Source organism: Mauremys mutica, chromosome 16 (assembly GCF_020497125.1).
Source record: "Mauremys mutica isolate MM-2020 ecotype Southern chromosome 16, ASM2049712v1, whole genome shotgun sequence".
Lineage (NCBI taxonomy): Eukaryota > Metazoa > Chordata > Testudines > Geoemydidae > Mauremys > Mauremys mutica.
Window position 1 is genome coordinate 17,168,757 of NC_059087.1, and position 132,601 is coordinate 17,301,357.

Here is a 132,601-nt window from a genome sequence, read left to right on the forward strand (position 1 = left end):
GACAGCTGCAGCTGACTCTTAAATAACCACCAAGCATGAAGAGATTATGGTGGATTTTCCCTGTATTATGAAACTGATTTTACATCATATACTAGTCAAAAATATCTGTCTCCCGAATGACTTGAGACCCGTAAGCAGTGCCAGCGTCATGCAGACACGCACTGATCCAGGTTCAGCAGCCATGGCAAAACTCATTCTAGCAGAGTGTTTTCTCAGTGCAATGGCTTAACGCCAGCATGAGGCATATAAACAAACAAATGGTTGATACTGGGTTTTTCTGGTAGACAATCAAATGGTGACTGATGCAGTAGTAATCCAGGATTCCTTTTCCTGTGCCACTGAAAATAATCCTGGTTTCTCATTTCTTTGATTACATTTTAAAGTTTTCCAATCAAGAAAAGAGACAGAAAGGATGCTGTCAAAACCCAGTAAGGTGCTTTAAAATGCTTTACACACACACACTGCACATTTAGTCCGTGGAACTCATTGCCATGAGTTACCATTGAGGCCAAGGCCTTAGCAGGAATCCAAAAGAGGACTGGACATTTAGATGGTTAACAGAAATATTCACAGATACCAATAGTCTGGGAAGATTTATTATAGTAAATATTATTTTAAAAATACCCAAGAGTTTTGGAAGGGATACAAACCCTCATGCTTCCTGGCATGAGTCAGCCTCTACTGCATGGGGATTGGGAGGGGATTTTCCATGGAAGCAGCTTACAGGGCCGGCTCCAGACCCCAGCGCGCCAAGCGTGCGCTTGGGGCGGCATTTTGCCGGCAGGGCGGCAGGCGGCTCCGGCAGACCTTCCGCAGTCATGCCTGCGGAGGGTGCACTGGTCCCGCGGCTCCGGTGGACCTCCCGCAGGCATGACTGCGGAGGGTTCGCTGGTCCCGCGGCTCGGGTGGACCTCCCGCAGGCATGCCTGCGGATGCTCCACCGGAGCCGCGGGACCAGCGCGCCCTCCGCAGGCACGTCTGCAAGAGGTCCCCCGGAGCCGTGGGACCCGCGACCGGCAGCGCGCCCCCCTGCGGCGTGCTGCCCTGCTTGGGGCAGCCAAATTCCTAGAGCCGCCCCTGGCAGCTTATCCCATATCTGCCCATTACAGGGCTCCTTGAGACTTCTGCTTAAGCAACTGGTGCTGGCCAGTGTCCGTGACAAGATACTGGACTAGGTGGACAATGGGTCTAACCCAGGCTGGCACCATTCTTTCCTGACAACATGCTTTTAAATACTTTGAAAACAGATGCACTCACCCACTGCAAAAGCAGTCTTAACCTGAGCCTCTATTACGTCAAAGAGCAGAGCTCTGTGCAACCTCTGATGAATGATCTGTGGGACAGGTGTAGGTGACATCGCTGAATCAGTGCACTTAGATCTGCACCCAAGCACCAGCCCAGATTGGGCCCCAAATATGTGGGGAGCAAAGAGCAGGTTTGGTGGAAGAATAATGTAACGCACAACTACTAAAAGAACAGGAATCCTTGTGGCACCTTAGAGACTAACAAATTTATTTGCGCATAAGCTTTCGTGGGCTACAGCTCACTTCATCGGATGCATGTAGGAAGATAGATATACACACAGAGAACATGAAACAATGGGTGTTACCATACACACTATAAGGAGAGTGATCAGTTAAGGTGAACTATTATCAGCAGGAGAGAAAAAGAACTGTTTGTAGTGGTAATGAAAATGGCCCATTTCTAGCAATTGACAAGGAGATGTAAGGAACTTGTGGGGGGGAATAGTTTTACTTTGTGTAATGGCCCATCCACTCCCAGGCTTTATTCAAGCCTAGTTTGATGATGTCCAATTTGCAAATTAATTCCAATTCAGCAGTTGCTCATTGGAGTCTGTTTCTGAAGTTTTTTTGTTGTAATATTGCGACTTTTAGGTCTGTAATCGAGTGGCCAGGGAGACTGAAGTGTTCTCCAACTGGTGTTTGAATGTTATAATTCTTGAAGTCTGATTTGTGTCCATTTATTCTTTTATGTTGAGACTGTCCGGTTTGGCCAATGTACATGGTAGAGGGGCATTGCTGGCAGATGATGGCATATATCACATTGGTAGATGTGCAGGGGAACGAGCCTCTGATGGCGTGGCTGATGTCACCTACTAATGATGAAATTCATTCTGGTTCAAAACCCAAACCAGGTACAGTATTGAGTGCACGTTGCTTGAAATACGCTCTTTGATTTTTACCTGCATGGATTCAGGTGCATTCTTAGCTGGACAAGAATCTGAAGCCCAATCTGACTCCAATGATGCTACAAAAGCAAGGAGTGGGGCGTAAGAAGGGTCAGGTACTTAAAGTGAGGCCTCTCACCTCTCTTATTTGTCATAGCTAAAGGATAGCTTGTGCCTGCCTAACTGGTGTGTCAGATGAATGCAACGTGATTGATGACTCTGGAGACACTCAGAAAACCACAAGTCCCCTGACAAGGATTTTGACTGCTTTCTTCAGCACTCGCTTTCTTCCATGCTACGGGTCCACATTTTCAACATATTTAGAGGGAGCTGTCCTCAGAAGACGATGTGAGGCCAAATTCAGCAATGGTGTGTAAAAGGGGTATAAGATCTAGGTTGGTAAGTGAGTCTGAGTGTAAGGGAACCTAAGCAGCTGTAATTTACACCTTCTGTTGGCCCCTCTGACTCCCTTACTGCCTGTCTATACTGGAGGTATTTGGTTTCAAATCAAAGTAAGCCACTCTGGTGCAAGCTCCGTATTACGCTGGTAAAGCACATCTACACGAGGGGGTGGGGGACCTTGCATTGGGCTAGTTGTGCCGGTAGCTACACCAGTAAATTGCTCTCCCATGTAGCCAGGTCCTTAGGCATTTCCACCACATCTTCTCCATCCCCTGTGAATTTGGCCTGCAGTTATTCTTTTAATGTGCCTACAACATATACATGGTACTTAATAAAGAAAAAGATCATTCCTGTAACTCTAAGTAATATTAATCGCATAATTATTATACCACATTAGTCATAAAGCATTTGCAGATCTCTTAAAATGGTGTTTTAAGAAAATAATTCATTCAACTTTAAAAATAATAGTTTAGTAACTTTTTTTTTTTACTGGTACCGTGGCAGCTATTAAAGTGTCAAAACTGCTGGTAGAGAGCTTGTATCACTGGTAAGGGACTATACAGGGGGTTGTGACTGTTTGAGTGTATCAGGAAATATGTGACTTTGAGCTAAAGGGAAATTTCTCCATTTCTGCTAGTGACTGGCAGGGTTTTTTTGCCCTAATAGCAACTAAATTCTACTGCCGTTAAAATCATGAAATGAGCCCCACATGGAGATGTCACATGAAATAATGAAATGAAATGCTAATGAGTGATCAAGTCAGACCCCTCCCCCCGCACAGCATATCTTTAAGGTTAGCATAAGCCTGGCTTTTCTTTGTCCCAAAAAGTGAAAATTGAAGACAAGTCTGAAATCAAGACATAACAAAACCCTGGCTGGGACTGTCTGTTTCCATGGGTTAACAAAATTTGGATTTGATAACCAACTTATTGCTTGGATTAAGCTCTTATACTCTTACCTGACTTCCAGGGTAGTTACAAATGGTATTATTTCTGCCCAATTTCCATTACAGAGAGGTACAAGGCATGGTTGCTCCTTTTATCTTCTTCTGTTTGATTTAGCGCTAGAACCTTTAGCCGTTGCCATCCGAGCAAATCAGCATGTTCATGGTATCGAGGCATGTTCTGCTCTGTGGGGATGATGTGTGGATGATGTGCTTGTATTTGTATCTATTCCTAACCTTCTAACCATTATTAATACATTTGGATTCCTCTCCTGATATTAAATTAATTGGGGTAAATCAGAAATTTTAGGTCTTTACAAATATGCCCACAAAGGCCTTGTCTCACACTGGGACTTTCACTGGCAATTCTCTTCTCTGAATATTGAGGAATACTGAGTCCCCGAAATATTCAGGCCATCCCTAAGATAAATACAGAAGCAATCATTGCCCAAGTGGCTAATGATTTGGGGAGATGCAGTTCTTTAACCCTCGGTGGGATAAAATTAACATACTGAAAAATGGATGTCCTGCCCAGAATTTTGTATATCCTGAGGGGTCTCCCTATCTCTATGCCTCAAACTTATTTTAAGAATTGCAAAAATATTTTCAGAATGTTCCGTTGGGGCCCCAGTAAGAAACCTAGCCTGGCTCTGAGCCTCCCTATCTGTGGGAGGATTTCATTTTCCCAGCTTGGAAAATTATATCTCCTTTTTGTTAAGCCAGGCATCTTTGTGGCTGTTAGATATGACCACACAGACACGACCGTGGGTTCAGAGTGAACCAGAATTGGTTCACCCTCCTTCCCCTTTCAGGCATGGTAGGATCACATTATTATAGATTTGATGGCTCCAGAGCTCCCACAATAACAGCTGTGAGACAAATTTGGTCAAACATGGCTAGAAAGTTCTGCTTCTATCATTCTTCCCCTAGAGGCAGTCCTATGGAGCAATCCTAGCCTTAAAATCAGTAGCAAAACCTTGATGTGGAGGGATTGAATGGACAGAGGAATTATGACTCTTCTAGCTAATTGACAATGATCATTTAAAACCATTTGTAGATCTTCAGTAACTGTTTGGCTTGCCCTGGTCTAGAGCATGGAAATATCTCCAGTTAAAGCATTTACTTAGAAATGGATTTGGACCAGATGTATTGAGAGCTCCAGAACATCTAGCACTTTTATTATTTTGGAGGCAGCTTCCTGGATTTTCTTGGCCAGCAGTATCCTTTGATGATTTTTTGGCCCAAAAACTTCTGCCAAAGATTGATCATTTGAGAGCTGCTTGGAATAGAGATTAATACGCACCTATTTCTAACCCAGTGGAATACAGTTGTATCTAACGTTTAAAAAATTACTATAGACCTGAGACTAGACACCAAAAGATACTTTTTCAAATATACTGGTCCCCACATAGGCTAATGGTAACGGGGCTCGTAAATGCTGACCCCTGCTGGAAATATAACTTTGGTGCTACATTAGCTCATATGTTTTGGGACTTCCCCTGTATCAAGAATTTCTGGTCTGAGGCAGTTCAAAGGACCAATTTGATATTGGATGGTCAGTTGGAACCCTCCATCTTTAGTTTCATTTTTGGATCTATTCCTGATACCTGGAGATTGCTTGGTAACAAGGCAGCATGGTTCCGTGTGGCTTTGTTCGCTATAAAATGAATCCTTTAGAAATGGAGAAGTTGATCCCCACCTAATATGGATGCCTGGCTCAGTGCTATGGCTGACCTCACGGCTAACGGACGACTGGCATTCCACAGAAGGGGCACGCCTGAAAAATTCAAAAGAATTTGGGCTGCCTTTTTAGAGGTCTATGATTAACATAGACCCTGAAGATAGATATGTCGCTTCCTCTCCCCGCCCTTTAACCTAACCCTCTTTATTGACTTTGTGTATTAGGATGGATCTGGTATTTTGGTTTATTTGTAAAAATTAAATTTAAAATGTAAATAAATAATTACAAGGACATAAGGAAAACCCCCGTGAGAACATGATCTGGGTTTGCCATCTTTGCCGGCAGTGACAATTTTCCAAACAGCTCTGCTGGGAACTGACAGCAAAGATTTGTTTGGCAGCTGCCACTTTGCTTTTTTTCTCTAGAACAAGTAAAACCACTGTCAAGTCATTACTCTTGTGGGGCCCGAACCTGCGCCGTTGACGTCAGCGTGAGTTTGGGCCTTCAACTCAATGGGACCAGCACCGGGTGCAGAGTTTGCACTATTGTAATTTGCACTGTGGACCGCTGTCCTTGCGTGCAGGCTTTTCACTTCCCAGGGCCCTCAATGAGAGCCTGTCTGCATCTCAGGACTGAATCTGGTTCATGGTCCAGGGAACATCAGCAGGCTCCTCTGTCATGGGAGTTTGTCATCGACTTTAACAGGCGTCGGATCAGGCTTGTTCTCTTGATGGCGGCAGGATCAGGCCTATTATCTGCGCCTTTTCAACAGATCCAGGCTACTGACACTACTTCCCAAGCTGCACAGTATATTAAACCGGAGGAAGCAGAGAGGGAAGGAAACATCCGCATTGGGGAGAAAAAGACACTTTTCTGGTCACTTATGTTTTCTTCCCTTGATGCCCACATCCATGTAGTTCTCACAGCAGCGATGACTGTGCACTTTGTGTGCCATTTTCAAGGTAGACATATAATCGGAATCGCTTCTCAATCTATATTTTTAAGCAGGTTACCCCAATGCAGACAATTAAGACATTCCAGGGCAGAGCCTTTGATGGGCCTAATGATTTACACCAGCTGAGAATCTTCCCTTCAGTGGCTTAAAACAGATCCAATATCTGAAAGAGGGCAGAGAAAGCATGAATTTAAACGTATGATCAAACCATGCCAGAGAAAACACATAAAGAGCCTGATCCAAAGGCCCCTGGATGTTTACCTGTTCTGTTCATTCCCTCTGAAGCACCTGGCATTGGCCACTGTTGGAAGACAGGATACTGGGCTAGATGGACCTTTGCTTTGACCCAGTATGGCCGTTCTTATGTCCATGGAAAGACTCCCATTAGGCATTGGCTTCAGGGCCAGATTTAGTGACAGGCAACCCAGACGACCACCAGGGGTGCCGTGCCTGGGGTGCGGTGGGCTCGGGATGCTGTTTTTGTAGTTAGGGAAAATAGAATGTTTGAAGTAACATGTTGCAGGTATTCCATATTTGCTTATACATGGCATGAACAAATACAGATCCTAGCATGCAAATTTATCCTCTTACATGACAAATCATGAAACAAAGTCTTGAAATGGGGCACAAATGTCATAAAAATAAGCTATTCAAAAGCTTAACAAATGGGAGGGAGGGGGAAGGGGCACCAAAGACGCTCCTTGCCTGGGGCACCATTTGTTCTAGGGCCAACCCTGATTGCATCAAGCCCTTAGAAGGCTTGGTTCTTACTTATGCTGGTTTTCTGCTGCTGTAACTGCACTGACTTTAATGGAGTTCCTCCTAATTCAGACCAGTGCATGTGGGGGTCAGGCAATATTGCTGTATTGTGAACACACAGTAGCAGCCAGGCACAATGGCATTCCTGACTAGTCTCCAGTTCAGTGAGCTCTTTCGTGCTGCAAACAAAATTCTTTTTATTATTCTCGATGGTGAAATAGCTGAGAACATGTTACAGACTAATTGATCCACTAGGTTAATACAGAGGTATACCAGAGATCACAAGTCCCTGTGAAACAAACCGTAGAGCTGAGCTCAAGCCAAAACGTAGTCCTGAAATCTGAGGTGTTCTGGGTCGTGATCTGCATTAGGTAGCGTGATTCCAGCCCTAGCTGGAATTGCACATTGCTGCTCGGAACATGGAATTGTTCCCTACCAAAATATATTTTCAGGATCGGGGGCTCAGCCAGCTTCTCTCTACTGCACACTTTGCTGTCACCCAAGCTAGACGCACAGCTTCATTGGGTGTAGCACAGCAGGGCTCCCGTCTGCAAGCCTGACAAAGAGCACAGCTGCCTCCCTAACTCTTGTGCACCTTACAAGGGGCTGATCCCTTTGAAAGTGCCAGAAGTCCCCGGGAGTTGACGACACCCAGCACTTCACCCAATCAGGCCCTGCGCACAGGAGTCCTTTGGGCAAATACACTAGGTGGTTTTAGAGGATTTCTTTTGGAAGCCTGAGTTTCCAAAGGCTCATTGTGCATACATGGTACATCTGCAATGTATGTTCACTTCCTGTATGAATGCCAGGTGTCAGTCACAGCATCTGGGGAAATCCGCACCGGGAAGCAGGATGCATCAGAGGTTTTCAGGATCACATGGCTGTATTATTTAGTCACTGGGGTTATGGGAAATAGACTGAACTATCCAGGAAATGACAATGGGACCCCATCCTGTTATCATGCTATATGATCGCCCGTCAGGAAATGACATAAGTACCCTCATTCCTCTTTATTTTATTTTGCACTATTGTGGCGCATCTTTCTTTGTTTTGCTTGTGGCTGACGATCAATCAGACAGTGCCCTGCTTCCCCACATCCTGCTGGACAAGGTCTGCCTCTTTCCCTTTGAGAGTCATTAGAAGGATGTCCCGGCTCTCCAGTGTTTTTTCTAGTAGCCCCATTGAGGTTGCCTCTGTCAGGAAATCGGCCTATTTGGAAAGGGGCAGGAAGGCAGGTTTTAATCATGCTGTCCACAGCGAATGGGAACAACAAGGCTGGCACGAATGTGTCTTACCCTGGACAAACAAGAGGAATGGTTGCCAAAGAGAAGGCAAGAGCAGAATACCCAGTCCTGTGTGTCTTGCGGGTTTGATCCTAAAGCAATCCCAGACGACTGCTACCCTCCTTGAAAACCCATTCTGCTCAGTAGCAGCGCCAGGTTTTGAGCCCTGGCAGAGCTGCGGGGGAAGGGAAGGGTGGTGCCACCTTCAGTTCTACTTACTGGCTTGAAAAGGTGCCACACCTACACTGGAAGGCCATGGACAGTCTCCCTCCACCACTACTGAATCTTGCTGGTTTGCACAGAAAATCCCTTTTGCCGTTTGCCTTCCCTAACCTCTGTCTGTCTGGCCTTAGTCTGTGAGCTCCTCAAAGCTTCTCTTCCTTATGTCTGGGAAATACCTGGCCCATCTTGGGTATTGTTGCAAACCAAGGGATACCCCAGACATTTTAGATCAGCCTCCGGCGGCCTGGGTTCTATTTTCAGCTGTGCCCGTGTGACCTCAGGGCAGCCACTCAGTCTCTCTGTGCCTCTTTACTTGCTCTGTCTATTGCGGTTGTGAACTCTCCAGGAAAGGGACGATCTCTCATTAGGTGTACGCATGTACAGTGCCTAGCACAGTGGGGACCCAGTTTTGGCTGGTGCCTCCAGGCACTACCACAAAACAGATTGATCGATAGCTAGATGGATCAACCCATCTTTAAGGGGCCTTTAGCCTGCAAATCCTCTTACCTATCCACAGCTCTGTGACTTGGTCCAAGGTATGGAGAGCAAAGCAGAACTGTCAAAAGGCTATTTTCTGATTTATGGTACATGGCTGTGGTCGAATATTTCTAGCTCCGTTAACAGATGTTTTGTTAATTCCAAATTTCTCTCCTAATCTGTATATTTTTTTCCTAGGTCGGGCACGGTGCGCTCTCATTAATCATGTGCAAGTGGAAGCGTAAGCTGGTTTTATTCGTTTTCAGAGTGCCAGGTCACATAAATTAACCAGAGCGTGCGTTGAACGTGTCCTGAGCAGCTTCCTCTTCCTTTCAGTGTAACACAACAGTCCTCACAGAAGTGATTCCATTTGCTAAATCTGCATAAGAAAAAAAATCAGCAATTCCCTTGATCTCAATGGAGTCACCTGAGGGATGAATTTCTCGCCCCTCCCCGGACCTTTCATTAGTAAATGTCGTGTTTGGTTAGGTATCTAGTGCCCAGGTCCAGGGCACAGAGACTTCTGTGCACTGCTGGACAGGGATGAGGGGAAGGGAAGGGCAGCGCTGGTTGGTTTCCATGTGTCTTGCCAAGGACGGCCCACTCACTGGCACAGGCCAGAGGGCTCCACAGAGTGGCCTGCATTTCCAGTTTGTTCCAGGCTTCTGGCCTTCACATCACTGTGCTGAACATCCCAATCCGGCTCCACGGCTAAAGCCAGTGTTCCACGAAAGCTCTTCTGAGCTGGCTACCTCTAGCCAGCCACTGAATGGCCAAGTTATCGCTACATAGCCAGGCCAGTGGGTAACAAGTGCTGGAAAACTACTTTCTCTGGGTTAGTATGAGAGGTTGCACATGCAGGTCTGCCAACTGGCTGGGAGGCACGGGGGGATGGGGTGGGAGGACCGGCCAGACCTAACGCACACCACCTGGCAGAGAGGTCTGCTCAGTGGGAGCAAATCTCTATATGCCCCAGTCAGAACCAGATAACTGACAAAAACGTCCCCAGGATGAGGATCAACCCTTGTGTCTATCCAGAAGCCCTTCCCCTGAGCTCGTGGGCAAGGAGAGAGACAGGGTAACAAATGGGGCCTCTGCTGCTCCCTGTCACAAAGGATCACAGAGTGCAGCCCACAGCTTGGGGGAAGGAGGGAGGGTGAGGAGGGACCCAAAGGGAAAGATCCAGAAAAACCCTGTTTGTAATGGTGCAGATCCCCAGCCACGCCTCGGCCTCGTGGTCGCTCTATGTTCTCCCCAGCTAGAGTTCAGCCCAGAAGTGGCACGACAAAAGGTACATGGATTTTGTGCTTTACTCTGCTGGAAGGAGAACTAGGTAGCTCAGAGTAATTACCTGCATATGGAAGCACGCTCGCTCCTCAATCTATTTCACATGCACCTACCACCATTGCGTCTGGGTCCTGGGTGAAAAATGAAATAAAGGCAACATTTTCCATAGAAGAGTCCTAGGTGCCTTGCTCTCAGCACTCTGTATAGGTCCATCTCCCACTGTACAACCAGAGTCGCTATTCAGTTAGTGGGACTCCAGAATCATCATGAGCCTAAGGCAATAGAAAGTGGAAATACAAGAAAAATTAGAATAAATGACCCTCTTCATTGTCTTCCTGAAACAGCTACTTTCCCATAGCTCTGAAAGGAAAAATGTCCTTCCAGATTATTACTGCTATAATGTAGCACTTAGAGGCTGCAACAAAGCTTGGGGCCATGTTGTGATAGGTGCTTACAGACAGTCCCGGCTCCCAAGAACCAATGATGTAAATAGAGGCAAAGGACGCATTAGTAGTCCCAGACCACAAATGGGAAACCGAGGCACCAAGTAACTGGCCCACTGGACTTTATGACAGAGCTAGGAATTGAACCCACGTCTCATGAGTAACAGTCAAGTGCCTTAACTACAACACAGCTCAATGCTTCCCAAATTGTCTTAATGCAACGCACTGTGCAAACTGTAATTCTGTTAGTCCCTAATTCAGCTGTTTAGGGTGAAACGGCTCTGTGAAAAAACGACTCTGCTCCCAGAGGGTTCCACTGCATTTTCTTTTCCATGGCACATTCAGCGTCGAACTATGAGGCCTTTTTGAAGGAATCGGTGTAACCAATTCATTAGCTGACCCCACCATCCCAGATTTGCATAGACCGCTTTGTGCTGTAACTCTAGAATAATGACGGTGATTATAAACACATGACAACGAGTGGCGAGGGTGGTGAAAACCATTGTAATTACACATGGGGTAATGTGCTGAATGACATGCGGTGGTTACAATGTTACACAGAGCGGTTCAACAAGCTGAGCTTCCATATGCTGCCAGAATTCCAGTGAAGCTACGAGGCTCCATTTGCAACAGGAATTCTCCTGCCCCAGTGGGACAGCCCAATACCAAGTCATTGTTACACTGAGCCCTCACGTGCGGTATATTCAGTATATTCAGCATGGCTCTCGGACCTCCAGTTCCACTGAGCTGCACTTGGCTCAGAACCAAAGGGGCAGGAGGGAAAAGGAGGCTACATCATCTTTGTATTTCCCTGATGCTGGAGAAAGCCAGAAGCCCATCAAGCCCCTGACACAATTTAGAGCAGCCTCAGTGCTGCTGTAACCTATTCTAGCTATGAAAGCTCACTAAGGTCCGTTCACTGACCCACGACCACTGGAGTATGGCATACTCTGCATATGCCATCCCTCAATGCAGAATGTCCCCTACCTGCCAGAACCAGGAGGTGGAGAACAAAAGGAATCACCAGCTGTCTGTCCAAGCCAACTTCCTATCCCCTTTGTGCCATCAGAGTGGCACAAAACGGATGGACTGGGGCCCTGCAATGGAGCCCGTATGTACACTGAATCCCCATCTAATCTTTAGGTATATATTTAGACACACACATATAGTGAGTCCACATAGGGGGTGTGTGTGTAAAATAAACTGATATTTATGTAAATCCTGGAGCTAGAGTGTTATTCTTGGCAGCCGGTTCCACAAGCTGGTGCATGACAGATTCTTTCTTTGAAGTCAGCAAACAATTCGCTGTAGCTCAATGCATTCCATGTGGAATTGCATGGGCCAAGGGCAAGGGGAGCTGCCTACAAATGTGAAATAACCTGCCCCTTATTTTAAGGAACCGGCAGAATTTTTCAAACCTTGTTCCAGACCAATATGGGTTTCTGGGCTCACCCATTTGCCTCTTATCCCAACGCTCTGGACACCCCTGCTAATGGGTCTGTGGTGACTTCAGAGCCTCCTTCTTTTGAGGAGTTTTTGCCATGATTTTTCTTCCTGTTATCCCCTCCTTTATTTTTGCATTTGTCTTATAATTGTACTTGCTTGGCCAGGCAAAGTGAGAGAAGAGACGTAACCTTTGGGAGAAGCTCATTCATGGTTAAGCTCTTTTCTTCTGTGTGTTCTGCTTTCAGTTTATGTCTATTCCCCTCTTAACTGAAAGGCTGATAAAACTGGAAAAAATTGTTATTTGGGTAAATGATACTCAAAGCATTAGCTAAAGTGATTATTTCAAACTCTCACCATGAAATCTTCTCTTATTCAGTGGAACATAGGAACTGCTAACCTGGATCGGACCAATGGTCCATCTAATCCAGTCTCCTATCTCCCACACAGGACAATATCAGAGACATCAAAGGAAGGCGCAAGAGTCCCCACAGCAGAATTTAAATGAAATTATGGAATAAAAAGGGAAGTTTCTTCTTTAATCTGACATTTAGTGGTTGTCTTACAATCGCTGAACATGAGGCTTTTAACCCATATATATGCTTACCCCATCTGACAACTGTGGTTCACATTATTGATATAAATGACTGATTCTTTTGGGAATGCTGGCAAGCTCCTGGACTCAACAACATTTTGCAGCAGAGAGTTACACCGGTCAACTGTGGAAAAAATACTTCCTTGTATTATGTCCCATTTCCCTTGATCAGTGAAAAGAACTGGATTCTCATACCCTTAAGAGGCTTTGATTGGAGTCTTGGCCCGCAATCCAATGTGTACTGACTCGGAGTTGCCTTATGTTTTCAGCGTGTGGATTAAAAGAAGGAGGGTGTCTCTTCCTTCCAGATAACACAACTGGAAAGGTCTGGAGAAGACGGGAGGATGGTTCTGCTCCTTCAGATACATCCTTAGAATTATTCCCACCCTCTCCTTGCTCCCAACCTGCTCTATAAGCTTCTGTTTTCAGCCAGCTCCCAACATTTCTCTTCTCTTGCTGTAATGTTTCTATTTTAAATGTTGCCTAATTTGGAACCCACCTGCAGCTGCTCTGGTTCTTATTGGCTGGGCTTCCCCAGCCTAGGCTGACACTGATGACTTGTAGAGGATTTGTTCCTCAGTTTGAATGGGCCTTTTAACAAGCAGGCACAGAGATTACCTTGATCATGGGTTACCGGACAGGTGTGTTGTTACATGCAGGAGAGAGGGCACTCCAGTTTGGTCATTGGGTGGGTGACTCTGGTTTCATGTATGATTGGGAGACAGGAGTCACCCCAGTCATGTCCAGGGAGTCACACCGGCATAGAAATGGTGTGAATCTGAGGAGAATCAGATCCTTTTTCTACCTTAAGGGATTTTTATTTGGGGGGTTTGTTTGTTTGTTTTGGGGTCAAACAGACATTAATTTAATCCAGCCCACCCCGTCCCTGGACCTGACAATGACTCACTGCCCACCTGTACCTCAGTTTCCTCATCTGTAAAATGGGGACAGTAAAGGGTCCTGGCTGGTTTAACTTGTGGATGTCTTTCACTAAGTATCAGAGGGGTAGCCATGTTAGTCTGGATCTGTAAAAGCAGCAAAGAATCCTGTGGCACCTTATAGACTAACAGACGTTTTGGAGAATGAGCTTTCGCGGGTGCATCCGACGAAGTGGGTATTCACCCACGAAAGCTCATGCTCCAAAACGTCTGTTAGTCTATAAGGTGCCACAGGATTCTTTGCTGCTTTCACTAAGTACTGTATCCAATGAGGCCTCTCTCAAGTGACCTCCCAAGAACTCCCAAATCAGTCATCTAGTAGAGCTGCTCTTTAACTCAAGATCAGACAAGATCATACTGGAAATCTAGGCCCAGATCCTCAAAGGCATTTAGATGCCTAATTCCCATTGGAATCAGCGGGAGATGATGTCTAAATACCTGCGAGGAGCTGGTCCCAAGAAGGTAGTTCAAAGTGGTCACGTAAGACAAGTTGGTGCCTACGTGAGGTGCAGACCTTTAGTGGTTTTTCACTGGTCTGGGTCAGGATCAGCTGTTCACTCCCCCGCCTCTCCCCGACACGTCCTTCCCCACACCTTGCTGACTGCCACTTTGGCATGTAATTTATGCCATGGAGGGCAGCATGTCTTCTGGACTGGTGTTATTGTCACTCCTTAAACCGACGAACAGGGCTGCCAGCCAAGGCTGCTGCTGGGTGCCCACCCTCTCACAACAAGGATCAATTTCAGGGGCCGAGTGTCAAAGTCAATTCCCTAGCAATGTTGTTAAAAACTAGGATCTCCACGCTAGTGCAAATGAAGCACCCCATGTTGCCAAAAGGTCAGAGTGGGGTTTGTTAGTTCATTTAGGGTCTGATCCAAGAACCATTGAAGTCAATGGGGGAGTCTTTTCGGGCTTTGAATCAGAACTATTTATGCTGTACCTTTGGTTACAAAGAACCCAGAACCATCCATGGCTGAACAGTGTCCCAGTTGCTTAACTTGGGTCCGGCCACTCAAGTTTCCTGGGCATTTAAGAAGCACAGATCCCAACACTTCACGTCTGGTAACTTATGTCAGAACAATTGGATCAACCCTGAACTCACACCCAATGAAGACAGCAGCTTCCTATAAGACACACATCCATGCATGGAGATGTAAAAGACAATGGGAAAAGGGGCTGTTGGAGGAAGAGCTTTGTTAACTTAATACATGTTTTGTGGTTATGGATTATGTGTTTAACAGATGTCTACTCTATTGTCGTACAATTCCCCTCAATCAAGAGGCTTATTCTAGCCAAACGGGCCACATTCCCCCCCCCCCTTTTTTTTCTTTTAAGAGTAAACCATATGTGCATCAGGGAAGTTTTTATGGGCAATGAAGGAGCACTTATAGGTGTAACGGATCGACATTCCTGTAAAGTTAAATTAATTACCCATCGGGATTGGGAACAAGAACTCCAGTTTCCCAGCTTTGGCTGAAATTCCCAGATCTGCCCTCCAATTCCCTCCTGAAGTGGGAACTTAACCTGGTTAATCAAGGCTAAAGGTATTTCCGCTCACTATTCAAAACACAGCTACTCCCCTTTGTCCTTATTGTGGTGTTACTCAATCACTCACTGCCATGGAGGAATGGACTTGGCTGAGGGACAGAGACACAGTGCATGATTCCTTTGACTCAGAGCCTACCTTCCTTTCCTTTAGAGTGAGCGTAGCATCTTACATTACTCAAAGTCCAAGAGCAAAGCCGCCTGCTCCTCAGGACACAATGAGATGCTCAGAGCTGAGAGCGACGATTGCCAAGAGAAAGACAAAGGGATCCGCATTATAATTTCACAGACTCGTCTTTCCTAACGGAGGGGTCCGTGCCGAGATGCTGCCTAGTCTCCTCTGAAAATGACGTATGGCTTTTCCTACGCTTCCCTCTTCTGGTCAATAGGGGTTAGAATATATAGGCTGCTGCCATATTGTTTGCTTCACTCAGGGCCCAATTTCCAGTCCAACATGCAAAGCCTGGGGGGAAAGGAAAAAACGGTTACTCGCTTTCTTGTAAGTGTTGTTCTTCAAGATGTGTTGTTCATGTCTGTTCCAATCAGGTGTGTGCACGCGCACGGCAGCTGGAAGATTTTTCCCACTGCAGCATCTGTTGGGTCGGTCCGGGCGCCCCATGGAGTCGCACCTTAATGGCGCTCAGTATAGAGCCCTGGTGACCCACCACCCCTTCAGTTCCTTCTTGCCAGCTACTCCGACAGACAGGTGAGTATTGGAATGGACATAAACACCACATCTCGAAGAACACCACTTACAAGAAGGTAACTGTTTTTTCTTCTTTGAGTGCTTGTTTATGTCAATTCCAATCAGGTGACTCACAAGCCCAAGTTCAGGAGGTGGGGTCAGAGCAGTCCACTGATTGGAGAACTGCTCTACTGAAGGCGCCATTGTCTCCGGCCTGCTGAGTAATGGCATAATGCGTGGTGAAAATATGAATGAAGGACCATGTCGCCGCTCTGCATGTTTCGTGAGTGGGAACCTGCACTAGGAATGTGGCTGAAGAAGCCTGCGCCCTGGTGGCATGCGCTGTGAGCGGAGGGGCAGGCACCTCTGCCAGGTTGTAGAACTCCCAGATGCAGGACGTGATCCATGACGAAATTAATTGGGAGGAGACTGGAAGACCTTTCATCCTGTCTGCCATGGCCACAAACAGTTGAATGGACTTTCAGAATGGCTTCGTTCTGTCGATGTAGAAGGCTAGCGCTCTGTGGACATCCAATGAGTGAAGCCTCTGCTCCCTGCTGCTTGAGTGCGGCTTAGGATAGAACACCAGGAGGAAGATGTCGTGGTTGACGTGAAATTGGGAGACAACCTTCGGGAGGAAATCTGGGTGTGGCCTGAGCTGAACCTTGTCCTTATAGAACACGGTGTAAGAAGACTCTGATGTTAGGGCCTTGAGCTCAGACACCCGCCTGGCTGAGGTTATCACTACCAGAAATGTCACCTTGTACGAGAGAGAGAGAGCGGGAAGCACGTTGCCAGTGGTTCAAAGGACAGCCCTGTCAGTCTGGAAAGGACCAGATTGAGGTCCCAGGCCGGGACCGGCTGTCGGACGTGTGGGTATAGCCTATCAGAACCTTTGAGGAAATGGCTGACAATAGGGTTGGCAAAGACCGACTGGCTCTCAGCACCTTGATGGAAGGCCAAGAGAACCCTTACTGATGACATGGACAGCCCCTGCTGCTTGAAGTGGAGAAGGTAGTCCAATATACGCAGAATAAAGGTGAGCGTGGGTGATGAACCTTGTTGCATCGACAAGACTGAGAATCTCTTCTACTTGGCCAGGTAGGTAGGCCTGGTGGAGGGCTTTCTACTGCCAAGGAGGATTTGTCTGACCGGGTCTGAACAGGAAAGTTCCATTGGGTTCAGCCATAGAGCTTCCATGCCATGAGGTGTAGCGACTCGAGGTTCAGGTGCTGGAGACAACCATGATCCTGGGTCAATAAGTTCGGGAAGAGCAGCAAGGTGACTGGAGCTTCCACGGACATTTCCAGGAGTGATGTGTATCAGTGCTGGCGAGGCCAAGCTGGAGCTATTGATATCACCAAAACCTGTTCCCTCAGGTTTAGAGAAACTCCATAGTGAGGGGAAAACAAAATGCTTGATGTTTTCTGTAGAGGGTCTTCAGTGTGATCCTTTCCCAGAAGTTGTAAGTAAGGACTGTTAAAAACAGATAGAAACACCTCAAGATAGAAATTGTATAAGATATTTTAAAATTCCTGTAGATGGTTTTGGAAGCCATAGCGCTGAAGTTGACTCATACAACCACAAAAGTTAGAGATAGAAAAGACCAATTTGCCCTGACAGGGTGGGATTGCTCCTTATATTCCAGTATGTATTTTGCAGTTCTTTGTTCAATCTGGCTTTCAATGTCTCAAGCCAGGGGTTTCCCCCACACTTTCCATGGAAGTGAATCTTGCAATCTTAGCAGCTGGACTTGCTTTAGGTTTCATTTATTATTTACTCCAAGTAAATTTCTTGCACTAGTTTGTAGCCAATTAGTTCATCTTATCATTTAATTGTGTTAGTGTTGTAGTCAACTCACCTGTTATTTCATATGTAATCAATGTGTGATGAAGAGCTAAGTAGGACAGGATTAGAGGAGTAGAAGACTGACAAGTATTTAGGAGTGACAAGTGTGTATTAAGGATATAAATAAGGTAAGGCAGCAATGCAAGGGCTACAGGCTGAGGCCTGTACGATTTTTATCTTAGTGACACTAGGCTGCAGGTTTAAGGAGTCTTGACATGAGTGGGTGGCCTCGGACTGATCCTGTGCCAATAAGACCATTAGGTTACTGTAAAAGATGCGCCAATAGGTGATGTTAAGGAAAAATAGAGCTCAATAAACTGCAAGACACCTGATTGTAACATCACAGAAACATCCGCAGGTTACCTGGGAAACAAGCTATGGAAAGTGAGGCAACCCAAAATGTAGGGGGCGTGGAAGTACAGATAAGGAAGGTTGGAACCCTCATGTATAACCCACTACTTTGATAAGGTGTTACGCATGGTCAGAACACCAATTTAAAGAGGTTCCCCAGTTGGGTAAAAGTGGGAAGACCCCAGCAGGAACCACCGCTCTATCGATGACCAGCTGTTGAGAAAACCACCAGACTCTATAATATCTTTGGGGATAGGAGCATGAATATGCCATTGGCTATTGCTTGCGCTCTCTCAGGCTGCGTAGATCTGTGAGTGAATTTCATTTAGACTTGAAATTAGATGAAGGTTTCTAACCATCAGAGGAGTGAAGTTCTGGAACAGCCTTCCAGGGGGAGTAGTGGGGGCAAAAGACATATCTGGCTTCAAGACTAAGCTTGATAAGTTTATGGAGGGGATGGTATGATGGGATAGCCTAATTTTGGCAATTAATTTGGCAACTGATCTTTGATTATCAGCAGGTTAGTATGCCCAGTGGTTTGTGATACGATGTTAGATGGGATGGGATCTGAGTTACTACAGAGAATTCTTTCCTGGGTGCTGGCTGGTGAGTCTTGCCCACATGCTCAGGGTTTAACTGATCGCCATATTTGGGGTCGGGAAGGAATTTTCCTTCAGGGCAGATTGGCAGAGGCCCTGGAGGTTTTTTGCCTTCCTCTGCAGCATGGGGCACGGGTCACTTGCTGGAGGATTCTTTGCAGCTTGAAGTCTTCAAACCGTGATTTGAGGACTTCAGTAACTCAGACATAGGTTAGGGGTTTGTTACAGGAGTGGGTGGGTGAGATTCTGTGGCCTGCTTTGTGCAGGAGGTCAGACTAGATTATCATAATGTTCCCTTCTGACCTTAAAGTCTATGAGTCTATGAGTGTAATGCATAAGTTATAATACAAGCAAGACTTTACCTGTAACTGTGTTTGTGGTAGCGTGACCAGACAGCAAATGTGAAAAATCGGGACTGTCTCTATAAAATCGGGACATCTGGTCACCCTAGTTGTGGTCACTGTATTCATTCTTTGAGTGCTCCTTTCACCCTATTAATCTAAAAATCTCTGGCTACACAGGAGCCGAACTCACAGCGAGATAACAGAACTATCAATCCATTCAATTTAAAATAAAGGCTACAAGTTTAAGTTTAGGATCAGGTTTATAAATGGAGCTGGGTTAGAACAACTAGAAAGCCCTGCTGGAAAAGTCACATTAGGGAGTAAACAGTGTATATTAGTGTAAGGCGCCCAAAACCGCAGCTCCTTTAAGAAACTTCTGTGGTTGTGTTCAAGCATTTTTTATTTTTTTTTTGGGTCCATGTGACATATTCTGAAGGATCCCTGAAATATTAAAACAAACAGAATGCTTGACTTGCAGAACCTGTCTGCTAAGCCAGGAATCACATTTCTTGCTGCAGTTTCAAACCATCATCCAGAGACTTGTAAAACATTGACAAAACCCTCTTCCCCCCCACCCCCGAGAGCTTTTAACCAAAACAACAGTCCTGCACTCCCACCCCATCTCAGAAAGCACAAATATTCTAGGACTTGCTCGACTTCGATCCCCCTTTGCTTTTACTACTACACATGGGAGGAGTTTTGAAAACAATTTCATTTTTAAAAATTTTTTAAATTACTTCTGATATGGTTTTAAGGACTAGCAAGCTCCTGTGTGTCATAGATGGGGGGAAACGGCTGCATTATCGATAAATTAAAAGAAATATTAATAAAATTAAATCCAAAGTCCATTTCCTATGAACTCATGCCTCCAGTTCTTTCAACTAAATGGTCATGTCTCCAGTAGATTGCTACTGGAACAGAGACTAAAATCTCTAAAATCTCTGTGTGTGTGTGTGGGGGGGGGGAGTGAGACATCGCATGGTAAAGAGGAACCTCTTTTAAAATAAAACAGCTCCAAAGAAAATTGTTGTCATTAACTGCAGTGAAGTAACAACTGAGATCGGGGCCCTGTTGAGCTCAGCACTCTACAGATACATGGAAAGACATCCCATGCCCCACAGAGCTTACAGCCTAAATAGACAGGACAGAAAGGATGAGAGAATGGCATGCAATGTACAAGTAGAAGATTGCCTGCTGAGGCACAGGGAGATTAAGTGATCTACCCAAGGTGACATGGGAAACTCTGTGGCAGAGACAGGAGCCAAACCCACGTCTGAATGGAAGCAGGATCTGTCACTGTGTGAACATTGATAGACTTTGTCACAGTTCAGGGCAACTGCACCTGTATTCCCCCTTGGCAGTCCAGCACCCACTCTAAGCTCTGTCTGCTGAGCAGTCACCTCTCTTTGGTGGAGATTCATCCCTCTCCCACCTCCCATCTGGGTTTTTTTCCAGGCTGCACAGTTCCCTGCCTACTCTGAGTCCCCCAGGAAGTCAGAACAGGCCTGTTTTGCTTTTCTCCTCAGAGGCTCTAAACAGCGTCATTGTCCACAGTTTTGAGATCTCACACAGCGTTTCCTAAGCAAGCACATTTATTCTTAAGGTAAAAGCATTAGAGATAAAACATATTAAAACAACAAAAGAAACTACACACATGCTTACCAGAGATCACCCCAACTCCAACGAGGGCTCTTGGTAGAGTCAGTCTTTCAAACCCCACACAGGGGATTTTATGGGCTTACATGTTCATAACACCTTTTGCTCAGAGCAAGAACACCCAGGAATGGGACAGTCCCTTCTTCATACAGTTTGAGCCTCCGATCTTGTCCTCATGTAACAGGTGATCAGCATATAAAGGCCCCTTCCTCAGGGCGAAGCTTCAAAAGGCTGAGTTCTTGCATAACTGGAGGGGTACATTTGCATACACTTCCCCCTAGAGATTTCCTGGGAAACCCCCTTAACTTTAAAAGTTCGTTCTTGTCTCTGCCCATTGTTTTCAATAGTCCTTTGAAGCTCACAACACTTCCCCGAATTTATATTAGTCATGTCACACCCTGGAGATATTACACACAATCCCACAGTAATCCATGAGCATTGCATTTTAAAACAATGAATGCCTAAGATACTTAAACTTAATTCAATAAGGTTTATCCAGGATATTGGCAGAAATTGCCATATCTGTCACAGACCTGGATGGCATAAGTTTAGAAAGTTGGACTCTATCTTGGATTTCCCCATCAGTCTTTACCTATAATAATCTTATGAGAAGATACATACTAAGCAAACAGAAATAGTGAACATTCATTGCTAGGGTGAAAGGTTTGTAATACAACTGAGAAATAGAAAGCTTTCTTTACTCCTTTATTAACTGTGTGTGATGCCTGATGCTGAATAAATAGATGGAAACTCCCAGGAAAGGATACTGGTAGTAATTTATGGATATTTAAATGGGATCATGTTGTTATTAATGCTATGTTGGGTTTTTAAGGGAGGATATTTTGTTTAAACTGAAAAAAAAAATGACCCTTTCCAGCTCTGATGCGCTTCCAATCTTCGTCTTTCAAATGGAATGGCCCTTTTTTCATTTTATTAATATCTACGGATGCACTATACATATACATTATATAGGTGGAATTTTAACTTGAGGAAAAATAACCCAAGACAGCTCTTCATTGTCTAGCTCAGAATTTTCTGATCAACATTCCTGATTAGCAATTTTTCTGACAAGACCAGTCCCACTCTCCTTTTACAGTGCTGCCAAGAGGGATGGCAGCCAGCCAGGCTCCAGAGCCAACAGTTTCAAAAGTGGCTGCTGGTTTTGGGTGCCCAATGTGAGAGGCCACCATTGTGCTACTGGAACCACATTGCCTCAAGGTGGTACATCTGAAACTGGGCACTGAAACAACCCAAAAATCAGCTGCCCCTTTTGCAGATGTGGCTGCATGAGTCGAAAGAGAAACGCCAAGCCCAGAATGAAAAGACAGTCCCTTTAATTAAAGGCCCACTCTCCTTTGCTCTGCCTGTACCTCCCCCACCCCCCACACCTTTTGAGACCTGGGAAATAGCTTGCAATGAAATGTTATCACATAAGGGGTCTGTTGTCTTACATTTTTGCTTTAGTCTTTGGCAACTCAGCCTCTCAATATTTTTGCTGAAACGACATCTTGTGTAAACCCCAAACGGATATAAAACCCCATGTAATTCATGGACCTGGCCATTAAAATAAGACTCACGGTGACCAAGTCTCTCCAAGCTGGTGAACGGGGCTTATTTTCTGCAGCCAAGGGACCATCTCTGACTTGTACGTCCTTATTCTGCAAATTCAACTTGTGAAAGAGCCTTTAATAAAAAGAATGGCAAAGCCCAGGCGATGGCCCATCAGCACTGATCTCGGGTGGGTGTCAATATAGCCACAGGAGATAGAGAAGCTAATAGTTCAGGGGAAAGAAAAACAGCAAAAAAATGGAAAAGAAACTCTCTCACTTTATATCCTATCGCTTCAGACTGGGGAATAAAATGGTGGCCGAGGTGTCATTTCCACACCCAGCCATTGTGACTGCTCTTGTATGGGTTGGAGGGAGGACAGAGGAGAGGGGAAATACAGAGGCCTTCTCCTCTTATCCACCTGCATAAGGGGACAGCCAGAATGCTGCTGATTACATTCCCTGCGTGAAAGGGGACAATGTGTCTTGAGACACTCATGATCCCAAATGGAGCAGAATTGGGCAGGTTGCTACTATAGCCCAGACCCAGTCTTGGCCTCCTTTCTTACCCCACTGGAGCTTGCTTACAACCACTAGAAGGCAGTGTGATAAATGCTGCTTCTCAATTGCCGGATCCCTACACGCTCCTTCCTCTCAGCATTAGCACATTGTTGCACTCCCCAGCTCCTCCCCCCTTCTATATAAACAACGGGCAGGATAGGAGCCAAGTGGTGCCTTGAAAGCCTGCCAGTAGTGCTGCTGATATGGAAAGGGGCAGCTCCTGGCATTGTGAGGCAGTCAACGCTCAGAGGAAGATTCACAGGGGATTTTTGTGGAAAGCGCATAGGGAAACAAACACTGGCAAAGACAGCATGGAAATGCAATGCATCTCAAAAGGTATCATGTGGCTGTGAGCTCACTCTCACCTTGACACACATTTTGGTTTGGCTGGCATGAATCCGTCCAACACAACCAGCGTGACAGAAAGAGGGTAAAGGAGGAGTAGAGCCTGCGTTTGATCCAAGGGTCCAATACGATGCCTGCTTGCCATTCCAATACAAGGCCTTATAAGACCAGACTTTAAAAGCAGCACTTTAAAACTCTTTGTCTTCTCAAAAGGTGCCAGATAAACCTAGCATGACAGATAGGAGGCTAGTGGATCGGAACCACCCAAATGGCTTATTTGGAGAGAGGAAAGACACCAAGCCCCAGAGAGTAAGTCCTGCACCACTTCCAAATGCTCTGGTCCTTACCACGGTGTCAGAGAGGAGCAGGTCTGATTGGTTGATGGGAACAGAGTGAGGCCATCCCCACCGAGATGGCCCTTCAGATTCTGACAGATCCCTGCTTGGCAAGTGCTCTGGCACCTGGAAGTGTTTCCGTTTCTTCTTCCCCACCGACACTTCATACTTGTCTCACAAGTCTTAACAAGAGCCCTTATTTTCATTTTTAAAACAAGAGTGTGTCGCCAGCCAGGTTTTCCTACAGCAAGTCTGGCTCTACTTCAAATTGTGTTGAGCTCATTGAACACAGACGCTCATTGCCTGGAGATGAAACTCAGAGAGGCTGCTGAGACATGGGGCCAATTCTGAGCTGGTGTAGGGGGCTGGGACTCTGCTGAAATCAACGGAGTTGCACCTTCATTGGGCCCATTCTCTTCAGGTTTCCCTAATGTTTAAGTATCAGAAGGGTAGCCGTGTTAGTCTGGTTCTGTAGAAGCAGCAAAGAATCCTGTGGCACCTTATAGACTAACAGACGTTTTGCAGCATGAGCTTTCGTGGGTGAATACCCACTTCTTCAGATGCAAGTTTGCATCCGAAGAAGTGGGTATTCACCCACGAAAGCTCATGCTGCAAAACGTCTGTTAGTCTATAAGGTGCCACAGGATTCTTTGCTGCTCCTAATGTTTAACTCCCTTAAAATCTAGAAGCCAGGGGTATAATCTTTGATCCAATGAAGTCTATGGCAAAACCACCACTGGCCAAGATTGACCCTCAGGTCTTCAGGTGAACATGTCCTGGCCAGATGTAAAAAAATAATATTGATTATTATTGGTTCCCAGATTTGTGAACCTCAGAAAAGGTTCAGTTAGAATTTGGGGCAAAGTCTTGTGTCTATTCTTATTGTTTCAGAACTGGTTTGTTTGCCCATTTCCACATGTGGCATATACTAGCCTTACGTTAGAAGCACTAGCAAGACAAAGTGGATGAGGTACTATCTTTTATCAGACCAGATTCTGTTGGTGAGAGAGATGAGCCTTCGAGCCACACAGAGATCTTCTGCAGGTCTGGGAAAGGGACTCCCAGGGATGCATTAGAAGCACCAGAATGATTTAGTTGGTGATTGGTCCTGCTTTGAGCAGGGGGTTGGACTAGATGACCTCCTGAGGTCCCTTCCAACCCTGATATTCTATGAAAGCTTTGAGAAAGGTGCACATCTACAATGCTGCATAATCATTCCCCACTGGAGTGCCAGTAAGAAATTGCCCATGTCATTTGTGGAATGAGACCAAGAAATCCGCATGTGCACTGCGCGTGCGCGCACACACACACACACACACACACACTCACACTCTCTCTCTCTCTGCCAGGAGTAAAGAGAGAAGAGAATTGGACTGGATCTTAATATTAGAGCTGAGTTGGAATCGAAACCCCAGATCTGAAATCTCCTGCACTTTGAGGAGATTAGTGTTCAGATCTGAATTGTGTGACTGCCCTGTCCAAATCCCTGAAGACACCTAAATTAGGAAAGCTCAGCTCAGGATCTACGTTTCACAAATGGCTTCACAGTAATTCAGCGGGGAGCGGACAGAAACACGGATGCCTGCAGCAAGAGCTATATTGGAGGGGGAAGGTAGCAATCTTCTTTTCAAGCGCTGATGATAAAAAATGCTTTTGACAGCTGCTGCTTGGTGGGCTTCCAGGAATAACTGCAGCTCTAACAAGTTCCCAGCCTGCAAAGCTCAATATCTTTCCTGAGACTGGAAGCCAACTCTCCGTTTGTTGGAATGGTGACACCTGTGCCAGCACATTACAGCTAAGGCACTGACTGGCTTCCCATGCCCACCTGTATGGATCCTGTGGCTGACATCCTCTAGGGATGCCCTGATGTTTCGTAAAGACCTCTCTGCAGAAGTGTAAATGGCACCTGAAGGGCCTATGAAGAGAATCTGTAATTTGGCCTCCCCAGTCTATCCCATCAGTATGCAGCAACATGCTTGGTGTGAGAAATTTGTTCTCGGCACCAGGCCAACACCCAAACAGACAAAGAAATAATGTTTACCCCTAGGCCCTTTCTGAAAAAACAATAAAAAGGCAATAGAGTCATGAAAGATTACACATCAGCTAAACTACTGTCTCTCCCTGCCAATTCCTGTAGAAATAGGCAAAGCTGCCCTCTACGCTCAACTAAAACTGTCGTTAAAACGCTCCAGGAAAACAATCATTTACACAGAATCTTTCTATTAGCCAATGACACTAATATTCTTGCTAAGGTTTTATTGTGACAATCTGTTTTGCGGGGAGAAACAGTTTGCTTTGTTTGAATGTACAGTTGCCGAGGATTTTGAGACTCTGAGGCAGAGACGAATTGCCGAACAATGGTGTTGAGTGGTCACACCGGCTTGCAAGCAGAGGCATGGCCTACTTTAGGTGTGTGAACAAATCCAGTTCAGGTTTTCCTGCTGCTTCTTATTCCATTCACATCCCCTACTCAAAAAAAGGATTGAGGAAACTCTGACCCTATTGGACAGTCTGGTAGATCTGAGAGCAAACTTGTTTCACCTGAGCCAGTAAGGTCCTAGCTAAGTCACTGACTGGATTCTTGTATCCACCGGAATGGATTCTGATGACAGCAGGTTGAATAATACAAAAGACAATTTGTGAATATTTTTGTTAATAAATGTGACGAGTTTTTTCCATTGCTGTGGGGGAGGTGGGGGGGGGAGAGGGGAGAAGGAAGGTCATGTAGTTTGTTGTTTGCTAGTATTTGGACAGCCACTGGTTTATCATCTGTAAATTTGCATCAGTAATTCACACTCATCTTTGAAATATCACCAATCAGGGAACAAAAATAATGTCATGTGATTTAGGTAACCAATTGGCACATCCTAAATGACAAACAGTCCAAGCAAACAGTTTGTAAACAATCCATAGGTTGAAATTTCTTTGGATAAACTACTTGGCAGACTCATGAATAATGAACAGAGGATCTGTTTGCAAACACGTAAAAGAGTTAAACTTCCAACAAAGGCTGGGCCTGATTCTCTAATGTCTTGCCCTTTGCATAGACTCATGAAACTTGTACAAAGTGGGAGTAAAGTAGTACTTAATCAGAATTCTCCATTCACAATGGTGGTGACATTTCATATGCACTGTGTGTATGTTTAAATCATGACACAAGCTGCAATGCAATGGAAAATCCGCCCCGCTATCTGTAATTCTGACTCCAGTTTTTAACCTGCCGTGCTCAGTTTTATCTACCTCTACGGCACTGTGTTCTGGAGATCTGTGACAAATGTAAAATTATGGTAGGATGTACAGAAGAGATGTACGTTTTGTCTTGCTTTATCCACACATAGGAAGGCAGGGACAAGAAACTATGGGCCTCCACTAACTGGTGGCTACAAGCCACACTACTCGGAAATTCACTCATGACAAATTTGAAAAGGAAAATGTCTCTCAAATGTTCAAATCTTGCAATAGTTGCAAGCAAGTCTCCTCTTTCTGAAAACCTGGTTGCTGCCGAGGAAAGCTAAGGACAGCTCCTATTGGCTTGGCTGATGTGAGATTTTCCTTTATGATTTTGAAAATTGGAATCTCATGTTGCACTGGCAATTTTATGAGTGCAAATATTTGTGGTTCCCATTGATGCCATTCACAGGCATCCTTACTTGACTGCACCCACAGATCAGATAGTGAGACATACAGATGACAATTGAGTCCACAAGTACTTACACTCCACAGAGTACAGAGTGGGAGAGCATTAGAAAATATAAAATAGAGAAGACTAAAAATAAAATCCAACGGTTGGAAGCTGAAGTCAGACAAATTCAGAGTTTGAGAACGAAACCCTGGTGTTATTGAAGTCAACGGGAGGGACTTGTATACTAGGGATGAGGTAGTGCCCTCTGCACCCAGCACAGCTCTGTATAAATGCAAGGAATTATTATAAGATTCTGGAGAAGGAAATGACCATCCTGGAAGTCAGTACAGTAGAGAGCACCCCGTGGTGCTCCCTCTTCAGAGTTAAGAGCTCATTTAGATTCTGATTCATCTAAGACTTATGGATAAAAGCACATGTTTAAATCTACCCTATTTGGAGTAAACTTCAATGGGACCTAAGTATGTCAAGTTCAATGGAGCTTAAGTGCTTAGCTGAACTGGGGCCAGAGGACCTTTGTGTTGTTATAATAACCACTTCCAACTAAACTCCTGGTTAAGAGGGGAAGTGAAAATAGCAATTGAAAATAAATAAAATATAAAAACATGGGAAAGTGGATATCAGTTAATACAAATAAGTGGTTAGGAAATGCAGACAACTGATAAGGGAAGCTAAAGTATCAATGAAAAGTCTATGGCCCATGGGATTAAGGATGATAAGAAGGGATTATTTAAATATATCAGAAACAACAAAACCTTCACATTGATATAGGTCTGATACTAGATAAAGATGGTAAAATTGTCAATCACAATGCAGAAAAGCCAGCAATAGTCAATAAATATTTTGGTTTTAGACTGGGAAAAAAGCAGAATGATGTATTAATATCTAATATAATAAGGAAACACCTTCTATTCAATCTACAGAAAATATTAAACAACTATTAAAATTAAATATTTTTAAATCAGCAGAATTGGGAGTTTGCTCTCAGAATGCTGATTTTTAACAGATTTTGAAATACTAGGGAATTGCTGGAGTACTGGATAAAAGCTAACAGTGTGCCAATATTTTAAAGGGGTAAACAGAATGACCTGGGTAATTATAGGCCACCTACCCTGATACTGATCCTAGGAAAAATCACAGAAAAGCTGATATAGGATGCGATCAGTAAAGAATTAAAAGATGGTTGCATAATTAATACAAATCAACATGTTTTTATGAAAAATAGGTCAAACAAACTTGATACTGCTGTTTGATGGGATTACAAATTTTGTTGAAAACAATAATTGTGTTGACATAATATAAGAATACTTCTATAAGACATTTGATTCAGTCCTGCAGGACATTGTAATAAAAAATAACTACTATGCAAAATCAATGCCATTTATTTTAAATGGATTAAAAACAGGTTAACTGATAATAATCAAAAAGTAATTGTAAATGGGGAATTATCATCCAATCGGGGTGTTTCTAATGTGGTCTTGCAGGAAATCTGTTCTTGGCCCACTGCTATTCAATATCTCTAACAGTGCTCTGGAGGCAAATATAAAATAATTGCAGGTGAATTTTGCAGATGACACGAAACTTGGTGGTGTGCTAAACAATGACAAAGACAAGTCAGTTATATAGAGTGATCTGGACTGGATAAGTGGGCTCATTTGAACAACATGCATTTTAGTAAAGCCAAATGCAAGGTCACCCATCTAGGAACAAAGAATGTAGGTCATCCTTACAAGATGGGAGTTGTTATTCTGGAAAGTAGTGAGACTGAAAAGGATGTAAAGGTCATGGTAGACAATCAGTTGAACATGAGCTCCCAGCACAATGCTGTAGCTAAGAGGGCAAACATGATCCTTGGATGCGTCTGCAGGGGAATAGCAGATAGGACTTGTGAGGTGAAATTATTTCTGTATATGGCATTACTGAGCTCACTGCTGGAATACTGTGTCCAGTTCTGGTGTTCACACTTCAAAAAAGATGTAGAAAAATTGGAAAGATTCAGAAAAGAGCTACAAGAATGAGTCAAGGCCTGGAAAATATGCCCTATGGTGAGAGAGTTAAGAAGCTTAATCTATTTTGTTTATCCAAGAAAAGCTTAAGAGGTGACTTTATCACATGTTTGCAAAGTACCTACAGGGGAAAGAGATTTCTGATAGCAGATAGCCCTTTAACCTATCAGAAAAAATTGTACTGAAATCCAATGGTTGGAAGTTGAAGCTAGACAAATTCAGATTAGAAACTAGCTGCCGGTAATTAACTATTGGAACTACCCACCTAAGGATGTGATGGATTCTCCATCCCTTGTGTTCTTTAAATTGTCTGGATGTTTTTCTAAAAGCTCTGCTATCACTCCAACAGAAGTTATGGGCTTGATACAGAAATTACTGGTTGAAGTTCTGTTCTTTGTGTTATGTAGGAAGTCAGACTAAATTGTCATAAATAGAGCTGGTTAGAGATACTTGACAGAACCATATTCCGTTGAAATATGCAACTCTGTCAAAATTGAAACGCTTCAGAAAATCAGATCAGCTTCCCCAGAATTTTGTTTGAGAAAACAAAACAAAACAAAATTCGGGCAATGTCAAAACACCCTATTTTGACATTTTTGGAATGAAACATTTTGATTATTTTCTTTTTGAACTGACTTTTCCCTTCAAAATGTTTTTATTTTCTTTTACATTTTATATTACAATACAAGTACAAAACAAAGAAAGGTCAAAAATCAAAACACAAATTGTATCAAAACAAAGTTTCAAATGACCTGAATTTTTTTCCCCGTTGGAGGAGCATGTTAAAAATTTCAGTTTTCATCCCTGTTCAGAACAAATTTCAATTTCAGATTTTTGGACTCTCAAAACTCCTCTGAGAAATGGAACTTCCATTGTCCAACACAGTTCTAATCATATTGGTCTCTTCTGGCTTTGAAATCTATGAATCCTAAACCCAGAGTGGCAGGCAGCTGAAATTTCACTGGCGATTGACTCTCTTTCTTTGTAGGCAAATGACTGGCTGTTTTTGGAGAGATGGAACTACTCACTCAGCACTGATGCCATGAATAGTTTCTCCTTGAGCCTCTAAGAGGCCATGTGGGCTAGCAGTGGTGCAAGAACACAAAGGACTAAACCAGGAGCATCTTGGGTTCTAATCCCAGTTAAGCCGCTGCCTAACATTTTGAACCTGAGCAAATCACTTGACCCCCTTGTGCCTCACTCAGCCCAGCTGTAAAACTGCGTAAAAAGAAGGACCTTGCTGAGAAACAGATGTTACATCTGAGCTGAGCTTTGCTGGGTAAATATACATTTCCCAAACCCAGCTCGACGAAACACCTGCTGGGGAATCCAGGCTTGCGGTGGATGGAGACATTTGTGTATCCTATAAATTCGCACTCTCTCCATGCAGGTGTGGGGGGTCTCTCTTCCCTCATGTTTGATCCATCCGGAGGGTGATCAGAACAGGATCTCCAGTGATGAAGTCCCAGCGTTCTCGCCAGCCAGTAATGTTAGTGCGGCTCAGGCTTTTCCGGGGCTTCTGCTGGTTTACAGCCCGTGCAGTCCTATGGACGCTGAATGGAAGTCAGTGCCAAGGCAGGTAGAAGCAGGCGAAGTCCATCCATGATTTGGCCCATGGAGCACACGCGAGTACTGTAGTGGGAAAGCCTGGTTTATTCATGTGCTCGTTTTTCTGGTTTGGTGAACAACACGCCGTGTCAATATTTAGTCATTACCATGGGAACAGCAAAAAAAGAAAAAGGGAAAGAATAGGAGAAAACACAACATCAAGTCTGGTGCCTCTCGTTCATTTATTTGATTTCCATTTTGCTTACGTGCGCCGAGCTCTTTCGCACGGAAGGAAAACAGGAATTCAAGAAGGGAAGTGGCATCTAAATGTTGCCATGAAATCCTGGAGAAGAATAGGAGCCAGACCTTCTGGGAATCCCATCAGCCGAGAGCTGCTCAGACCGACGGCATCTGCAGGGCTACTGTTTTTTCAACTCTTTCTTATCAGGGTTTTTGAGGTGGCCAAACGACTCCATGTTGGAGCTGTGAGACTCTCCCATTCTCCGCTGTCCTGTACCGTCGTGCCCCAAAGGTCCTGGGTCAGAGAGTCCTTTTCTTACCTGAAAAGAACTGCATGAGCCTTTGAAGCTCCTCAGTGTTACATGTTAACCAGCTGGAAGAGTCATTCCTGGGGTGCTAAAGGACTCCTGTCCTCCGACCAGTGCTCTCGCCAGTCTGGAGAGGGCGAGCGTAAGCAACTAGGCCCGGAGTCTCCCGTGTAGTATAATACCATGCACTAGGCCAGGCTTGAAACACACAGGACCTGGATTCTCCTCTCACTACAGAGAAGCCAAGATGACTTAACTCCAACTTAATAAGTGAGCTCCTCCACCCCCATCAGCCAATGAAGTAGGAGGAGCTAGAGTGCAATGTGCCCCAGTGATCCTGGGCTGTCAGAATGGATCCTAAGGGACCATTTCAGCCAGCGTAAGTTAGAGCAAGCCTGTGGCTGCTCTAACTTGAAGTAGGGGCTGATTTGCCCCGGGTCAGAGAAAAAGCAAAGGTGGCCTAGAGGATCCAACTCTCCACGTTCACAAAACACATGCCATGGAAATGCAGTAAATAATATTTGAAGGTTTATTCATCATAATACGTTTTCTAACATGTCTTATGAAACATTGTTCGAGAACGAACTACGAACTATGTTGCACTGACAGCTATCAAACACATAGTAAAAGAATGTCTAAAATTTATGAGCAGGGCCTTCATTAAAAGTGTTGCCAGCCATTTGCTGTACGTTGGAAGCAGAGTAATGTGGGGGAAAACGGAAAAAAAGGACATGAGAAAATCCCTTTGGGTTTTTCATTTAGTGAGTTATATGCAGTTCAAAAATCAAAATTCACTGTGTATTCCTTCCAAGGACTATTACTACCTATATACCAGTGAGCTAGGGAAAGCCCACTTTGTCTTTGTTCAGATTTTTAAGCAGATGAGGTGTGTATCTGGTTCTGATTTAGAGAAAGTCCATTAATAACCACAGTGAAGGTTAATTATTAGCAGTTGCATTAAACAAGCAGAAAGAGCCAATGTATACTGAATAATGATGTGCCTGCCTAGGTCTTCTAGAGTCCAATCCTGACTTGTCCCACTGACGCAAATGGGAGTATTTACATTGTGAGTACGGATTGCAGGGTTAGCCCCATAGTCTGTAGCGCTCTAGATTATTAATAGGAGATTAGCACCCTGCCGGAAGGGCAGATTCCTGATGAAAGTCTGAAGGAAGATGAGCCTGTGACCCGACCCCAGGCTTTGGCAGTGGTGTTTATGCACCACTTGGCTTCCTGATTGCAAAACGAAAATAATGCCATGTTGGCAGCAGGGAAGCTTTGGAGTTTTGTACCTTCCGATCTCTTCACTGGTGGAGTACAGGAGTTGACAGGAGAGCACTCGGGGTCGATTTATTGCGTCTCGACTAGATGCAATAAATCGACCCCTGCTGGATCGATCGCTGCCCGCCAATCCGGTGGGTAGTATAGACATACCGTAGTGACTGTTGAAGCAGCCCACACAGAAGCAATATAAAGTAAAATGAAATATAATGAAATTCATTGTCCGTATATAGAGCCAAATTTTGCTTTTGAGGGCTCAAATGGACAGTCAGCTACATAAAATGCCAACGTGAGCATAGGCTCGCCTATTAAGGAGCCCATGTTTGAACAGTGCACTCCCCTAGGAGTCCTGCCCTTTGGGAAAACTCTTTTCTTTGCTCTCAAACAGAAGTGGATTGAAGCCACAAAGTTCAGACAGGAATCCAAACTTCTCCAAAGTACAGGGCAGTCTAGAGCTGGGGTGTGGTTCTGTCTTTCTATCTATGCACTTATCTGGTCCCAATCATCACAGGGTTTGAGTATGATTTGACTCTTTATAGTGAATGGGGCAGGTCACGAAGTTTGGACTCAGCTCTGGATGCAAGCTCCACCATCACTAAGGGTAGCATGTTTAGTTCTGGCCAATAGGAACACGGGAATAGCCAGACTGCATCAGACCTAAGATCCATCTAGACCAGTATCCTGCCTCTGACAGTCGCTAGTGCCAGATGCTTAAGAGGAAGGTGTAAGAACCCTGCAGTCAGCAGATGTGGCGCCCCACATAGGTCTCGTCCTGATCTCTAATAGACACTAGCTTAGGACCTGAAGCACCTCTACTCTCGGGGTAGGTCTACACAGCAAAGAAAAACCTATGGCTGGCCCATGACTTGGGCTGCAGGCTGTTTCATGGCTGTGTAGTCTTCCGGGCTTGGGCTGGAGCCTGAGCTCTGGGACTCTCCCATCCCACAGGGTCCTAGAACCCAGTCTCCAGCCCGAGCCTAGAAGTCTACACAGCAATGAACCCACCCCTCAGCCCACGCCCATGAGCCTGAGTCGGATGGCATGGGCCAGCCGCGGGGGTCTAGCTGTGGTGTAGACATACCTTCAGAGGCCAAAGCACTTATCTGCCTGTCTAGGTTTTTTGCTATTTATGGCTAAGTAGTCCAAAGCCCACGAAATTCAATGGGTCAGGCCCATAATAAATACACACACACACACACACACACACACACACACACACACACACTCTCAGAGTTGACCATCACCATATCTGAGAAATTTATCAAGGTCCTGGACCAAATTCTGTTGCTCCATTTGGCTTTTTGTTACGAATTAGAAGACTGAGGAAAGTGACTTGCATCTCCGGAGCTGCGTCTCCATATAGACTGGTGGTATCTAGACTTCGGAAGAGTGAGTAACTTGTACCATGGTTGCGCTGTGAATGTTCAGTACACGCAGTCCCTTTTGAATCACAGGAAGTATGTAGGCTTATGAGATTATCAACCCATTATTAAGGTTTCAGAAAAATATAGAGTGGTTTCCGCTTTATCTGTTTATTCTGTGGCTGATAAAATATTAACATTTTTCAACCTCCAGTTAATAATCCCCATCCTCTTACTCCCAGACAATATGGGGTGTGTGCTAAGCTGATCACCCAAAATGAAGCTGTTTCTTTTGGCGACTGTCATGCAGGAAGCTGGGGAAAATAAAGTTGTTTGCACAGGATTTAAGCATTTTGGGAAAAAAGAAATTGAAAAATGTGATGCTGAGGAAAACACCAGGCAAGTAGTAAAAGTGCTTTGCATGTGCGCAGCTGTTTCCTGGCCATTTCTTTTTTATGGCAAGGGCACTTGGTTTACAGGAAATTCCAGTTCACATACAATGCCAGTCACTCCAGAAGCTGGGCTCCAGAGTGAACTGCATTGATCTCTTTTGCGCAAGCTGCGGCGGTTGCGATTTCATCACTCGCGCTCTCTTAGGCTGTGGGGATTCTGTTCTGATTCCCTCCTAAACGGGCTGTAGGAAATGGTAATAAACTCACCTCCCTCTGTTTTCTCGTTGGGATTTGATTTCTCACAGTCCGGTTTCAGGTGGCCCGTCCAAATTAAAGATGGGCCCAGATCTCACTTAGATTGTAACCTCTTGGGGGCAGGGCCTGTGTTTGTGCAGCACCTAGCACAATGGGTCCTGGTCCGTGACTGAGGCTCCTAGCCACTAAGTAACAGTAATGAACCAAAACTCCAGATCCACAACTTGTCTTGTCATCGGGTTAACTGGGCAGGCAGAACTGAGAGCTGGAAATGGACACAGATGAGGGTCTATATATATCTGGGCTGAGACTCAGTGAAGCAGCTGGTGGCCAGCATCACTGCACTGGGTCAAGCTCTAGGTGTAGACGAGGAAGCCATGATGTGCCCCGGTTTCAAGCAGGAGTAAACGGCACTGGTGCAAAGCACTGCTTTCCTTGTCCGCATTTGGGGTTTGCGCCAATGCAGCTAAACTGGTTGCTGATCATCGATGACTGAATCTCAAGTAGAGACGAGGCCTGGGGCAGTTTACATTTCTAGGAGTTTTCTTGAGTGTTTTTCCAAGTTGTATAAATAGCTACAACCGGAGATGGGTGGAAACATAAGACACCAGTGCTTATGACTTTCAATGTTTAGCATTTGTTATCGTATTGAAACGCTAACATGCTCCAAGTCTTGGCACATCTCACTGAAGGCGAAACCACAAGGCAGTCTCAGCCATCATGGCTTCCCATCCAGAGGCGCTGCAAATGAGACAAGTGTAGACAGGATTAGCGGGGGGAGCTCCCGTTCTGCTGCATTGGCAAAACGCCCTCTAGAAACAGATGCAGGGGAAGTAAAATGATAAATGGGCTTTGGAAGGCAACCCAAACATGTACATACAAATTAGTATTTAACATACAGTTGCTATTTGCAAATTACTTGTTTGCGACTTTGCTTTGGAGTGAGAGCAACTTTGTTAGCTGAACAAACAGCAGCCGTGGGAGCGGCAGCAATGCACACACACACACTCCCTAAGCACAAAGCTAGTGCATATACACACATGCACATGTGCACGGGCACCCTACCAAACAGCACACATAAATATTCAGGATCTGTGTCTCTTCTCCTCTCACCCCAGTGTAATTCACGCAGCATTCTGCTGAAGCCAATGGAGTTGCCCTGGCAAGTTACTAGTGTCAGTGAAAATGGAGTCAGGCCTCCCAGTGGCCCCCAGCAGACAGCTGTGCGAGCGTGGTGCAGAAGAGATCGGTGGCTGGGTAAAGTCTGTGTAGAGAACCTGATTCAGAGGTTAGGTAGGTAATTTTTTGGTGGAAGGGAGAAAGTCAGTTGGGCGCTTGGCCAATTGCTTTTGCCAAGGACAAGCTGGGCTGCGATTGCAGCTTTCAAACAGGAAATAATATCGTGGCAACATATTAATCATAAATAATATCACAGTGAAAGTAACTAGCCAAGGTGTTCCAAACACCTGAGCATCCTGGATACTAATCCCGAGTGGCTGAATGATCCAGCTGTAGTGTCTTTACCAGAAGGGCTTTGCTCTGACATACACGCTGAATCTTAACAAGGATCAGAACAAGAGACTCTTTCCATGCTAGCCAGATAACTACTACACTGGGCTACTGGCAGTCACATCCAGATTTAGGCCCTGGCATGGGAGTGATCTGAGAGCACTGGAGATGTCAGTGAACTGGCACTGAACAGGGGAGAGTTGGGCAACAGTTCCCCTGACTCGTCTGCAGTCCTATGGGGTCTCGATTTAACAGGAACTCTGTGTTATTCAATGGAGGTCCCCCTGCAGGCCAGGACTGCAGGCCTTTCCCAGACACAGCGGAGGAAAAGGGTTCACTTTTCCAACCAGTTTTTCTTTCCCTTTGGAATGAGACGTCACAGGGGGAGCCAACCAGCTGCTACAGCATATGATTTAGGGAGATAACAAGGGGCAGAGAGAAGAGACTATGAAATTTGCAATATCTACCCTATAAATAACCATCCAGAGAAAGAGTAAGCCCAGCAAGGCTAAAAACGTCAAACCAGGATGACATGGGTCTGTCCACCCTTAAGCTGCTTAGCTTGAATGGGAGCAATGTATGAACATCTCGATGGGAAATGGTATCATTTCCTTAGGGCTTGTCTAGATGGGAAAGTTGCACTGGTTTAACCTAAGGTGAGTTCAGTTGCTTTTCCATTTAGCCTGGGAACAAGTTTAAGATAAAGTGCAATAAGCTGCTCTTACATGGAAATGACAGGATCTACACAGGGGTTTGCACTGCTTTGACTAAACTGGTTTAAAAACCAATTTATGTGAAACCTTTGCAACTTTCTGTGTGGGCCAAGCCTAAGGGGCAAACCCTGGATTCCTTCCCTGCCAAGAACGGAGGTTCCCAGACCAATGGAACCAGTGCAAAACCATTCCATCTGCTGTACAAAACAGAAAAGGAGGTGAACAGTAACAGTGACAAAGTTTGCAGATGATACAAAATTATTCAAGTGTGTCAAATCCAAAGCCGATTTCAAGGAGTTCAGGGGGAAACTCACAAAACTGGGTGTTTGGGCACCAAAACGGCAGATGAAATTCAATGTTGATCAGTGCAAAGTAATGCACATTGGAAAAAATAATCCTAACTAGACATATATAATAATGGGTTCTAAATTCACTGCTGCCACTCAACAAAGGTCTTGGAATCACTGTGGATAGTCTGAAAACGTCCTCTCAATGCGCAGCAGCAGCCAGAGCTAACAGTATGTTAGGAACTAGTAGGAAAGAGATAAAAGATAAGACACCCATAAGACAGTATCACAAGCCAAGCCAAGCCAACATCATAATGCCACTATATAAATCCTTGGGGTGCCCACATCTTGAATACCGTGCTCAGTTCTGGTTGCCTCATCTCAAAAAGGTTCAGAGAAGGGCAAAACAGATGATCCAGGGTATGGAACGGCTTCCATACAAGGAGAGACTAAAAAGATTAGTGCTGTTCAGCCTAGAAAAGAGTTGACTGAGCGGGGGTGTGAGAGAGAGCTCTAAAATCATGAACGGCTCGGAAGAAGTGACTAGAGACGTGGTATTTATCCTCTCACACAACACAAAAACCAGGGCTCACCTGATGAAATTAATAGGCAGCGGGTTTAATGCAAACAAGAGGAAGTACTTTTTCACACAGTGCACAACTATCTTGTGGAACAAATTGCCAGGGGACGTCGTGATGGCCAGAAGTATAACTGGGTTCAAAAAGGAACTGGATAAGTTCATGGAGGATAAGTCCATCAGTGACTAATTAGCCAGGCAACCCCACACTCGGGGCAATCCCGAACCTCTAAGCACCAGAAGCCAGGAGTGGAATACAGGGGTGGATCACTCCATAATTGCCCTTTCATGTGCACTCCCCCTGACGCTCTGGTACAGGCACAGCTAGAGACAGGATACTGGCCAAGATGGACTCAGAGTGGGAGCTCTTATGATCTAATGGGATGGGAGGCAAAGCCAAACTCTTAGGAGTGATCAGTCAATAATATTGCCTAAGCTGCCAGCTTTCCGGGGCAGGGCTGTTCTCTGTCTGGGTTTGTACAAGGAGGCCCTGATTCTTACTGGGGGCTTTGGCCACTACCACAATAGAGATGTTTATTAGTAGTGATTCAGGGTGGAAATCTGGTGAGTTACAAACATTTGGTTGAGAACTACTTGGAAAATGATTTTTTCCCCCCATGAAAAATGTGTTTATCAAAATTATCTTTTGTCAGTTTCACAGGCTTTTCAGCTGTGGTTAGGTTTTTTGGGGGGGAGGGGTAGGGGGGGTTGACAACTCCCCCCAAATGTCATTTAAAATGGACATTTCCGGTGGAAATTTCCACTCAGAGGGAAAAGGCCATTTTCCATCAAAACAAAAAAACCAAACACTCCCCCCCCCCACACCTACCCACTCTACTTTTCAGTACAAAATCTGAGCCCTGCTCTAGTTTGGAGTCGCTCTGTCTCCCGCCGTACACCTTTGTGACTCGTGAGGCTCCAGGAGCCCACACACTCCCTACACTGGCCTGGCCTGTGCCACTCAGCGAACGCGTCGGAGTGAGTGCCTGGCATGGCTGTGGGCGGCAAGGACGCTGATAACCCTGGCTGCACTCAGACTGACCACATGCTGTTTCTAATAAAACCTGATCTCGCTCCTTTTGACGTAGACGACAGGAACCTTTCCTGGTTTAAGTCACCCCGCTGGGGCGCACACAGTAGAACTGGCTTAAGATAACCCTGAGGAGCTGGAGAAAGGGAATCAGGAAGCAATAAATCAACTCTGCTGAGTTATGACACTGGTGACAAAGGAGTGGGTTCCCCGACAAATCCTGCTGAAGGGACTCGCCGAGGTAGCTAGTGCATGACTGGGGTTGGGCTGGCAGCAGCACGGCTGTGAGTATTTACTTATTCTGAACACACTGTAGAAGTGGCCAACTCTGCCCTGGTTGTTTTATGTAATAGACAATAAATAACAATCAAAATGGATGATGATGATGGTAACATCTAGAGGCCCCAGCCAAGTTCAGGGTCCTGTTGTGCTAGGTACCATGCAGACACATAGTAAGAGACAGTCTCTGCCCCCACACAACCTAAACAGGCAAAGACAGACTGTCCCCAAATCACACAGCGGAGCTAGGACGAGAACCCACATCGCCTGAGCAGTATTCCAGTTCCTGGCCCATGCTGCCCTCGCCTCAAGAATGCTAATGATTTTCCCCTATAAAAGCACCTGGCCTCAAAGGCTCTTCCAGGACTTTACAGCCATTAATGGGTTGTACCCCATGGCCCCCCCACCGATGGCGGGAAGATTATTGTCCCCATGGTAAAGATAGGGGAGGCCACGACCAATCTCCTTCTCAGGGCAGGTGGAAATAGCCACTCAGGTGCCCATCTTGGAGCTTACGGGGGAGCAGTGTGCCCAAGGGGTTTGCAAAGCTGGTCTTTGGCCTGGGCCAGGTTATCTGAGTGCCCAGTGACTGAAGTGCTCCAAGGTGAAGTGGGGGTGGGGGCTGCTCAGTGAGATCGGTGTCAAACCACATTTTCAGACGTGCTCAGCAGCTGTTCCAGAGGTTTCATGGCCTCTTCTAGCTCCTGCTACATGGTGATGTGAAGCAGGCCCAGTTCCTCCAAGGCACACTCATCTTCAGAGTAACATTAGCCTTGAAAGTGTCCCCTTCTGCAAGCAATATTCACTACTTTCGGATGGCAGCATGGCACGCTGGCGGGGGTTTTGAATGACTCGTGGCAGACCGCTTTCGTGCTGACCTTGTGCCAGAGTTTCTCTCTCCGTTAGTCAATAGTATATTCTGCTATTTGCAAACACAAGACAAATTGTAAGATCAAAGAGTGGGGATAAAACGCTTTCATTTTAATTAATGCTACTCTGTGTTTAAATACCGCCGCGTGTCCAAAGATATCCAAGTGCTTTATGATCACTCATTACAAGTGTAATTATGAACCCTTCCCAGGGAAGTATTGCTCATTTCACAATGGCTAAACTAAAGGAAAGAGAAGTCAAGTGACTTGTCCAAAAGCCACTACAAGTCTGCGATAGGTCAGGGAATGGCTGCCAGTCGCATTTTCTCATTGCTACATTGCTTCCCTCCCCAGCCAGTTTAAACAGGTGCTGCATGGTGTCATCGATCCAGCTCCACAATTCAACTTTCAACCAGAGCTCAGGAGTAAGGAATTTGTCTGGACAGAAAAAGGTTGAGGTGAGTGGAAGGTGGGTGTGCTAATTAGTTTGTCTGCATTTGACAAATGACACGGCCATGGAGACTTCCCAGAACAAAACCTGATGTGGTCACAGGGTGATTTACTCCATCCTTTGCCTACTGGAAAGCAGAAGGGCCTGCACCAGCATCACCTCTCCAGTGACCCTACATCTTCCCAAGCAACAGGCTCCAGGATGGAGGGAACTTGGCCCCCAGTAGAAGAAAGGTTCCTGGAATAAGTGTTTGTCTAGCATTGTATGGCCTCCAAAGCAAACAGCTAAACACGTATTCTGAAACCTCAGCTTGTAAAAACAGCAGAACGCCCTGTTTGCAAGGGACTCCTCTCTGCTGTTTGTTCAGACAGAAGGTAAAGGCACGCCAGGGAAGCAAACAAGCGAGGAGGAGGAAGTCACACAAAGCACTGAAGATTAAGGTCCCACGCAGCAGTGCAGGAGGATGGAGTCTGCCGACTGTCATCATGTCACCCCACCGAGTTAGCTGTCCTTAAACAATGCTGCTGTTTTCATCACAAGACTTAAAACTAAACCCTCCCTCACCAAAGAAACCTTGGATCAAATGGGCCAGCGAGCTGACCCATCCCCATCATCTCAGAGGGGCCCCCTCCTCAGCATGACTGAGGTGCCCTGGCAGAGTGTTGTGCTGCAGAGTGTGACGGCTGATGGCTTTGCTCCATGGAGTCTGTGGATAAATAAAGGATTCCGGCCTCCAGGGTGCCTTCACCAGCACTGAATCCATATAGATCTGGTTGTGGGGCCTGACTCTGTGGTCTCCTGCACCTTGGGGCACGAAAAGGAGCGTGAAACGCTGCTGCTCTGATCTGCTGCCAGCTCACGCTTGCCTTGCACAGGTAGAAGTGGCAACACAAGAAGGGAAGGGCCCAGTAAGTGAGTCAGGTGGTCTATAACATGGCCACTATCCCTGCTGAAAATGTGTTTCCTGGTGATGGCCACTTAAACATTCGTCCTTCTTTTGACATGTTTTCAAGCTGCTGCTCTCTTCTCTGCCGGACTCAGTCCTCGACCCAGAAGAATAAAAGCTACACACTGAGGGCCTTGACTTGCAGATGACTCTGTGTGGACAGTACCCTGCACCTGCAAAAGAACCCCAGGGACAGCAAGAGGAGGCTACATGGTCACCAGGGGCCCCTGGTGCAGCCCTTTTCTTTGACGAGCGATTTGTTTGCAAACTGAGCCTGATTTTCTGCAGGGTTTTCATTATTCCTAAATCTTCACCCAGCATCAGACCCTAACATCCTGATTCATAGTCAATAGCATCCGGCTCAGCCACTGAAGCCAATGGGAGTAGCCCACCAGGACTCAGCCTGGATAAGGTATCAGCATCTGGCTCCAAGTGACCTGGATGGAGAATTTTCAGACCGCGGTGGTTTTGTAAGCTGTTCACGTCAACAGTTTGCTATTGCAATTCTTGTGTGGTTGGTCAGCTCTGTCACATGGTAATGTTTGTGCCCCTGACCGGACAACTGACATATTTTAAACATGGGGAAACTGACGAATGGCAAATAACGAATCACGTACTTTCTGGGATAAATTCCTGGACGTGCAATCACTTGGGCTGAAGTTGGTGAAACTCTCAGGATTTACAAACGTTTTCATGAGTTCCTGAGGGACAGTTGACTATCCCAAAGAATTAATAATGCAACCGCATGGATCATTTCAAGACAAAGTCAGCACTTCTGTTTTCCAAAATACCACTCCCCTCCACCCCCGCGTTCTCCCCAGTTTGCTCCTGCCTGACATGGTCACTTTGTCAGACGTTAACTGGCCAATTCTGTGGCAGCATTCGTAGATATATCACCACCAGGAGGTAATACAGATGGGATTGTGACGTATAAAGAAGGAGGCTGTCACAAAGTTAGACATTTTTGCTATGCCAGCTGGCAGCCCAGTTCCACATATGCTCAAGGAAGCCATAATCCAGTTTCAGCAGCTAGCCCAAGAGGTGAGATCTCATCCCCACACACCCTGGCAGGGGAATGGAGATGCGGGTTGCCCACTGCTGGTGGGTGGGGCTGCGTTTCCATGTGCATGCTGGAGGATTTTGAACCCACTCATATCATGACTCAGTATTTTCTAAAGGAAATGGATTTTTCAGGCTCATTCAAAACCCAGGAGCAATCTGTGCAAACCCAGCCCTCACTTCCTTTGCCTGACTGAGCTCTGAGGCTCGGCTCACTTACACCAGTGTAACTCCATTGACTCCAGTAGAGTATGGGGGAGCGGAAGCAGGCCCATATGTCTCGCCCTTCTAGCTTCTCCGTGACAGATTCCTCAATCACTGGCAGGCCCCTTTCCTGTCTGGCCTGCAGGTTGTGGATTTCCCTCCCCCCAACCCACTTCTATGAGACAGAGTGTGATAAATTGAAAGCTACGAGGGTCTGCACATTTGACACCATAGGCCAAATTCAGAGGTGACGTAAATCACGGTGTGAATTACACACTGGGTGTAAGCTGGTCAGAAACAGGTGTAAGTGGCCAAGCAGGGCAACATGCTTGGATCTGGCATTCAGTGGATGTGCAAAACATGTGTCACTTACCCTGCTTTGGGATTCTGTGGGAGCATTGCAGATGGGGCAGTTAAAGGTGGCCGTGGGGACAGAAGGGTGCTGCTGTGTATTACACCTCTTATTTATTGCTCTCCCTGAAACACGCCCGGGGCACGTGCGTCAGCCTGGCTTTGCACACCCACTGAACGTCGACTTATCCCACTTTACTTCTCGGCACCTGTTTCCTGACTGACTTACACCCTCTGTGTAATTTACACCATGGCCTTGGCTAACGTTGCTCCAGTGCCTCCCAAGCAGAGAGACCGGGGTGGAGGAGTGTCAGATTTTCCCTGCAACTTAAAATGCCACCAAACATCATGAACATTTCAGCCCCGAGAGCCAGACCCAAAAAGTCAGCTCCTCCGCCACCTGCGCAAGCCCCATTGACTCCAACTGACACGAAGCTGAAGGCTGGCCCCAGAGTCTCCTCTCCTTCTTATGGGAGGTAAATGCAGAGCAGCTCCCCTGAACTCAGCACAGTGACACGGGAATGTATGAGGTCCCAATCCAGCTCGGCAGGCCCGAGCCTCCTCTCCCTTCAGCTGTGTTTACACAGGTGGAACTCCATTAACTTCAGTGCGTTTACACCCCGTGTACAGAAAGGCGGTGCCATTCCAGGACATGCCATTTGTCTTCTGAGCACAGCTCCGGGTGACCCTTTCGGGGCTGGTGCCCGGAATGTAGAGAGGCTGCTGTGATCATTAAACATCCTCCCATGCCCGCACTGTCAGAGGTGTCCCCAAACCTGTTCAGCCTGTCTCTATTTACATTCATTTTGAACTGTGTAAGACTGGAGCTATGCAAACACCTCCCTTTGGAACGGGCCCATTCCTCTTCCCCTACCCAGGCAGCAGATTCATCTTGTTAAGGTCTCGGTTATAATCCACAACGTAATGCTTTGCACATGAAAGCTGATTCAGTCGATTCTGGAGCTTGTGGAGAACAAATTTTAAAGGTGAGCCCATGGACGAGCAGAGAAATAGAGGAGGCATCTCGATCCCTCAGGAACTGCTGGCCCCCGTCCATGGGACTTTCACAGAGCTTAGGCAGAAAAAAAAAATCATGTAACACTTTTCTCTCATTAAAATTCTACTTTTTCATGAGCCATGAAAGGATTTTCTCTGCCCGGGAAGGGCTCACACTCCTCTCGGCTGCGCAAAGGGGAGAGCATGCATGCCAAGGAATCCAGCCAGGATGGAGGGTGGGGAAATATCCCACCTGGCCCTGGATTTAAGTAGTAACAAGCCACCCAGCCCTCTGGTCCGTTAACGTGATCTCAGAGGTCTGAGCGTGTGATTGGAGTCACAGGGCAGGGAGCGATTTACGACCTGCAGGCGCTGATTGACAGCAAACTTAGAGGAGTGTTTGCAAAGGGGGGGGGGGGGAATTCGCTGCCAAGGTTGGGCCCAAGTGAGCCACGCAGCTTGTCCTCTCGTTCAGAACACGTGTGGGGTGGGACCTGCGGGGAGAGCACACAGGGGCAGCCCCCAGCCTGAGAAAAGCAATGACCCCCAGCTGCTTTGCACACCACTGCTTAGAGTTATATTGTCATTCAAGGGGGAAGGGCAGCAGGGTTGGGGGTGTCACCTCCAGGAGACAAACGCTAAGGCGTGGGTCGCCTCTGGAACGCAAGCAGTCAGGATGAGGAGGAAGGTCACCTCTAGACTTCAGCTCCAACCCACCTTTAATTCCTCCCTGGGTCCTGGGAGAGGCAGACAGGGGCTGAATCGGCCCCTGGTGCAAGTCAGGGGCTTCCCAGGCACTGCTCCACCACCTGAGGGTTGACACAGTGCAATGAACTCCAGCCCTGCCCCCATCATGCCCCGTCCGCACCCCAGAATGGCCTGTCCTGGGGAATCCTCGGCTGCCTCTTTAAAACAGCTTGGAGGTCACTTTGCACCGCTCCAGTGACACGAAGTGACCTTAGCAGGCCTCAGGATCTAGCCCTCAATCATTAGGACATGTGAGAGGGAGGCACCTCCTAAAGTGGTACTGGACGCTTCTGCCAACAAAGGGCTAAATTCTGCCCTTGCTTGCAGCCTGTGCAATGCTGTGGGGCTACCCAAGGGAGTGAAAGGGCCGAACTGGAGCAAGCAGAAAGGGCAGACCAGCATTTAGGATCAGCCTCTGTCTCGCTAATAAAAGACAGGCCCTGTCGCACGAGGTGGGGCCTGCCGCGGTGCTAGGAGCGCCTCTCACCTCAACCCTGCTAGAGCGAGAACTTGCAAGACTTCCCTCTCCTCCTCCGCCTGCCAGTTCCCAGCAGGCTGCTGGCTGCAGGCCCCATCAGTCTCCTCAAAGCCCCTGTCAACAGGTCGGTCAGTCGCTCCCAGCCTTCAGCACCCTGACACCTTCGCTCGTGCTGCACATTCTCACGCCCACTCCGCTGCAAAACTGCTCCCGGCAAAATACTTACCCGGCTCCTTCTCTACACAGGAGAGTAACACTAGGCACATGCGCTGCAGTGACACCAGCACTGCTGGGACTGGGAGCTGGGGAAAGCACCTCTGGGGCCCATGCTGCTAATAGCTGGGCTTTGTATGTTTTCTGGCTGCTGTGCCCATCATACGCCCAGGCATGCCAAGCCGTTCGGGACTTGCCAGTGTCAGCCTGTCAGCACTGCTGAGTGGCATCGCTGTCCCATCGTTGGCAGAAGCACCACAGTCAGGCAGAGGTGCTGTAATGACTATCATGTACATTATGCTGGAGCCTAGAGACCCTCAACCCCATGGCGCTCGGTGCTGTACAAACGGAGAGTGAGACAGGCCCTGCCTTGAAGAGCTCACAGTCTGAGAATAAGATGAGCGCCAGTGGGTGCATACAGCAAAGAGACATGGGGAACACCAGGAAAGGATGGGAGTTACTGATGCTGAGGTGAAAGCCTTGGCAACCCTCATCATTGATAGGTAGCAGTGAATCTGCTATCGCCCCATACGCCCCAGGCCTGCCTGCCTGCCCTTCGCATTCTCTCTCTCTCTCTCTGTCTTTCTTTCTTGATCTCCTTGAGTGCAACTACATTTGAAGAAATGGTTATTTTCCTGCAATCAGAGAGAAACATGGTTCCTGACAGGCCTCTCCCATGTCTGCCTGGGACAGGGTGGTGGAGAGGGTCAGATTCTGTATTTGCTTACAGCTCATGCAGCCCAGGGTGGAGCTCCCACCGGAGATTGGCCGAGGGCAAGGGGGAAATACAGCCTTTCGGGAGTAATGAAGTTTTAATTGTCACAGTCAGCCCCACTGTGAGCAAATCTGCCCCTCCTTAGGCAACTGCTACTTTTGCCCTCTCTCCCCCATCCCCATTCTCCTGTCTCTGCAGCTCTCGTCCCTGTTCCCCTAACTGTGAGTCTATTCCAATCTTCCCTTGGAATTGCCATTCCTGCAGCAACTGCCACTTCCCCGAGGGCTTCCCTCCCACCTGCTCTCATTCCATATACTAGGAGAGCTGTGGAATGTTGGCACAGAAATGCCATTGCTGGAATTTAGAGTAGATGTTCTACAGAGATAAATGGGGGAGCCGGGCAGTTCACACCTCTCAGAGCTACTGTACCAGGCTCTATGCAGACTCAGGCAGTCCCCTCGATTTACATTTGGCTCACAGTGGGAAGCTTTTCTTTGCAATCGCAATGGCTAGAAACCTAGTTTTTAAAATGAAAGCTGAGATGCCGCAGAATTTGAATAGGTCACATGGAGAAGGCTCTGTTTGGGTTACGGAGGTCACAGAAATTGTGAATTTGAATGAAGTCTGTGAAATCTTGGAAGTGGCTAAAAACACATTGGATTAGGTCATCAAACTAAGTAGTGCTGCATTCTAGCACACAGGATCACAGAGCCAGAGAGGTTTGGCCATCCATGGAGGACTGAATGGACCAAACCTGAGTGGCACTGTGACCCTGGGTGCCAGGTTGCAGTGCCCAGAGCGGGAAGCCAGGCCCAGCCCCGTGGGCCAGGAGCTGCCACCGAGGGCTGAGTGCAGGGTGGGCTCGCTCTCCAACCTCCCCCTCTTTATTGTTCTCTTCCTACCCTCTGCCATGAAATGGACTACACACTTACATACCAGAATCACAGCCTACCATGTGGGCCACTGAAATACGCCCATGGAATGGATCTGACCTGCAGGCATACGGCTGACAGCCTTGGCCTAGAGCTTCCAGCATCTCAAAGCAACTTAGATTACAAGAAGAGATGGAAGGATGAGGACTGGCACACCTCTGAAAGGCCCTTTCTGCCTTGCAGCTCCATGCAGTCCCTCCTGAGTGGGCCTCGGGCCAGCTCCGCCTGTCTTCGTGCTGTACACACCAAGGTTTATCTACTCCTGGCTGCCAGCCTCTTTCATTTCCCCTTCCAGATTCCCTCCCTCTCTCTCAGGATGCAGATGTTGGACCAAAGAGCGCAACTGTTCAGCTCAGAATATATGATACACAATATTTTAGCTTGATGAAACTTTGGAGATATTCATGTGACCATTTCCCAGCTAGAATTTGACCTTCAGTCTGAAACCCATTTGAGTTCATTTTATTTTATTATCAGAGGGGTAGCCGTGTTAGTCTGGTTCTGTAGAAGCAGCAAAGAATCCTGTGGCACCTTATAGACTAACAGACGTTTTGCAGCATGAGCTTTCGTGGGTGAATACCCACTTCTTCAGATGCAGAATTGTTACCTGGTTTGGTTTTTAACTTTGGCATCAGGCTACAGCTCCAAAAGGTGTCAATTTACTCTAGCTATTGAGCTCGACTCATCCCTGCCGCGATCTACTGATGTTAATAGGGCCAGGCCCTTAGTTTCTGCTGCATGTTGCTGCAGAATTTTGGCTTAGCACTGAGAAGTCGGAATCAGTTTCCGCTGTACAGGTAGAGGCAGGTCTCTCTTTGGCTGAGTTTCCCAGAGAGACCCGGAGAAGCATTACTGGGCTCCCAGAAAGGGAATCGTAAAGCACCTGCCTGCGTTGAAAGCCAGAAGCAGAGCTGCTGCTGTTTCACACATGTTGGTTAGTATTTTTTTTTTTAATTGCTTCGCTACTAGTCTGAGCGCTACTGTGGGATCAGTCTGTTCTCATTCCTCTGGAGAGTTAGACAATGGAATGGGGCCTTAGGTCTGCTATAATTAAGACAGTGCTCTGTTCCAGTTAGAGTCACTAACAGCTGAAGCGGGGACTAAGGTTTCATATTGGATTTTATGACTTCTGCCATTTGTAGAGGAATCTGGTTTAAATGTTCTTCAGACTCAGCTGGCTAATGTCGGCGGAGTGGCTCTTTTGTGCACGGTGCTGGGGCACATTCGCTGCTGTGAAAGCTGCTGCTGACAACCAGGGCTGTCCAATCAGGAACATATCCACCAGCTTTGTTACTTAATTAAGCATGCATGCCGTGCGAGAGTTGCTTGCTACTGCTAGTATCTGGAGAGAATTAAGGTTCCCTGTATTCTGATGAGCTGAGTTTCTATAGCACAATAGGCACTATGCTATAGAAACAACACAACGTCCACTCCAGGCACCATGAATATCATCCCCTGCTCCCCAACTTTGAGACTTAATGCTCATGAAAGCGAGACTGAGGATGCCACGTTTCGTACTGGCCCTCAGTTCCAGCCTGCCGTGTCCTGGCTGTTCTAGTTCTTGAGACGTGGAGAGTTATCTGCCAACCAGCTGCACCTAGAATAAATTTCCACCACTGACTGTGGGAGCAGCAACCTATATCTCAAGTTTACACAAGGGACCTCCAAAAAAAACACCCCTCAGAGTGCTGTGGGAGGGGGTGTTGACAGCAGGTGGCACTCTCTATCCGGAGACGGTGCTAAACCAATGCCTGGCATGAAGTATGTGCTGTTGGACGTGCCAGTGTTTGGAGGAGCTGTAAAACTGAAGTCAATGCCTCTTCTGGCCATTAGAGATCCCATGGCATTTTCCCCAAGAGTAGAGGGGCTGTCTCCAGGTTCTCAGCAAAACTTCACTTTGGGGGAATTCCCTCTGCGAGTTTGATTGGATACAATATTCTACTTCACTTCCTGTCCCAAAACATGTGTGTCGTGCTTGTAAGAGCTTATATGTCACTCTCTGATACAGAGGTGATTGGGTGACATGTGCCTATTTATATAGGCGATGAACTTGGCAAAGGGAGACTTGTGTCCCTGGAGCAGTTTACCTCCTAGTGTCCCAGGGGGATTCTGCCTAGGAGCGGGCTGAGGAGGGTCCCGCCATTGCCCTCCCTCAGGCCATGCGGTGGGAAAAGGACTATGTTGCAATTGTCAGAGGCTACTGAAGAGATGCACATTCCTTGGCCTATCTGGCCTCAGTCTCTCCCCAGAGAGAACCACCCGCTTTGTGGGCATTGTTGGACTCCTATGAAACTCCTAGCAGAGGTGAAGGTTTCAGTAGCTTTGTGCTGCCTTGGAGGACTCCTGCACCTGGCTGCAGAGAGGCAGAAGCCATCCCATGCACCCTGAATTTGGTCCATAGTTTGTAAAGAGCAATCGGTTCCCTCTCAGGTCATTCCCAATGGTGCCAGTTACTGCGCCCTTTCTTGCGCATATCAATGCACCATCTCCTCTAATCACCCTCAATAGCTCAAAATTGGCTGAAGAACCAGGTGAAGGTGTGGGCTTCATTCCAGGGCTTTCCCCCTTCACTCTCCACTGAAACACCAACAGGAGCTGCAGATAATTCACTCCGTTTCATAGATTTTCAGGGGACAACAAACTGCCTGTATCGTTAACAACACAGCTATGGATTTCCGCTAGCAGCTGCAACCCACGATGGGCTCAAAAGAACAAAACCCTCAAGAGAACTGGAGGAGCTAGGATGGGTTGGGGTAGAGACACGTGGTGGAAAGGGAAGGGGTGATGCCTCAGAATTATGCTCTTACTTCTCTACTATGACATTACTTTGGGCTCATCCATTTGTACACGTTGGGAGGTTGGCCTAAAACAAGAGTCCAAGCACTTTGGCTATTGAATGGTGATTCTGTATTGTTCCATCCAACAACTGCAAAAGCAACAGCTCCCTATAATGTGCAAGTTTATGAGATTTGTACCTCTCTGCCTCTGAGGAGCCATTTCTGCCTTTGGTGAGTCTAGCGAAGGTATGCGTGTGTCTATGAGCTCTCTGTGGATAGATGTGTCTGTACAGAGAAGCTCAGCAAACCAGTTGCCTAAGTCCTTCATTTCATGCATACAATGTGAAATGAGTCTCCTGGTAGTTGGGGGCTGCAGAGGTTAAACACTTAGTTACAGAACATAAAGTTTAAATTCAACCCCCCACACACCAAAAAACGACCTACACATTCTGGTAAGTTCAGGGCAGGGGCCTCGTTGCACCAAAGCAAGGAGATTTCATGTTAAAAAGGAAACTTTGTCCTTTACCCAGTTCTCTCCAACAGAATACGCACGCACATAACTAGCTGCATGTAAGATCTAGTCACAAGAGTTGCGGCTCTGAATGCCCTGTGACTGTTCTTTTCTGCCATTTAATTTCTGTGATGCTTAAAAATATATTCTTGTCAATAAACAAACAAAAAAATAGCCACTAGTAGAGCTGAGGGAATAATTGCTGCCAAATTATTTGTTTGGCAAATTTTGTTTCCAATTTGTTGCTCATGGAATATGCATGAGCAGATCCACAATTTTCTTGAATTCATTCACTGTTTGAAAATCATTCCACGAATACTTTTGCACATTTTATTTTTAACAGGGTGAGCCTGCTGTTTCAGACAGCCTGAAACCAGACGTTGGAAAGGTGTGAACTGCCCTGCTTTAAGGGGAGTTAGCTCTGGAATCTAACAACTGAAGCACTGTTTGATCCTTTTAGCAGAGAGAGCCAGCTAATATTCTTATCTCAAGCTGCCTCTTGTCCCCACTGCTCCTCCCAACCTCTCCTCTCATTATGTAATTATTCATCATTAACACAAAAAGCTGCAAGACATTGGAAAGTGAAAATGTGAGATCACTAAAATAATTGAATTTCCAAGGTGATAACATAAGAGGTTACTGCATGCATCCGATGAAGTGGGCTGTAGCCCATGAAAGCTTATGCTCAAATAAATTTGTTAGTCTCTAAGGTGCCACAAGGACTCCTGTTCCTTTTGCGGATACAGACTAACACGGCTGCTACTCTGAAACCTGTCTTCTGATTATGTTATTCATTTTCATATTTATGACCTTCAAAACCTTCATCTTTTAACGTTCAAATTAAGATGCCACAATTTACAGCTGACAGCACTGAAATTCAGGTGCAGCTTGCTTTGGAATACATGAGACCTGGATATACTATGACAACGTATTTTGAACAGAGGCAATGCTGACAAACAATACTCTGGTCTGAGCTTTGCCTTCTGGTTGGAATCACCCATTGTGTCCGCCACTAACTCAGGAAGTTCTTTCAACTTTTCAGAATCCTCCAGCATAGCAAGCTCACTCTAATTCTCCTCCATACTTCGTTTATCAAGAGTTCAGTGTGACCCATTGCTGAAACAGCAGTAAGCAATGTGATGCTTATCAACAGCCCCGAATCAGGAAGGTAGAATATTGAGGAAGACTGGATGGGCACAGGTGGTGATAAACCTGGTATGGCTGAACCCGCTACCTGATAGGGAAAGCTTATACGTTCCAGTTTGTGAAGGTGTCTATGCTGGAGCTGGCCGAACTTGCTTTATAAAGTCAAAACCTACCCAGACCTTTCACTCAAACTCCAATCAATTTGAACCAAACCCTTCAGAGATTCAAATAAGTTTATCTAAATATCCTTCTATTTTTTTTTAATTTCCAGGCCTGTTTCTAGCTTCTGGCTGACACTAGAAGCACAAGTGTTGAACAAAGCAAGAAGGTTTTCTGGTATTTATGGGCCAACCAGAAGCAAGGGGTAACAGAAATCTTACAGGAAAACACTGTGAGATTCACTGCCCAGTTCTGAAGACCCAAGAGGTATAGTACATAAGAACATAGACTAGGATAGTGCTTATCCAAGAACTTCACGCCTTTCGATGCTCACCCATCACTAGTCTATGACAGACAGTTAAGATAAAGAAGAGTAACTTGACTTATTATTGTCACATAACTAAATCAGTGTCACTTGGTTGAAGAAGTGTATCTATCTGAACTTCTATGTAGAAGTTACAGGATGATTAGACAAGGTCCTAAGCCCAAACTTAGAAAATAATAGATGAAAAAAAGGTGTGATATGCAGCACGTTTTAAAACTTGTGGTGACTGGGGGGGTTGCCATGGATACACATGCTCAGAAGACAGAGTAGCTTAAAGTCTGGCAGTTCAAGGAAACCAAATAATTAATTGTTTTGGTCTGAAGTGTGCATGTGTGTGTCCTTTTCTGTTGGAACTGGATGAACTGCTCCAAGATGTGCCCTCCACTTTGACCTGAGACTAGATTTTTCATTGTTTTCAAAGGGAAAAAGAAACAATTTTTCTTGAAAATGGACAACAGAACCTGTAATGATGTCAACATACCCAGACCACCTAGCCGGTTCAGCTGACTAAGGAAAGCCGGGCCTTTGAATTATTCCCCCATAACTAACTAGCAATGAGGCAAGCCTCCAGAGCTTTAGCTGTTTGCTTACTTACAACTTTAGATGCTTTGTGACAAACCGCTTTGTGTCTGCAAATCTGGGCTGAAAATTCCTTCCGGAACAGAGTCTATCCCGAGATCCCCAATACTTTCTAACTCCCCCCTGCTCAGGACGGAATGACCCTGGGAACAGCCCCTTGGGACTCCTGCTTCCAGTTCCACCTAAATGAAAAATAACTAGAGGAAGAAGGGAAGCAAACTGAATTTTTTCAGACTCCAAAATAGATTTGGTTCTGGTGCCATTCCGGTTCGGGGCAAGGCTTATACAGACTGGCTCAGCCATTGTTATTGGGCTGATCCAGTTGAGTATCGCTAAAGCGAAGTTCTGGATTTATTAGAAGTGCTGTTGCTGGGAGGAGACTACAAAACAGGGTAAACCACAGTAACTGGTTCCTGTTTCCGGATACAGTAGAGCAAGTAATAGGAAAATATTCTGGTTTTACTGGAAGACAATAATGATTGTTTTAAATAGTGTCCTAGGTGTGCATAGTGCTTTGCTAAGAAGACAATACACAATGAAGTGGGTGTGGAGGAAGGCAAAGGCGAGGGTTACACTAAATAAGGAGCCTGTCATTTGTTTTGTTAAGTTGTCCGGCATCATGTGATGTCATTTTCTCCCCACTGGGGGAGAAGGGTTGGAGTTGGCCTCGCACAGAGGAGCTGCAGATGGCGGCTGATGAAGAGTGGTAAGTTCTGTTCAGAGGAGGAATCTGAAGCTGGAGTGTGAGGCTTCACCTTGGGCATGGTCAGGAAGGCTGCTACAGACATACGGGGAGAGAGTGGTATGGAGACAAATGGGGCCAGCCCTATATTAGTCCTTGTTTCCATCAGCAGCAGCTTTAAAAATGACCATGCGGTAACCATGTGACCAATCCTGGCACTCGTGTTGCGTGAGGCATAACTGATGCTTATAAAGGGAGTTGAACTTTTGAGGCGAGCTGCTGTAAGTGTTGCACGTTACAGTTGTTTTTATTGCTTGGAGAGCAGCAAAGGTTCCGAATTAAGTTCTGAAAAGCACCCACGAGCTGTTTCACCAGAGAGCAGCTGAACATGGGCCTAGACATTCGGGCTAGGAATCCCATGAGAAAATCGTCCCTTGTGCGGGATTTCACAGGCTCAGTCCTGGTTAGAGCTTCTGGGGTGGAGCCAGGAAGGGCAAAGGAATGTGAAAACAAAGTGGGGGCGGGGAAGGGGTCTCACACTCTCAGAGGTCCCCACAATTTCAGTTCTGGGTGAAGACTCGGCTGTTCCCATTTTATCTGGATTAGTTCCTCTCCTGCTAGGAGTCTGAAAAGGGTGGGGGAAATATTCCTCTCCTAGCATCTGAAAGGGACATGAAAGAGACTCTTTCCTGCTGTGAACTTGGGGTCACTGACTAGAAGGTCTCATTTTCTATCACTTTCCTAGGCCAACCTGAAGGGGAAAGCTAATGGAATCTCAGCCACCAGCCTCGGCAAAAGTGACTTCATTATTCAGGCCTTTCTCCTGCAGTCCATACAGTGGTGCTACGGTTGGCTTACAGCAATCGTGTACTGTGTATTTCATGCTGGCCCTGCAGGACGGCGTCTAATTACATCATAGCTTGCATTACCCTTCCTAGCAATGCTGCATCCATAGTATCAGCAGTATACCATCCATAAAGAGCAGCTCTTGCTGTTATACAGCGGTGGGGTGCCTTGTTTGTGTCTGTAGCCCATGCGTTATGGCCCAGAAGCCAAGGCTGAGACCAGTGTGGGAGGGGAATGTTCAAACCTCACCATCATGGAAGGACACTGATCTAATTTGAATGTCACTCCTTCATTTTCACCCTCTTTGTGAGGGAGAGGGCGACTGATTATGGTCCTGTGTGCTCTGCATTGGATGTCATTGATCAATGGCCACACTGTGTATACACACTCAGTACATGGCCTGGTCAATGTTGCAAATAGCTCTAAGGAAACAAAGAATTACAGAACAGGAAACAGCCACTTGGCCCAATGAGTGTAGCCCCTTAAGTTTATCTCCAGCCCGACTCCTTGCTTTGTCTTTGCATCTGCAAATCAACTCTCTCCTCATAAAAATGTCCAGCTGTCTCTTAAACCCATTCAGAGTAATTGCCTAAGGTGACCTAACTTGGCAACTATTCTATAGCATGTTGTCTAGTCGGAGTGAAATAATCCTGCTAGAATCCCCTGTTTATTTTTCACATTGCCTGCAGTCATGCCACCCTGGGCTGTGATCTCGTCAGATAAGCAAGTTCTGATCTGTGCTCAGATAGGAAATAACCACAGAAAACCCATGGCGGTGACTCACCATCTGAAAGTCTTCCCTTTGAATCATTCCTGAGCTAATGCCTCAGCTGAAGGCACTGTTTTTCAAATGAGATGTGAACCTGAGGGTCCTGTCCATTTCTGCTCATTAAAGATACTAAAGCACCTTACCGCCTAGTGAAATCCCAACTCTGGTTGTTACAGTCGAACCTAAAGTAACTATAGTTCCCCCCGTGGTTTACGGTGAATAATTCATTCTTCTCTTTCTATTTCTAAAGCTGCTCTTTCTGCTACTTCATGAACCACTTGCCACCCTAAAGTTGGGTCCAGTTTGGTCAGAGGTGATGATGTGACGTTACTTGATCTCTCATTGTAGAGAGAGGCTTAAGTCAACGTGTGAAGCCAGAGAGTTCAGATGCATCTTTTTATATATATATATATATATATATATATATATATATATATATACACACACACACACACACACACACACACAGTGTGTAAAGCATGTTCATTCTTTTAGATCAAAGACACTATACAGGGCCATGCTTTCCCACATAGTCCCATCAGGCCCTTGAGCAGAATGAGACTAGCTAAAGATTCTACCTTACCATCACCTAATATACCTCTTGTAGGACAGCACATGAGAGTGAGCACCACCCTTTCCATCTTTCCACATGAGATATATATTCTTAGCCTATGAAATAATACTGCTTGCCCTCACACTACAGTCTCAGCAAGGGGATGGGGTTATTAATGTAAACATGAGCAAAACTGAAAGCTCCCCCTCACCCGGTATTCAAGACATTTTCAGATATCATGATCATGAAGAGAAGACTTTGGTCCTGACTCGAATCACATTCCCACAAACATTTGAAAATGCCATTGTCCAGGCCAATGGATAAGAATCTGCCATCTCAGTGTGAAGACTGTGCCAGCTCTTCTGAGCATGGCTATTCTGCCTCTGGCCACAAACACACTTGGTAATATTTTTTAAACAGAAGCATCCATGATGTGATCCTTCTACAGCCTCCAACAACTGTTTGTCTCTTGTAACATTTTTGTGGTATAGGTAGCTATGAAACTGTCAGTTCTTTTGTGTACCACACCTTTAAATATTTAAGAACTCTTGCATGTGCAGAGTTTAACAGCCATCTTCTTGAGTCACGGTAGCCTGTATGAGAAGAGATACACCCACTGATCTCCCTGGGAGACTTTAGCTCTTGCATTTAATCTACAATAAAAACCCTTTTGTACTGAAAGTGTAGTTTTCATTTTCTTTTAAGTGCCTGTCAGGCTGCAGTTAGAAAAGGAGGCAAAGATGTTGTGAAGAGGAATAAAAGGGCAAGAACAAAATTATTGGTTAAACATCTGGAAGTGTCCCCCAAAGTAACACTGTTTTCACTCTGTGAAATTCTCATGGCGAAACTAAACCAGCGGATGCTCAGGAAAAGGCCTGCTGTATAAAGTTTCACTTAACTCCAGGTCATTTTGTGACTATTCACGTATCTCCCAGAAACGGCCATTCATTTCACCAGCCTTTGAGATACTGAAAATACTTTTGCTTTTGTTTTTCCCTACAGAACTGGCAAATGGGCAGAATTCACCAGTCAGTAGATACCCACACACATTGCACAGCTGAACTGTTTTGTATATACCACAGCTACTTTAAAGAAAAGCTAGTCCTAATCTAAGTGTGTGTATGTATACAAACAAGGACTTTGTAGGCATCCAAAGCACACTTTTAAAAGTCTCCCTACTAAATACACTAACAGAAACATACACACTCATTACAGCACAGCCTCTTTGCTCCAGCTCCTATTAACTTACAGAGCAGCTGCTACTGTTGTGACCTTTTATAGCTGACCCAGCTATCCCAGCATGCTCTGCTGTTCCCCCGCCCCAATTGCTTACTCATGCTTAGCCACACCCAGTCTGCAGATAAATCAGCTAACAGGAAGCTGAGCCTCCCCTACACATTCATTCATCCAGGGAAGAAAAGTCAGAGAGAGAAAATGCTAAAGAAAAGTTCTCTAGGCCCCTGCAGGAGGCTGAATTGTAGTATGTTTGCTTCCAGCTCCTCACACCCCGTGTTTTGGTGAGTTACCTTGGATCTGGGTAGCCCTAACTATGTGATTGTTTGAACCCCAGATCCAAATCTGAATTTCACAAATGACCCCAATGTTTACACGTGAGACAAGGTGGGGGAGGTAATATCTTGTATTGGACCAAATGCTGTCAGTGAAAGAGACAAGCTTTCAAACCAATGTTTATAAAAGGCTAAACCAAAATCTCAGCTGCAACTATAGGGGTGTTGGGAATCTGGATTTAAGTCTGAGAGAGAGAGAGAGAGAGGTGTAGCTGTAGTGTCAGTGTCTTGGGAAAACTGACCTTCCCTCTTCATTTTTTTCTTTAAAGTCACACAGGTACAAATTGGTTTGCTCCCTTTTAAAATCCCTTTCACCCTGAACTTGCCTGCAATCCATTGGCCTGCAAGCTCAGCACAACAGTGGTTCAGCAGCTGTTCTCCTTTGTAACACCGCTTAAGTGTGTGACTCACACAAAAGAAAAAAGAACAGGAGTACTTGTGGAACCTTAGAGACTAACAAATTTATTTGAGCATAAGCTTTCATGGGCTACAGCTTATGCTTGAAAACTTATGCTTAAATACCTTTGTTAGTCTCTAAGGTGCCACAAGTACTCCTGTTCTGTTCTTTTTGCGGATACAGATGAACACTGCTGCTACTCTGAAACAAAAGAAAAAGCACAGCAGGATTCAATCCTGCAAAGTACTGAGTAATATTGAGCATCCTCACTTCTCATTACAGCCCTCTGGGTGCTGAGGGAGCAGTGCTCCCCTGGAAGCTACTCCCAATACCTTGCACAACCAGGCTGTGCAGAGAGTAACCCACTTATTACTGTTTGATCACTGGCACTCAAAAAATAGTAAGACCCTTATATGGCTAGTGGCCATTCACAGTCGCACTAGATAAGAGGTAATGCATTATCAGGGATAGACATAAGCCCTTGTACTACAGGGCATTACTTAACTCGCTAATGGAGGTGAGAAAAAACTTCCCCTAGCAGCAGATTATTTCACAGTGGTCATGATGGGGTTTCCTGCACCTTCCTCTGAAGCATGTAACTGTGGCTACTGGCAGAGAAAGGATACTGGATTAGATCAGAGGATGGGCAGTCCTGTAGTTTAGGTGCTAATCTAGCACTTGAGACCCAGGTTCAAATCCCTCCTCTGCTACAGATTTCCCGTATGACCCAGGGCAAGTCACTTAATTGCTCTGTTCATCAGTTCCCAGTCTGTGAAATGGGGATAACAGCCCTGCCTTACCACACAGGAAAGGGGTGAGGATAATTAAAGACTGCAAGGTTCCAGATACTTCAATAATGGGGGCGATGCAATAGGGAGATGAACCACTAGTCTGCTGCAACATGGCAGTCTCTGTGCATCCAGCGCTATACAGGACGTGAAATGAGAAAATCCTTTTACAACCTAAAAAAACAGAGAGCAGAAAGGAGGCAATGGAAACCCAGAGGAAGACATAACCTGCTCTCATAACAGGACTTCTGCTGAAATCTGCCTTGGGGGTTGGATGCCCAATGGCCTCTAAATCTCCATGGCAGATTTGAAAATCTCAGCCCCAGGCACAAAACGTTTCATTACGGCTTCAGCTCTCTCGGAGCAGAACAGCATCTGATCAAAGGTTGGTGAGGGAATGGAAACGGGATCACCTTTGTATCAGTGCTGGAAAACGAGGGGCTAGGCTGGGGGCCTGAGTATCATGGACAGAGATTGGGGGCCATGGGGGGTGTTGCCCCCTAAACTGTATATGTTGATAGTGGGGGGGCCCCACAATTTAAAGATTTGTCTGCCCTTGGATATGCCCCCCCCGAGGCAGCACAATATTGCTGGTAGTGTGTGTGTGTGTGGGGGGGGGGAATTTAAAGGTTATGGGGGGGCACATGACCACCCCACACATCACCTCTGAATCTACAGAGGTTTTCAAACTGTGGGGCCCACCTTCCTAGATGGGCACCGAGGAACATTTAGGGGGGCCATGCCAGACAGCTCGGGCCAGCCCTGCCCAGCTGGGCTCAGGGAGGGAGGGAGCACCACATCTGCTCACTGACACTGTAGTTTAAGGACCACTAAAAATCAGTAAATCCAGATGTTAGACCTACACCAATTAGTAGTAGTATTAAGCACCCCCCACCGCCTCCCCAAATATAGACGTCAGACTACACCTGTGCTGAGAATCAGGAGATTCAATCCGCTACATGGGAGGGAAAAGCCTGTCGTTGTCTAGTGCCAGCATAAGGTGGAATGGGGAAAGATGAGGTTAGTTGGAGCACTAAAGCACAATGCAGCAAAATGGTGCCTATCAATCCGAACTGCGTCACTGTTCAGAGGTGGGAAGTTGTCATTAAATAAAACACGTGAACAAAGAGGAGGAAATTCTGTCATTGGTGGGGCAGGGCATTGCAGCAAATAAAGCCCAGAGTGGCCCCATCTGGACGTCCAGATGTTCTGAGAGACACCAAACCAGTGCATGCCACACACGGGGCTGCTCGTTGTCACCAGACAGGCACTGCAGGAGGAAAGGATGAGTGCACTGTTTTTCCTTATTTATTCCTTAGCAACCAAAAGCCCCCCTGTATTTTCCCAACTTTGGGGCTTACGCGCTGGATCCCCATGCGGTGGCATTCTACCACCATGAATGGCGAAGGAATCTGAATCGTCACAAATGGCTGGATCTCATTTCTGTTACTAGAGAACGATAAGCTAATGCACCCTGGGGACTTTACTTGGCTCCACAGGAAAGGATCATGGGTAATGGGGTTAGGAAAGGGAAGCCTGAGGCACAAAGGGGTAGAGTTCCCCCTTGATGCATGTGCTTTGCTGGGGTACATGCAGACATTCACTTAGACTTGGGGCTGGTCTACACTGGGAAATATCTGAGTGACATAGCTCTGCTGACCTGAGCCCTGGTGTAGACTGTGCAAGGTTGATAGACGTATTCTTCCATCAACCTAGCTACCGCCCCTCAGGAAGGTGGATTAACTACAGTAACAGGAGAGCTCTTCCCAGTGGTGTAGATAGTGTTTATGCTGAAGTGTTACAGGGTCACAGCTGCAGCACGGACGTCGTAGTGTTTTAAGTGTAGACATACCATTGATGTGTTCACTAGGGGAAAGGTGTATTCTTAACTCCAGTTAGCGAGCTCAAGGTCAATCCCAGTGAAGACGGAGACATGTGTAGTTTTTGCATGAGTTAGCAGGCTGAGTTAAAGGCGAGGCATCCCCATAGTTCTTACATTGACCCGCCAACTTGTGTGGAAACTACAACCTGCCTTGTCTTCACTAGGCTTCTACCCTGTGTTAGTTAAGTGGAGTTAAGAACACCCCTTCTATCCTATGGAAAACGAGGCCTAAGAGGAGTCAGACTCCTGGCTTTAACATGTGGGTCCCAATGCACCCCCAAACCTCAAGTGACTCAGCTGAGACCACATGATTTCAGTTAGTTTCCAACCAAAACTTGGCCCATGTCCACTCCAAGTTCTACCCAGCCAGCTTGCTCAGAAAATTCATCCCACGTCGTTTGCTCACAGCCCCGTTTCAGGCTCCACTCCTCTAATGCCCTGAGTCGTAGCCACCATCTTCATTGCAAAAGAGGGACAAGCAAGGCCGTCTATACAGCCTATCAGCATGAGTGCTAATTATCCAGCAGGAGTCACTGCTGCAAAGCTGTGCAAAGCTCTCTTTCCCCTCCGGAGCTGAGCGCAGCGCATCATGGGATTATTTGACTGGCTTTCTTGCTGTGCCTGGGACATCTTCCACCCTGAGCAGGGCCTGAAGAACCTATTTAACTGTGTCCCTCTGACTGGCTCCATGATCAGTCCATTGCAAACGCAGTGGATTAGTTTCACCTTCTCACTGTTCTGCACCTACACACACTTGCACCAGGAGGAGGAAACGGGATTAAAAACCACAGGGCAGGAGAAAGCAGCCATAAAACGTGGAATGTCCCAGGCACTCATGCTTGACCTTAAAGTTTGCAAGCTTAGGGAAACGGTAATGTAACCAAGAAAGCCAGCAGATGGAATTCAGCTCCCCAGCAGGACTGGAAACAAATGAATTGACTAACTGAAATATACATTCACACTGATCTCTCTGCATCAACAGCACACTATTTACCGTCCAGTACAATAATATTGAATCAAGATTTGCATGGAAGGGTAATTTCTATTCCATAGCACAAGGTAATTTCCCAAGACCTTTTTTTCCCCCCAGAGATGCAAAAACATTTACTTTAACGATAATGAAAATAAACTTTTCGATCAGATAAACCATAACTACCAACTGTTAGGAGGAGGATTAACTTGGGCTGAGTTTTTTTTTTTTAAACGTTGCATGAGGAAAAGCCCTGGGGACAAAACATTTGCAGGACGGGTTTTAGTGTACATTGAACTAATAGTTTCTCTGAGGAAAAATGTTTAGTGCTGACAGGTATCGGTTTTCATTACTTGGAGTGTCAACTAGCAAAGTTTTAATCAACAGGGTTACAGGCAAAATCAAGCAGTGTGGTCTGCTGGTTAGAGTGGGGCACTGGGAGTCAGGTCCCTTTGGTTCTCTTCTTAGCTGTGAAACTGGCTCGGCTGTGTGACCGTGGGCAAGTCACTGAACGCTGGCTTGTGCCTGCACAGCAGAACTAGGATGGTTCTGGTGCCTCGCTAGGCCACTGAGCCCCGGCCCTCAGGAGTATGAGGGTACAAAATGTACTTTTTATTATTTGTGTCACAACAGCACTAAGGGTAGGTCGACAGTGGAATCAAAGACCCATGACACGGACACGGCTGGCCCGGGTCAGCTGACTCAGGCTCACGGGGCTAAAAATGGCTATGTAGACATTTGGGCTCGGGAAGGAGCTGAGCTCTGTAGGGTGACCCGATGTCCCATTTTTATAGGGACAGTCCCAATTTTTGGGTCTTTTTCTTATATAGGCTCCTATTACCCCCCCACCCTCTGTCCCGATTTTTCACACTTGCTGTCCGGTCACCCTAGAGCTCTGGGACCCTCCCCCTTCATGCGGTCCCAGAGCAAAGGCTCCAGCCCAAAGCCTGAATGTCTACACTGCAATTTTACAGCCTGAGCCATAGGCAGCTGAGCCAGGCCAGCCATGGCTATTGAGTTGCTGTGTGGACATACCCTTAGAGGCCCCAGTCATGAGGGCACTAGTGTGTCAGGCACGGTACAAATATATGGGGACAGAAAGTCCCTGCCCCAAAGAGCTCACAAACTAAACCAAAGGAGGGGGCGGGGGGGACACAGAAACAGAGGTGAAGTGACACACCCAAAGTCACACAGCAGGTTAGCGGCAGAACCAGCAACAGAACCCAGGTGTGTCAAATCCTGCTCCCCTGATCTAACCACTAAACAGCCATCTGCCTTCCTCATCTCGGGAAGCTCTTCACTAGAGACTCCCGCTCCTGCAGCCCTTAGAAGCAGCGGCGGCTCCAGGCACCAGCGCTCCAAGAGCATGCCTGAGGCGGCGCCCTGCCGGTCCCTGCGAGGGCAGCAGTCAGGCAGCCTTTGGTGGCTTGCCTGTGGGGGGTCCACTGGTCCCGCGGATTCGGCGGCAATTTGGCGGCGGGTACGCCGAAGCTGCAGGACTGGCAGACCTCCCGCAGGCAAGCCGCCGAAGGCTGCCTGACTGCCGTGCTTGAGGCAGCAAAAACGCTAGAGCCGCCCCTGCTTAAAAGACCAGGTTGGAGCGGAGCAAGCTGCTCACCCACTGCAAACATAACTGGAGCAAACTCAGCGTTCGCTTTCCTTCTTATCAGAAACGTTAGACCGCAAGAGATAAGGTTATTAGCAGTAACATAGCTCTGGTGCTCCAGGCAGATAGCAGGAGAGATATGCTGCTTATCTTATCAGCTCCATTATAATGGCTCCCCTGGTGTCGCTATAATTTTCTGATAATATTATAAACAGAACTGATAACATTTTATCTTTCTTATACTGTTGGCTTTGGCTTCTTTTCACCAACCCTTTACTTAACAGGTTGGCGTTTCCCTTTTCCACTAAGTGGATTCTCCCTGTACTTTTGTTGCTCTATTTTACTTTATTTTAAAATCGATTTCACTCTGCTGTCCCCTTGAGGTTTCTTGACAGTCCTCCTTCTGAACTGTCACTTTATCTTAACAGGAGATGCCGGGCTAATTGGCTTTTTTCATCCATACCAGCAGCAATAAGAATCCTTTGCACTTGCATACAGGGGCCTCTTTCATCCAAAGATCATAATGTTCCTGAGACGCATTCGTTAAGAAAAGGCCACAGAGTCCCCTCCTTGAGCTTTTTCCTTGCATAGGGGAACTTCATGAATTTGGTCTCTAAGCGTTTCCTTCTGCTCATTGCCGTAGGGCAGCAGGATTTGCCCTTACGCTGTATGTGTGTATTTAGAGAGAGCGCAAAGGGCTTTTCCTCATGAACCGCCGCCTTGTGTTCCTGTGTGCACGATCGAGGCACGTTGTCTGGAAGAGAATTATTTCACAGATGGCAGCTCTGCAGATATGACATTCATTCAAAACCTCTCTCTCTTATAAATGACAGTTTGGAGAGAAGTTTAATTATTTTGCAGTAAATTATTCCAGAACCATTAGCATAGCAACCGTAGTCGGCCAGCAATGTCTGCCATGCTTTAAGTGAGTTTCACTCTATCTAAGCCCGACCCAAAGCCCACTGAAGTCCTTCCACTGATGTTAATGGGATTTGGATCAGGATCTATATCCCTTTCCAGTCATCTCTTCACAGTTTACTGTTAAAAACTCCCCCCACCCTTTGTTGGCACCGCACACCAAGCAGCTATAACAAATAAGCTGTAGTGTAGAGCATGATAGTTAGTGAAAGACAAGGTTATCAGGTCCATCCCCTTTGCAAGAGCAGGACAGCGGGATGTCAGAAACAATAACAAAGAAGAGAATTTCTAACTTGAAATTGACAATAGTGAGAAGCATTAAGGGGTGCAGCCGGGGTGGGGTTCAGTCCCACATGGATTCTCAGAACAGAACATGAATCAGAATTGGGTCTGTGCTAGGACAGTGCATCCAGAGCCCTTTGACTTGTGAGCAAGATCAGCTCTGGATTCAGCTCCAAACTCAAATTTTGCATCTTAGGCCTGCCTCTCTAATGAGACAAACTGCAAATCCATTTCTGAACGCTCCCAGACTTGCGGGGAGAGAGGGGGGAATTTGGATTAGGATCCAAGCCCAGATGTGACTCAGGCCCATCTCTAGAACACAGCTGAATAGGCTGCAGCAGTGCCAAAGTTCTTTGAGCCTGACCAAAGCCAATACCTCTAAGGTGTGAAAGCCATCCAATCTGTGGTCTCTCTGCCGAGACTGCCAGCATGCAGGCCAGCTACTGCCTCCGGTGAAACAGAAACATAGGCCCAGATCCTGAAAGGATTTAGGTACCTAACTGCCATGGGAGCTAGTCACTTGGAACTGAGCTGGAATCTGGCAAAGGTCTATTTTTATCAAGTCATGTGGTATAACTTCGGCCTTAAAAATAATTTAGTGAGAGCAATGTCCTGGTTCACTAGCCAGCCAATCATAGCAGCAGTTAGCCTTCAGTTTGGGGCTGGGATTAGGATTTAAACAGACCTGTCTCTAACCATGACAATGCCCAGTGTCAGGACTGAGGTGTGCCAGTATCTGAGGCCCCTGCAATGGTCGGGAATTAAGTGAGATACACCCAGATAATCCGAGCGAGTGACCCATGAGACAGGATCATGGTGAAGGTGAACCCACCCAACGTCACTGTCAATCTGATCTAGGGGAAGATTGGCTCCCAACCCCACATAGGGTGATCAGTTAGGTCCTGAGTATGTTAGCAAGACGCAGCCAGCAGCGAGACACCAAATTCTCAGTACTACCTCACAGCACTGGCCCACCCTGTCCAGGGGCCCATCTTCTGCTGTGGCCATCTCTGATGCTTCAGCGGAAGGAAACCACCCCCCAACCCACCATAACACATTGGTGGGAAAAATCCTCTCCTGGCCCCTGCAGGTGTCCAGCAGAAGCCCTGAAGCACATGTGGCACCTTTCTAATACAGGAGTAATATTAAATCCAGAGCTGAGATCTGACTGGGGTCCCTGGAGAATGTGTCGGCAGGCACCTCAGAGCAGATGGGCCACCATGTTTTTACATTATTCTTGACATTCTCACATGGAGGGAATTACAGTATCTTCAAAAACTAAGTACAGCCACCTGCCAATCTGTATATTCCTGTGCTGAGAAATTACAGCATTTGGAGACGGTAACTTTTGGGATTTAATTTAGATGAAATAGTGCCATAGTGTATTACAGAAGTGCTGAGAGATACCAAGATAAGGGCCCCATTGTGCGAGGCATTGTACAAACACATAGTAAGAGGGAGTTCTTGCCCTGAAGAATTTACACTCTCAATAGGTAAGAGGAAGGAAATATTATCCTTGTTTTACAGATGGGGAACTGAACTAGAGAGAGATGAGGTGATGTGCCCAAAGCCATACAAGAAGTTTGTGGTAGAGGTGGGAACCAAACTCAAGACCTTCCAAGTCTGTCTGAATCACAAAGCCACCCTTTCTTGCCACAACTTCTTAGAACTCAATGGTCTCTAAACAGTTCTCTTTAGAGCCCCTTGAGGTATTTGTAAATCCATGTTCAGCACATTTGTATGGGTAACGCCAGTGGTAAGTTCAAGTTCAAAGCAAACCTACACATTGATATATAACATCAGAGAGGATGTGTGGCTGTTGACCGTGGGGCGGGGCACAATTTAAAGGTTTTGGTGGTATGCAGTGGGGTTCAGGGCAGGGCATATAAATCCTGGAAGAAATTGACGGGGGGGCACATGACCCCATGTGTCCCCCCATGCATCTCCTCTGCATAACATACCCCCAAAAATATAATATGCCATAATTTTCCACCGCTAAACTCCAAATTATGGATTCCTTCAATTCATTTTAGAAACATGGTTTATCTAAAATTCATTGCCCCTTCTTTATAAGAGTCTCTCTCTCTCCCCCATATAATACTTAGTCCTGCCTTGAGGGCAGGGGACTGGACTAGATGACCTCTCGAGGTCCCTTCCAGTTCTACGATTCTATGATATTCATCTAAGTATTGTATTGGGCCTCATGGGGAAGGCTACTACCATGTTTCCCAATATAACGAAACTCCGTTCTAATCATAGATCTTCTTTGCTTTCCTCTTGAGAATAGTGTTACAAAATGAATGAATATCCTTTGGTCATTTAAGGAACTCGTGAGGTTTGATTAAATCATTAAAGGCAGAAAGAATTGAACCAGACATTCATTAGCAGGCAGACAGTTTCCACAACTCACTTCTTCCTGCTTTCCTTAGGTTCAATGTTCCCCATTCTGCAGCTCCTGCCAACATCTCATTCCTCATCTTCTCACAAGTACCTCTCTGTTTACCTCCATCACACACACCTGGCTTCATACATTCCTGTATATTACAGCAGCACCTCAAGGCCCACCTGATATCAGGCCCCCATTGTGTTAGAAGCTGTTAAAAGACAGTCCCTCCCCTGAAGAGTTTACAATCTACAATTACAAAACAGTCAAAGGGTAGGCTGAGAAACAGAGAGAGATGAAGGCCCAGATCATCAAAGGTATTTAGCATCTTTTAAATCAATGGACATTAGGAGCCTAAATACCTTTGAAGAACTGGGCCAAAGTGACTTACCCAAATCACACAGCAAGTCAGTAACAGAACCATGAATAGAGAGGCCAGGTCTCTTGAGTCCTAGGCCCTAGCCCACCCTTCCTGTGTTCTTGGAAGCTCCCTCACTCTTTTGAAAACCCACTAGTTCCATGACACATTCCCTTAACAATGACCAACTACCACTACATTTCTGAATGGCACGGTTTGCTCTACACTGTACCAACCTGTGGCAGTAGAACGTAAACCCAATGGGAAGGATGATTTATTTAACACACCCACTACGCCCTACGCGTGCGCGCACACACGCTACAAACAGATGTACATCTACAGTACTTAATACATAATTTTAGGCATTAATAAAACGAAGGGCTCACTTTTAATATATTGCACCAAAGAGCCTTCAGAAGACCGAAGATGGGCTCTCAGGACTACTTAGAGGAGCAGTGTAAAGGGCCCTTAGTGAAAACAAGAATGAGGCCCTTTAAATAGACCTGCCTTTAATACAGGAGTAATATTAAATCCAGAGATGAGATCTGTCAATCGGTTCTTTGCCACTAATTTTAAAGGCTGAGGGATCAGGCCCTAGAAACGAGGCCCATAATAATTTTGGTTGTATTGTGTCATTTTTCCTAAGAGGCTGTTTCAGATGGAGGGAAGTGTTCTCAAAAGTTTACTCTTCATTTGGTAGCTTGCTTTATTTTATTTTTTTAAATTTTTGTATGGTTCAGGGATGGTTAAAGCAGAAATGTTCGCAGGTTTGCCTAAGAAGAGTCAAACATTGTTCCTGGAAATAAAAAAGTTGGCAACTGGCAACCTGCAGCCAGGACAGTCATTGTAATATCTAAATACCTACTCACAAGAGCAGAAATATCAGATCTGCATGCAGCTGTGTTGTCTGCCCCCTCCGTTCGCAGAAGTACTGCTTCCCAGAGTCAGGGGCGGCTCTACGAATTTGGCCGCCCCAAGCAGGGCGGCATGCCACAGGGGGCGCGCTGCCGGTCCCGCGGCTCCGGGGTACCTATTGCAGACGCGCCTGCGGAGGGTGCGCTGGGAGGGCGGCAGGCGGCTCCAGCAGACCTTCCGCAGTCATGCCTGCAGGAGGTCCGCTGGTCCGCGGCTCCGGTGGACCTCCCGCAGGCATGACTGCGGAAGGTCCGCCGGAGCCGCCTGCCGCCCTGCTGGCAAAATGCCGCCCCAAGCGCGCGCTTGGCGTGCTGGGGTCTGGAGCCGGCCCTGCCCAGAGTGGTCCTGCTTGGAATAGCCTTAGCTGTCGGCTGCTCTGGGAGGCCGTTTATTCCTCCTACTTTGACTGCCTGTTGTGGTAATACGTTTTCTTCTTCTGTTACTTCCTTGGGAGGTATTTGTGTGTTAGAGCCTTGGAGGGTCTCTGCCACAGCGGGTCCCCACGAATCCTCAAATTGTGGAACGCAGAGCGGGGAAGCATGTATTAACAGATGGAAAGTTCTGTGCCAGTGCGGGATTGTTCCCTAATGTTATATCTTACTAGTGTTCTCTCCCTTAGTACCTGGGTCTGCGAGGTGCTTGCAGGACAATACAGATATATCACACAACGTCTATGTGTCTTACTTAAGGGATGTGGTCTTCAGCAGCTGGAAAAAACAACCCAAGGGGATTTTTCCTGAACCATGAAGACTTTTTTAAGTTTCTGGTTTGGAAACCAATTTTTTAGAGTCCAGTTAACTCCAAATAGAAGGATTGGAGTCCATGCAGCTGGGGCTGGGTGTTTTGCAGCTGAATGTTTGTAGTTATTTGTGCCTTACCCTACCAATGCTGCCCCAGTTCCTTTTTCATCCCAGCAAGCCCAGATTGCCCCCAAAAGCCCTGTGTTGCTGATTGATGGGGCTTGTCCAGAAAGACTGAGCAGTTTGTGGTGTTGACACAGTGAGAATTTTGGTCACCCGTCACAAATGGTTTATCATAGGATAATAATTGTGTAATAGAAGCTTAATTTCTCCTCCATTGTATGCAAGGTCTAAGAACAAATTTTAAAAAAGAAAATAGTTATGGGCATGGAGGTAAATGGTAATTGGGATAAAATACAACATGGTTTTACAAAAGGTAGATCATGTCAGACCAACCTGATCTCTTTCTTTGAGAAGATAACTGATTTTCTAGACAAAGGAAATGCAGTAGATCTAATTTACCTGGATTTCAATAAGGCATTTGATAGAGTTCCACATGGGAAATTATTAGTTAAATTGGAGAAGATGGGGATTAAGATAAGAATTGAATGGTGGATAAGGAACTGGTTAAAGTTGAGATTACAGCCGATCATATTGAAAGGCGAATGTCCGGCTGGAAGGAGATTACTACTAGAATTCTAAGTGATCGGTCTTGGGACCAATCTTATTTAATATTTTCATTAATGACCTTGGCATAAAAAGTGGGAGTGTGCTAATAAAATTTGAGGGTGACACAAAGTTGGGAGGTATTGCCAATACAGAGGAGGACCGGAATATCATACAAAAAGATTTGGATGACCTTGAAAACTGGAGTAATAGAAATGGGATGAAATTTAATAGTGCAAAATCATACACTTAGGAAGTAACAACAAGAATGTTGGCTATAAACTGGGGCTGTATCAGCTGGAAGCGACAGAGGAAAAGACAGACCTGGGTGTATTGGTCAATCAAAGGATGACTATGAGCTGCCAGGGTGATGTGGCTTTGAAAAATGCAGTCCTAGGATGTATCAGGAAAAATATTTCCAGTAGAGACAGGGAGGTGTTATTACCATTACACAAGATATCGGTCAGACCTCATCTGGAATACTGTGTACAATTCTGGTCTCCCATGTTTAAGAAAGATGAATTCAGATTGGAATAGGTGCAGAGAAGGCCCACTAGCATGATCAGAGAAATGGAGAACCTACCTTACAAGAGGAGACTTAAGGAGCCTGGCTTGTTTAGTTTAACCAAATGAAGGCTGAGGGGAGGAATGATTGTTCTCTATAAATACATCAGAGGCATGAACACCAGGGATGGAGAGGAGTTATTTAAGTTAAGGGCCAATGCTAGCACAAAGACAAACAGATATAAACTTGTCATCAATAAGTTTAGGCTAGAGGAGTGAAACTCTGGAACAGCCTTTCAAGGGGAGTTGGGTGGGGACGGGGTGTGTGTGGGTGTGAAAAAAACTTACTTGCTTCAAGACTGATATTGATAAATGTATGGAGGGGATGGTATGCTGAGATTGCCTACAATGGCATATGGCCCATCTGTGACTGCTATTAGCAAATATTTCCAGTGGCCAGAGATGGGACACTAGATGGGGAGGGCTCTGGGTTACTACAGAGAATTCTTTCCCAGGTATTTGCATCTCACCCACATGCTCAGGGTCTAGCCAATCACCATCTCTGAGATGGAGAAAGAATTTTCCCCCATGTCAGATTGGCAGAGACTCTGAGGGGTTATTGCCTTCCTCTGCAGCATGGGACATGGGTCACTTGCTGGTTTGAACTAGAGTAAATGGTGGATTCTCTGTAACTTGAAGTCTTTTAATCAAGATTCGAGGACTTCAGTAACTCAGCTAGAAGTTATGGGCCTATTACAGAAGTCGGTGAGTGAGGTTCTGTGTCTGCAATGTGCATGAGGTCAGACTAGATGATCATGATGGTCCCTTCTGACCTTAAAATCTATGAGATGTTATATACCCGAGTTGCACATGCTAGACATAATTATAAGCTCACCAGTGGAAAGTATAATAGATGGTTTTAAGTGACCTTATTGGATTCTATAACAATGTTACAATTGATTAACCACTTATTAAAACATCTATTAATAATTCATTCATTCTTTGTAAGCTATTTCTAAACAGAGCCTTCATAAAAAGTGTGACCACAATTGCCTTTCAATAAACTGGGGGTCATTGCCCATTCTATTTTTTCTAGAATCCCTTCAAAAAAACAACAGAGAATGTAAGAACAAGAAAGACTCTTTCCTGCTCACAACTCAGACCACAACCATGAAACAAATTAACTCCAATTCGCATGAAAACCTTAAAGCAAGAAGACCAGCAATGGGCATGTGACCCTCTGGCAAAGATATTCCTGAGCAATGGAATTCTTACTGGGGTGAGAATCTGAAAGCTCCTGAACTCATAGTGTTCCTCAGATGCCATATGCCTGATTCAAATAAGGATGAGAGCTCAATCTTAGGTAGACTATCAGCCACTGCTAACTTTCACCCAAACTCAAAATGAATTGGGATCTTTAGTTCATAGACTCATAGACTTTAAGGTCAGAAGGGACCATTATGATCATCTAGTCTGACCTCCTGCACAATGCAGGCCACAGAATCTCACCCACCCACTCCTGTAACAAACCCCTAACCTATGTCTGAGTTACTGAAGTCCTCAAGTTCAAAAATGGTTCAGCAATCTTTAAAAAGAAAGAATTGGCTCATTTTTGCACTTCCTGGTTTCATGGGGCTCATCTAAAGGGAGATGCATCATCGGAGCACAGCACTCACCGCCAAGAATGTCCAGGTTCTAATCTGGGCTCCAGCACCATCATCTTCTGTGGCCTTGGGCTTAACTTCACTGTGGTTTATTTTCTCCAGCAGTAAATGAGGGTAGCAATATTTATTTACCCTCCTCACTGGGAGTGCATTGTGAGGATTAATTAGTTCTAACCATGGCCCATGGAGCACCAGGAATCCTTTCCTGTTGGACAGCCGAGAGAACACACCGAGAAAGAGGCAGAGAGGCATCAGGTTGGAAAAGGAAGTGGCTACATGGGAGGATTGCTGGAGAATGGAACCACAGGAGATCCACCAAATCAGCCCATCTCGGTAAAGTGAAGATGAAACATGTTGTAAACATGCTAAGTATTATTGTTGTGTGGAAATACTTAGATACCAGAGGCAAGACCCAGGTGAACCCAGGAATCACTTTGAATCAGTTGCAGATTTACCGTATTTAGAAGCTTGAGGTGAGCAGTACAACGTAACACACTACGGAATTATTAAATGAATGGAAGGGCGATCTAGACAAACAGCTTTTAAATGTGGATTAAATTTAGCCACATTCCCTACCCAGACTACAGCCTTGGACATTCCCCAACTCTGCTACGAAATGGAATACGGGGCCCGATTCTGCTCTTGCACCAGTGCAAGTGACGTAAATCCAGTTATACCAGTTTAAATCTGGGATAGCGAGAAGAGAATAAAGCCCAGTGTTGAAATGCGGCCAAGCCTGAAGTAACTGGGTCTCCTGCCACAGTTGTCATTATAGTGTAGACAGGCCCTAATTGGTCTGCTCTTTAAAAAGCTTTGAACTTTATGCAGGATCCCTTGGCCAGCGGGAGTTGCAATGTTCTACTTATAGAATTAGCACAATGGTAAGTAATCCTGGCTGAGCTCTCACATCTCCTCCCCCAATTGAATTTTATTAACTAATGGGCCAGTGGTGATGGCTCCATGATGAATGACTTACAGGTGCAATCAGCTGATGCAAATGGATGGGGATGATACACAGATGCCGGAGCCTAATGTATTCTGCAGTGGGCAAAGGATAAACCTCGTGAAACATTTATTTTAAGTCTTAAAATATCAAATTTCTCATAACTATGGGCTTCCTAAATCTAGGCCTGGTAATTACAAGTTTAGAGCCATGAATAATTTCATGCTAGGAGGTGAATTAAATTTAACTGCCCCCCTATCCCCTAAAAAAGCACATTACCAGTGAGGACAAGTTTATGATCTGATCCAGGACAACTGGTGCAATAATAATACATGAAAACCGAGACAAAATTTCATTGTCCTGTATATGGGGATCTTAGAAAAAGTTCCCTTTACAATTCGAGACTGTGATGAGAACTCCAAAAGTGTATGTGAGATTTATGGACCCTTTCCAGACACATGACTCCAACCCCTCTGGATCAGCAGGATTCTGGGCTCTAGGAAATGGGGAGGGTTTTCTGCATCTCCATCCCTGGGATGGCATAGACTTGAAATCTTTAATCTTACCTTCACCAATAATCTCCGGAGATCAAGGGCCAGAATGATCTCTGATGTAACATGACTGGCGTCAAAAGAGTTACACTGGAGTTTGCACTCTTGGTGTCATTTATTTGGAGGGATTGGCAGAGATGGCAAGAATCCGTTGTCACTGTCTGGCTGCCACATGCATTTCTGTTGTCTCAGAGTTCTGGCACCAACTCCAGGGCTCCAGAGCTTGCATAGAAGTTGCATGCTGGTGTCCCTCGGATCAGAGAAAATGACAGTCATCCCAAACTTCCACCAAGGGCATGGCAGCATCAAGAACATCCATCATTTGGATTGCGTCCAGGACTGTATTGTAAATGCCATTTTCCAATGACTCATATCACACAGCTATAAAAATACAAGCATCAGGCAACGTTCAATAACGTTAAGTCTGTGATACAAAAGGAAGGGCGGAATTTAGGACTGATTTTCCTTCCTCGGCTTTCCCTGATGTGCCCAGGCTCATAGTAAAGCGTGATGGGAAAGCAAAGAATGGAGAATTGACCTATCACAAGGAACTTCTAAGTTTGTGTCCCACCTTAGTCGTCCGTGTGTTGTCAACTTCATTCTCAATAGCTTCTCTGTCCCTTTAAAACTACCAACCACCCTGGGCTCAATTCTGCTCAGATTTAAGCCACGGGCAACCACAGTGATGTCAAGATTCAGAAATAATTGATGTCAATGGGCTGCACAAGGTAGAATTTAGCCCCAGTGGCTCATCTTTCGTCTTCTTGAGAAGTAAAATCTTCTGGGGCATTTCTGATTTCACTCCCACTGGCCTTTATACCAGTGTAACGCCCTTAACGTCAGCTGGGAGAAAATGGGGGTTTCTTGCGATTTCCAGTGCTTGCTTCTGCCAGCCGTGCCAGCAGCACCGCAAGCACGTCCCTTCCTGTGCTGTATTTTGCTTCTGATCCCAGCTAGGTTCTGCAGTTGCAGAGTCACTTGAAAATGAAAATAAAGGGGGGAAAGTCATTAACAAACATAACATCTGAATGATGAAATTTGCTCCTGGAAATCAAAAACACAATGAAAATCTCCATTGGTTTCCCCTGTCATCTTTGGAAAGCTGTAGTAGCAGATGCTTTACATTCTCTCTTGGATGAAGGGGGGAAAGCTTGGGTTACTGAAAAAACAAGTCAGACTTCAGTCTGAGGAGGAGGCATTAGTAGCTGCTTAGGCTCTCAGAACGGCAACACCTTGAACCCATCACCAGCCAGGACCATGATGGATGGGCGAGGATAAAGGGCAGCCTCGTTGACCCAGGATGCCTTCCAGTGCCCTCGAAAAGCCAAGAAGAAAAGAGATTCTTATCGCCCCGTGAAAGAACAGAGGGGAGAATTATCATTAAAATGCCATCCAAATAAAACTAACAAACAGGGGCTTCTCCCTCTCAGCCTCTGCTGCCCCACCCCCGTACTGTACAAGGACTGAGACAGGGCTGATGGCAAGTTCCACACACACACGAGATGACTGTGACACAAAGAATTTTTATCTTTGAATTAACTTTCCTGAGTCAAGGTCACATCCCTCCGGTTCAACTTTGGGTTTCTTAGACACTCTTCTTTGAAGATTTAGCAGGATAAGTAATCAGCTAGTCTGGGCATAAATTGTAGATCCATTACAATGCATGGACTAGAACATCTGTACCCACATTCTCTACTTATCAAATGAGGCTTTGAAGCTGACAATGAGGCACTTACCAATCAGGTAAACTCAATCAGTCTAGGTCAAGAAACACCTCTAGAATAGTTAGAACTAATTTAATATGCTTTAGAAATCTATTGTGCAGTGGGGGTAGTGTGGCCTAGTGGACAGAGCACTGGACCTGGCTTCTAGTCCTGGCTCTGCCACTGGCCTAATCGATAACCTTGAGCAAATCACTTCATTTCCTTGTGCCTCTGTTTCCTCACTTGTAAAACGGGAGTAATGATTCTGACCTCCTTTGTAAAGCCCTTTGAGAACTACTGATGATGAAGAGCACTGTGTAAGAGCTATGGAAGAATAAATCTTGGATGCAGTTGAAGGGAGGAGGGATAGCTCAGTGGTTTGAGCATTGGCCTCCTAAAACCAGGGTTGGGAGTTCAGTTCCTGAGGGGGCCATTTAGGGATTTGGAGATTGGTCCTGCTTTGAGCAGGGGGTTGGACTAGATGATCTCTTGAGGTCCCTTCCAACCCTGACATTCTCTGATTATTGTTAATCAGGGGCCAGAGGTCTCAGTCTAGCTTAGCTGACCACAATCTTATGTCTGAGTCCTAAGGCGGTGGACTCAAATGTGTCTCATGTCTTGGTTTCATTCCTAAGGCTGTGTCAATGTCAGAGGGGTTCTGCCAGGAGTTAAAGTAAGGTCCCCCCAGCCTATATTTTGCACCACAGGATCTTGAACTCCCACGTGCACTTTTTAAAAAGAGAAGGAAGGGTTAACCTTGCAGTCTGGACAGAAGTTCTGGGCCAAATTCAGCCCTGCACGAAGCAGGCTCAGTTCCCGCTCAAGTTCATGAGGGCTGTGCAGGCTTACTTTGCTGCCCAAAATGGCGCTACCTCCCGAAGTTAAACAGATTCCAGTCTCCAGGATTCTGTGTGAGATATCGCTGAGCACCCAGTGGGTGGCATGTTCATTGCCAGCCACTAACCCATTGCCGGTGACGTACCTTGAGCTGCTGTGATGGATCGGTGGCAGCATAGGAGTAAACAGACCCCCTGATCAGTAGCTAGACTGCCTGCCAGCGGCACAGAGAGAGAACTCTGGCCCTACCTCCCCACACCCAGCTGTCTGTCCTTTATTTGTCCCTGGGATGGAGGCAAGTAGACATGTCCTTTTCACTCACATATGCTATGCAAATTGGAGTTTATGATTATTATTGTCTTGCCTACAGGTCCACCGTGGGGCCCAGGCCCTGTTGCCCTAGGTGCGGCACAGAAATAGAGACACACTTATGGTCCCTTCCACAAAGAGTTTACAATCTAAGATTCAAGTAACACACAGGAGTTTCCCACGGCAGCTCCCCCTGGGCTCCTCTGAGCCCCGAGGCTTGTGGTCCAGCTTAATGTGTGCACATTTCCTAAAATCTGTCTTCCTCTCTCTCTATCACTGCATCTCCTTATGTTCCCAGCGCCTGTCTGCCTTTATCGCTTCTTACTGTGTTCTCAGGGCCCCTCTCTCTCTCTCTCTCTCACGTGTGGTTCCCAGGGGTTAGTCTCTCTTTCCCTGTTCCCAGAGCCCATCTTTCTTAATCTCTTTCTCTCTGCTCCCAGGGCATCATACCTCTCAATTTCCATGGACAGGCTTTGAAATAAGTACAAATTAGTTGGAAAGCCAACAAGCAGGAATTTCTATTGACGTATGTGTGTGTGTTACAATCCGGTATCTGTGGTTGGGGAACATCTGGTGCCATGTAATCCAATGTCTCATGAAGCCCTCTGACTCAAATTCCACCTGTGCACCAGGTTGTTTATTAACCAGACACTCTGACCCATTTGGAAAACAGTACTAGTCCATGGCACAAACCCCAGAGGGAGGGACTCTGCATCCAGCTGCCCTGGTATTTTGGCTGGGTATTAAACACTCCAAACACAAGAGAGACTTTGGCTCTTTGAGACCAACCCCTCTCCCCAGTGTTGTTTCTAAAATGCTTGCATCACGCTGATCCCCCAGGACCTTTGGAATTTGCTCTCCAAGTCAACGATGACTTCAAAGGCTTCCAGGAAGCAGGAATAGGGCTGGAGATATTCATTCTTAACAAAGGAAATCTCCAGAGTTCCCTCACTGATCTCTCTTCCAACGTGGCTGTCCTCCTACTTTCACCACGTATCAAAGAGCCCCTTCCTCGTCCATCCCCACGGTCAAACTGATACGGATGTTGCCCCAGTCCTTCCCCATCGGATTTACTCAAGCCAAGAGTATCCCAAACACTGATACTGCCAAGCAGCCTCAGCAGCAAAACAATGGAGCAGAGGGTCACCGGATCAAACAGGAGGGGACGCTGGAACAATTCACCGAGCGCTACAAGACAGAAGGCGCAAATATTTCTTTGCTAAACACATTCAAGTCTAGTAACAGGTGTGAACCCTTCTCTATTTCATGCAGTCTCAAAACTGCCTGGGAGCTGACATGCAATTCTTTGGGTCCAGCAAACTCTGACCTGTATTGTTTTAAATCTCTCTCTCTCTCTCACACACACACACACACACTTCACTCCCTCCTGCCCAGATCTAACCACACACACACACACACACCCCACTCCTGCCTGCCCAGATCTACCCTCCCACCACACACATAGACCCCACTCCCTCCTGCCCAGATCTAACCAAATGACCAGTTTAGCCATCAGGGAACAAACACCACAGTTCACCTACAAACAGTAGCCCCACAAGAAAGGGCTGCTAGGCAAACACTGTGCTGTGCTACCGATGACACAGGCATATTTTTGTCCCTTCCCAGGCATCCATCATAATAGATTTACAAATACCATGCAAGTCCTTAAGGGGTAGCTCCCCAGCTGCATGGCTGCTTTCCTACCACCACTGGGAGGTTGTGCCACAAATGTGGCTTCACATCACCTTTTTGGTGTTTTGGCTAAAGGTGTAACTCAGAGCTGCTACAGTTTTCCCAGCCACAACTGTCCCCAAAGAGCTGTTCTGAGAGTTGGGGATCACCGAAGTACAGTGGCATCCTAGCCATGTCCTTCTGCCCACCCCTCCCGCCTTGCCTGCTGGCACGCCGTAGGTCAGGGGCTGTAATAGGGGGAGTAGCATAGTGCTGATCGCTAGTGCTCTGCCACCTGGTGATTGCCCTAACACTAGGTGAATCTCCAGGTGGCCGGTTACTCTGGCTTCCAGCTGCTTGGTGCCACTCCAGCGCATGGATCATCTCTTACTCACTATGGCAAGGTCAACGCCCACTTCCGATCTGCCCATGAGGCCAGTCTCCGTCGCCCACCTGTAACATTTTCAAATATAGTTCCTTTGTGCTGTGTCCCATGCTGCTCCTCATCCCGGGGAGGTGCCCCCGGTAAGCACCTGCAAAACCAACTCGTCAGCCTCTGTCAAATCCCTCCTTACCACTCTCCTCTGCTATGACGCCTACACAAAACCTGAGACTAGTTCAGATCTGAAACTACTGTTCATCATGCTGACCAACACTGCCCCATTGTTTCCTTGTGTTCCCCTGCCTGTATCCATCTGTTGTCTCTTGTCCTATACTTACAACCACTGGCTCTTTGGGGCAGGGACCGTCTTTTTGTTCTGTCTTTGTACAGCGCCTAGCACAATGGGGTCCCAGGCCATGATTAGGGCTCCTGGATGTGATGGTGATACAAATAAATATTATTATTTTTGTAAGTGCAAAGCAGCCAGGAAGTGTGTCAAGGATCTGGCTCTCTGCAAGTTCCCACTTGGATACATTGACTTGCTCTCAGGGATACCTGCTCTCTTTCATAGAATCTCAGGGTTGGAAGGGACCTCAGGAGGTCATCTAGTCCAACCCTCTGCTCAAAGCAGGACCAATCCCCAACTCAATCCCCAAATCCCTAAATGGTCCCCTCAAGGATTGAACTCGCAACCCTAGGTTTAGCAGGCCAATGCGCAAGACACTGAGCTATCCCTCTCTTTGCTGATGTAGCTCCCACCCCTTGATAGACCCGTATTCATGGACAGCTGCATTCCCACCGATGGAGCCTCTCTGTCTCTGGAGGGACTGCACTCTCACCAGCTGATTGGATTCATCATCCAGATCAGCACTAGAGGCATTCTTGCCACTGCTGCTTTGGGCTGGTGCTGGGTACTAGTCACCTCAAATTAATGCCTGTAAGAGAAAAATAATCAGAAAAAATTATTGGCCCACACCCAGTGGGGTCATCTAAGGCCTGTCCCTACACCTGCCTGCTCCATTTTGGACTAGTACCCAACACTTCCAAGAGATGCCCATTGAAGATCAGTAATCGCCTCAGCTATGACTGCGATCCGTGCTCAGGGACACAAACAGGCATGTGAAAACTGTTTCTATTTCCATGGGCAGCCATAGGCTTGCATAAGTACCTGCACTTTCAAACCCCACTATGCCTGCATAGCTAAACTACCTCCTCAGAGGCACACAAACAGGGCCGCCCAGAGGATTCCGGGGGTCCGGGGTCTTCGGCGGCGGGGGGCCCTTCCGTTCCGGGACCCGCCGCCAAAGTGCCCCGAAGACCCGCGGCGGGAGCCCCCCGCCGCCGAATTACCGCTGAAGCGGGACCCGCCGCCCGGTCTTCGGCGGTAATTCGGTGGCGGGTCCCGGAACAGAAGGGGATCGGGGCGGGGCTCAGGGGCTCGGCCGGAGTCTTGGCGCTTGATGCGCCGAGTCTCCAGGAGAGGGGCGGAGACGGGAGCCTCCGCTCTTCTCTTGGGGGCCCCTGCGGAGCCCGGGGCCCGGGGCAAATTGCCCCCTTTGCTCCCCCCCTCTGGGTGGCCCTGCACACAAATCACACCCCAGGCCAAAACCTGCTCACTTTACTCAGGAGTTATCCACTAGTGGTACTACTCGAGTAAGCAAGCTGAGCAGGCATCGATCCCTGATTTGAGGCACAATCCCATTGAATGGTCAGAATCAGCCCTGATAGAAAGTAGGTCTTGTGCCTATTCCCTTCTTTACCAGGCTTTCTGTACTGCTCTCTGATAAGGCTATTGCATCAAACCTCCAGTTACACTTCATTCATATTATCCCCCCGGGGGAGACTCCTTTCCCTCCCGGGATTTGAAATACATTCTCTCTGTGCCGATGATTTACAAAGCTCTCTCCCCACCTCTGTTTAGTCTTGCATTTCTGCCTCTCTGAAATCCTACTGTGGATGCATTAAAACACATCTCCCAAATGTTTCTGTCATAAACAGATATTGCCAACAAAGATTCATTTAATTCATTAAAGAATTACCAGTGCTAAAATCTCCTGCTTTATCCCTCTGGTGTATCTGTCTCTGCAGTCCAGCCATTTAGATTCCTGTCTATACCTTCCACTGCTTGCAGTTATCACAATCAGCAAATCACCACCAGGAGGTTGGTGTTGGCATATGAGAGTTTAATTATCTACAATTAAACTCTTATATGCCAACACCAACCTGCGCCTACCCTGCAGCAGGCAGCTGTAGGATAAACTGCCCACATGGAAAGTTTCTCCCCCCGCCACATTCACTAGAAGTTGGCTAGCCATATACTGTCCAATCCTTTTCCGAAACCTCTTGGCCTCACTGTTACCTTGAGGCAATGAATTCCTTGCAGGTCAGAGCAGATTTACTGTATGCTGCCAGGGCAGTGTAAGGTAGTAGGAAGTTTGCACGGCTGTATTTCATGCTGGGGACGGAGTTTCTAAAGCAGCTTGTGATTTGGGGGGCCTACGACCTGGTCTACACTGGTCTGTTAGGAGTGTGAAAAAGTTAAGCATAGCTGTGCCGGCAAAAGCCCTAGTGTAGGCACAGTTTTACCAGCCTCCTTTTTGCCAGTGTAGCTTATTTCCGGTGTAAGTTACACCCGCAAAACCCCTCATTTGCTGCTATCAGCTGCATTTCCACTAGGAGGGTTTGCTGGGAGAACTGTGACAGTCCCGTGACACAGGCCTCCCTTGAGATCGCTTTCAGGGGCTCGGTTTTCAGAACACCTGCCCCCTTGGGAGACCAGACCCTGTTGGGCACCCACAAATTTAAACACCCCAAGTCACTTGAAAGTCTTGGTCCTTATTGCTCTGGGGCTGTCACTCTCTCTTCTTTCATGAGCACCAGTCAACTGCATGGGGGGATGGGGGAGGTTAAGCTCTTGACTAAGGGGTTTTTCCGAATCCAGTTAGTCCTTGTCTCATAATTTCACAGCTTGGAACCCCTCTCCCCCTCCCCCCAAAACCCCATTCCAGCCAATCCTTCCCTTTGAGCCATACTAGGCACTATATTCCCGAACTGCTTCCCCCGTTGCCTGTCACCCACTCCTCAGGAACGGGCTCACTGCTGGGATCTATTTGCTCAAGGATGAGATGTTTTCATATCTTGGCAATTCTCCCACTTGCTTTCATCACACAGATCCAATGCTGGAGAGCCAGGGTTTGCTGAAAAACTCTTCTGTTGTTGGCTAATTACTGGGCACCTCACTATGACAAACAGAGGCTTTGAAAAGCTAGTCATCCCTTCCCCAGGCTTGAGCAGTAGTGCATGATGGTCGCGGGGTCATTTGGGGCACATTTTATACCAACCCGTAGTAAAATACAGGACAGAGTCCTGCAAAAGTGCCATAAACTCCTGTTAAAGCTGGTGGAAACTGAAGGGGCTCAGCACCACTGAGGATCAGGTCCTGTTTATTCTACATTTGATCCATCCACACTGGTGATGGCTGAAAACCCATTAGGTTAAATAAACAAAGTCTCTGTTAGAGGAATTTAGAAGGGTCTGATCCTGCAAGGTGCTGAGTGCCTCCTGGGAGGTGCTGAGCACTTGGAACCCTACCAATGTCAGGGGGAGTCAGAGCCACTCAGTACCTCTCTGGCTCAGGCCCGCCATTAGTAAGTAATGGCACTGCGACCGGGAGGCCCTACCTCAGGAACCGCCAGGCAGAGAAAAATGAAACTTCTGCTTTCCTTCTTATGCTGTGTCTGAAGAAGACCTTGTTTCATGCCTACATGTGCTGGGCTCCATTCACCACTGCCCTGCAGGCTTGTGTTGCCATGTCCACCGGCGCACAGCCAGTCTGCCAGGCCATGGTGTAGATCATCGCCCCTCCAGGCCTGCGGAAATCCCCCAGAGCTGTGCCGTCTTTTCTCTGGATATGGGTATCTGGAGCCCACAGAGCTGGGAGACTGCTGGGAGCCAGAGCTGGTACACAGGCCTTGGGCCTCTGTTGAGATTGCCGTGGTCTCCAGGGGATCCCTGAGGCTCTGTCCTCACAGCCTTTTCAACAGAAAGCAATGCAAGCGCCTTTCTCTCCTCCCCAGTCAGGATGCTATGGGGGGCGGGGGGAAGAGATCTGGTGAACATTCCCTCCCTCAGTTTTGGGTTTCTCTGTGGAAGGGGATGAACTGGGCCAACGTGTGGCCAGCAGTTGAAGAATAGACCCCTTAGGGCCTGTCTACGGTGTATTTACCAGCTAGTGAAGTGTGGATGTGGGTACAAGTCCAACACATGCTGTCAGGATGGTTATTAAATATTGTGAGTCAAGGTGCTGCTTTGATTCAAATCTCTCTCCAATTGCTGTTGGTTTGTTTTCACATTTCCCTTCACTCGCTCACATCTCTGGGACTACCGGGGGGCTGTCAGCACCTACAGCCGTTTCTTTACGGATTCCAGTTTACTTAAGGAAGACGCAACCCTGGCTTCCCATGGCTGAGAGGGCAGGAGATTACTGCCCACACACAGAATAAAAGGGCTCCTCAGAGAGTCGTCCGGCTCTGACCAATGGACCAACGTTTCTCTCCCCAAGAAAAAGAAAAGCAGTTGGCAAGTTGTTCCTTGTTTTTACTGGTGTGCTGAGTGAACCCAAGATCCGGCTGTGATAAGTGGATGCAGAAGGATGTGATAAAAAAGGTAAGTTCATGACAAGGCTTGAAGTTTACTGTTCGTGGTCAGGGAATCCAGTGATTTATTCCAGGCTCATCGCCTTGGCTTTCCAGGCACTTGCTGGAGATCTAACATGAAGCCTGTCCACTTTTAAATACTCATCTCCATGCTGCTAATTAGTGGCTACATCTGGAGAAAGAAATGGCAATACCAATAAACAACAACACTAGAGTAGCTCACATTTATAGACCATCTTTTATCTCAAATTTAGCATTCTGTGGCCCACACTATATTCTCCTGGTTCCTCTGAGAAGCCCTAGAGAGAGGGGTTTGTGGAGCTGTAGCCCCAGAACAGCAGTAGCAGAATGCCGAAGGGGCATATGGAGGCATGCACCAAACAGTGCTATTGGTACTTGCAACAGTGTAGTGTGTACTTTCCCCGTGCCTGCCCTGGGGCACTAGCACGTATGCAAGGAGCTGGGTTGGGATCTGGTCACACCTTATGCTAGCTGGCCTTGTTCTCATGGAGCACTGCAGAGGGCTCAGATTGTGCCACTCGTGATGTACAGAATTACAGTCCTCCAAAGAAGGCATTTATTAAACAAAACTACTACAACTACAAACTAACAAAACAGACTTCCACACAGCTTGAATTCCAGCTTTGGCCCCGGTGTTTACCAGATAGCACACTCTGTCCAGAACTCTATAGCACGCAGAGACATCTAGTGGCTGAATAACATATTGTAAGTAAACACATCATTCATTCCAGATTCCGATTGACTTCAGTGGACTTTAGATCAGGCCCTCAGAGTGCTAGTGGCAGCATTCTGCCTGGTGTATTGGGGGTTGCTCATGAGTGCTGGACTGCACGTGCTGGCCAATTATTGTGAGATTGCTCCCAAGTGCTGGAATGAACATGCTGGTTTATTATTGTAGGGTTGCTGGTAGTGATTGTTTTAATAGAAAAAAGCACATTGTAAATCTCATTTCAGGTCCCTTGCCATGTTGTACTGGTTCACACGCCACCTAATTATTTCCGCCAGAACTTTAATACAATTAAATAGGAAAATAATGTAAAAAGCACTGAGCAATTTTAAGAGTATCCCTACTGAGGAATGATTTGGCAGCCACAGACAGATGGTGTGCCATATCCTTTTCCTGGTGCAAACCCCTTGACCTCAAGCGCCTGTGTCAAAGCATAACTGAGAGGAGTACTGGATCCATTATCTTAAAGTTTAAAAAACTGAGCATTTCTAATCTCCTCAATGCAAATGAGAAAAGGTACACGTGACTAGAACACATGTTTCTCCTCAGGAATATGAGTACTCCACTGCCTGTCCTCCAGAGCAGCTCTCTTAGGAGAGCAAGCTGGGGGGAAGGCCAAAGGGCATGCTGGCGTTTGGAAGGTCTGCGAGAGAAAAGGAGATGCTGCGGTGCTGCTATTTGAGAAGCCGGCGAGGTTGCGAGGGGCCATAACGTGGGTGGCCCTTGCCCAGTCCCCTGCTCTGCTCAGCTTCTCAGAATGTGTTGTAAAAGTTGTTCTCCTTTTCAATGTTTTGGAAGAGACACACCATGGGACATTACATTACACCTGAGAGAGGTTCCCTTTTCTAGCTAAGGTGTTAAAGGCCCAGCCAGGCAACTCACTTAACTCTCAGCCTTTGCTGACATGCTCCTGGTTGTGAAAGGACCTCCAGGTCCTGTCTGCTCTGAAAATGTCATTTCCTTTCAAGACAGTGTTGGCAAACAACAGAGCATATGGCTACTAATGGAAAATATACGGTATGCACCATCAGAGGTGTAACTTTCCAGCAAAGTAGGAATGGTCTAGTGGTTAAAGCAGGGATCTAGGAGTCCGGACTTCTGGTGCTGACTTATCTGTGAGCAAATCACTTAACTGCTGTGTGCCTTAGTTTCCCCAAATTGAAAATGGGGGAGTAGTATTTACATGACTCACAGGGGCATCAGGGGGCCCAATTAGTGTTTGTCCAATTTTGAGATTTCTGGGTGAGAGGTGCCCTAGAAGCGCAGTGTATTTTTAAAACCTCAGTTCTCTCTCTGCCAATTCTAGTCCACTCTAAGGAGAAGCTGCTGTTGCAATGACAGCAGTGGATGAGCTGGTTTGGACAAGTCCGAGTATGCAGATTTTGATGGAAGATTTCAATGAAACATGAAGACAATGAGAATGTGGGGGTAGGGGGACGGACAAGGGAGCCAGTACCCTCCACTCCCATGGAAACAAATAGGACAAGCTGAACATTGCACTAAACCATCAAGAAACTCATTCTGTTTTTCACCAACAAAACAAACAATTCCAGGAAAGCACAGCAGAACACGCTTGTTTGAGTAGATTCCCCAGTCCCTGCTCTCCCCTGGAACGTGAAACCTTGCTGGGATAAAGCAGCAGCCCCAAGCTGCTACAGTGAGAATAATCTGCACCTCTCACTTCCCCACTGAACCTGGAATATCTAGGGCCAGCGTCGGAGTGGGTGCCGATGGTCATCGCTCTAGTGAAGTCAATGGATTTACATGAGCTCAGAAGCTGCCCTCTACCTTCCAAACGATGCGGTTCCATTTGCGCTTTGGAAACCTGGCTGGTTTTGTTTTTAACTTTAAATACCAGGTTTGGATTTTCAGACATGGCAGGCTCCCATTTCCCCACTAAGGTAAGAGCCAGATTTTCAGAAGAGCATTCGCAGCCAGGGCCTGAATATTCACAATGCCAGGAGAAGGCAGGCTCATATCATAAGCAACAGATCATCAGGCCCTTACCACGCTGAGCTCTTTTGAAATATCAGGCCTCTAATTCTGGTGCCTCAATGAGAGCTGAGCTCTTTTGAGAGTCTAGAATGAAATCCTGGCCCCACTGAAATCAATTTCAAAACTCCCATTGACTTTAACAGGGCCTCAAATGCAGGGGCGGCTCTAGACATTTCGCTGCCCCAAGCACAGCGGCATGCTGCGGGGGGCGCTCTGCCGGTCACCGGTCACGCGGCTCCAGTGGACCTCCCGCAGGCATGCCTGCGGAGGGCCCGCCGGTCACGCAGCTCCAGTGGACCTCCCGCAGGCGTGCCTGCGGAGGGCCCGCCGGTCACACGGCTCCAGTGGACCTCCCGCAGGCGTGCCTGCGGAGGGCCCGCCGGTCACACGGCTCCAGTGGACCTCCCGCAGGCGTGCCTGCGGAGGCTCCGCTGGTCCCGCGGCTTCGGTTGAACTCCCGCAGGTGTGCCTGCGGACGGTCCACTGGTCCCGCGGCTCCACCAGGACCCTCCGCAGGCGTGCCGCCGAAGGCAGCCTGTCTGCCGCCCTCCCGGCGACCGGCAGAGCGCCCCCCGTGGCATGCTGCCCCAAGCACACGCTTTGTGTGCTGGGGCCTGGAGCCGCCCCTGCTCAAATGCTTGTGGAACATACCTGGCTGACAGCCTTGGGGACAGAGGCCTCTGGTTGGGTCAAAGACCATGTCCAGCCCAGGCAGCAGCAGTAAAACCAGCCTCTCACTGCCTCTCCAATGAGCCATCATCCTCTTCCTGAGGGACCACGCACAGTAATTCTCCATGCAAATGCCGCTCTGCTGAGATAGCCAACAAGGGCTTCTGTTGTGATGGAGGTCTTGCCATCCGTATCAAGGGAAAGGAACCAGGGTGACAGGTTACTGGTCCTAAATCACTGTCTGTCTTAGTGCATTTTGTGAGGTGATTTCAAACGCACGGGTAGGGCTCAGTGCTCAGCTAACGAGCGCTGACACGTCCCTCCCTTTGCTCATTCACACATGGGAGGGGGGGGGGGAAGCTTTAAAGAAACGTGCTTCCTGATTTTATAGTATCAACTGACAACTGGGGCCACAAGCTGGTGTGGTCCAGTTAAGGCAGGGCAGAAATGAGACTTTGTCAATGTGTTAACTTTAATGAAAGCTTAATGCCTTAATTCAAGCGAGGAGGGCTTAGTTAAGGGTTAAGCAAAAATTTAATACTTTAATGGGACTAAAGACTTTAATTCATTGTTGGACTGCAAAAAACTAGCGCTCTTTTGCTGTGTCTGACACAGAGAGAGCGCGAGAGCCAATTATAAAAGAATTTGAAAGTATCAGGTTCTAAAATCAAACCATACCGTGTGCAAGAGGGAATGTGAGGTTGTTTGCATGTCACCTGCCCAAAGCTCCAAGACAAACCACTGGTGTAAATGTAGCTTGAGATTTTCAGATTAAAAAGAAAAAACTTCCCAGCTACAATAACCTTTCTAAAAAATGTCCTCTGTGTTACTAACACCACCTCATTTATTACAACTGAAATAACTTTACAAATAATTTCCCCAGTATTTGGGGCCAGGTTTTCAAAGGAGCTCTGGGCCCAGCACCTCCCATTTTCATCAGGCGGGATGTTTTCTTAGTTTTTTGCATTGCACACAGCTAGCAACTACAGAAACAGGCTAGTTAATTTCACTTTCAGGTTCTGATGCAGTAGCAGGATAATGTAAAATTTGGGTCACAAATATATAATAGCAACACATTCCCATCCGCAATTTTGCTAAATAAACAAATAACCCCAAATTCACTGGTCTTTCGGGGAATTAGTATCCTAGTTTGTTAAAAAGAAAACAGTGTGGATTCTGTCAGCGCTTAGTTCAATACACTGATTCACTTGCCTCAAAGAGTTGGGAACTATTAATCAATACAAGATCATTTAATTTACCATTTTGCAATAAAGTATCGTTGTTTTTTACATTTACGTTATAAAGCACTTTCAGCTGTAAGTGTCAAAGATCTCCACAAAGGTGGATAAGTATTTCAATATTGCCTTTGGGGAAACCGAGGCACAGTGAAGTTAAACAACATGCTAAAGGTCACACAAATGACCTTGCACAGGTTTTGACCATCCTGCCCTAAAAGGCAGAGTCCAGCTGCTCTCCTGTGAAAGGGATTGGAACGTCAAGAGAGCCTTCGATTTAGAAAATACTGTCACTCTCTTGGGTGTAACCTGATACAATATACAGCTTGGTGATTCAGTTAGACTGTCATCTCTTCAAACAGAAATCTGCCCAACCTATGCAGAAAGGACGCATATGTTTCCTATAATGAGACTGTATGTCATTTTTTATGTGTGTGGACTGTTTATATGAAAAGACCTACTCCTTGCTATCCCATACCTATCAGTTTTTCTCTATATAGACTCCGACAAGCCTAATATGTAAAATACATTACAGTTATATAGGACCTGAGCCTCATGTATTTTCAAAGAGCTGATAACATAAGCTGAGAGGAATGCGTGCAAGGGTGTTATAAAGCTCGACTCTGTGTTCCTCCGAGCCTGAGGCTGCTGTTGGCAAAGGCAGCCTCTTTGCATTAATTAGAGCAACTTCAGCAATGCTCTAACACAGAGAAATTGCTAATAGCTCCAAGAGGCTGAAACCAGAGTCAGGGATTAGGAGGGCATAGAGGAGGACCAGCCACACCCTATTTCTTCAGAGGATCCCCCTACACTGGGGTGATCCTGGTGGGGCTGGATGCACTTTTCATGGCCAGAATGCGCTGGTAGCATGGTGCAAAGACTCAATGTTTGTATGTTACACAGAATTTTGATCTGTGTGGGGAGTTTTTACCTGATTCAGAAAGCCAAGGTTCCTTTTAGCTGACCCCACTCCTCAGCGCATCACCTAGCTGTGCCAGAATAAACCCTCCCCAGCTATTCACCTGTCACACCTCCATGGCTCTTGTGGCTGATTGCAGGCCCCAGCAGCGGTGTCCTGTGGGGGTGGGGGATTTATCAGACACTAGCAGTAATTATTCCACTTTGATTCTTGCTTGTCTCTGGCCCATGAAATCAAGGCCACACTTCGGGGGGGGGGGGTAATATGGGAGGGAGAATGCTCTCATCTTCAGAGATAGGAGCTGGGCCCAGACTGCCTTAACTGGTTCCACAGAGCTGTTGCTTTCTGAAGCAAGCATGCCAGAACAATGTCATCTCAATACCGCAGGCTAATCTAGGTGAAACTGAGCGTGACGGACTTCATGCATGACAGCCAGGAAGCCAAGCATGGGAGGTCAGCATTGGCCTAGGCTGTAGCTTCCCAGCAGCCGGCTTAGAGAAAGGAGGCACGCAGGCTGTGAGAGCTACTCCAGAAAACCCAATCATCTCTGCCATCCACCTCCACGGAATCCGTGCATCTGCTTTATGAACGCAGGGAGGGACCTGATCCCTAACCCTGGTGGCCTGACAGCCCTTGGCTGGAGTTCTAGGATCCCATCTTCTGACCGAGGTGAACGGCTGCTGTTTTTTCAAACCTGCTGTCATTAACAAATGAGGCACGGGGCTTGATTAATTCCACAGGTTTCTTCCATTAGGAGCCACTACATCACTGCTGCACAAGAGCCTTCCTCCCCTCAGAGCTGACCTTCCTCCCACTGCGTGGCCATTTCCCTTGGCTGTGGAAGTTATTACAGACTGGTTATTTGAAAGACCTGGAAACCGGGGCAGCCGCTGCTTCCTTTCATCTCCAGCTCTGCTGCTCCTCACTCCTTGGCAGTTTGGAAGGATGGTGGAAGTAATTAATGGTTGGGGAGGGGTGGAGGAGGCGCTCTTGAGAGGAGAGTCAAAAATTCCTCTTGACAATGACCACATGTCTGAGGCTTGGCTACCAGTTCACCTGACAGCAATAAGGGCTAATAGCCATTAGTCACCACCGCAGACATGCTGCATGCGTTTTTGTGATTTCTTTTTCTTTCTTTCTCCCTGTGTCAGCCATCCTGGCGCTTTCAGACAGCTTCTTTTGTCATCTTGCCGGGAGGAGAGAGGGGAGCTCATGGCTCAGAGAGCTTGGTCAGCATCCTTGGCGGAAGGGGATAAAAATGATCTTCAAGGGCGAAAAAATACCTGCGATACAAACCCCACCCCCTCACATTATCCAGGGACTGAGTAAGAGAACAGCAGCAGTGGCTGCTGGGCAGCTGGCAGTCTAGTATTAACTGAGCCCACATGACACTTCCCAGCTAATCAAAAAAGAGGAGACAGATGATGATTGTACATCAGAGATCCCACTGGAACAAAAGACGGGCCCGAACTAGAATGTTCCGCTCCAGCTGTGTCCAAGTGTGAGGATATTTGGATCCAGGGTTTCAGTTCAGGCCAATCTGGAATTGACACGTGCGCCGTGGTTTGGGGAAATTTTTTTCACTAATTCATATCACTATTCCTGACTTGGGAGTCAGGTTGGTCAGGAGGGAAATCCTAGGTAAGCATCGTTGTCTCCAGGTTACAGATGGGAAAATGTAGGCACAGACAGGTTATGACCAAAAGATCCACTAATTTGGGGTCCACTAACTTCTGGGTGCACAACTAGACACCACTCAGGCCTGTTTGGCATTATTAAATGCTGAGCACGCATGTCTTCCATTGACCTGTAACAGGAAGACTCTAGCCATCGCAAGCTGAGGAATCAAAAAACTAAGGCTCCAAAAATAAGGAGGAATTTCTGACCCAATGTGTCTAGTCCAAGCAGGTCAGTGCCAGAGCCAGGCCAGCAATCCAGGTCTCCTGATTCCCGCCCCATTGTCCTATCCTTTGGAGACAGGCCGAAGCAACAAAATGGGCGTGCTGCTCAGGACGCTGTTCGCCCCCCACTCATACACCTCTAGATCTGGGCTTTCTGGAATTAAGGCCTGGTCTACACTGGGGGGGGGGTCGAACTAAGGTACGCAACTTCAGCTACGTGAATAGCGTAGCTGAAGTCGAACTACCTTAGTTCGAACTACTTACCCATCCTCACGGCGCGGGATCGATGTCCGCGGCTGCCCCGTCGACTCCGCCACCGCCGTTTGCAGTGGTGGAGTTCCGGAGTCGATGGGAGCGCGTTCGGAGTTCGATATATCGCGTCTAGATGAGACGCGATATATCGAACTCCGAGAAGTCAATTGCTACCCGCCGATCCGGGCGGGTAGTATGGACGTACCCTAACAGTAAATTAGCCGCTTTCCAAGGTAAAAGCTGCCAACAGAAAACAGGTTATGCACCAAAACGAAGCGCTATAAAGAACCAGGATATGACACGCATTGGACCCTTGTACTGAGTGGGATTGCTGTGCGGAGAGGGGCGATTCTATTTCCAAGAGAATTTTGATATTTCAAAATTTGGCTCCATTCCCGTTTGGAATGAAACCCACAAACAGCCCCAGAGCAAAGGCTTCCCACTCCCTGTCAGCCTAACCAGAAGGCAACCGTCAAGGTCTTCTCCAGGCTGCCCTGTGTCTGTCTGAGGTACTTACATGGTCCCCATTAGCACATTGTCTGAGCATCTCACAATCATTAATGCACTTCTCCTGCCACAATCCCTGTGAGGTGGGCATTGCTATGATCCCTATTTTACAGATGGGGATCTGAGACACACAGAGACCAAGTTACTGCCCAAGGTCACACATGAAAACTGTGGTAGAGCGGAGACTTGAACCCATGTCTCTCTCAACTAGGGGCTTCATCATTGGACCATCCATCCCTCTGTAGATGACTGTTTAGAATAGAAGTCTATCAGTTCCGTTTCAGAGAGACCATGTAAGACTTTGTAAGATTGCCAGGCCTTCCTGTCCGATCTGTGATGGCCCCTGTGTGCTTTATAAGACATAAGACAGAGATCTCCATGCTAAAGTCATGCTTTATCTTCTCACAGGAGCAGTACTATCTCCCACTTCCCGGCACAGTACGTGATTTGGCTAGAAAGAAAAGGGTTGCTTATTTCTAGAGGAGTTTTCCGATGTGTCTGACTTAGACATCAGTCACTGTAAGTAATTGTTGTGTTACTGACAGAAGAGCCAATCCTCCCCTGGGCTGAGTGGCCATCCTGTTTGTAAAGGGAACTGCACTCTCTGAGGCAAGCAGCGACAGGCTTGATTGGCATTCAGTTGCCATGCAGAAGTTAAACCAGATGAGCTGTGTCAGCCAGTGGAAGGCAAATGCATGGTAGCTGCTCTGAAAGCCTATCTTCCCCTAAATTTGTCACTGACTGCATTGTTATCTGCAAGGGGGCAGAATGTAATCAGAAACACATTTCTGAGTGAAGGACTGACCTTTGCAGAATCACCAGGAATGTCTGAAGTCATACAGCTGTGCAAGTGCCCTGCTTGCTCAGCCAGGCGGAGCTGCGCCCGGTGCTCGGAACGTGCATATGGTGCCGAGCAGCATTTCTTGCCACCTGAAATCTGTGCCCTGTATTTGGAAATAAACTTTCTGGTATCAGCGGGAGCTGCTGGGTCCTGAGCTGTTTTGAAAGTCTGGCCGCTTCATAGATTCAGAGAGTTTCATAAGGCCAAAAGGGAGCATTAGATCAACTAGTCTGACCTCCTGTATAGCACAGACCATTACATTTCACCTAGTTACTCCTGTAGCAAGCCCAATAACTTGTGTTTGGCTAGAGCAGATCTTCCAGAAAGGCATCCTGTCTGGATATAAAGACATCAAGAGATGGAAAATCCACTGCTTCCCTTGGTAGTTTGCTCCAGTGATTAATCACCCTCACTGTTAAAAATGTTTGCCCAGTTTCTAATTTGAATTTGTCTGGCTTCAGCTGCCAGCTATTGGTCCTTGTTATGCCTTTCTCTGCTAGATTAAAGAGCTCTTTAGTACCTGGTATTTTCTCCCCAGAAAGGTTCTGATCCACTGTAATCAAGTCACCTCTCAATCTGCTTTTTGATAAGCTAAAACAGATTGAGAGCTTTCACTCTCTATTTTCTCCAGCCCTCAAATCATTTTTGTGGCTCTCCAATTTTTCAGTATCTTTTTAAAGTCTTCACACCAGAACTGGACACAATATTCCAGAATCGGTCTCTTCAGTGCCGTACACACAGGTAAAAATCACCTTCCTACTCTTATTCACTACTCTCCTGTTTAAATGGCCAAGGATCCCATTAGCCCTTTTTGTCATGGCATCTCACTGGGAAGTCACGTTCAGTTGCTGGTCCACTGTGACCACTAAATCCTTTTCAGAGTCGCTGCTTTCCAGGATACAGTCCCCCACTCTTTAGGGATGGCCTCCATTCCTTGTTCCTAGATATATAACACTGCATTTAATTGTAGGTGTCCAAGTGGGAATTGAACCCCTTGGGAGATCTGGACCCAATGGTGGGTGATGAGCACTACTGGAAGTCTGGCCCACGGCCCATAGACATCACATGGACAAGCAGGTAAGAGAGGCTATAATGTCGGTGGCGTTAGAGCCAATGGGAGCAATATTGACTTGCAATATGGGGGAAAGTGTTCAGGTGTGCGGAAGAACATTAGCAAGTGAGAAGTCTTTGTAAAAGACCATCAAAATGGCTAGCTGACAGCCTATTGATGTTGTAGGTTCTTGCAAGATATTGTATGAATATTCATGAGGCAAGATTCTCAAAAGCACTCAGTACCCAGCATGTACCCAACTCTTTGAAGATCTGACCCTGGAAAGTACAGAGAATCCTTTGTAAGCACTGGATGCTCAGTGGTAGAGCTGTGTGAACTTTTTCTGGTGAACCTTTTTTTGGCAAAAAATGCAGATTTGGTGATACCGCAACATTTTCCAAACTGGAGTTGGTTTCACCGAATTGTTTCAGTCAAAAACAAACAAACAAAAAAACCCCAGAAACATCTGAAAAACACTGAAATGTATCTTTTTGACATTTTTGAAATTAAACCTTTTGATTTTTTTGGCTTGAAACAACTTTTTGTTTCAAAATTTCCTATCATATTTTTTAAAGAAATAGTTTAAAATTGGTCAAAATCTAAACAAAACTTTTTTTTTACCTAAAATAATTTTTTTCTGACTTTTTTGTTTCACTGAAAATTTCTAAAAATGTTGTTTCCAGTTTGACCTGAAATAAAATCTCCCCCACCTCAGTTTTTCGGAATTGCCAGAGAACTGAAAAGTCTGTTATTCGCACAGCTCTTCTTGGCACATTGCATGACCACTGGTCAGTCAGAGTAAAAGTCCCCAGTGGTGTGATAAGCATGGGAAGGATTGCACCTGGAGAGGGCAGCTGAGTCTAGAAACCATTTAGTGGGGCTGTTCCTTCCTGCTGGACTAATAGAATTAAAAAAAAAACACCCTCCTTGCAACACACATCCCTGGCGCAGTTACAGAAGAAAGCTTCCTGCAGCTTGTTTAGACGAACCACCACCAGAAATTAAGTCTCGTCTACATGAGGCAGGTTTTGCCAGCATAACCACATCAGTAATAAAATCACCGTCCTAACTGACATTGAAAGTCTTGTATCACTTTAAGTGCAGATCACCCTTTCTATGCTCTTCTGACCCAATGATTCTGTTGACTACATATCAAAGTTAGGTGAAATAAAACCTTTGCACCAAACAAACAAAAAGCCACATAAGTCATTTTAATCACTGCCTTTTGTTTTCCTATTTTAAATTTTCTTCTTTTAAAACCCAATACAATCAATCAGAACTGAAGAAATTCCTGAAACTGATGAGAAGAAAAAAACAAACAAACAAACAAAACAAACAACTAATAGATTGCAAACAAAATCATCATTTTTCAAGCAAAGCCAGTTTCTATTCCTACAGCTACAGTGGGAGAGAATAGGTGAGCCTAATGCTTGGCTGATTTTCTGGCTCTTCAAATAAGAATACACCTCCCAGATCTCTTGTGTACATAAATCCTATAGCTGCCAATGCACCTCATGCACAGGATTAGAATCATTTCAAGGCTAGACGCAGGAGCCAGAATGCCTTAATGGGAAAGGTACATCTCCGAAAGGTGTTATGGCAATTTGCAGACAAGTGTCTGCTTGGACAGCTGGGATTTTACTCCAGTGAGGCACAAATTGAATATATAAAAGAGCAAGAGCTTTAAGAGCCAGAGTTTCAAAAGACGTCAGCCCCCTTTTAGGCATCTAAAATAAAGCCAAATTTCCAAAGGGCTCAGCACCAGTCGCACCTATTGAAATACTTACATGATCATGTTGAGCTTTTTGGAAATTTTAGCCACTTGTTGTGCCTACATGCAGCGCATTCAGGTCTCACAATTTTTTTTTATGAGCATACGATATTTGCTCTTTATTTAAATCCCCACCTGCTGGAATGAAGAGATTGCATGAGAATCTCACTTTCATTCAAAAAAAGGACATTTCTAGCACTCTTAGTTGCTGGGAAACGCTTGAAAACGTGAAACGAGTGTATCCTACAGACACAGAAACCAGAAGGCAAATAAAAAGAGGTACAAATTTATTACTGTTTAAAGCCAATCATGATTTTTGAACACTCGGGGTTTGCAATACTGTAGATGGGAGCTGAGCTCTTTTGAAAATCTGGGTTTTTTTAAGAGCATAAACAAAATTGTGTAGTAAACTCACAGCATTTGTAGGACTGGCACTTCAGTCAAAGTGCTCTTTCAAACATAGAAAGTAATATAGTGCTGCAATAAACTGGATTCTTTTCATTCCTTTGTGTTCCCTTCATTTGGCGCAAGACCAAATCTTCTCTGTTCCCTACCCAGACATCAAAGTTATTCTGCTAAATATCCTGTCCTCTTGCAGTTTTGGTGAAAAATAAAATATGCACAAAAGAGACAGAATTATGCCTTCAAGGGTCTCATAAAATTCCTGTGAACGATAAATCAAAACAAAATAATAATTACCACCAGCCAAAGGAGCACATCTACACTTCAGATTTTTCTCCTACTTTTTCCTAGCTTATCAAATCTACACCAGGGTGGAAATCCCAGATTCTCCTAAAGATATTGATACGCTGGTAATCTCAAACTCTGAAACTCTTTGGGAAGGCCAAGCCCACCGTATCTACTTGGGGCTTCACCACAGTGCTCCCAAATCTCGCTTGGAGTTAGAAGTGGTACAATTCTAGAAGCAAGATGCCCTTTTTTTTAAAATGGATATACGTATCTTGCAAGCCCTTTGGGCCATATTCTGGTTTCATTGCATAAATAATAAGCACTTACAAAGCGTTTTTCTTCTTAGGATCGCAAAGTGGCCGACAAAGCTGTGTGAAGCCCCTATAATCCCCAATGGTGGAGAATCTGTGGGTTCAACAAAAATATGGGGAGGGGGAATAAGGAAAACATATGGGAGGATTCAAGTTGGCCCCAATGAATAAGTTATATGAAATGTTAAAGTCAAGTTTAGAGCCCTTCACAATTTCCTCCTAGCTGGCTTTAATTCACATGTTCAGGGCTCTTCTCTGCTACTCCTCAGTGATCCATGGAGCATCACTGGCCACGGGAGGATTTCTCTTTCTGCCTGTAAATGGAAGAAGAGATACGAGAGAAGAAGGGAAGGGGAAGTTGGGATGATATGGGCCATACTCGGCCCTGATTTCCATTGACTTTCCATTGACTCTTCCATCGGAAGAGAGCAGGCCAAATTCTTCTCTGACCTACAGCCACTGCAACTTCATTGAACTCAGTCGGGTGAAACAAGGTGCAAAGCAGAACACAATTTGGCCCCACTCCTTCCTGTGCATCAGCTGGCAGCCCAAGGCCAGCACTGAGGAGCCCTCCAAAAAGGGGTCTGGGAGCCAGACCAAAGTGTGCTGCCCATGCAGTGCCACAGAAAAGGCGTCAGCACTTTGCAGGCAGAGCGCCTCTGGCAATCTCCATGCAGGCAGTGCTGTTTCACACACTTCTTAATGTCACTGTCTTCAAAAGCTCAGTAGAGCTAAGTTATGCAGATGAGCCTGATTCATCCTTGCCCTCTGCCCCCACGTGCAGGCTACAACTGGCATAATGGGACTGTAACGTAGGTGTGGGGCCTTCCAGTGGGTAGCACTGGTGGAGGGGGCCCTGTACACCAGGTCCAGGGCTGGCCCCACTACCTCAATGTTCTCCCTGCAGAAACGCCAAGCACAGAGAGGGTTTCAGGTGAGATGAGGAGAAGGCATGGCTGGGACTTCACGATTCCTTAGCTGTGTAAGACGCATAGTCCTTGGAACACAACTCAGGGATGCCTTAGCCAGCACTCAGAAGCCCTGCAGAATCAATGAGGTGTAAAGCCACCTCCCTTGGTCCCCGAGCTGGGTTCCGAGCTCGGGCAGAGACTAATTCTTCCCAAAAGGCACTGCGTTCAAACCGAATGAAATTAATTTATGGGATTCTACCAAGCCATGACGTTGTCTGATTAAAATATGACCATATAGATCATTGTTGCAACCATTGTTATATCTGTGCAACAAATCTTGTACAAAGGTTCTCAGGTGAGGTGTCTATGAAAAGGTTATGATTTGCTGGTTATGATTTTGCCATCATTTGCTATCATGTATCATTTTTGTATTTGAAGTTATGAGTATTGGTTCTATACGTGGACTTCAAATGTTTGCTCCTGAGGTACCGCCCACAAAGTAGCTAGCCAGCACATCTTGGAGGGACTATTCAAATTGAGTGGCCCCTCAAAAGAACATTTAACTGACAATGAACCATGGGAGATGCTTATTACACTTAATGGAATTTCCTCCTGTGAGTAGGCAAAATGCATGGACACGTGACTTGCCCACCTGACTCCAACCACCATCTTGTTACTGTATTGTTCCACAGTAAGAACAATGGGGTTCCCTCCACATGGAAACCCCTCCATTTTGCCTTTTTCCTGCCCAAACCTCTGGACTATGGAGTATACTAATGGGATCATTCTAACTGGATTGAGGTCCTTCAATGATTTGGAAGCAGCCAGAGACTTGATTCAAGCCAGTAGTTTATTCCATCACTGCTACAAGCCTGAACCAAGGACTTTGCATTTATTGTATGTATTTGGTTCCTTTAACCAATTTAACTCTCACTTTTCTGTCTTTCTTTCTATGAATAAATCTTTAGATTTTAAATACTAAAGGATTGGCATCAGAGTGATTTTTGGGTAAGATCGGTTATATATTGACCTGGGTGTGTGGCCAGGGGCGGCTCTAGACATTTTGCTGCCCCAAGCATGGAGGGTCCGCTGGTCCCGCGGCTTCGGCGGACCTCCCTCGCGGCGACCGGCAGAGCGCCCCCCACGGCTTGCCGCCCCAGGCACGCACTTGGAGCGCTGGTGCCTGGAGCCGCCCCTGTGTGTGGCTGGTCCTTTGGGATCAGAAGAACCTTTTATTTGATGAGAGCGGTTGTAAAGAACCACTCATCTCTGAATCCAGTGTTTTTGGTGGTGACATAAGAACTGGAATGCCCGAGGAAACTGCTTTATGACTTCTTGTTAGCCAATGTGGTGAAACAGAAGTTTACTTTTGTAGCTGGCTTGGTATATCTTATGGAAGAATAACCTCCAGTTTGGGGTTGTGTTTGCCCTATTTCTCATCAGTTTGTCCTAAATTTGGCATCCTCAGTTGTGACCCAAGAAGGCACGGTTACACAAGCCTTTTCCTGAAAGGCTAGCATAACTTCTCAGCGCTTTCTGGGGCAGGTAGCAGCATCGAATATTCTGACAGGAGCTGTGGCTTTTTGCATTCTCATGAGAGCAATTAGGTTCATTAGTGGGCAATTAATTCCTTTGTTTACCTGCCAAGTTCAGTTGATCCTTAGGGTTCATTTTAAGATAAATCCCCCCTAGGAAAAATTCTCATGAACCTGACAATATTAAGTCTGATGAGTAACATGACAGGCACTTAACTGCATCATTTACTGCATGAGAAAAATAATACTCAGAATTGCTATTAAAGCCCATCCGTGATGAATTCTGGCTGTTTTTAAATGATAATTTATTAGGAAAGTTTAACAATTTTTTGCTTTTATTTCTTTAGCTGAAGATGCCTAACATCAAGAAATATAATCTACAGACTCATGCAGTTTGGATAAAGGTATCTTCTTAACCTGTGATTTATTGGGCTGAAATTCACCCATGTGCACAGGGCCAGCAAAATGAGTATACACCATGTAGCATGGGCAATAGACCCAGATCGTCAAAAGGTAACTAACTCCCATTGAAACCAATGGGATTCAGGCACCTAAATTCCTTTGAAGATCTTGGCCTAGCTAGTGACACACAGGCCTCATGCAGGCTCTCTGCACAGGGCTAAATTTCACCATCAGTGCAGTCCAAGGTAACTAACATAATACATTTAGCAAACAATAACAAAAGCCACGGAAGTTAGACAAGTACATTCCCTGGCCAGAATCCTAGAGTCCGTAAATTCTTACTCAGGCAAAAAACTGCTTCTGAAGAGAAGGACTGAGGAGCAGAACAAGCCTCCTCAAAGCAGGCAATTGGCCATGGGAAAAGTGTGGGAAACCACACAAATGGGGTACATTGGTGTAAAAGGAGAGGTTGCGCTAACAAGGCAACATGCTGTTTGACTCCATGGAAGCCTGTTCATTGATTAAGGACTGCCCGATTTTAGAGGGGGCATGGTCGTGTGGGGAGGGAATGGAGGTGGACGTGTCAGCACTAGATGGTGTGGAGTCCCCATCTGTGATGTGCCTCCTCCTCCTCTGAAGGAGAGTTTTGAGTAAACTCGGGTAAGTTTTGCCTCTTCTTCCTTAGTCTATTCTCTAGCTATCTCCACAAAGGACTTCTGAGCCCTCATCCCCTGCCTCTCGCTCTCTGTAGATTGAACCTTGATCCCTGTATAGATGACTCAGAGGAAACTTCATGAATCCAAACTCTGGAAGTTTCCTGGCCCAACACAGGCCTCTTTTCCAAGATCTGGCCCGGAATAAGGGCTGGATGAGTTAGCCTTAAATATTCAGAGCAAGGGAGATGTGATGGGAGAAGCTTTCCAGGTTGCTTGCCCATAGAGTTAGAAATAAAGAACTATATGCACTGTGAGGTCATAGATATAAGTAGCAACTAGAGAACTCCCTAACCAGAAAAATGTCCTAAGTTTATTAAGTTCCATGCTGCAACGCATCCTGGTCCTCTCTGGAGGACTACAAACTCCACATTTCTATAAAGGATTAAAAATTAAAGACTGTGTGTGTGTGTGTGTGTGTGTGTGTGTGTGTGTGTGTGTATACACACATACATACACACACACACACACACACACACACACACCCACCCCAATTCAGAATAAATTTCAAATTCCTGAAAACTATTTACACTGCTATGTCCCCTTATCAATTGCATGTAAATAATCCTGAGCAGTATTCTAAAGATCAATTCTTTGAGGGGGTCTGATTAGTCTTCACAACCCTGTTCACTTCTGTTGAGTTTCCAGATGGAGTTCCTCATGGAGGGGCTCAATTCCTGACAGAGTGCCTGCAGGTCTGAGAACCAATTTTTGTTGCCTTGGGAAATATTGATCGATTAATCCGATTCCTCCAGAGAAGTCCCGTATGAGTCTCCACGAGGCAAGAGCTGGTAGTTTCTGCAGTTACGAGCAGTTCTAAGTGTCGGAGTTTTTGAGTCAAAACTTTGTTCCCTGATCTCATTTCAGGGAGTACTTTTGTTTTGTGCCAAACACTGAAGTTGTGTTGCTGCCAGATTTGTATTTCAGCATCTCATTTTCAAAATTGCCTCAGGTCAGGCCACTTAGGTTTAAGCTGTATGGGTTCCACAGGGAAAGGCATCCTTAGTCATCTTCCCACCAGAAGTTCTGCTGGAGGTAGTCCAGATGCAAGAGGTGTTGATCGATATGCCAAGAGTGCTTTATATAGGTTCACTATTTTTGCTGAAGCTTTTTTAAAGTCTGCACTGCTCTCTTCATCTCCCCGTTGCTCTGGAGATAATGTGGACTACTAGTAAAAAGGTCAAAATTAAAGTCCTGCACAAATGCTAAGAATGTTTCCAAGGTAAAATGAGGCCCATTATGAGATATAAGAACTCCAGGAACTCCATGTCTTGCAGATATTGACTTTAGTTTCTGGATGACCTGTGCCGATGAAGTCTGTGTAAGTATAGCCAAGTCAGTATATCTGGAGAAGTAATTAACTACACTAATGTAAGTGTGTCCTTTCCAGTAAAAGCAAATCTGTGGCTACCCACTGCCAAGGTCTGTCAGGTAGCTTTGTAGAGAGTAATGGTTCTGACGATTGTTTCCCCCCCACCTCGTTACATATCTGGCGGTCCACGACATTCTGAATTTGCCTACTCAGGCCAGGCGGGCATATGGATTATTGTGCTCGTGCACAACACTTGTTTATACCTTGGTGTTGCTCATGGATTTTGTACAGCATCTCTCTCTAAAGTACCTTTGGTATAGGAATGTGCCGTCCTTCAGCCATGTGAAGGTCACTTCAGTCCTGCCAATATGCAATAGGCCTGTTGGAAGCTGACTCAACCCCACCCCCTTTGGCACAGTTGAGTCAGTTTCTGGCAAGTCTCATCCTTTTGTTGTTCACCTCTAATTTGCTGGCAGGTTCTGCAACTGCTGCCAGAACAAGGTCAATGTAGACTGACATATTTCTCTAAATCTTTTTCTTCTTCTGTTGGTAGCTGCTCAACTGGGGCTTCAGATAGAGTGTAGTTTCTGTGAGTATTTTCTCCAGTATATGTTCAATATTGAAAGAAAATTGCATTAACCATAGTCAAAATCTTTGAATCCTAGGTGGAAGGTCATCCAGTCATTTTGAACTCAATCATGCCTCTAAGAGTCTGTTTATAGGTTAAAATTCAAGTCAAAGAGATATGCACTGAGCTGTTCACAGTGCCAAGTGCCTGCTAGAGCTTCTTTTTCCACTTAAGCATACTGCTGCTTGGTTTTTGTGAGGCTTCTTGATATGAATGCTACAGGTCTCCGGTCTCCTTCTGGTTGTTTTTGTGAGAGCCCTGCTCCTAAGCCATGATGATGATGCATCTACTGCTATTGCTGTTGGATAGTTACCAAATATTGTGCCAAAGCAGGAAGAGATGTCAATAGTTTTTATTTGATTAAAGGTATTTTGTTGTGTGCTCCCCAGATCCACATATTGTGACCATTACGAAGATCCCTTAAGCATTTTGTTGGTTGAGCTAAATTAGTTAAGAATTTTGTCATGTCCAGAAATCTTCTTACGGCAGAAACATCTTTGGGTTCAAGTAACAAGTAATGCCTTCAGTTTCTCTGAATCCAATTGAATTCCCCGTTTGCTACAAATTTTATCTGCTTCTTCACAAACTTATATTTCTCATTTGGAGTGAGACTGGCTTGTTATAAGCATCTCAAAACTGCATGTAGTCTCATCATGTTCACTTCTATCTCTACCACATACCGACACATAATCTGCATGGCAAAGGATGCCAGGCAAACCTGCCATGATCTGAGAGATTCTCTTTTAAAAGTGTTCTGGTGCTGAAGATATGCTAAATGGGAGACAATTGAAACATCACCTTCCAAACGGGGTGATTAATGTAGTCAATAGTATCGATTCTTTACTGAGGGGGACTTGCCAGAAGCCTGCTGTAGTATCTAATTTTGAAAAGACTTTGGCTTCTGATAACTGGAAATGTTTGGTCAACTGCAGGAAGCATGTGTCTTTCTCTGCACATGCTTTTATTTAGTTGTGTAAAGTCCACACAAATCCAAAATTTGCCACTGGGTTTTGGTACCACAACCATCCCCCCATACCAGTCAGAGGGTTCTTCTATCTGGGAAATAACCTCATAACTTCTCTCTTTAATACTTCTTTGACCTTCCTTAGCAAGGGTATGGGGATGTGGCATGGGGATGTAAGAGCAAAGAAAGTCTCTGAGGACACCAGTTTTATTTTGTACTCCCCTGACAGCTTTCCTAGCCCTGTGAAGACGTGCGGCTACATCTCCTATACAGTTTACATTTCGCCATTAATGCATTCCAGTTCCTCTTCTAGGTGTAGTCCTCGTATCGCTGCCAAGCCTAGTAGGGGAGTTGTCAGTCCTTGGGTTACATATATTATGTGTTGAAGAACTTTCCATCCTGTCTCCAATTTCCCAAGGAACTGGCCGCAAACATCCAGTGTAGTGTTACTAGCCCCACGTGTGATCTTTTTTGGAACTACAGTTACTGCTACCTCAGTTTCAAATTTAAATGTAAGGTATTGACCCTTTAGATTCATACTTGTATACCAAGGTGTTAACTGTTCTATTGAGGCTATAATCTCTAGTACTGTGGACTTCTTGTCATCTGATAACATCCCCTCTTGGATTGTTTCCACTGGTTTTGGTGACCAGCATGCTAGTGCAAAATGTCCCATTTTGTGACATCTCCTACATTCTGCTTCCTTCGCTGGACATTGCTACCTGCGGTGGGTTGGTGTCTTACCTTATTTTCGAAGCTTCCCTTCTTTCAAGGTTCTTTGGTCTCCCACTCTCTAATTGTGCACTGTTCTTATCTTGTAAATAGTATTGTCTGACTGCTTTCACGTTTGTGTCTTTTCTCTTTACTGCGTCACTATTGTCTGATGCGGTCTCCCCTGTGCTGTTCGCAGGTAAGTCACGTTGCTGATTTCTTGCATTCTAACTTCTGCTATAGCTTTGGCTGGTGTGAGATCTGGGTCTAATTGAAGCTGTGAGGATAAACTGGTGTCTCAGTTACCAGCAACCATCTTGTCGCTTATTAGCGCTTCTTTCAACATTCCGTATTCCATCAAAAGCCTTTTTCACTTTGAAGTATTCTTTCTTCCTCATTAGTGAAGGGTAGGGCACATAGGATATCAGCAACAGCAGCATCACCCATGGCAAATATCAGGCCATTTACCTAGTATTCTTCTGCTTTCTCTATTAAACCAAGAATCATGCAAATCTATGGATCCAGCAAGGCCAACTGCCTGAGTTGCCAAAATCAAATTCCTCTAACAGAGCCATTTGTGCTATGGGCTCTATTCCTGCCCTGAGACAGGGATCTTCCTCCTTCCTGCTGCAGCTTTCACAGGTCTCTACCCTGTTTTCCCATTCTCTTACCACTCCAGCAGCTGGGGGTGGGGAGGAGGTCTCTTTCCGCCCCCCACCCCCGTTACTCCTTCTTTAGAGAGAGGGATTCCCTCACTGCTGACACCATGTAGTGTGAGGACATAGATGTAAAGAGCCATGCTTTAAGCAGCAAATAGATAATTCCCTAACCAGGAAGTTCCTACACTTACTTATAAAGCTCCCTGGTACAACAAATCCTGGTCCTCTCTGGTAACTGTGGAGAACCATGAACTCCATAACTACTCCACACTATAGATAAGCAAGTCTCTCTTCCATCCAAAATATCAATAAGTTAAATGCTCTGAAGACCAGAAGGGCTGCAGGAAGAAATTTCTACATAAACATGTGTATCTGGCCATGAGCCATAAATTCATCATTCCCACTAACAACTGGGAAAATCCTGCCCAAAAGTGTCCAAATTTGGAGAAGAGGGTTAAGACTGGTGCAAACATCGCAGAGAGCCACCAGATCCCAGAATGAGGCCTGCAGCTGAGCCAGGAAGCTGTGTATGCATCAACTTCTTCTGGTGAGTGGACCTGTAGCCACTGTAGGAAGGTCTGCTGCTCGTGCATCTGGCTCTTTTCCCATACCACTGCTAAGCACCACTGCTGGACTGACTTTGTTGCGCCTCCTTTCATCTGTCAAGATGTTGGACAGCCATATCCATAAATTACCTGTGCAGCTCCCATTGTTGCAAAATCCTTCTGACTCATCAGAATAGACCTTCTCCTCTGTCACAGAAAGCTGATGTGAAGAGCTCGTCCAGAAGATTGGGAGCTTCTATGACTGCTTCAGAGATTAGAGCAAACATCATATTAGCACAGCCAATGGCCAAATACCCAGCATATCCACTCCTGCACCACTGTGTAGCATTATGGAGAGCTACCACAGAGGCCTACTCTGGGGCATGAAGCATTCATTGCCTGGTCCACTTAAGCAGCAGAAATATGTTTTCACTTGCACTTAAGCCTTAAGCAGCCACAGACTACCTTGAGGATTTGCCCAGTGACTGCATAGATTGTTATTTTATAGAGGCCTTTAAAGTTGCTCTTCCCTAGGCTATTAAGGGATATGTAAGCAAAGGATCCAGGAAGATGACTCACAATTCAGAGCTACATAGATTCATAGATTCCAAGGCCAGAAGGGACCATTGTGGTGATCTAGCCAGACCTCCTGTATCACACAGGCCAGAGAACTGCCCCCAAATAATTCCTTTTGAACTAGGGCAGTTCTTTTAACAAAAATAAAATAAAATAAATAAATCCAACCTTGATTTAAAATTACCAGTGATAAAGAATCCACCAGTGACCCCTGGTGAATTGTTCCAATGGTTAATTACCCTCCCAGTCAGGGTGTTGGAAAAAAAAAAAGACTGCCAAGACATTTTGTCAAAAGAGCAGCCAAATGAGCCATGCAACATAGGACAAAATGAACAGCGCTAAAATATTATAATCTATCAAAACGAATGCACCCCGTGCTGTGGAACAGGCTGTTCCCGGAGTGCCCAGAGGTGGTGGTGCAGGGAATTCGTGCCCAACCCATTGATCGCTAAAGATAATTTGTTCTAGTGCAGCATGTTGGGAGTTTCTCCAAGGCAGGGGCCTGAAATGAGCGGGGTGTGTGGCAGATCAGGATTGAGGAACACTCCTAGATTCACGTAGGGCAAGGCCAGAAGGGACCCCATGATCCTTTAGTCTGACCTCCTGCTTAGCAGAGGCCAAGGAACCTCACCCAGTAATTCCCACATCAAGCCCATGCATGGCAGAGCTGAACAGAAGAAACTTGCACGGCACCTGCCCTCACTAAGCCAGCGCTTTTCATTTTATTGACATAACTACTAAATTCTTCCACCTTTAAAAACCAAACAAAAACACACACCAAATTCCTGGCGCCATGCGACACAATCTTGGAAGCTAATTAAACTGCAGTGTGTAGGGCTAAGCTTCTAAACGTTCTCCGCCCTTCCCTGAGAAATGCAAGGTCAGACGCTGCTTAATAATCCCTTCATATTGGTAATTTAGTTAATGTTTGTACAACACTTTGAACATGCAAAGTGCTGTGGTGTGGAAGTGCTAAGTGCTGTAGTATTTAGCGGCAAATCCTGTCATAATCCCTCATTGTGCAATAATAGTAATTAATCATCGTCATCTCGTTCAGAAAAGGCCCCACCCCCCAATCCCCACTCCCATCCCCGTCAGGCACTATGGGAGCTGCACAAACTCTTTCTAATGCAGCACGTCTTGATAAGACAGCTTGGCCCAAGCGGCAAAGTTCCGATCTGAACCGTACCCATGTTCAGGGCTGTTCTGGTTCAACCTAGCCCAGGCACAGTGGTTTCTAATCTTTACCCAGGACTGTAAGCTCTTTGGGGCAGGTGCTGTCTGTTTCCTACATGTTTGCAGAGCGCATAGCACAATGGTGCCCTGATCCCCAATTGCAGCAGCTCCTGGAGGCCCCCAACTTAATTAACAACAAACAGAGGAAGGGGCAAAGTTCAGCTCCACCTCACCTTTTGGGGGAGGGGGTATTGGGAGCCAGGGTTCAGCTCCATTGCTATTAAAAGCAATGGACAATTCACAATATAAGAAGGGGATAAAATGTTGACAGCTGCTGCAGACAGAAAAGAAACCTGAAGCAAAGAACTTGAGAAATCAGTGTGTACAGACTGTAACAACATTAGCCGGAGCGTCCAGGCCAGTCAGAAGTGCCTGTCGCATTTACTGTTCCAGCCTTGAGTGGAGATTGACACTGGAGCCCTTTTGTGATTATTTATAGGATTTTAAAGAGAAATAAAAAGACACCTAGCCCAGGCTCTAGGTGCCCAAACACATTGTTACCCATCCAGTAAATACAACGAGGCCCCAGCAGTACTAAAATAATCATTTCAACAGGAACTCAGCCAGTCAGACACCGACAACGAGTCCTTTCCAGCCCTTCATCATCATGGGAAGCATACTGTCAGCCCTCTGCAAAACCCCGGAGGTCTACAGTTAACTACAACTATTTCCCACTCCATCAATTCTTCTGCCGTAACCAGACTGACCTGGACTACAACTGCCTTCTACCCAGCCAGAGCTCCACCAGAACTTCCCAGAGCCTGGAAAGCGAGAAGAGCCAAAGACTTGCAGAAAGTCCACATGGGACCTTACTATCCCAAACTATCAACCCGAGAGGATTTCAGTAGTACAGTGATGGGTGCCAGTACAAAACCCTGGATTAAATTAGACTGAGAGACAGAATACCCAGGGCTCAAAGCCGTATAGTTTGCCCCCTCCAGGCACCATGTATTCGACAGGGCCGCCCAGAGGATTCAGGGGGCCTGGGGCAAAGTGGGGGAGCTGCGGCGCTCGTACTCACCCAGCAGCAGGCTGGGTCTTCGGCGGCATTTCGGCGGGCGGGGGGCCCTTCAGTCGCTCTGCATCTTGCAGCACTGAAGGGCCCCCTGCCGCCGAAATGCCGCCGAAGACCCGGAGTGACTGAAGGGCCCCCCGCCGCCAAAATGCTGCCGAAGACCCGGAGTGACTGAAGGGCCCCCCGCCGCCAAAATGCTGCCGAAGACCCGGACCGCCACCGGGCCAGGGCTCGCGGGGCCCCTGCGGGGCCCGGGGCAAATTGCCCCACTTGCCCACCCCCCTGGGCGGCCCTGGTATTCGACAATTACAGCACAATGTCCATCACCTGTGCAGATTTACGGCAGAAGTTGGTTCATTTCAATAAACGAGCATCAGTGCATTTCGTATTCCCAGTGCTACTCCAATCAAAGGAAAGAACCAGAATACTGTCGTTTATTCAAGGTAATACTTTCTCCTAATCATTTCCTAAGGCATCTGTCCCAGCCCACTTCTGCATTCCGAGTCTTGCACGCATTTGGGTTACTTCAAAGACAAAGACGTTATTGGCAAATCACACAACAGTCGTGCAGTGGATGTGCAGTAGGCTGGCACATACTGTTTGGATGAGGACTTTTTTAAATTGTAGATTTCTTTTTCATTTGACACAGCTTCAATTTACTTCACTTTTTGGTTGCAAATATTTTCTGCCCAGACTGCAATCCGTTTTTCACCAGTTCATTGCACCCACTTTTGGCAAACACATGCCAAATTTTTATTTGTACATAATAGTTAGCATCTTTTTAGTTTTAGTCACAAAGACTAATTAGCTGTCTTGGGGTGCAATCAGTAAAGAATTAAAAGACAGTAGCACAATTAAAGCCAACCAGCATGGTGTTACCAAAAATAGGTCTTGCCAAACAAACGAGATATTGTTTTGTGATGAGATGACAAGTTTTGTTGATAAAGGTAACTGTGTTGATACAATATACATAGACTTCTGTCAGGCACTTGACTGAGTGCCATTCTGACCCTTGTGCTGTTCTGAAAAAAAAACAAAAAGCACTATCCGAAGTCAATGCATAACATATTAAAATGGATGAAAAACTAGTTAACTGATAAAATGTAAAAAGTAATTGTAAATAAGGAATCACCATCTAAATAGGGGTATTTTGAGTGATGACCTGCAGGGATTGTTCTCAATCCAATGCTCTTCCAGATCAGTGATAAAGATATTGAAAAAAAAAAGAATTTAAAAATCCCCATCCAAACACAGGATAGCTCTTTAATCTAGCAGAAAAAAGGCATAAAGAGATCCAGTGCTGGGAAGCTGAAGATAGATACATTCAAACTAGAAATAACATGTACATTTTTAACAGTGAGTGTAATTAACTATAACAACAACTTACCTAGGGACATGGTCTCTTCCAACATTAGGGTCTGAGTCTATCATGATCATCTAGTCTGACCTCCTCCACATTACAGGCCACAGAACCTTGCCCACCCGCGCCTGTATTACGCCCATAACCTCTGTCTGAGTTACTGAAGTCCTTGAATCACATGGTGACTCCTCCATCATTTGCAGTCCTTAAATCAAGACTGGAGATCTTTCTAAATGATATGCTAAAGGTCAAACAGAAGTTATGGTCTTAATGCAGAAATTACTGGGCAAGGTTCTTTGGCCTGTGTTATACAGAAGGTCAGACTAGATGATGATAATGGTCTCATCTGGCCTTAATCTACAAACCTATGAAATTAAAGCAAGGGCCAAATTTTGCCCACATCTAGACTAGTGTCAATCCAGAGTAACTTCACAAAAGCTAATGGATGTACTCTGGATTTACATGGGTGTAAGTGAGGTAAGAATATGGCTGAGACTTGTAATTTTTCCTTCCCAGGAGAGAACAGGCCAGATGCAACAGGGGGCAGTTAATCCCAGTGTGACATAGAAAGAGTTTAGTCCAAAAGGCTGGGTTGGTTTGGAAGTCTATTAAGCATGAGTGAGAAGTTCGTGACATACACACAGAGAAGTTAGATTAAAAAAAACATTTAAAAAAAATCTTGTTGGAAGATTGCAATGTAACAAGACTCAGTCTTAGAATTCAGAACCCTAACACGAGAACTCCCAGAGAGAGACAAAGCAGGCTGCTCCCTAAGGCAGAGGTGCACAACTCAATCCACCTTACTGTAGGCTGGTTCTTTGAAGAGCTGACCTTGATCGCATGCTTCCCTACAGAGCCCTCTTGCCTGCAAGCAGGACCAGGAACTCCCTCCTCACTTCTGCCCCCACTCTCTCAAAGTGATAGCTTGCAATTCCAGCACAGTCCTCAATACACCACAGTGTGGTTATGAAGTCTTTAGAGTTATTCCTGTGATATATTTGCCCCATAAATTGGAACCCTGCCTTCTTTGTTTCCTCACCAGCAGGCAGGGCTGGCTCCAGGCACCAGCGAAGGAAGCAGGTGCCTGGGGCGGCCAATAGAAAGGGGCAGCAGTCTGTCCGTTGTTTGGGTGACACGTCCTGGTTGGCAGCGGCGGCACTTCGGCGGCAGCTCAATCAGTCCGCTTCAGTCTTCGGCAGCGGGTCCTTCACTCCCTGTCTTCCTCTTCAGCAGCAATTCAGTCTTTTTCTTTTTTTTTTGCCGCTTGAGGTGGCAAAAAAGGTGGAGCCGGCCCTGCCAGCAGGTTTCCATTTGAGTCAGGTCAATAGCCTGCTGGTAATAGATATTTTGGCTAAGAACTTTCAGACAGGTTGACATTTATGAAGAGTTTGGGTAGACAAGTCTGACTTTGTTCCTCTGAACCATGGTAACCTGTCAGAGATCATCTAACACAGAGGGAAGACTTTCCCTGCAGAGCTGCATGGGGCCAGAAGCAGATTCTTTTCTTTATGAAGCTACACAGGGGTCAGGTGAGCGTGACACAGAGAGAGAGTGGCAACGGATTGCTTGAGCACAGAGAACTCCTTCCGCCAGGATTTCCAGTGAGTCCCTTGATGGAAACAAGCAGTCTCCTCAGAACCATCCTCCCACTTTGTGTCCAACTGGAAAGAAAAGAGGCAGGTTCCTAAACAAAGGAGTTCAGATTTTCTCTTCTAACAGCTGTAGTAAAGCTGTGGTCTAGTAGCGAGGGAACAGGCATGGTATTAAGGAAACCTGGGCTCGATTCCTGGCTCTGATCTCATGTGTGATTGCAGGCAAGTCACTTTAATCGCTCTGTGCTTCACTTTCCCCATATTTAAAAGGGAGATAAAGATACTTCACTTTATTTGTAAAGATCTAGGAATTAACAGAGCAAGGCCATAGTCACCAAAGACCCAGCCAGAGCGTGCTAAAAATGTCTTCTCTCCAAAATCCCTTCCATTCCAACCACAGAGACGGCAACTCCATGGGACAAGACACAATAAAACTATATCAATCAATAGCAGGAGCTACAGTGAAACACAGTCAGGGGCCTGATGCTACCCTCATTCGCAGTGGTGTGAAGCATCAATAACATTGCTGGCGTCATGCTACTGGATTTTTTTATTTCAAAAAGCTTGTGGCCTTGGCTTGCAGGGCTTGCTTGCAAAGATCAGGTTCTCATAGAGCATAATGAAAGAACAACAACAACATTTTGCACTAAAACCCTCCTGGCAGCCCAGCTCCAAATCTGCTCGCTGGCGATTCTGTCACGGCATTGGCATTTATCCTTTTAATCTACTTGAGAAAATAAAAAAAGTCTGGCCAGGAACTGATTCCCTGTCAGCAACCAGGTGGATCTTAAGCTGAAGAAAGAAAAGAAAAAAAAATCCTCTAGTGCCAGGTTGCAAGTTCCAGTCTTCATAGAATTAAAGGTCAACGGGTGATGTTGCTCCTGCCCCAACTTCCTGATCCTTTACGGCTGGAAATGCAGTGCCTGGGAGTGGCTGGACAAGGATGTGCCTGATCACAGTGCTAACTCCCAGCCTGTCCAGTTCCCCTCGGAAGGCTGCAGGGAAAGGGAAGCTGCTACTATTCCCACAGACCCTTGTTTGTTTTTAATTGTAAATGAAGCCTTCATTGCTATATCCCACGTGCTCTGAAGAGGAGTGAGATGAGCAAAGCAGGGGAAACAGGCCTTAGAGTTGCCCAGGTGCTGTGGCTGCTGCAGCTTTGCATAGGCTGTACCTACAGCAGTAACCCAGGATCATTACCTAGAACTGGATCCTCCCAATTGTTCCATGGAAGGAAGCAAACGTGGGCTAAGCTTGCTGAAGAAACTGAGCAGAGCTCCTGGTATCCAATCCACAGTGTCTCCATGTGTTTATTGCCCAGTGGGTTGGGGGAAGCGGGATCATGATTGCCTGGAGGGAGGCGGAGTTGGGCAGCATCTGCTCTATGAGGCATGATCTCTGAGTGTCCTAGCAAACTGCAGAACGTCTGCATGTTTTCCCTTCAAAAATTAATACTGTGGTGGGGAGAAAAAGCTGTAGCCTTGGAACGGGAACCAGTGGCAGCACAATACGGTAGCATCTCCAGAAGAGAGATGAAAAATCCTCGCTCCTATTTGTCTAGCTTCTAATTTTATAGGGAATGTAGACGCTAATGAAAGCAAGGGGTTAATAGGGCTGGATAAAACCAGGCACAATGAATGCATGTTCTATGCAACCTTTCCCTACCCCTCTGCTATTCCACCTCAGTTCTGACCTGCAGCTGTTTCAGGCCCCTTTCAGATATGAGTAGTGGTGCTTCTTTATGCCAAAGTGTTGTGCACAAATAGGGACAAAGATGAAATTACCAACCTCACTAAGTAGGGTGACCACACATCCTGTTTGGGCTGGGACAGTCCCTTTTCTAAGCCCTGTCCCAGCTGTCCTGACTTTTTTTTCTCAAAAGGCGGCATTGGTCCCATTTGCGATGCCAGCCCCCCACAGGAGGGGAGGCAGGGCTGGGGACGGGAGGCAGCGTTCCAGTATGTGGGGCGGGGCTGCAGAGTTCCAGTGCTGGGCAACGGCCTCCTGAGGGGGCCCCCGCAGGGTTCCAGCAACAGGCAACAGCTTCAAGCAAAAGGGGAGTGGGGGGGTGTGCAGAATTTCAGCCACGGGCAAACAGCCTCACAGGGGGTGGCAGGGGCGGGGGGAGAAGAGGGTTGCGGCGGGTCCTGTTCTCTCTTTGAGAAATATGGTCACCCTGTCACTAAGGAATATTTGCATCTAGTCTCCAGAGGTGAAAGGCTGGGGTGCTACACCAGCCTTACTAACCCTAGAGAGAAGTCACATGCCTCACATTTTTGGAGCAGCATCCTTTGTTCCTTCACAATATACATGGGTAAATAGCGAAGATGTTAGAAAGACCAGGAATCAAACATGCCTAATCAAATCAGCCACTGCTGCGGGAAATCAGCATGTCTGAAAGCATTATGGCCAACCACAAATATTCAGAAATAATTTGATGAGATTTACAAATAAATAAATGTTGCATTCTTTTCATTTGCCTTCTGGATTTTTAGCCTTTAAGGTGTACGTGGGTCACATTTTCATGATTTCCTCTGCAACCATGTGGGCTTGAAGCTTAAGAAAGCAAGCTGGCTGAGAGTCTCACATAAACACTGGTCTCCAGGAATTGGGACTTTAAATAAAACCTCAAATATTGCAGGACTTGCAATCAAATCATGAGAATTAGCAAAGGTGTTAGAATCAGATACATTTCACAGGACTGGCTTTTTTTTTTTTTAAAAGCCATTTAAAAAACATTAGACTGTTTATAATCGATACAATCAAATCCTTACTGTGTTTCTGTTTCTAACCTTTGGGAACTGCCCTTTAGCCCCGTTCAGGTGAGATGCTGCCGCCGAGATTAGGTGAGAAGTGCAGTTCTTTCAGATCCACTCCAAGCTGAAGAAGCTGATGGCACCGAGTCACTATGGGCGGTACGCATGTTTGCTAGACTTCACTCTTTTAGAATCTGGATCTGCTTTTTAATTTGAGTCCAAGGGCTGAAAATGTGGTTTGGTGGGCTGTGCCAAACCACAGAACAGTTCCTCAATGTGTGAGTCATCTCAGAGCTGAAGCAGAGGCAGAGAAGAAAGGAAGAAATGGCGTAATGCAATATATGGGTTTTTTTTCCTTCTGTGTTCTTGCTTTCTTTGGTAAGGATAGATGAGATGTGCTGCGAACAACCCCCCTCTCTCCAACCCTTTCAGCTCTCTCAAACCAGTCATACTCAGCCTCCTGGTCGGGATTCTGGGTAATGTGGTCCACCATGCATATCCTGCATTATGAAATATTGTAACTGAGCGACCAAGGGAGGACAATCAAAGCTTCATGTGCACATATGACTACATTGCAGAAAGGCATTGTGGGCTGGCGATTACGGGAGCATAAGGGAAGTCAGGATTTAAGGCCTCTGTTCCTGGCTCTTTTACTGACTTGCTCAGTGACTTTCCGCAAGTTATTTACCTTGGTTTCCCCAGTCCTCCATCCCCCCTTTTTAAAAAGAGATACTATCACCTACCTCTGGGGTGATGTGAAGCTTATTTAATGAATATCTGAAAATCACTTGGAGATCTTTGGCTGAAAGAAGTTCAAAGTATCATTGCTCTAGAAAGAAAAAAAATAATTGAATGTCAAATAAGCCATAAAAAAAAGACCATGTCAAGTGGGTCTAGACAAGGCTGGAAGAGAAGAAAGGGTTCATGAGCTGAGGGGCACTACCAAAGGAGCATGACTATTTCTCAGAATCATGGCAGAATTCATGCTTCTTTATAGAAGGGGAAACCCCTTGGAAGGGATGGCTGGTTCTAATAAAAAATAAGCCCATTTTAAGGTTCCGATTCACAGAAGCATCCCTATTCAAGAAGGAGGCTTAAGTGATTGTCTAAAAAGCTAAGACTGTGCTTAAGCGCGTTCCTGAATCCTAGGTTAAGCTTTCATTATGGTTACATTCTCACTGCAGCGCTGGAGAGAGAGAGGAGTCTCTGATTTACAGGACTATGGGCTAGAAAAAGACATGTGCAAAGTGAACACAATGCTAAACAGTTATTGGAGGGCTCCATTCATTCAGCGAGAACATTCCCCTTAATCCTCAGTGACTGGTAAGTCTTTTGTCCTCAAGAACCTGATCACTGACTGCATGTGCATTCTGCCTACAGAAGGCAACACTAGCTTTGCTGCGAGGGGCGAGGAAGCCTGAAATCCCGTTTTCTGACATTGCTACATTTTTGGCTCTGCCACAATGGCAGCCAGGTCCCACGTGCTGCTTTCAAATCAATGCTGCTCACCAGCCAGTCTGAGAGGTCTGCATCCTCACCTTCACAGACCTGACAGCCTGCAGAGTTCCAGCCAGGGGAAGAAACTTGTTGTGTATTTGGTTGTCATGGGTTTTGTTACTATGGCAACTGAGTTAGACTATTAAGGGATAGCTCAGCCGGTTTCAACCGGCTGGGTGAGCTCTCTGTGTCTGTAAATAAAATGGAGGTTTTGGTAAGCTGTCTGCTCTCTGGCCTCAAGTGATTGCTTCCTACACCGGCTGCCCCAAGGATATAACAAAACTCATTTAATATTACACTGCAGGGCTGAGCAGGGAACTGATGTTCAGTAGGATACGGAGAAAAGAAGAGCCCTACAGAACAAGATCTAGTATCAAAGCACCTTGGAATGGGCAATGAATTCTTCCTTTCCCATTCAAGCTTTGTGCTCAAGAGTGTATGGATGTGCAGCCGCAAATAAATAAAACTATTCATTTTTTGTATTGCACTAGTGCCTAAAGGCCCAGAATGAGACTCTCGCCTCACTGTGCCAGGCACTGTACAGATATATAGCAAGAGATAGACCCTGCCCTAAGAGTCTGACAGTCTAATTTGGACTGAGCTCCATTAGAAACATTTTTCTGGAAGTAACTGGAACCACAGAAGAGCATCACTCACTTCCAAAACAACGTTTGTACTGGAGTGCAAGGGAGATGCAGACCAGACTTGCCTTTCTCCCTTTAATCATCTGTTTTAACCCAGCGGATAATTCCCACTGGACAAGTGGGCACTTGGGAGACAAAGCCAGCCAGCCCTATGTAAGGCCTACAGTGATTGGCAGCTGCAGCAAGTCAGGCTGCCTGTGACAGTTCCTTGGGAGGCTGTGGGTTAAAAAGGGCCCTGAGGCACCATTTGGGCAGCACAGTTTTCACTAGCTCTACAAATATGCACTATTCTTTGCATTGTCAAAGCCGTGTCTCACAATAAATGTGCATTGACATGGCTATCAATTATACCAGGGGTTCTCAAACTGAGGGTCACGAGCTGTCAGCCTTCACCCCAAACCCACTTTGCCTCCTGCATTTTTACTGGTGTTAAATATATAAAAATATATAAAAGAAGTGTTATAACTCGTAAGAGGGGGTCCCACTCAGAGGCGTGCCATGTGAAAGGGGTCACCAGTACAAAGTTTGAGACCCACTGAATTATACCTCAGATAATTCAGGCTGTCATTTGTCTGTTAACTGCTCATCTTCACATGACTTAGCTCTAGAACGTGGGGTGGTCAAACTTAATGACTCAAGCTGTGCGGGGGGAGGGGGGATTTAAATTGTCATCCCCTCCACAGCGGGCACCAGTCATCTCTGGCAGAAGTCCCTAGCCCCCTAGTGCCCCCACCCCCCACACACAGGGCAGAAACCCGCCCTCCCCCTAGTCTGGTAGGCAAAGAATGGGGGTGGGGGGGACTCCAGGAGCCAGGCTTTAACTCTCATTTGTGAGCCACTGTTTGGCCACCCCTGCTGTATAGCATCAGTCTGTGTGAGGGAGACTGCGCTACTCACCGCTCAGTGGTGCCTCCTGGTGGTTCATCTGGGGAATGAGCTCTGTCACCTGGTGGGACACCCCTTCCTTGGAGCTGCAGCACTCTCCTCCCAGATACCTTCTGGGGTATCGCAAATCCTTAGAGGCAAACTGTCCCAGGCGGCCTCCTCCCCACTACTTGGTCTGAGCCACTCCCCCAGTGGCTGGTAAAGGAATCCAGGCCTACCCTCAGCATCAGGTTCCAGTCCAGGGACCCTCAACCCAGCAGCTCTGGGCTTTTACACTCCCAGCCCTGGCTTGCTTCCTACTCTGTCTTTGCAACTTCCTGCTCTTCCCCCTGCATCTTCTCTTTACAGATCCTCCCCCAGCTGGGCTTCCTCTGCAATTAGGCCCTAACATGCCCTAGGTTTCCTCCAGGTGCAGTCTCAGGTTAATTGGCCTAATTTACCCCTTCAGGTCTTGGGTGGGTGGACACTCCACCACAGTCTGTAACAAAACAATCAATTGTCTCCTCTGGCATCTGGTTTCTTCCAAAGGAAAATGGGACATATGCGCAGGGATCACAATATTCTTACAATTTTTTAATCATTTTGCCTAGCAGTTTGCAGTTTCCCGCCTCATGCTCCCAGTGGAATGTATTGTAGATTTCCAGTGCCTCTGGGCCTGCCATAGGTAGCAGTGTGGAGGATTTCACCCTCTCTGATTTCTCTGCAATGCCACCTGCTTTCTGAAAAAAATTAGGAATGCTGCAACCAGCCCTCCTAGTTTTACACCAGGCTCCCTTCCAGGTGGCTTCATTTACTCCATGTTTGCCAAAAATCCAGTTGTCTTCTGACACCATGTAATAAAGGCGAGACGCACACAGGAGTGCTGGCAAGAGACAGGTCTTTATTTTCTGGCCCCTGTCACGTAACATGGGTCACTGTTACAAAAGGTTCTACCTGTGTCACATGGCAGGGGTCCCTCCAATGGCTACAATTACATGCTTGATCCTAACTCTATCTGGTTAATGTATTGTTGGGATTTAAGCTGTCAAGCGAAGAGTCCTCTCAGTATTTTCTTTGCTCTCCCGCAGTGTCTGCTTTGTATAATGATGGAGGATCACACCAGTCTATCTGCATGTCAGGCAACTATTCCACTAAGTACTAACTGTATTGTTCTAAATCTCTCACATTTCTTCAGTAAAATTTAATTTACTTTTTGTTACGAGAATCGCTTGCCTGATTGTTCAGGACTCAACACTCTCTCTCTCTCTCGCTCTTCCCATCTTTTCAAAAGGAAAAGCTCACAGATCCCCCAGCTTTAACCAGCTAATGCGGAGGGAGCTTGTTGTTTTTAGGTTGCATATTTGTGTAAGAGAATTTTGGCATGGCAATGTATTACAAGGGCGGGTGGGGTGGGGTGGGGGGGGAAGAACACTCAGAATTGAAGGGTGCAGAGAGAGAGTTTCTCTGGTCATGATTTTGTATGCACCTCAGCAAAGTAAAGCTATGCCAAGGCACAATACTGTATATGAGGAATGCATATTAAATTTATCCATATCTAGATATATTACACACACACACACAGGTGCGCCAATATACCACCAACCTTAAACTGTGGCTCTCCTCTGACAAGTAACTTTGTAAAGCTGGCATCTTCTTACTCAATAGATCTGCTGCCTTGGGCTTTCTCATTTAAATAGCCTGCATTCTGTCGCACAATGTTCTTTGGGATGCCTCTTACTGGGAATGCTCCAGCCTCCAGCCCATGAGAAATTTAGATGCAAAGGTTCTCAAGGCCCAGCAGAGAGGCTGTTGGGACCCTATGGTGCAGGATCTTCAAAGGGAGAGGAAAGGCAGCAGAGAGAGAGGGATTCAAGGGCCAGTCTCTCAGCCCCAGTTTAGAAGGAGTAGAAGCATGTCCGGGGTTGCCTAGGGGACTTGGATGCCTGATCCGCATTATTTTTAATAGGAATTGGGCATCCAAATTAATAGGAATTTTCAAAATCCTAGGTGGTTTTAAAAATCTCAGCCGGGGGGCAGGGCGGGGGCTTAAGTGACTTGACCAAGGTCAGATAGGAAGCCTGTGGCAGAGCCAGGACTAGAATCCACATTTTCCAGCGCCCCAGCCCAGGGTTTCGCCACAATATCATTCTGGGCCTACATACACAGGTGCATCAGTGAGAGACTGCAGTAGTCATAACTCTGATTTTCCCACTGGGATGGTGTTATAAAATGTAATGTTTGTTTAAATCCATTTCAGTACATGTCCTCCTTCTGACGGACAGGTGCAGAGCAGAGGGTTGGGGGTACATGCTCAGGAAAGGACAGGAGAGAGTTAATTAGCGGTTTCTGTGCCTTTCAGATGAGATGTGAGATTTACTAATAGAAGGAGATGTGTGGTAATGAGATCCCTAGTGGACTGCAGCTAGATCGAAAGCATTTGATGAAGCTTGACAGGCTCCATGTTTCTCAGTGAGATGTACACGGACGGGGTGTTGAGCGGTGTGTATGTTCGGGAGGATCTGTGAACCTTAGAGCCAAACACAGGACAGCTATGAACAGAGTAAGCAGACCTGCCGCCCTTCCCCGGGTCACAGGATCCACGCCTGTGGGGAAAGGGGAAGTCATTCAAAACCAAAGCGCGAATCGCTCATTCCTGGAATAGTGTGAGGCGGTACCGAACTCCACTGCTGCTGTATGGGATTAGTGAGAGAATCCAAACACCAGTAGGGCTGGGACGACAGCAGCGTGGCCGTGGCTAGGACTCCTGCCACCCCTCTGGGGCTGATTCCTCTGTATGTTTCCAGAGCCTCTTGAACAGGAAGATTTTCCATACCCTGGATTCTCCATCCCCACTCCTGTAGTAGGCGTAGATAGCTCTTCCGGGATCAGGAGAGGAGGGCAGTGCTAAGATGGATGACAGGTGTGTTCAGTTTGGGGCCTGTCACCCTTAGCAGTGTCTCCCGAGAGCCAAAAGCCCCAGCCTTCATGTGAACACTCTCTGGTGGAAGCTCTTGTGGAGAAGTAAATGGATGCTCCCTGCCTAACTCGGGCTGAGCTTGTGCACTGAACGTCTTTGGTGTAGCTAACTTCTCTCCCCCTTAGGTAAACAAATACATTATCGGGCTTCTTCATCCAAGCAGGCCTGCCCTTGGGTAGGGGTCTGTTGGGACGCAGGGGTGGTTTGATTTAAACCTGCCCTCGCCGTCAGTTGTCCGTCAGATGAGCCAGCCGGGAGGCTCCGACAGTACCATTCCCACAGGGCCCGGGGGGGTCACTAGGGAAGGCGATTGGCTGGAAGGGCACGGAAGTCAAAACCCCACAACGAAATGTGATTGCCGTTAACAGCAGACTATCAAGCTGTGCTCAGGCGTTACACGTGAAAGCTGCACCATGCTGCTGCGGGTTTAACTGGTCAAATGCCAAGTCTGCATGCTCTCTGCAGGCTGGGCTTTCCTGACTCAAAGGGTGGCGGCTGTTCAGCATCAAGGGTACCTGGTGTCTGCTCCTCCAGAAGCTCCCTCAGAAGTCAAAAATGTAGTTGTCAAGGTTTCATTGAGGAAAGAGAGAGAACCATGATTCCTTCTGGGTCTCCGGAAGGCTGCCTCCATCCTCAGAAGGCCTGTGTGTCTCAAACACCAACACCTCCTCCCTTGCCAGCTAACCTCTAGATCCCTCCAGTCTGCGTGGCTGTTTTTATTCTGCTAAGACCGTAGTGTGTAGAATGGTATCGATTCCTGCCTGGCTGATGATAAGCTTTTATCCACCGCTGGGATGTTCCTATTGTAGGCCTGATGCTGTTCCCGTTGGAGTCAGTGGCAAAACTCCCATTGACTTCAATGGCCTAGGAAGTAACATTAGCAGCTCCACAGTGGTGTCCTCTCCTCAGAACAAAACAAGGGCATCCCAGATAATACAGAAGGGAGTGTCCCCTGGGGTGTAAGGAAAAGGCGAAGGATTTGTAACAAGCTGTGGTTCCCCCTCTCTCACAGGAAATGATACGATTAAACTCAGAGGGACCCTGCATGGCACATGTGTGGTTGTGACAAGTGTACCGCAAAGAGACAAGCAAGGAAGCTCGCTTCTGTGGAAACTGGAGGAGAGGAGAGCAAGCCGCACCTCTCAGAAATGCCAGTGCGGCTCATTGTGATTCCTGAATCTATCTTTTGTAATGGGGCCCGTTGCTGTAGTATCTGAATGGCTGTACCATTCAGATGCCAAGGCAAGCCAAGGGAATCATTGCCAAGATGCCTTGAGGGCCTGATCGCTCTTACACTGGTTTTATACTAGTGTACTGGCATAGCTTGCAATGGACTTACTCCTGATTTACACCACTGCAAATGACAGCAAAGTCAGATTCCAAGGCTTCATTTGGAGCAACGTCCACTGCAAGAACAGGTCCAGCTGACACAAGTTTTACAAAGTGGCCCAGGGAGGGGCTGAACCATAGAAGATAATGGCGGGGGGAAATGCAGGCTGACGCGCTGGCATAATTTTGCGCAACATTAAGACTGCTTGAGCCGCGAAGATTCCTGCACTATGGCTTTTCAGCATCTCTAATCATAATCTCACACATTGAGCGCTCTGTTGCAGGGATGCCTCTTGCTGGCCTGCATTTGTTACACAGCGTTCAAGAGAACTGTTCTTGTTCTTTGGTCAGTGTTGAATGGCAGGCCCAAGGGTGGACCCAGTGCTTTCCAACTATTTGCAGAGACCTTCTGGAAAATGGGCCTCAATCAGAAACCTTAGGAAATCTATCCAAGAGATTGTAACAGATAAATAAGGAATTGTTGGCCAGGGGCTGGTACTCACCAGCACCTGCAAAGCTATTGCTGGTGCCTCAGGGCAGCACAGGGAGCACTTGTGGGGGCTACAGACACCCCAAAATTTGTCTTAGCCCCCAGTAGCCAACCCTCCCAATGCAAAGGTCAAACATTATGCAGAAGTAAGGGTGGCATGGTATGGGATTGCCACCCTTACTTCTCCACTGCTGCTGGCAACAGCACTGCCTGAAGCTGGGTGGTGGGAGAGCAGTGGCTGCTGGCTGGGCACCCAGCTCTGAAGGCAGCGTCGCTGCCAGCAGCAGCGCAGAAGTAAGCCCAGGCGTGGGGCCAGGGAACACAAAAGCAGGCCCTGGCCCATGTCCCCACCCACCAGGGCATGCTGCCATGGGCAGGTGGGGGGTCCGGGCCTCCCCACAGAATTCCAGACTGACCTGCTCCAGTCAGGACTTCTGGGCCCCGCCCCCGTGTTCGCTGATTCCTGAAGGCTCTGTCAGCCCCCGAGCTGGGTCCCCACGCTCAAGCTGCTCTTACTAGCTGTGAGCAGTCAAAGAGTGGCAGGGAGCTGAGGAGCAGCCGTAGCCCCAGGGCACCACCACCACCAGCAACATGAGGAGGAGACACTGAAGCGATGCGGCTGCCTGCACCATGGCACCAGTCAGCACAGCAGCTGTTCCACACTGCCCAGGCATAGCGCAGCTCTGCCCCTCCCCTCCAATTTTCAGTCTAGCCCACCTCAGCCCCCACACCTGGAGGAGATAGCTCTGCCCCCTGGGCATAGACACATTTCCTTTATTGTTGGGGAGATGTGGAGTCTGTGGAACTAGATGTAACATGAAGGATCAAATGACAAACAGGGCGAGGTGTACAGGGGCGGCTCTAGGAATTGGCACGCTGGGGTCTGGAGCCGGCCCTGTAGGTGTGTATGTTTGGTTTTGGTTTGTTTTGCATTTTGTTCCTAGAAGAGTGCAGTCTTTGGTAGCATCTTTGGAGTAAATGCAGACACTGGGTTGGGGCAGGGAAGGGGAGTTTGGAGACCTCCCCACAGCCGACACGTTTGTTGCGTAAAATGAAGAACAAGGAGACGAGAAGAGTCCAAGATGGGAGACCATTGGGTCTTTGCAGATGTTCTTCTGGGAGATGAGAACAATAAGGCCCAAAAACCATGAGAGAGAGAGAACACAACCTCTTACCCTGAAGTCCCTCATTTCAGCTCCCATCCCACATTTAAGTGCACGTGTAACTTGAAGCACATGTGGCCTGATCCAAAGCCCGCTGGAGTCACTGGAAATCTTTCGATGGACTTCAATGGGCTTTTGAGCAGGCCCATGTGTAGTCCAACTACTCTCTTGGTTAAATGGACACACATGCTTAAGCAGTTTTCTGGGTTAGGCCTTTATTAAATCTCCCATCCAGCACTCTCTTGTCCTCTAGGAACGTGGGGACCAAGAGCTTTATGGCTTGAACTTAACCCCGCAGTTGTTTAAAGAACTTCCCCTGAGGCCCATTTCAGGGGCCCATCAGTTATTCTGGTTGTTATGTATTACATCGGCCATGCCCTAAATGTGCATGAATTCAATCTGCTCAAGCTGCTTACACAGCCCCTGCCAAGCTCAATCACCTTAAAAATATCTTCTGTTTGCACACTTGAACGTTTTCAGTATTTTCTCTCGTGTCAGTTCTTGATTCTTAAGAGCAAGAACGCAGCTCGACGCTTTTGTCTTTGCAGTGAGCGCACTCCTTGAGCCCAGTGCACAGTCCAGCATGTGAACTCATCATCACCGTAGTAACGTCCTTGGGACTTCACAGCGCTATTCTGCCACCTTGCTTGCCCTGACGTGGCAGGACAATTTGCCAAGCCAGGCCCTAGTCAATGGGTACAGAAATGGCAGCATCGGGCCATGAATCAGTGCCACTTCCAGAGCAGCACATCTGGCAGGGAGGGGTTGCTTATAAATTCCACTAACAACGGGCAATCCCGAACCTTTATGGAATTTATGGCATGAATAGGAAAAATACAGTCGGAGTTCTATATTAGTCACACACATACATTTACATACGTGCACACTAGCCATGTTATACATACATGACACAGATGGGGAACACGGCGTGTGTTTGTCTGTGCATCTGTCTAGAGCAGTAAAAACAATTTTGTAATGCTCTGAATGAAGGTTTAGCTTTAGCTAAAGCCCAATCCGTTTTAATACATTGTAAACCAATTGGTAAAACCTTTTGTCTACGGTGTGAACAACCGGATCACGTGACTTCACATGTTGCAAAATAAATATATATTCATTCCTTCACTGGGAGATGAGACCAGCTCCTTTTTGGCCCCTTCCACTCAGAGCTAACTCCAGCATGGAAAGGGTTACTCTTCTTGCATAGGCATGCATACTATGAGCCACAACGGCCAAAGTATTTCACGAATTAGAAAACACAGACGTAAGAGCTCTCAATGCACCAATCCTGCCCAGGATCTGAGAACTTCAGAGCAACTGTTTGTGCTGAGCACTTGGACTTGAATCCACAATCCAAGCCTGGATAAACTCAGGGGAAGGAGAGAAACAATGGAGCCACCATGCAGAATCGAGAGTTTGTCAAATCATTGTTCTCCTTGCCAGCCCCATGACTGTTTAAATCCACCCATTCATCTCCTCGCCTGCCACTACCTGACACATCCAGATTTATTCCAGCCAGCCAGAGTTTGGGGTTTTTTTTAGATGAATCATCACCCCGTCTCAGAACCAATTTCTCAGAGGGTACATTTTAAACCTGTTGCTGATGCAATGCTTTCAACCACAACAAACAGAAAAGCCCCACATTGGGTTGCCAAGCAACGACGGAAAACAAAATGACAGGGCCCGTGTTGAGTTCTGAGGCGCGGTTCAGCTGTGCCTGGAGCAGCCTGGGCTGGCATTTCACACTAGCGTTGTGCCTTTCAGTGCCGGGAGGCCTACGGCAGAAGGGCGTGAAGTCTCTTCTCTAGCCACTGCAGGCAGGGGCAGTGTGAGTTTGACTGAAGCTCTTCTTGTCTGCTGAGGTTTGGGGAGCGAACGCCCTGTGTGGGGTGTATGTTCTGAAATATGTCTGCACAGTCGCCTGAATGATGATCATGGTGTGGCACAAAGGGACCGAGTGGTGGGGGCAAGGGGCATGAGCAGGAGCGAGGTATAGTTGGGGGCCCAGGGTAGAGACATGGGCCGAGGCAGCGACCCCTTGAACAGCACAGGGATCCCCCAGGAAGAGGCTGTCTTGGTATAACCCCAGGGTCCCCCAGGATGGAGTCAGGGAGGTGTCACATCTCTGTGGCCCTCTGGTGCCATCCAAGTGGCCCATAGCTGGCCCCACAATTTAAACCAGGGGAGGGGCTACCTGCAATAGCAATATTGTGGGGCTGCCATGTTTCAGCCCCTGCATGTCATTCCCTGTAAAATGTGCACATGCATGGGGGGGGGGGGAGAAGAGAGGGACCAGGAGGGGCTGGAGTGGGCACCACAGTGCCTAGATAGAAGCCTGCCCTCCCCTGCCAAGTCTCAGTAGTTCCTTTGCAAGTCGCTCCCCGTGCAGATCACCTCCGCCACTCCATTCAAAGCAAGCGTCTAATTCCACACCTTGGGGTCCAGCCCTACCCCAGGGAAGGTTCCACCTGTTATTACAATAATCATAATAATAATCCATTGCATTTATATGGGATCTCATAGCCTTAAGGATCCCAAAACACTTCACATACTGGAGAAGGATCACTTTCTCCACCACCTAACTGCAGCCACTTCTGGGGTGAAATGCACCAGGCCTTTCTATCCCTACATCTAAGTGCCAGCAGCCTTAGCGGCTAGACACTGATTCTAGCACTGGTTGTTACATTTTCCGTTCTGGATCAGGGGAGACAAAGGAAAACTTGAATTTAGGCAGACGTAGGACACGATGCTCCCTTTGGCAACACAGGGGGGAGTGAATACACAATAAGCACATTGAAAAGGGCCACACGGGTATGGCAAGAGAACAGCTATGTGACATGCTAACCCCCTCAGCACAGAGGCTCCAGCAGGCTGAGCTAGCAATGATCTGCCTTTGGAGCTGGGTGTGAATTCGGGGCACAGACAGCTGGACAGAGCCCTGCCACGCATCGCTGCGTACTCCAAATGGAGAACACTATATGCAAAATACATTAACTTCTGCTCTGTGGCCTACACTTCTGGCAGTCAATGGTGGCTTGGCTTGTGAGCCAGGCCGCCAATGCTGAAGCAGGACTGAGAGGTAGCCAGAGCAGTAGTCACTCCATATGCTAGGCCAAGATCCATTGGGTGTGCCCCAGAGTTTCCTGTGTTTATGGCCATCCTAAGCACCTTCAGTACAGCAGCAGGCCCCTCCCTTGGGGAGAAATGGTGGGGTATTTTCCATAGCTGCTTGCATGTCAATGACTACCCCAGCCACTCAGAAGGGGGCGATATGGTGCCCAGTTGAATCCTAGAGACAGCTTTTGTTCGCTACAGCCATAACATATTGTTCCTTACAAAACACCTGTTCTCTATCCCTTCTAAAGTAACAGAACAGACGCTTTATTTATGGCATGCCTTATGAGTTGGAGTTGCACCAAACTTATATATGGTTTTCTGCAAATTACAGCATGAATGTTCAACCTGAATTCTGAGTCATGCTTTAGCAATACAGCTGTATACTTATTGAAAGTACTAAAAATGAAATGCGGTAACCCTGTAAATTCAGGCTCCAAAACATGCTTTCAATTTAGATTTAATAACATATGTATTGCATATTAATCAAATACAAATTGATTGTTAGAAACATATTTTCAGGTTTAGCAGGTAGGTCACAGATATGTGCTGACGTATTACAGAGTCAGAAATTATACCTTTAATCATCTAAATCTTATAATCTAAATCTGGTTTAGATAATCTGCTGGAATGCATTTAATTTTTGTATTATTAAATCTAAATAAAAGGCATGTTTGGGCTTCTTAATTTAAAGAGTTGCCTAAAATTCCAAGGCTGAAGCAGAAATCCCTCTGCCCAGCGAAGGCGGTTGGAGTTAAGGGCTGCTCTGGGAGGAAGCAAATGCTGGGCGGTCAGAGAGTCACAAAACAGCCGGCGACAAGACCATGTGTGGAAAAGCGTTTGCGTTATTGGCATGAAGCGGATCATGTAAGAAATAAGTGGCTGAGGTCAGCCACTCAAATGCTACAGTGGGGTGAGAGTAAAGTGAGCCCCAACCCACCCTGTAATGCGACCCTCTTTGATGCCCGTTTCACTTAAGATTTTTTTTCTTAATGGTAAAACACGTGCTGGTTTCTAAGTGATGTCTGACAGGCCTCCACAATTGTGTTGATCACTTGACTTGTTTAATTTCAATCAGCATTCCCATTCCCTCCCCCACCCCCTTCTTTCTTTGGACAAGTACAGTGTGACACTCATATTGCCCTTTCCAAAATATCAGAGAGCTATTTGCACACGTGAAGTGGACACCTCTGTCTCCCCTACAGAACAGCCAGGCTGATTTTTTCCATTGACATTTAGGCCTTATCCTTAAAATAATACTGGAATGAAATAGCCAGTTTGTACATGTACCACGGCATTCTCCTAGACAGAATCTCAACTGTGTGTGGAATCCACTTTATGTCCTAAACCCCATAATTCTAACAGACCCCACAGATTCCCCTTTAGCTCAAGTGGTTAGTCTTTTTCTTGAGTAGCAGGAGGAGGAGTATTTTATTGCCGGCGTTACTGCAAAATTCCCAGTGGCTGGGCCACGTAATAGAAAGTAGGCCACTGATTTTATAGAACACCTTTTATGAGAGGATCTTGAAGAACTTTACAAAGAATTAAGCGTCATTGGAGGAGTAGGCAGAACATTTTACAGAGGCGTAAAGTGAGTACAAAGGAGCCAGGAGTAGTGCTGGATGGGAAATGGTCTCCCAACCCATGAAAATCTGAGATTTCTAAAAGTATTTCCCTATCGTGACAGAACAGAGACCTTTCAAAAATGTTCACAAAAAATTAAAGGGAGACTCCTCCCCAAAATTGCCTGGTGGTTAGGGCCCTCATCGGGGATGTTGGAGACCCAGTTTCCACATCCCTGGTCTCCTGGGGGGATATCTGACCACCAGGCTCTTTGCCATCCTCTCTCTCTCTAATAAAAATAAGAAACCTTCCCCATTAAACTTTCACTGAAACTGAGATGTTCCCACAGAAAGTTTCAGTTCTGACAAAAGAACAATATAGTAATAAATTCCCAACCAGCTCTCCCCAGGAATGGAAGCTCCCAGGCTCTTGTTCTCATCACTACAACAGTCCCTCACTGCTATGTATTTGAAAAGCTCGTTCAGTACATAGAATCATTGCTCGAGAGAGAGATTCCCAAAGAAGAGCTCAAACTAAGGGGGCAGGGTTCATCCTCTGGGCCAGATTCTCCAGTCCATGCAGTGCAAAGTGACCATAAACCTTCCAGAGGAAGTGGGCGGGAAATTCCCCCTGCACAGGAGAACTCTCTGCCATGGAAAGCTGACACATGCCGCTCAGCTGACTCCTGCACCCAGCTCCAGGAAAATTGCATATGCCAGATAAGAGCCCTGGGTAAGATCTCCTTGAAAAAGTGGCTCTGTATATTTTAGGAATTAAAAGTAAATAAATTATTATTTTTGTCAGGAACATTTAAAGAGAGTTTTACAAGATCCTGTCTTACGATATTAAATATATTCTCTAAGTTATCAATGAAAGTCTTTCCACTGGATCAGTTACAGCAGGTGCAAAATAATAACAATAATATCTTGCTATACAGCACTTTCCAGCCACAGATCTCAAAGCGCTTAACCAAGGAGGTCAGAATCAATATCCCCATTTTACAGATGGGGGAAATGCAAAAGATAATGAGATGCTGGGTTGCACTTTGGAAATAAGAACATAAGAACAGCCATGCTGGGTTAGACCAATGGTAAAACTAGCCCAGGATCCTATCTCCCAACAGTGACCAATGGCAGATGCTTCAAAGGGAATAAACAGAATAAGGCAATTATCAAGTCACCCATCCCTTGTCATTCAGTGCCAGGTTCTGGCAGGCAGAGGCTTAGGGACACCCAGAACGTGGGGTTGCACCCCTGACCATGTTGGCTAATAGCCATTGATGGACCTGTCCTCCGTGAATTTATCTACTTCTTTTTTGAACCCTGCTATAGCCTTGGCCTTCACGCTGATAAAGAGTTTCACAAGTTGCCTGTGTTGTGTGAAGAAACACTTCCTTTTATTTGTTTTAAACCTGCTGCCTATTCATTTCATTTGGTGATCCCTAGTTCTTGTGTTATGCGAAGGAATAGATAACACTTCCTTATTTACTTTCTCCACACCAGTCATGATTTTATAGACCTCTATCATATCCCCCATCCCCATGCCCAGTCATCTCTTTTCCAAGCTGAAAAGTCCCAGTCTTCTTAATCTCATATGGAAGCTGTTCCATACCCTGAATCATTTTTGTTTCCCTTTTCTATACCTTTTACATTTCTAATAGATCTTTTTTGAGAAAAGGCAACCATAACTGCACACAGTATTCAAGGTGTGGCCGTACCATGGATTTATGTAGTGGTATTATGATATTTACTGCCTTATTATCTAAACCATTCCTATTGGTTCTTAACATTCTGTTAGCTTTTTTGACTGCTGCTGCACACTAAGCAGATATTTTCAGAGAACTATCCACAATGACCCCAAGATCTCTTTCTTGAGTAGTAACAGCTAATTTAGACCTCATCATTTTGTATGGTAGTTGTGAATATGTTTTCCATTACATTAAATGTATCAACATTGAATTTCATCTGCCATTTTGTTGCCCAATTTTGTGAGATCCCTCTGTAACTCTTTGCAGTCAGCTTTGGACTTAACTATCTTGAATAATTTTCTATCATCTGCAAACTTTGCCACCTCACTGTTTACCCTTTTTTCCAGATCATTTATGAATATGTTGAACAGCACCAGTACCAGTAAAGATCCCTGGGGGAGATTGCTATTTACCTCTCACCATTCTGAAAACTAACCATTTATTCCTACCCTTTGTTTCCTGTCTTTTAACCAGTTATTGATCCATGAGAGGGCATACCCACTTATCCCATGACTGCTTACTTTGCTTAAGAGCCTTTGGTGTGGGACCTTGTCAAAGGCTTTCTGAAAGTCCAAGTACACTCTAACCACTGGATCAGTCTTGTCCACATATTTGTTGATCCCCTCAGAGAATTCTAATAGATTGGTGAAGCATGATTTCCCTTTACAAAAGCCATGTTGACTCTTCCCCAACAAATCTTGTTCATCTGTACGTCAGATCATTCAGTTCTTTACTATCGTTTCAACCAACACGCCTGGTACTGAAGTGAGATTTTTCGCCCTGTAATTCCTAGGATTGCCTCTGAAGCCTTTTTTTAAAAATGAGTCTGAGTGCATCGCTTGGATCCAGATCTGAATCAGAACTCCCTCAAAGTTCAGTGGGAGGGATTGCTGGATCTAAGATTCTGATACAAGCCCCTCTGTCATTTTAACCCACCACATCAAGGTTCTCCTCTTCTCCAGGCCAGGATACAATTCTGGAGGGAAGATGCCCTTTCTCTGGCAGCAGCTCTCTTTTTAGCATGCTCTCCTGGCATCTGGGCCACGGGTGCTGGAGCTTACAAGGGGTGTGGGGGGTCAAAGCATAGTTACCGAATGGCTGTTCACGCAGCGAAACTAAGCACGTAACAATATGCACACAGAGCATCAGGTGGCGTCCTGCTCCCAACTGAAGACTCAAAGTTGTCATCTTCTACAAACAGTCTTCCCTGGGGCTGGGTGGGGAGCAGGAAATATCCACAGTCCTGCACAACCTCCAGTGGAAATTCGCCAGCCCTCTGCCTCAGTGTAACTGAGAGAGGGGAAGTATCACCCATAAATTCACACCGTCAGTCACATGGGAGGGGAAAGAAAAAAAGTGCCGTCAGCTCCTTGATTTACGAGCCCTCCTGAACTGCAGTGCAGAAAAAACAAACACACACACACACACACACACACAGAGATGTGGTGGAGGGAAATGTGATCCCATTTGCAGCTTTCTTCCTTTATCACGTTCACTGTCCAGCGAGAAGCCAGCCGCCTGAGGGGAGGGCTAGGCACAGTGAAGACACAGTCTCCCTGGCTAGCACTAATACCTACTTGGCACCTTTCTTTTTGAGGATCTCTCAGCACTTTAGAAACCTTTCCAGGTCAGATTCCAATTAAACCGGCATCAATCCAGAGTCACCCCAATGCAGCCAATAGAGTTACTCTGATTTTACATGCTTTAAACAGAGATCAGAATGTGTCCCCCGAGTGACTACGCTTCACCGCACCCATTGTGAGAGGCCAGAGGCTGAGCACCTGACACTCCCTCCTTCCCCAGCACCCTTTCCTCCTTAGACCACACTTCTTCTGAGGGGGCCACGGGCCAAGATGTTCAAAAGGGCCCTGTAAATCAGATCTCTTGGAGGCTTCTCAAGTTGGTCCCCCACTAACTGTGACACCCCGAATTACTGGGCACTTTTTAAAACTTTGGACAAGGCGCTGAGTCCCTCCTGCCCCCAGAGCTGGGGAGATAGGTGAACAATACCTTTGAAACAATTTCAGTCTTCAAGGGGACAGTGACCAGTGATAATTAGCTCTTGTCAATCAAGCTGCTTTTCGTCACACTCCCACCTGCTTCCTTACATTAATCTGATGTTTACTGAGATTGTAAAACATTAACACCTCTCCCTGCCTGTCTGTAAAACACCTGACACTGTGCTGGTATTTGTATTTGGTAGCGTATTTGACAATTAGGGAAGCCGAGGCATAGAGATTAAATGACTTGCCCAAGATTACACAACAAGACACTATGGAGTGAGGGATGAAGCGTAGGTTTCCTGACACCCAAGCCTGCGCTCTAACCACAAGATCACACTTCCTCTCCGGGTTGGGCAGAACAGATTGGCCCTTTTCTAGAACCAAATCCAAAAGGAAACTTTTGGCAGGTTTGAAATCTACCTAAGGACTGGCACAGTCCCCCATCATTGTATCTGAGGCCTCACAAGCATTAGTTAACACAACACCCCTGTGAACTAGGGACACGTTAACCCCACTTCATGGGCAAGAAACTGAGACTTTCCCCAATGTCATAGAAAAAGTCTAGAGCAAAGCGAGAAACTGAACCCAGATCTCCTGACTCCCAGCCCAGAGCCTTACCCACAAGACTTAAGCCTAACATTTGCGAAAGGAAGAATACTTTGTCCTTCCAATTTTCCCCGTTTCTGTGTGACTCTCCCCCAGCCCGCAGCATTTTGGCCAGGATCAAAACTGGAGGAGCTAAACTCCCACCAGAAAGAGCGTCCCTGGGGTAAATCCCATTGGCTGGGAGCATGATTGCCCAGCAATCTCTCCAGAAAACCTGTGCCCATGCAGTCTCCAGGCAGATTTTGCAGACTCAGGGAGATTAATATAAAGTGGAGATAAGCATCTAAAAATCAAATCCAGCTCAAAGAAACCCTCAGAATTCCAAAGTCTCTTAGAAATTCTCCTAGCACTAGTTCTTCTTTCCACTGTGTCTCATATGTAACCTCTTTCCCATTAATTTCCATGCCGGGGGGTGGGGGGAGGTGTTGACCTGCAACTTCATCTATTTAAAAGTTTTTCACTTGTAATGATTCCTTCTTTCGAGCCCATCACGTGACCAAGCTCAGCAAACATCTTTTGAACAGCGCTCTCATTCTTGAAGGGTTATGTGTTTAAGGGGATTACTTGGGTTGGTTCCAGTACAGATGGTTTCTCTGCAGTCCCTCTGTGCCTTTCACATAACTAACTCTGTTACAGCCTAAGGTAATTAAGTGGCCTCAGACACACACATTCAGTAGCATTCCTTTAGGGAGTGTCATCTAGTGGTTACAGCACGGCCCGGGCTATTAGGACTCTGGAGTTCTATTTTGCAGCTCTGCCACGAACTCACAGTGCTACCTTAAGCAAGTTACGTAGGGCAACATTTTCAAAGAATAAGTGACTTAGGAACCTAAGTCCCATTTTTTAAAGTGATTTAGGCATGTAGCTCCCTAAATACCTTTGAGGATCTGGGCCTAACTTCCGCTGAAACCAATGGGAGTTAGGCATCTATATACTTTAGAGCAGTGTTTCCCAACCTTTTTGATACCAGGGTCTGGCTTGCTGCCTTCCCAAACTGCATTAGGGAGATCTCAGGGACCGGCACCAGGCCCCAGACCGGTCATTGAGAAACACTGCCTTAGAGGAGCTGGGCCTTAGGAATCTGATTCCCATTGACTTTCAACGAGGCTTAGGGCTGGTCTATATAGGGGAAAGGCCTGGAGTAGCTAGTGCGGAATAGCTACAAGCACAGTAGCTACTCCACACTAGCTTATGGTGGACAGGCCCTAAGGGCAGATTTTCAGAGGTGTTTAGCCACCTAAAGATGCACATGGGCACCAAGAGGGCCCTTCAGAAGCGCCTAGGTGCCTCACTCCCAGTGAGTTCAAGGCCATTTGAAACCCATTGGAGCAGCCAATGCTCAACACCTCTGAAAATCAGGCACGAGGTGTCTCACAGTGGGCACAAAAAAACGGAAGCTCCCCTAAGCAGAGGCCAATGGGGGAGATTTCAGCCATAGCTTTTTGTTGCCTCTGTCTACCCATCTGTGAAGGGGGCTCGGTGGTCTTCCCCTCCCTCCCAGAGACGCTGGGAGAACGATTCAGTGTTTGTGAGGCAGCTGCAAACTCTGCCAGGGCTGGGGGGGAAGGGAGGGAACTGGCCGCAGTATCAAATGGCTCCTTTGCACTTGGAGGAGGTGGTTGGAGTTTCCCCACAGAAATGGAATTCCTCCTTAGCGACTGACGGCCGGGTGGATACACCAGCAATTGATCTCACCCATTATTTTCTTTACTGCCGATTAATTCTACTTTACAGGATAAAATAAATAGCCCATGTGGTGAAACTGGGATGCGTCTCTGCATGGGCAAGGCTAAGTGAAGAGGCAGGAGGCCATGTTTGGACAGGGCTGAATACTTCTAGTTTTGCTTCCTCTGAGAAACGTCTCTACAATAGACGGAGTGTGTGAGAGCGCGTATGAGAGCTGTGCACCCGCTCACGGAGCGCTGTCGCTTGCTCTGTAATAGATACTGTACCACACAGTGTTTCTGCAGGGGGCATGAGCTGGGGTATGGAGGAGGAACAATGGACTAGGCCAGTGGCTGCAGGATGATGTATTTGTGCCTCTCCATGACACCTGTTGTTATGAAGCTCAAATGAGCCTTAGAAAGAGAGTCCAAAGCTCACTCCAATTAGATCTCATGCAGTCAAAATCCCCCACTCCTCTACCTTCCAGAGCTTTTGTGCTGCACTTTCAGTGCAATTACATGCTAAATATCTGTCTGTCAATAGGCTGGATCCCCTCAATTTGTATGACACGCTTTAACGCAGGCCCAGCCAAGCCTAATGGAATGACAGCTATGCCCTAAAACCATCCTCTGAGTGCTGCTGGGAGAGTTTTCGCTGGTTTGCTTGGGGGGAATTTGGAAAGGTGGGGAGGAAAGCAAAACAAATGCAACCAATTAGCAGCCACGCTGGGAGCTCAGATCTCTCAAAGGGCAAAGTGGCAGGAGGGGGTATTGTTGCTTTTGTTACTGAATCTCAGCTCTTTCAAGAAATTAAATGTGAGACACTAAATCATCCATGTAACTTTATTTTGCTCTTACCCCACTAGAGCTTTTCAGACACTAGATCTGTAGGTATAGATCTATTTAATATCAAGATTCGGGGCCAGATTCTCAGCAGCTGTAAATCAGCACAGATCCCACTGAAGTTAATGGAGTGATGTCGGTTTATGCCCGCTGAGGCTCTGCCCTCGCAGTGCTTCCATTGATTCCATGTCCAAGGATGGCCAGTTGCTTCTATATTATGGGTGTTTCAGTCATGCACACTAATGAAGAGCCAATTTTATTTGTTTGTTTTAAAAGAAGTCCCCAAACTTCCAGACTAATCTCCCACATTATCTGAGCTCGTTTTGTCTTCATGTCCTAAACAGCTGGGAAGGTCCTTAGACGTGACCAAATCCACTATTCTCCCTTAGGAACAGAAGAAAAAAAGGGCTAGAGAGAACTGCTTAACAACCAGAGAG

The 132,601-nt window shown here is 46.4% G+C and overlaps 1 long non-coding RNA gene across 1 annotated transcript; it reads right to left on the reverse strand.

The window, feature by feature from the left end:
- Nucleotides 1-9,033: 9,033 nt before the first annotated feature.
- LOC123351135 lies at nucleotides 9,034-113,232 on the reverse strand. Its single transcript, XR_006573930.1, has 5 exons — nucleotides 113,173-113,232; nucleotides 112,407-112,492; nucleotides 111,700-111,957; nucleotides 10,262-10,469; nucleotides 9,034-9,289 (listed from the first exon to the last, which is right to left on the reverse strand). It is a non-coding gene; the product is annotated as an uncharacterized LOC123351135 (long non-coding RNA).
- Nucleotides 113,233-132,601: the final 19,369 nt, after the last annotated feature.